Source organism: Capricornis sumatraensis, chromosome 20 (genome assembly GCF_032405125.1).
Source record: "Capricornis sumatraensis isolate serow.1 chromosome 20, serow.2, whole genome shotgun sequence".
In the NCBI taxonomy this organism is placed as follows: domain Eukaryota; kingdom Metazoa; phylum Chordata; class Mammalia; order Artiodactyla; family Bovidae; genus Capricornis; species Capricornis sumatraensis.
The window spans coordinates 68,297,660-68,433,922 of record NC_091088.1 but is presented as its reverse complement, the minus strand read 5'-3'; the positions used below and the strand labels follow the sequence as shown (position 1 = coordinate 68,433,922).

Sequence of the window (136,263 nt, the reverse complement as noted above, 5' to 3'; positions counted from 1 at the left end):
CGTGCTTGGAGCCTGATTCTGAAACACGCAGCCACAGACACGGGCAGAGAGACAGTTCCCCAAATGGAGAGGAACCACAGCAAAGCACGAGAGGTAGGCGGTGTCACCCCCGGCAGCGGGGATCGTCTCAGGGTCAGGGGCAGAGGTTTCCCTGTGTGCACACAGACAGGCACCCATCCTCACAAGAATAAAGGGAGGCTAGCGTGTGGGCTATTTTGTAGAAGAACAGGCAGTGACTGGAAAGAGTTGAAAATTTTCCACTTGAACAATCCAGTAGATTCAACACGTTAAAAAAGGCAGGCAGTGGAGCAGACAGCTGAGCGGCCACATGTGAAGTTGGAGTTTAGCACTGAGGAGATGTTCCAGAGTGCAGCAGAGAGAGCAGACAGGGAAATTCAGCAGGGGCGGGACTGTGCTGAGGGCCAGGGTGGTACCTGCCGTTAAGTGTCAGACGGGAAGACGCTCAGGACAGACAGCAACGGCTGAGGAAGCACATAACGGAGGCTCCTTTACTGGCGAGAACCGGCCTGGGAAGGGCTGGGACTCATGAATGTGCACGAGACACCCGAGGGCCGCCCTGCCGGGCCCCTGGCTGAGACTCGGCGCTCCCTACTTAGGGCTAGGGTTCAATCACCGGCCAGGGATCCAGACACGGCGCACTTCAGCTAAAGACCCCACTGCAACGGAGAGCCTGTGTGCGGCAGCTACGGCAACAAATAGGTTAGTTAACTGCACAGTAAAGAAAGTAACATCCGTATCTTGACTTTTCATAGACTGAGAAACTGAAGGTTCAATTAAAAAAGTATTTTGTACTGAAGTACACAATTTGAAACAGTTAATTGTATTTTAAGTAAATTTCAACTGAAACAAAAAAAATCAAGGCGGCCTGGACTGAGGCCCTAAAAATGTCCTGAAACTACTTCCTGCAGAAAACGCAGATTACCATCAAGACAATGACCAGCCCACTGGGAGCAGACTTGCCCCTACCAAAAGGGGGCGCTAAAGGGTGTTGGAGCAATGCCATCAGGGAATTAACCAGGAAGAGCTCCCCCTGAGTCGGAGTACTTGCAAGGGGCAGAAGTGAGAGCTTCATGCAGAACACTCACCAGCTTCCAGGAGGTTCGGCACCGCCTCCCGCTGTGGGCTGTGCCTCAGCCTCAACCCGCCTGGTTCTGAGAGAGGAGGTGGGCTCTGGGGGCTTGGATCCCTTAACCTTGCCAAGCGTTTTCCTCTCCTAGTACTTGAGTCACAGGCTGGATTCAAAATAGGAAGTGTTCTCAGGTAACTTGATAAAAAGAGAATGAGCGTGAAAGAGGCATTTCCAGAGGCGCAAGTTCTCAGATACTGTTTTCACGCGGAAAGGAATACTAATAGATGGCAGAGAGACAGTGAGATGCAACAGAGAGGAACGCATGGCCGAAAATGAGCTTTGGAAAAGTACACAGACACACACTTGCACGCACAGACACACCCACACGCGTGCATGGAGGGAGACGTGCGCATGCTCACACACGTGTATATGAGTGCCCAGAGTTCAGGTGAAGTACCTAGAACACTGCCTTTTCGAAAGGAGGAGGAGAATGCATACGTGTTCAGAAATAAAAATGTAAATATGTGTTTTAAGCATGGGAGCAAGTGCCTAAAATCAGGAATGGAATAACTCCCAGTGTGCCTGGTGTAATTAAATGAAAGAAAACCTTTTCAGCTTTACTGAGGTATAATTGACAAAAATTGTCTCTGTTTCTCATGCACAGCTTGACGTTCTGACTTCCGTGTACGCTGTGAAAAGAGTACATATTGGTTGCGGGTCTGGTGGGGACACTTCCGGGCTACCCTCTGAGGAGGTTTGAGTCTACAGTGGAGTACGGGCAGCTCTAGTCTCATCGCCGCACGTCAGGTCTCCAGAAGACTCGTCGGCGTCCCTGAAACTTTGTTCCCTGTGACCAGCACCTCCCCGTTATCCCCGCTCCCAGCCTCTGGGGACTGCGTTCTCCTCTGTTTCCCTGAGTCTGTTTTAGATTCCACAGGTCAGTGAGCTCCTGCTGCGTTTGCCTGTCTGTGTCTGGCTTGCTCTACTCGGCATAACATCCTCCAGCTTCACCCATGTTGTCTCAAAAGGAGGGGTTCCCTTTTTCAAAGGCTGGATAGACTCCATTGTGTGTGTGAGTGTGTGAGTGTGAGTGTGAGTGTGAGTGTGTGTGAGTGTGAATGTGTGTGTGAGTGTGAATGTGTGTGTGAATGTGTGTGTATGTGTGTGTATGTGTGCGTGTGAATGAGTGTGTGTGTGAATGTATGTGTATGAATGTGTGTGTAAATGTGTGTGTGTGAGAATGTGAATGTGTGTCTGTGAATGTGTGTGTATGTGTGTGTGAATGAATGTATGTGTGAATGTGTGTGTGAATGTGTGTGTGAGTGTGTGAATGTGTGTGTGAGTGTGTGTGAGTGTGAATGTGTGTGTGTGAGTGTGAATGTGTGTGTGTGAATGTGTGTGTATGTGTGAGTGTGTATGTGTGTGTGAATGAGTGTGTGTGAATGTGAGTATGTGTGTGAATGTGTGTGTGAATGTGTGTGTAAATGTGTGAGTGTGTGAGAATGTGAATGTGTCTGTGAATGTGTGTGTATGTGTGAGTGTGTGTGTGAATGAATGTATGTGTGAATGTGTGTGTGAATGTGTGTGTGAATGTGTGTGTGTGACTGTGAATGTGTGTGTGTGTGAATGTGTGTGTGTGTGAATGTGTGTGTGTATTTGAATGTGTGAGTGTATGAGTGTGTGTGAGTGTGTGTGTGTGAGTGCGTGTGTGTGTGAATGTTTGTGTGAGTGTGTGAGAGTGTGTATATGAGTGTGTGTGAGTGTGTGTGTAAATGTGTGTGTGTGAATGTGTGTGTGTGAATGTGAGTGTGTGTGAATGTGTGAGTGTGTATGTGTGTGTGAATGAATGTGTGTGTGAATGTGTGTGTGTGAGTGAATGTGTGTGTGTGTGTGAATGTTTGTGTGAGTGTGTGTGAGTGTGTGAGTGTGCGTGTGATTGTGTGTGTGTGACTGTGTGTGTGCGTGAGTGTGTCTGGCATTTCCTTTGTGCATTTATCTGTTGGCAGACATCCAGGTTGGGGCTGTATCCTGCTACTGGGAACAACGCTGCAGAACTCAGGAGTGCAGACACATCTGTGAGCTCCTGGCCTCCTCTTTGGATACATACCCCGGGTTGGAATTGCTGGGTCATGTGGTGGGTGGTTCTGTGTTTAGTTGTTTGAGGAAACTCCATGCTGTTTTCCGCAGTGGCCGCAGCAGTTGCCTTCCCAACGACCTTATACAAGGCTCTCTTCCCTCCGCATTTTGGCAGCACCTGTCTTTTTCCTAGTAGTCAAGTGTCTGTGACACGTGCAGTGACATCTCCTGGCTCTGATGTGTGTATATGTGTGTCTGTGTCGTGTATATATGTGTGCACAGATATGTGTGTATGTATATATATGTATGTGTGTATGTGTGTGTGATATGTGTGTGTATATATGTATGTGTATATGTGTGTCTCTCTGTGTGTTTATACATATGTGTGTGTATGTGTGTATATATGTGTGTATATATGTGTGTGTATAGATATGTGTGTATGTATATATGTGTGTATATGTGTGCGTGATATGTGTATGTGTGTGTTATATGTGTGTGTATATATGTGTATATGTGTGTATGTGTGTTTATATGTATGTATATATGTATGTATGTGTATATATGTATGTGTGTATGTATATATGTATATGTCTCTGTGTGTTTATATGTATGTGTGTACATGTATATGTGTGTGTATGTGTGTATATATGTTGTGTGTATGTGTATATATGTGTGTTATACGTATGTGTGTATATGTGTGTGTATGTGTGTGTGTTTATGTGTCTGTGTGTGTGCGTACATGTATATATACGGCACTAAAGAGGGTCCTTGTTTCTGTTTGCACTCAAATTCTGATCTGAGTAAGAGGGCGCTGGGCTTCGAGGTTTCATTAGAGGAACCTTCGGGGAGGACCAGAGCTTGGGGGCGTTGCCAAGCGCTGGCTTGGTTTGTGTTTACACTAAAAAAGAAAAGCCGGATCACTCATGTGTGCCCCTTCCAGCTCCTCTCAACTGCGGCTGTCTGTCTGCTCCGTTGAGAGAGGGAACAGAGGTGGACATGCTGTCGCCCTGGGAAGCCTGAGTTCCTTGCTGACCCAGCACAGCGACCCGGCGCCCGTCAGCGTTGAGACCAGCGGGTCGGGGAAGGGCCCCCACACCCCCGGGAAGCCGCGGTGGTTTGGGGGAAGGTGAGGGAGGAAGGGAGGGGCATGCCTGGCAGACCAGAGGTTTCCAGGCGCAGCACCTGATTCTCGGTTTCCCAGCAGTTTTGGAAAGCTAACACTAGCAACAGGTTGCAGATCTTTCTAGACTGGTGTTAACTTATTTTGCAAGGGAGAAGCACTAGCCAATGGTTTCCGAGGAGTTTTGTCTTAACTTTTTGTTAACTCTTAGTATGTCACTACAGTCTTCTCTTAACTCAAAAAAAGCCCCATCACATGTATATGCCAAAACATTCATGTTTGAGAGGTTGTTTTCTGAGACCTGTCTGATATGAGCGGCCCTCTGTCCTTGCTCTCCTGCGTGTGTACGGGTGGTTATGCACAATTTCCCCCTCGGTTACATAACTCTGGGTGGGGGCTGTGTGTCTCTCCCTTTTAGCTGACGGTTGTTATTTCCTTCCCAAATTACTGAGGCGATTTGCACTCCAAGCTGTAAGGTATTGGAGCCAAAGTCCTCTGTTTTCTCCCCCAATTGGTACTTGCACTGTTTTCTCTTTCCCTCTCGTCTGAATGGACTAAGATTTTGGCATCTGAATTCGAGGAAAGTGGGGCTTGAAACTGACATGGAAATGATCTAACTGTGCTGTGTAATGCAAAGGACACATCTGTGCGCGTGGGGCCATCGGTGGGGGCTGGCTGGACCAGACTCCCTCCTGTGGGAAAGCCAGCCTGCTCCTTCCTTCCCACCCGGCCTTCGGCGCGTTCACCCCGGCTCCTTGAGGTTGGCCACGGAGAGCGTTTGCACCAAAGGAGACACACAGTTCACTCTTTATAAAATGGGCTCTTTATAAAATGTTGTATTCCTTAGCCGTTTACCAGCGCGGCACCTGGCTGTCACTTCAAATGTCAGGGCGTCCCCTCGCAACGATGGTGTCTGCAGAAACGGCACCGGCTGTCATCTGACGAGGAGAGCAGGGCGTGAGGGGTCCGGGGGGCTCAGGGAAGAGCTCTGGATCCATCTGTTCCCAGTGGGGCCCACTTTCACCCATTTATTCAGTTTCTTACGTGACAGTCTGTTTTCTATAAACAAGTGTTTATTTGAGTATTTGGTTTTGGCTGCGCTGGGTCTTCACTGCTGCTGCCCCGGGCTTTTCTCTGGTTGTGAAGAGTGGCGGTTACTCTCCAGTGGCAGCCCAGGGCTTCCCCTCCTGCGGAGTCCGCGGGCACGCGGGCTCAGAGGTTGGGGGCACACAGGGTTAGCTGGGATCATCCGGAACCAGGGCTGAGACCCAGGCTCCTGCGCTGGCAGGCGGAGTTTTAACCTCTGGAACCCGGGAGGAGTCTACCTCAGTCTGTTTCTGAGCGAAGGGATGGAGGTCTTTGCGCACCAGAGGCGGCTGGCATTAACAATGGAGCTCAGTCTCCCATGAGTGGACAGAGCCTGCGGGCGTGCAGGGCGAGGACCCGCCCCTGGCACTGGGATGCGCCTTGAGCCGGGGGGTGGGGGGGTGGTGTGTGAATGGAGACAGGAGTCGGTGCATCCTCGCGGGGGGGGGGGAGGGAGGGGGCCCCCATGAGCCGAGCCTCCAGCGCGCCCCCTACTCCCCCCACCGGGGACTCCCTGGCCTCCTCCCGCCCAGCAGCACATCTCCCCCGGGGTCAAAGTCTCTTCCAGAAGCTTCCGGGCTGGAAGCTCGCGTCCTGGGCTCCACGCTGTGGGCGGTGCGGGGTACCGGTGCTCAGCTCCGGGCCTTGTCTCGGGCTCCTCCGTGGTCATGCCGAGCCTGGCAGAGCAGGATCCCGAGGAGCAGCAGGACCGAGGCCGCGAGGCCCATCCGGATGAGATTCTGCACCGTGTAGTCTGGGGTGAGGACACACAGGTCAGCCCAGCCCCGTCACCCGGAACCGGGGTGTGCGCCCAGGGCACCCGCCTCCCGGGAGAGGACTGGCCCCGAGCCCAGCCCCTGACAGGGACGCTGTCCTCGTTCCCACTCGATGCTGTCCTCGTTCCCACTTCCGGGTCTGACCTCGGTGATGGGGGAGGGTATCAGCGGGGCCTGAGGGTCCTGAAGGGAGGCTGTGGGTGGGCCGTGTCCTCCTCGGGATCCTCCCGGGGCCTCTCTTACTGTATCAGATGTTCCTGCTCGGGACCCTGAGCTGCAGGAGCTCAGACAGCACAGGGTGGGCCTGCCCCGAGCGGTGGTCTGAGGGGTCCTGGGGTGAGATCCAACCATGGCTCCTAAGGGCCCACCACTGCCGCCCACTGGCGCTCGCTCAGCCCTCTGCGTCTGCCGGCTTGACTCTGCCTGGGAGGGGGCGATCCCTGCAGCCTCTGGGGGCAGGATGGGGTGGGGCGGGCCTGCTCCTCCGCAGACTGACCCCCATCCAGCAGCCTCAGGCCCCTGCAGCCTGTGGTTCCCGCGCCACCTCTGCCCGACTCCCCGCCGGCCCTTAACGATATGGGGGGCCTTGTCCTCCCAGAGAATCTAAAGCGCCTTGGGGTGGGCTGTCTCCCCTGATCACAGAGCCCTGAGACTCCCCAGGTTTAGGTCTGGGTCTGTGGCTGAGCCAAGGAAGGGGTGCGCCGGGCTGATTCCGGGTCTCCACCACACTCCCCTCTGCCCTGCAGGGCCCTGTGGCCTCCCCGAGACCCTCCCACAGCCCGCCTGCCCCTCTGCAACCCCATTGAGGAAGGAAGGGGGGAGGCGTGGGCTCTGAGGCCACTCCTTCAGGGAGCCCCTCCCTCAGCACCCCCTCCTCCACGACCGCCCTGCGCTCCCAGGGCACAGAGCCCGGAGCTGCTGAGTCAGAAGCACAGACGGGGCCTCACCTGAGACCACGAGCGCCAGGGGCTCACTGGGCTGGGACAGCAGGTAGGGGTCTGTGCTGAGTGAGCGGTAGCACCTGTAGGTGCCCCCGTGGGCTGAGGTCACAGGGCTCAAGGAGAACTCGGCCTGGTACTGCCCGTCTTGGTCCTGGGAGCGCAGACGCAGGGGGCGATGGGCTGCCCCCTCCTTGGACAGAAGGAAAGTGTCCGTCCTGTTTCCTGACTGACACAGCAGGGTCACGGTCTCCCCCGGGGCCACCAAGGGGCCCGGCTGCACCGAGAGGGAGGGGCTGTCTCTGAGCCGTCCTGCAGAGGGGAAGGGGGTGCAGGCGCCGGGCGGGTTCTGAGTGAGACTCCGCGGGCCTCTCTGGCCCCTCAGCGCTGTCTCTGTTTCTCCGAGTCTCTCCCCTGCCCCACCCCATCCTCTGTCCCTCCCTGGGCCCCTCCCCCTGGTCCCAGCACCACCCCTGGGGCTCCCCGGTGGGGCCGGTGCAGAGTCTGGTCCCCGACTGACCCGCTGGCCCCTCACCTGCCACCAGCAGCTCCAGGGGGTCGCTGGGGGCCGACCACTCGGAGGAGAGGCCGTGTCCACCGAAGCATCTGTACCGGCCCCCGTGGACGGTGCCCACGGGGCCCAGGGGGAAGTCGGCCTGAGAGAGCCCTCCCTGGGGCCTCCGGGCAGGGCGCTGGGGGAGGTCCTGTTCCCCCTCCTTGGACAGAGCGAATCTGGCGTAGCCCACGTCAGAGCGACACTGGAGGGTCAGGTTCTGTCCAGAGGTGACGACGGGGCCCTTCGGGGTCAGGAGGGAGGGCTTCCCAGACAGCCCTGGGGAGAGACATCCCCTGGGTTGTAGGGAGTGCTTCCCCCGTGGAAGCCCCTCTCCCAGCCCGGCCCCAGGCCTCCCTGTCTCTCAGTCTATACATCTGTCCTGTGAGCCCCACGCTCCTCCCCCCACCACTCACAGAGGCTCCCCTGGGAGCAGAACCCAGTAGGCTGTCTTGTCTGCACAAATGCATGGGGTCAGGACGGGACTTCCTCACCTGGGACCAGGAGCTCCAGGGGGTTGCTGGGGGCTGACCACACCTGGGGGGTGTCCCTGTTAAAGCCGTAGCATCTGAACGTCCACCCGTGTCCGGGGGTCACGGGGCCCACAGGGAACAGGGCCTGGGTCTGCCTGTAGGGCGTTTGCTCTCCATCCAGGGTCCAAGAGGCCTTGTCTTCTCCTTCTTTGGTCAGGAGGAATCTGTTAAATCCATGATAGGAGGCACACTGGAGGGTCACGTTCCCTCCCAAGGTCACCACAGGGCTCAGCAGGGCTGAGAGGCTGGGTTTGCCGGAAGGTCCTAGAAGAGGAGGCAGCTGGTTCTGTGGGGCTCCCGCCCTGCCCCCCAGGGCTGGGCTGGGAGAGAGACAGCCCCGGAGAGCAGACCCCCTCCCGAGGGCAGAGCCCGAGGCCCCCGAGAGTCCCTCACCTGTCACCACCAGCTCCAGGGGGTCACTGCGCTCTGACCAGCCAGTGGGGGTTTTGTAGTAGCAGCGATAGCTCCCTGCGTCGAACTGTCCCATGTGTTGGATGGAGAACCTGGCCTTGTCTCCGGGCTCCAGGAGTTTCTCTCTGTCCCAGGGATCCAGGCTACCCTCTTTATTCAGACGGAATTCCAGGGCCCCTGGTGTCCCCTGACACCAGATGGTCACGGGGCTCCCCCAGGGAACCACAGAGCCCGGCTCAGCCCAGATAGTGGGTTTGGGGAGGGTCCCTGGAAGGAAACCAGAGACCGGCTCACCAGGCGACCCCGCCCCCCATGGACCTCGGCTCTCAGCCCAGACCTCCCAGACCCCCCCTCTGTGAGCCCCGAGCTGCCCTCTCTCTGCCCGTGGCCTGGGGAAGACCCTTGTCCCCAGGAGAGGAGGGAGCTGGGCCCTGGGACAGACTCACCGGCCTGCACCTGGGTCCTCAGGCCCACACTCAGCCCTGGAAGAGAGCGCCCTGTGAGAGGTATGCCCTCAGTGCTGAGCAGCGCCTCTCCTCCCCGGGAGCCTCCTGGGCCCTGAGGTCCCCTGATGGAGCAGGCTGGCTGGTGGGGGCCGTCCCTCCAGACCAGGGCTCCCCCCGCCCCTCCCATCTCACCGAGGCAGAGCAGGGCGGGGACGGTAGGGGTCATGGCGTCTCCTCCCTGCGGTCCAGGCTGTGAGGATGGAGGAGACTTGGGTGTCCTCCGGACAGACAGACCACAGGGTGTGTCCTCTCCGGGACTGGTGCTTCCTGTCACACAGCTTTCACATCAGCGTCCCCACAGGAAGGGGAACAGCCTCTTCTTGAAAGCCTGGCGTCGTCCCCATGACAGTCCCAGTGTGTCCCTGGGACGCCCCTTCCAGTAGAGGGCATCCAGGACACGGCCTTCCCTCTGCGAGCTCGCTTCAGTGTCTGCTTCCTCCTCTGCCATCCGCAGGTCCGCATGGGGTCCTCACTGTGGACGGGGTCACCAGGCCCTGGAGATGCTCTCTCTCTGATGGAGAACAGATGCTCGAGTAGACGCGTGCCCGCGGGTCATGTCCCTGGGGCGGCAGTGCCCTTTCTCTGTGCCTGAGGTTCCTCCTCTGCATGCTGTCCCGACCCCAGGCCTCCGAGGGGCTGTGGGCTCTCGCTGCCGTCATCACGGTTAGTTCCCAGACGAAGTGACGGCGGGAGAGGGTGGCCTGAAGGGCTGCGGGCGGAGACTGCACCGAAGGGGGTGAGCGTGGTGCCCACCCAGGGCCTCCTCTGCTCGTAATGCTGAGACGTGCTTGGAGCCTGTTTCTGAAACACGTAGCCACAGACGCGGGCAGAGAGACAGTTCCCCAAATGGAGAGGAACCACAGCAAAGCACGAGAGGTAGGCGGTGTCACCCCCGGCAGCGGGGATCGTCTCAGGGTCAGGGGCAGAGGTTTCCCTGTGTGCACACAGACAGGCACCCATCCTCACAAGAATAAAGGGAGGCTAGCGTGTGGGCTATTTTGTAGAAGAACAGGCAGTGACTGGAAAGAGTTGAAAATTTTCCACTTGAACAATCCAGTAGATTCAACACGTTAAAAAAGGCATGCAGTGGAGCAGACAGCTGAGCGGCCACATGTGAAGTCGGAGTTTAGCACTGAGGAGATGTTCCAGAGTGCAGCAGAGAGAGCAGACAGGGAAATTCAGCAGGGGCGGGACTGTGCTGAGGGCCAGGGTGGTACCTGCCGTTAAGTGTCAGACGGGAAGACGCTCAGGACAGACAGCAACGGCTGAGGAAGCACATAACGGAGGCTCCTTTACTGACAAGAACCGGCCTGGGAAGGGCTGGGACTCACGAATGTGCACGAGACACCCGAGGGCCGCCCTGCCGGGCCCCTGGCTGAGACTCGGCGCTCCCTACTTAGGGCTAGGGTTCAATCACCGGCCAGGGATCCAGACACGGCGCACTTCAGCTAAAGACCCCACTGCAACGGAGAGCCTGTGTGCGGCAGCTACGGCAACAAATAGGTTAGTTAACTGCACAGTAAAGAAAGTAACATCCGTATCTTGACGTTTCATAGACTGAGAAACTAAAGGTTCAATTAAAAAAGTATTTCGTACTGAAGTACACAGTTTGAAACAGTTAATTGTATTTTAAGTAAATTTCAACTGAAAAAAAAAATCAAGGCGGCCTGGACTGAGGCCCTAAAAATGTCCTGAAACTACTTCCTGCAGAAAACGCAGATTACCATCAAGACAATGACCAGCCCACTGGGAGCAGACTTGCCCCTACCAAAAGGGGGCGCTAAAGGGTATTGGAGCAATGCCGTCAGGGAATTAACCAGGAAGAGCTCCCCCTGAGTCGGAGTACTTGCAAGGGGCAGAAGTGAGAGCTTCATGCAGAACACTCACCAGCTTCCAGGAGGTTCGGCATCGCCTCCCACTGTGGGCTGTGCCTCAGCCTCAACCCACCAGGTCCTGAGAGAGGAGGTGGGGTCTGGAGGCTTGGATCCCTTAACCTTGCCAAGCGTTTTCCTCTCCTAGTACTTGAGTCACAGGCTGGATTCAAAGTAGGAAGTGTTCTCAGGTAACTTGATAAAAAGAGAATGAGCGTGAAAGAAGGCATTTCCAGAGGCGCAAGTTCTTAGATGCTGTTTTCACGTGGAAAGGAATACTAATAGATGGCAGAGAGACAGTGAGATGCAACAGAGAGGAACGCATGGCCGAAAATGAGCTTTGGAAAAGTACACAGACACACACTTGCACGCACAGACACACCCACACGCGTGCATGGAGGGAGACGTGTACATGCCCGCACACGTGTATATGAGTGCCCAGAGTTCAGGTGAAGTACCTAGAACACTGCCTTTTCGAAAGGAGGAGGAGAATGCATACGTGTTCAGAAATAAAAATGTAAATATGTGTTTTAAGCATGGGAGCAAGTGCCTAAAATCAGGAATGGAATAACTCCCAGTGTGCCTGGTGTAATTAAATGAAAGAAAACCTTTTCAGCTTTACTGAGGTATAATTGACAAAAATTGTCTCTGTTTCTCATGCACAGCTTGACGTTCTGACTTCCGTGTACGCTGTGAAAAGAGTACATATTGGTTGCGGGTCTGGTGGGGACACTTCCGGGCTACCCTCTGAGGAGGTTTGAGTCTACAGTGGAGTACGGGCAGCTCTAGTCTCATCGCCGCACGTCAGGTCTCCAGAAGACTCGTCGGCGTCCCTGAAACTTTGTTCCCCGTGACCAGCACCTCCCCGTTATCCCCGCTCCCAGCCTCTGGGGACTGCGTTCTCCTCTGTTTCCCTGAGTCTGTTTTAGATTCCACAGGTCAGTGAGCTCTTGCTGCGTTTGCCTGTCTGTGTCTGGCTTGCTTTACTCGGCATAACGTCCTCCAGCTTCACCCATGTTGTCTCAAACGGAGGGGTTCCCTTTTTTAAAGGCTGGATAGACTCCATTGTGTGTGTGAGTGTGTGTGAGTGTGAGTGTGTGTGTGAATGTGTGAGTGTGTGTATGAGTGTGTGTGAGTGAGTGTGTGTGTGAGTGTGTGATTGTGAGTGTGTGTGAGTGTGTGTGTGAGTGTGTGTGAGTGTGTGAGTGTGTCTGGCATTTCCTTTGTGCATTTATCTGTTGGCAGACATCCAGGGTGGGGCCGTATCCTGCTACTGGGAACATCGCTGCAGAACTCAGGAGTGCAGACACGTCTGTGAGCTCCTGGCCTCCTCTTTGGATACATACCAGGAGTGGAATTGCTGGGTCATGTGGTGGGTGGTTCTGTGTTTGGTTGTTTGAGGAAACTCCACACTGCTTTCTGCAGTGGCTGCACCGGTTGCCTTCCCAACGACCTTGCACGAGGCTCTCTTCCCTCCGCATTTCGGCAGCACCTGTCTTTTTCCTGGCAGCCGAGTGTCTGTAACACGTGCAGTGACATCTCCTGGCTCTGACGTGTACTCCCCTCAGGTGGATGCTGAGCTCCTTTCCATGTCTCTTTGGTCATTTGGATGTCGTCTTCTGAGAGATTCCTGTTCAGGTCCTGTGCCCATGGAAAAGCCGGGTTGGTGTTACTTTGGGTTGAGCTGTGTGAGCGCCTTGTACATTGGAGAAGTAGCCCCTTATCAGATGTGTGGTTTGCAGGCATCTCCTGTTGCGCCCACTGCCTCTCCTGTGACGGTTTCCTCTGTTGTGCAGGAGGTTTTATTTATGGGCCCCCCCTGGTCTGGTTCCGTCTCTGCTGCCTGTGCTTTTGGCGTCATATCCAAAGAAACCTTGTCCTCACGCATGTCACGACGCTCCCCCTGTGTCCTCTTGTTCCTTCATGGTTTCAGGCCGTGTGTTTAAGTCTGTGCTGCGTTTTGAGATGATTTCACATATAGTGTGAGCTGCGGGTCCCGCTGCACCCTCCTGCCTGCTGCCATCTGGCTCTTCCAGCACCGGTTATGGAAGGGATTGTCCTTTCCGATTCTGTGCTCTGGGCACCTTGTGGAAGATCAGTTCACTGAGCTGCTTCGGGGCAGTTATTTTCCATAATAAGGGAGCTCATAGATCTCCTGTGTTCCTGCAGTTTCTCTGCCGCCCTGGGCGGAGCCACGGTTCCCGGTTCTTGGTGTTTCTTGTGGCCCTGCTTTGCTGTCTGTGCGCGGGAGAAGCAGCCTCCATCTCTCGGATTTATGGTGGGTTTCTGTCTCCAGCCCAGTTGGAGATTCTGGAGCCTTGGAGACGTGCTTTATGATGTGAGGCTCCCCTGCCCTCCCGTCGGGGAGACGATGGTGTGCTCCCGCGCCGTCGTGGCCCTGCCCTGAGGGAGAAGTCTCAGGACCCCATGCTCCTCTAACCACCGAGAGATAGAGCCCCGTCCCTTCTCTTCCTGCTTTGCGGCCCCACGTGTGTCTGCGGCCTGGTGCTCTCGTGAGCTGAGCAGCGAGGCGGTCTCTGAGGCAGCGGCCCGGAGCCTGGGGACGTGGCGTGGCTGCACCCACTGTTCTCCCGGGGAGGAGAGGGCCTGGGCCCAAGGAGGGGGTCCTCTCAGCGCTGAGCTGTGCCAGCTTGCGGGAGGGGAGACAGGGAAACAGAACCTGCTCCGTTTATCCTTTCGAAGTTGGTTCTTCTCCGTTTTCTGCTCATGGAGGTGTTGCAGCTCACTAGCTGGATTCTTCAGTTTGCATGAAGGTCATTTGGCCCCAGTAATACCAGTTTATCAGGTCCGTCTAGTCAAGGCTATGGTTTTTTCAGTGGTCATGTATGGATGTGAGAGTTGGACTGTGAAGAAGGCTGAGCACCGAAGAATTGATGCTTTTGAGCCTGTGAAGTCGAGCATGTTGTTTTCTCCTGTTGATGTGGCGAGTCACACTGATCGATTTGCATATGTTGAACTATTCTTGTGACCCAGGGATGAGTGCGAGTTGATCATGGTGTGTGAATCTTTTTGTGTGTTGTTGACTTCGGCTAGTAATATTTTGTTGAGCATTTTGCACGTCAATTCCTAAAGCGCTCTGCTCTGTGCCTTTTCTCTTCTGGGTGTGTCTGTGTCTGGTTTGGGTAGCGGGTGGCGGTGCCTCATAGAGAGACTGTGGGAGTGTTTCCTCCTCTTCAGCCTCCTGGAAGGGTTTGAAGAGGGTCACATAAGTTGCTCTTTGTCAGTTTGGTAGCGGTCCTCCATGAAGCCGTCCAGTTCTGGCCTTTTGTCTGCGTGGAGATTTCACTGGTCTCGTTCCGGACTCTGTGTGGCTTCCAGCGGCCGGTCTCCTCGGGCTGTCTGAGTCTTCTGCCTCCGTCTGGTGGTTTGTGTCTAGAGACTCTGTGTGGCTTCCAGCGGCCGGTCTGTTCACACTGTCTGCGTCTCCGCCTCCGTCTGGCGGGCTGTGTCTCGAGACTCGTGCGTCTCTCCCAGGTGTGCTGTCGGATGGGTCAACACACACTGGTTCTCAGTGCTCTCTCATCAACGTTTCTATCTGAGGTATCAGGTTTTAAAATTGATTACTAATTAGCTTGGGCTGTGCTGGACTTCCCTGTGGCTCAGGTGGTAAAGAATCTGCCTGCAATGGGGGAAACCTGGGTTCGATCCTTGGGTGGGGAAGATCCCCTGGAGGAGGGCAGTGCAACCCACTCCAGTATTCTCGCTTGGAGAGCCTCAGGGACAGAGGAGTCTGGTGGGCTACAGTCCATGCGGTCGCAAAGACTCGGGCACGGCTGAGCGACAGAGGATGGTGCTGGGTCTTCCTCCTGCCCAGGGGCTCTCCTCCCGGTGAGCTGAGCTCAGCGAAGCTCTTCTCTTTGCTGCGGTGCCTGGGCTCCTCACTCTGATGGCGCGTCTCGTCGCAGGGCAGGGCTCTGGGCCCGCGGGCGCAGCATCTGCGGCCCCTGCGGGATCTTCTCGCAGCAGGGATGGAACCCGTGGCCCCTGCCCTGGCGGCTGCATGCTTACCCGCCAAGCCACCAGGGACCCTGGCAGCGGCTCTTGTTGCTCCCGTCGCTTCATTTCCTGTTCTGTGTACTTGGGTCCCAGGTTGTTGCCTTTTGAATTTGATGTGAGGGAGTGGACTCCTACACCTGTATTTCGCTGTTTCTCGCTTGTGCTTGGAAACTGATCTGTGTTACTCTAGCAGTCCACCTCTGTGCCTTTTGTATAAATTCTGTCGCATGTATAGACACCAAACCATTCATTTTGGGGAAAGTGATTTCTGTAACTTTCTCTACTGTGAACTACCCACGTGTCCATATTCTGCGTGCACACTCGTGGCCGTGCACGCATCTTCCTCTGGTTATACAACTGTGGGCCAGCGCTGTGTCTCTTCCCGTTAACTGAGAGTTGCTGTCGCCTCTCCAGGTTGACCGGGGTGATGAGTACACCTGCCCGTGATGTGCTGGGATTCGTCAGAGTCAGCCTTGTCTCCTCCATCGTTTCCTCTTTCCCTCTCTTGCAGATGAACTAGGAGGTGGGCATCTCATTTCAGGGAACCTGGGGCGTAAAGCTGACATGGAGACGACCCTACGTGAGGTGTCATGAGGACGCATCAGTGCCCGTGTGGCCACTGGTGGGGGCTGGCTGGACCAGACTCGCTCCTGTGGGAAAGTCGGCCTGCTCCTTCCTTCCCACTCGGCCTTGAGCGCGTTCATCTGGGCTCCCTGAGGCTGGCAACGGAGCGCGTTTGCCCCAGAGGAGACACACAGTTCACACTGGGCTCTGTCAGCATTTATTGCCTGCTGATGTTGTCTGTGTTGCTGTGGGGGTGTGTCTGGTTGTGTGAGCGGGGCTGCTCCCTCGCTGCGGTGTCTGGGCGTCTGCAGCGCTGGACTCTGGCGGTGCGCGGGCTCCAGCACGTGCTGGCCTCAGGCACTGCAGTTCACGGACTCAGTGGCTCCTTGGCGCGTGCAGTCCCCCAGGATCACGGACTGAACCCGTGTCTCCTGCACTGGCTGGCAGATTCTTCACCACCAGGGAAACCCCACATCGGGGCTCTTTACAAAACGATATATTCCTGAGCTCGTTTACCAGCGTAGCCCCGACTGTCACTTCAAACGCCTGGGGTCCCTCACACTGCCAGTGTTTCTGGAGAAACTGCACCGGGTGTCCTCTGACGAGGAGAGAGCGGCGTGAGGGGTCCAGAGGGGGCCAGGGAAGAGTTTAGGGTCCAACTGTTCCAAACGAGGCCCCACTTACACCCATTTATTCAGTTAGCTATACGACGTTCTCTTTCTGAGAAGGAATGGAGGTCATTGCTCACACCAGAGATGGAGGGCGTGAACAATGAGACTCACGTCCTCCATGAGAGTGGACAGAGCCTGCGGGCGTGCAGGCTGAGGACCCACCCCTGCCATGTGGGATGCGCCTCGGGCCGGGGGTGAGCGGAGATGGGAGTCAGGGCGTCCTCCTTGGGAGGGAGGGGGCCCCGGTGAGCAAAAGCCGAGGCCCCAGCCCCACTCCTCTCACCCCGGGGCCGTCTCTCCTCCGGGGTCAGAGGCTCCTCCAAAGCTTCGGGGCTAGAAGCTCGCGTCCCGGGCTGCGGTGCTCCGGGCGTTGCAGGGCCCCCATGCTCAGCTCCAGGCCACGTCTCGGGCTCCTTCACGGTCATGCCGTGCCTGGCACAGCAGGATCCCGAGGAGCAGCAGGACCAAGGCCGCGAGGCCCATGCGGGTGAGATTCTGCACCGTGTAGTCTGGGATGAGGGCACACAGGTCAGCCCGGCCCCATCACCCGGAGCTTGGGAGTGAGCGCAGGGCACCCACCTCCCGGGAGAGGACGTGTCCCCAAGCCCAGCCCCTGGCGGGGATGGTGTCCTCGTTCCCACTCATGGGTCTGACCGCGGTGATGGGGGAGGGTGTCAGCGGGGCCTGAGGGTCCTGAAGGGAGGCTGTGGGTGGGCCATGTCCTCCTCGAGAGCCTCCTGGGGCCTCTGTATCTTACTGTCTCAGACGTTCCTGCTCAAGACCCTGAGCTGCTGGAGCTCAGACAGCACAGGTCTGCGGGGTGAGCGGTATTGTGCGGGGTCCCAGGGTTAGGCCGGGGCCCGCCCCAGAGGGGTGGTCTGTGGGGTCCCGGGGTTGGGCTGGGGCCCGCCCCTGAGCAGTGTTCCACAGGGTCCCGGGGTTGGGCCAGGGCCCAGCCCTGAGTGGTGGTCTGTGGGGTCCCAGTGTGAGACCCAACCGTGGCTCTCTTGGACCCACCACTGCCCGCCACAGGCGCTCACTCAGCCCTCTGCGTCTGCAGCTTGGCAGAGCAGGGCGGGGAGCGTGGGGGCCATGGCGTCTCCTCCCTGCGGTCCAGGCTGTGAGGATGGAGGAGACCTGGGTGTCCTGCGCACAGACAGACCACAGGGCGCGTCCTCTCCGGGGCTGGAGCTTCACGTCATATCAGCAACCCACAGGAAGGGGAACCGCCTCTTCATGAGAACCTGTTCTTGTTCCGGTGACAGTCCCGTGTGTTCCTGAGATGCCCGTTTCAGGCGTGGACAAGCAGGCCATGTCCTTCCCTCTGAGGGCCTCACCTCAGGGTCGGCTTCTTCCTATGCCTGTACATCAGAAGGTCTCCAGGGGTCCTCACCGTGGATGGGTCACCTGGCCCTGGAGATGCTTCAGGGAGGATGCCAGCCCCCGCTGCCCTGCAGGGCTCAGATCCCAGAGACAGAGGTCAACAGCTTCCTGGGGCTCAGTGGAGTCCATGTGGCCGAGAGCCCAGAGGAGACGCTCAGGGAATATGGAAGGAAACTGACTCCTCCCCTGCCCTGGAGTGTGGGTTCCCCCATCACAGCCCCCTTCAGGAATGTCTTTCTCTATCGCATCACCGTCCAGCCCGCCTTCCTGGGAACAAGCCCCTGGGTGCTTTCCTGCGCAGGGCACCAGGGTCCTTGGGCATAGTCTTCCGCCGATCTTGTCATCACCTGCAAGCTTTGGGTTCAGTCCAATTCAGTCACTGAGTCATGTCCGACTCTCTCTGACCCCATGAATTACAGCACGCCAGGCCTCCCTGTCCATCACCAACACCCGGAGTTCACTCAGACTCGCATCCATCGAGTCGGTGATGCCATCCAGCCATCTCATCCTCTGTCGTCCCCTTCTCCTCCTGCCCCCAATCCCTCCCAGCATCAGAGTCTTTTCCAAAGAGTCAACTCTTCACATGAGGTGGCCAAAGTGCTGGAGTTTCAGCTTTAGCATCGTTCCTTCCGAAGAAATCCCAGGGCTGATCTCTTTCAGAATGGAGTCGTTGGATCTCCTCTAGTCCAAGGGACTCTCAAGAGTCTTCTCCAGCACCACAGTTCAAAAGCATCAATTCTTCAGCACTCAGCTTTCTTCACAGTCCAACTCTCACATCCATACATGACCACAGGAAAAACCATAGCCTTGACTAGACGGACCTTTTTTTGGCAAAGTAGTGTCTCTGCTTTTGAATATGCTATCTAGGCTGGTCATGACTTTCCTTCCAAGGAGTAAGTGTCTTTTAATTTCATGGCTGCAATCACCACCTGCAGTGATTTTGGAGTTCCCAAAAATGAAGTCTGACACTGTTTCCGCTGTTTCCCCATCTATTTGCCATGAAGTGATGGGACCGGATGCCACGATCTTAGTTTTCTGAATGTTGGGCTTTAAGCCAAATTTTTCACTCTCCTTTTTCACTTTCATCAAGAGGCTTTTTAGTTCCTCTTCACTTTCTGCCATAAGGGTGGTGTCATCTGCATATCTGAGGTTACTGATATTTCTCCCAGCAATCTTGATTCCAGCTTGTGCTTCTTCCAGCCCAGCGTTTCTCATGATGTACTCTGCAAGCTTTAAGGGGTATTGACTGGGGTCAGAGCTCTCTCTGATGGAGAACAGATGCTCCTGTAGACGCGTGCCCGCTGCTCATGCCCCTGGGGCGGCGGTGCCCTTTCTCTGCCCCTGAGGTTCCTCCTCTGCATGTTGTCCTGACCTCAGCCCTCAGAGGGGCTGCGGGCTCTCGCTGCCATCATCACGGTGAAGTTCCTGATGAGGTGACGGCGGGAGAGGGTGGCCTGAAGGGCTGCGGGCTGAGACTGCACCGAAGGGGTGAGTGTGGTGCCCACCCAGAGCCTCCTCTGCTCCTAACGCTGAGCCGTGCTTGGAGAGTATTTCTGAAACACGTAGCCACAGACACAGGCAGAAAGAAAGTTCCCCAAATGGAGGGGAACCACCGCAGAGCACGAGAGGTAGGCGGTGCGGCCCCCGGCTGCAGGGATCATCTTGGGGTCGGAGGAAGGTTTCCCCCTCTGTGCACACAGGGGCACCCATCCTCACAGGCAGAGCGGGTCAGGCCTCCGGATGGAGGCTGGTACCCGGAGACCCCCTCCTGCAGTGTCTGGCAGGCACTGGGAGCCCTCCGCTCACGGCCTCAGGCCTGCGGTCAGCACCGCGCAGCCTCCCACGTGTGCAGGAAACACACTCGGGCCCACTCTACCAGCCGTGGCGTCCACCTGCGGGAGGCTATGGGGCCCCTATGCCCCATCCTGAGGGCACAGCTCTGAACCGGGGCAGAGTCTGTGGCCGTGGGCTCCAGGGTGTGGTGTAGCTGCAGGGGGGCCCCCCGTCAGACTGCCTCCCAGGCCAGTCCCGGGAGAAATGTATGTGAGATGGTCAGTGTGAGAGGGGTAGACCTCGGCCAGACCCCCGAATGAGGACAGCCCTGTGCAGAGCAGCCTGCTGAGACGTGGGGTGTCCGAGGCAAGGAAAGAGGCAACAGGAAAAGGTGGCGCTTATTGTAAATACACTGTTGTTCAGTCGCTAAGCCATGTCTGAGACTTTGCGATCCCCAAGGACTGCAGGATGCCAGGCCCCCTGTCCATCACTGTCTCCCAGAGTTTGCTCAACTGATGTCCATTGAGATGGTCATGCCGTCCAACCTCTCATCCTCTTTCGCCCCCTAATTCTTCTGACGTTTCCCAGCATCAGGGTCTTTCCCAGTGACTCACCTGTTCACATTAGGTAACCAAAGTATTGGAGTTTCAGCTTCAGCATCAGTCCTTCCAATGAATATTCAGGGTTGATTTCCTTTAAGATTGACTGGTTTGATCTCGTTGCAGTCCAAGGGACTCTCAAGAGTCTTCTCCAGCACCACAGTTCAAAGGCATCAGTTCTTCGGCGCTCAGCTTTCTCCGTAGTCCAACTTTCACATCCATACATGACTACTGGAAAAACCAAAGCTTTGACTAGATGGACCTTTGTCAGCAAAGTAATGTCTCTGCTTTCCAATACGCTGTTTAGGTTTGTCATAGCTTTTCTCCCAAGGAGCAAGCATCTTAATTTCATGGCTGCAGTCACTGTGTGCAGTGATTTTGGAGCCCATGAAAATAAAGTCTGTCACTGCTTCCGCTGTTTCCTCATCTGTTTGCCATGAAGTGATGGGACTGGATGCCATGATGTTCGTTTTTTGAAGTTTAGTTTTAAACCAGCTTTTCTACTGTCCCCTTTCACCTTTATCAAGATGCTCTTTAGTTCCTCTTTGCTTTTTGCCATTAAGGTGATGTCATCTGGATATCTGAGGTTACTGATATTTCTCCCAGCAGTGTTGAATCCAGGTTGTGCTTCATCCAGCCCAGCATTTAGCATGATGTACTCTGCATACCAGTTAAATAAGCGAGGTGACTACATACAGCCTTGACGTACTCCTTTCCCAGTTTTGAACCAGTCAGTTGTTCCATGTCCGGCTCTAACTGTTGCTTCTTGTCCTGCATACAGGTTTCTCAGGAGGCAGGTCAGATGGTCTGGTATTCCCATCTCTTTAAGAATTTTCTCCAGTTTGTTGTGATCCACACAGTCAAAGGCTTTTGTGTAGTCAATGAAGCAGAAGTCGATGTTTTTCTGGAATTCCTTTGCTTTTTCTATGATCGAACAGATGTTGGCAATTTGATGTCTGGTTTCTCTGCCTTTTTCTAAATCCACCCTGTACACCTGGAAGTTCTCAGTTCAGGTACAGCTGAAGCCTAGACTGGAGGATTTTGAGGGTTACCTTGCTAGCATATGAAATGAGCCCACTTGTACGGTAGTTTGAACATTCTTTGCTATTGCCCTGCGTTGAGATTGGAATGAAAACTGACCTTTTTCAGTTATCAAGAGAGTGACAAGCTCATTGGGATCAGACTACTTCCTACAAAAGGTGATGCCAGGAGGTATTGGACAAACACCTTCCGGGAGTTCATTAGGAACAGCTTTATACTGAGTCAAAAAGTTATTTGTAAGGGAGAAATGCCAAAGGGTCATTAGAAGGGGAAATCTCTGAATCCTGAAATTCGGGCACCACTTCTGACCTGTGGGTGGAATCTCAGCCACTAAACCCACCAGGTCAGGCTGCTTCTTCCTTATACGGAAGGAGTGCTGTGGGAGGATGGGTCCCTTAACCTTCACCTGTATTTTCCTCTCCTCGTCGCAGAGTCACACACTTCATTAAAAATATAAAATGTTTTCAAGTAGCTTGATAGAGAATGAGGGTGAAAGATGGCATCACCAGAGGTGCCAGGGCTTAGACCTTGACTGTTTTCACCCCAAAAGGAATACTAGCTGATGTCATGGAGCAAGTGAGATGCAAGTGAGAAACGCATGGCCAAGACGTGAGCTTTGGAAGATTACACCGGCACACACAAACACGGCCACAGATGCACGAGCGTGTGGGTACACAGGTGTGCATGCACGCACACCTACACGTGAGTGCTCACGGTTCAGGTGGGGTATAACTGGGACCTTGTTTTCTTCAGTGGAGGAGGAGAATGCACCTTTGTTCAGAAATAAAAGTGTCAGTTCATATATTAAACATGGGAGTGACTGGCTTCAATTAGAAATGGACTCACTTACCGCGTGTTTGGTCTACTTAAATGAAAGAAAACTTGTCAGCTTTCTTGAGGTGTAACTGACAAGACTTGTATCTTTCAGCTGCAGAGCCTGATGTTCTGATACTCGCTTACACTGTGAGACAGCGCGATCCTGCCAATTAGCGTGTCCATCAGCTCCCGTAGTTCAGCTTGGTGTGCAGGTCTGGTGAGGACCCTCCAGGCTACCCTCTAACCAGGATTAAGTCTACAGTAGAGTATGGTCAGCTCTGGTCACATCGCTGCACATCAGGTCTCCAGAACTTACTCGTCTGCATCCCTGAAACTTTGACCCCGTGACCAGCCCCTCCCCATTTCCACCCCCACTTCCCCAGCCTCTGACAACTACCAGTCTCTGTTTCAGAGTCTGCCTATTAGATTCCACAGGTCAGTGAGCTCTTGCTCAATGTCTGCCGTCTGTCTTGCTTTACTAGGCATAATGTCCTCCAGGTTCATCGACGATGTCTCAGAAGGAAGGATTTCCTACTTTTCAAAGGCTGAAAAACACTCCATTGTGTGTGTGTGTATCTCATTTTTCTTTTACTCCTGTATCTAGTGACAGACCCTGAGATTGATTCCGCATCTTGGCCATTGTGAGCAATGCTTCAGTGAACACAAAGGGCAGACATGTCTGTGAGGTCCTGGCCTCCTCTTTGGATACATACCCCGGGTTGAAATTGCTGGGTCATGCGGTGGGTGGTTCTGTGTTTAGTTGTTTGAGGAAACTCCATACTGTTTTCCGCAGTGGCTGCACCGGTTGCCTTCCCAACGGCCTTGCACGAGGCTCTCTTCCCTCCGCATTTCGGCAGCACCTGTCTTTTTCCTAGTAGTCGAGTGTCTGTGACACGTGCAGTGACATCTCACTGGCTCTGACGTGTGCTCCCGTCAGGTGGATGCTGAGCCCCTTTCCATGTCTGTTTGGTCATTTGGACGTCGTCTTCTGAGAGATTCCTGTTCAGGTCCTGTGCCCATGGAAAAGCCGGGTTGGTGTTACTTAGGGTTGAGCTGTGTGAGCGCCTTGTACATTGGAGAAGTAGCCCCTTATCAGATGTGTGGTTTGCAGGCATCTCCTGTTGCGCCCACTGCCTCTCCTGTGATGGTTTCCTCTGTTGTGCAGAAGGTTCTATTTACGGGACCCCCCTGGTCTGGTTCCGTCTCTGCTGCCTGTGCTTTTGGCGTCATATCCAAAGAAACCTTGTCCTCACGCATGTCACAACGCTCCCCCTGTGTCCTCTTGTTCCTTCATGGTTTCAGGCCCTGTGTTTAAGTCTCTGCTGCATTTTGAGATGATTTCACATATAGTGTGAGCTGAGGGCCCCGCTGCACCCTCCTGCCTGCTGCCATCTGGCTCTTCCAGCACTGGTTATTGAAGGGATTGTCCTTTCCCATTCTGTGCTCTGGGCACCTTGTGGAAGATCAGCTCACTGAACCTCTTTAGGACAATCGTTTTCACTAATTAGGAACTCCTAGTCTGCATTTCTGGACGACTGTCTCTTGCCCTGGGTGGAGTCACAGTGCCCGGGTTCTTGAGCTCCACAACTACTTTGTGCAATCATAGCTGCTTTTTTGTTAAACAGAGGCAGGACCTGCCGGGGAAGGGAAATGCGATTTATCCACATTCAACCTACCAACCCATGGTACTCTTTCTGAAACCTCGTGGTTCAAGCTCCCAGTCCAGGGCTTTCTGCTGAATTCGTCACCTTGAAGTCTGTGCTGCTGTGATGTGACAGAGATGTGGGAATTAGCAGGTTAGGTGGGAGGTTCATTTAACCAGTGAAGTGTGAGGACTCTAACTGAGGGGTCCTTAAGAGCCTCGCTGGACAGGCTTGGGCGCGTCGTCTCTCCTGGACTCAGCTGGCTCTTTCTGAGGGCAGAGGCACTGGTTCAGCGGGAAGTCCGGGGCGCCTCCGGAACAGGGTCTTACCATGAGGACGGATCTCTCCTGGACTCAGCTGGCTCTTTCTGAGGGCGGACTCTGGTTTGGGGGAAGGATGCACCGGTTCAGCGGGAAGTCCGGGCGCCTCCTGAACAGGGCCTCACCGCGAGGACAGACTCTGCCGTGCCCCTCATGTGCCCTCTAGTGGCCAAGGCAGGATGGCTCTAAGCCGGAAGAAGAGCGCCTTTCAAGGTAGGAGAGGTGAAGCTAGTGGTAAAGAAGCCGCCTGCCAATGCAGGAAACCAGAGAGTCGCGCATTCAGTCCTGGGTGGGGAAGATGCCCTGGATGAGGGCATGACAACCCACTCCAGTATTCTTGCCTGGAGAATCTCATGGACAGAGGAGCCTGGCCGGCTACACTCCATGGATTCGGAAACAGTCAGACACGACTGAAGCACACACGTCCCAATGGTGTCGGAAGGTTCTCTTTTCTCCATACCCTCTCCAGCATTTATTACCTGTAGATTTTGTTGATATCCATTCCAACTGGTGTGTGGTAGTAACCCATTGCAGGTTTGATCTGCATTTTTGTAAATATTGACAGTGTTGACATGTGCCCGTTGGCCATCTGTATGTCTTCGGGAAAATGTCTGTTCAGTTAGTTTGTCTGCCCATTTTTGATGGGTTGTTTGTTTCTTTGATTTTGAGTCATATGAGCAGTTCATATATTTCGGTCGTATCATTTGCAAATGTTTCTACCATTCCATATGTAGTCTTTTCTAGTTGAAGGTTCCTTTGTTGTGGTAAAGTTTATAGGTTTGGTGAGGTCCCATTTGTTAATTTTTGCTTTTATTTATTTTGCCTCGCGAGACTGATCTGTGAAAACATCGATACAATGTATGTCAGAGAGTGCTTGGCCCATGTTCTCTTCCGGCAGTTTTATGATGTTATCTCTAACAGTTAGGTCTTCACACCATTTTGAGTTTATTTTTATATAGTGTGGGAGAATGTGCTAGTTTCGTTGATTTACATGTAACTGTCCAGTGAACTCTCCCACCTCTTTGACCTGGAAATGAGAGGCCACCTTCACTCTGCCCTGCATACTGCGGGGCTTATTCTCTTGGTGTCCTCACACTCCCGGAAATCAGCACCACGGACAGAGGCTAGGAGGCCGCCTTCGCTCTGCCTTGCGCACTGTGGGGCTGGTTCCCTTGGCGCCCTTGATGCTCAGGTCCCGGGGATCAGCACCACGGACAGAGGCCAGCAGGCCACCTTCACTCTGCCCTGCACACTGTGGGGCTGGTTCCCTTGGCGCCCTTGATGCTCAGGTCCCGGGGATCAGCACCACGGACAGAGGCCAGGAGGCCACCTTCACTCTGCCCTGCACACTGTGGGGCTGGTTCCCTTGGCGCCCTTGATGCTCAGGTCCCGGGGATCAGCACCACGGACAGAGGCCAGGAGGCCACCTTCACTCTGCCCTGCACACTGTGGGGCTGGTTCCCTTGGCGCCCTTGATGCTCAGGTCCCGGGGATCAGCACCACGGACAGAGGCCAGGAGGCCACCTTCACTCTGCCCTGCACACTGTGGGGCTGGTTCCCTTGGCGCCCTTGATGCTCAGGTCCCGGGAATCAGCACCACGGACAGAAGCTAGGAGGCCGCCTTCACTCTGCCCTGCGCACTGTGGGGCTGGTTCCCTTGGCGCCCTTGACTCTCAGGCTCCCGGGAATCAGAGCACGGACAGAGGCGAGGAGGCCACCCTCACTCTGCCCTGCGCACTGTGGGGCTGGTTCCCTTGGTGCCCTTGAGTATCAGGCTCCCGGGAATCAGCACCACGGACAGAGGCGGGAGAGGCCGCCTCCTCTTCTCTCGCTGGGTGGCTTCCCCTTCACGCAGTTCTTCTCACTCTGAGCAGCCAGTAAGGACCTGTGAGCTCAGTTATACTTGGGACCTGAAGCCCACTCCCTTCATCCCCACCCCACCCTAGACCCTGTGGGAAGCAACCTATAAAGGTTTAGTGGGGAAGGCAAACAGCAGGTCGCCCAGGGCCAGGGAGACTTCATCTCCTCGAGGCTAGGAGGACTCGGTTACTCAGAGGACGTGGTGCTCCCGCATGTGGGTGGGGTCTGCAGGCCCCAACTGCTCCCTGGAACAAGGACAGAAGGAAGGTGTGGGGGTGTGTCTGGGTCTTCATGCTGCTTTTAGCTCCATGTCCTCCCTCAAAGCCCAGAGCTTTCCACTCTCCAGTCCCCTCTCTGCACGCCTAGCACCGCCTGGACCCTGGGGAGGGGTACGTGGAGTAGACGGAGAGGGACCCCCTCGTATTATCCATCCCTCCATGAGGTGGGGTCACCTGTGGCTTACGTCCCCGTGCCTCCCTTCTTTACAAGCATCCCAGAGCTCCCCGGGGGCAGGGCTGAGCTGTGGGTCTGACTCCTCTGTGGGTATGGGCAGGAGTCTCCTCACCTGAGACCAGGAGCTCCAGGGGGTCGCTGGGGAGCGACAGCAGGTGGGGGGCGGTGCTCTGTGAGCTGTAGCACCTGTAGGTCCCACTGTGGGCCGAGGTCACAGCACGCAGGGTGAAGTTGGCCTGAACGGGTGGAGCCGGGTCCTGCAGACGACGGTGCTGGGGAGCAGCGAGCGAGCCCTCCTTGGACAGATGGAAGGTGTCTGACTGGACCTCAGAGCGGCACTGCAGGGTCACGTTCTCTCCCCGGGGCACTGAGGCCCCCGGGCGGGCGGAGAGGGAGGGTTTCCTGTGCATTCCTGGGGGGAGCACGGGGGTGATGAGTAGAGAGCCCCTCCCCACACCCCGGACCCTGAGCAGGGGGCCTCCCTGTGAGCCCTCCCAGCTCCTCTCGGCCCGTCTGTGTGGGTCTCCTTAATCTCCATGCCTCTCACTCCTGTTTTCACGTCCCCCCCCCCGACCCCTGCCCCACCTGGGCCTCTGCTCCAGGACCCTCTCCCTGGACCCATCACCACCAGGGCCGACCCTGGTCCAGCACCCTGAGCAGACAGTCGGGACCTGGGCCAGGACAGGGACACCTCAGCTGTGATCAGGATGTCCAGGGGGGCGCTGGGGGCCGACCACGCCTAGGAGTTGTGTCCACTGTAGCATCTGTACCGGCCCCTGTGTGTGCAGCTCATCCAGCCCAGGGGGAGGTCGGGGCTCTGCTGCCCTTCTAGATGGAGGGGAGGGCTGAGCCCCTCGTCCTTGGTCAGAGCGAAGCTGCTAAAGCCGGCCTCTGAGCGACACCGGAGGGTCAGGTTGTCTCCAGGAAGCACGAGCGAGCCGGGCTGGGTCGAGAGCGAGGGTTTCCTGTACATTCGTAGGGGCGAGGGGCTGTGTTAAAGGGGGACCACTCTGCTCCTCTGCCTGTGATGTGGAGCCCACAGTGGGAGGGACCCGGCCCTCCCTCTTACCTGTCAGCACCAGGGGCAGGGGGTCACTCTGCACTGACCAGCCGTTCCTGCTCTGATATGCACACTGATACTGCCCGGCATCACTTGAGCTTGAGGATGCAAAGTGGAACCTGGCCTTGTTCCTGGAGCCCTGTGGGGTCTTAGCCTCCCAGTATACAGAGCCCCTCTCCTTATACAGACGGTAGACATCCGCCAGCAGAGACCCCTGACACCAGGTGGTCACCGGGCTCCCCTGGGCGACCATGGTGCCTGGGTCAGCCTGGATGGAGGGTTTGGGGAGAACCTCTGGAAAGGAATCAGACCCAAAGAGTCAGGGCACCTTCTCCCCCAGGTTTCCCAGCTGTCACCCAGGCCCCTCCCTGACGGGCCACCCTCGGCCCCGACCCACTGTGCTCCCCAGGGACCAGGGGTGGTGGGTGGAAGCAGGAGGTCTGGGGGCTCACCTGGTTGTCCCTGGTCCCACGGGCCCCAGCACAGCCCTGGAAGAGAGTTCCCTGTGAGCGCCCAGCCCCACCACACGTCCTGGACACTCCAGGTCTGCTCTGCGCCCTGAGGGCTGGGGTCAGATCCAGGCTGAGGACATTCCCTTCTCCCCCAAGAAAGTCTGTCCCCACCGAGCCTCCTGTGTCCCAGGGCCTCTGTCTCTGTGCTTTGGACAAAATGCCACTTGAAAACAGTGAATGGTATCTTTGTTTACCCACTCATCAGCGACAGCCATCCGGATTGTTGGCCTATTTTGTCTCCTGTGCCTGCTTCGTGAACACACCCGCATAAATGTCTGAGTATCTGTTGGCGGCTTTTTGTTTTTTAATTGTGGTAGGAGCGCTTAACAGGGGGTCTGCTCTCTGGGCCGCCTGGCGCACAGCACGGTGTGGCCAGCCACAGGCCAGCACTCCGTGCTGCAGCCGGTCTCCAGAGCCTCCTCATCTCGCAGAACTGAAACTGCACCGCGAAGTGGGCCTTCTAGGTCAAATGCTAATTCCGGCTTGCTTTTCCCGGAACCGCCGACTTGCTTCGCAGAGCGGTGGAGCCATTCCCCACTCTCGCCCACAATGCCACGGCTTCAGGGTTCTCCACTGCCTCATCGCCAGCTGCTGATTTCTCAAATCATGGTCTATCTCATGGGGTTCGAACGGCATCTCATCGTGGTCTACCTTTCATTTCCCTAAGGACAGGTGTTCTAAACGTCCTTTCATGTGCTAGCCATCCACTTGTATATCTTCTCTGTAGAAATATCTATTTAAGCCTTGGACTGTTTTAAAGATATTGGGTCATTTCTTGTTATTGAGTTAAAGATATTCCTCATGTATCAGGATACTATACTCTGACTAGACGATGTGCTAATATTTTTTTCAAATTTTGTTAGCTGTCTTCTATACTCTGGAGAGTGTTTTTGAGGTACCACCAGGTTAAACTTTGGTGGAATTAATCTTTTTTTTCTTTTCTTTTCTTCTGGCCCTTTTCCTGTCGTAGCAAAGAATCTATTGTCAAGGCACCAGATGAAGATTTACTTTCTGTTTTCTCTTAGAGGATTCTAGCCGTCACATGGATCCGTTCTGAGCTGATCTTTTTATGTGGCGTGTATCACATCGGTCTTCGTTCTGCGGGCGGATATCCCAATTTCCCAGCTCCATTTGTCTCAGAGAACGTCCTCTCTCCCTTGAGTCGTCTTGACCCTGTCAGAAACCCCCAGGTCGTCTGTCTGTGTGTCAGCTTCCATTTTACCCCCGAGTACAGAAGCAGAGAGCAGCGGAGGGCTCCGGGCCCCTGCCTGTCCGCACCACCTCCAGAGGCCCTTCCCGGTGCCCGAACTCGCTGCCCACCTGCAGGGACTGGGGCAGCTGTCCTGTCTGGGGGTCTCAGGGCGCCTGCTGCTGCCGGAGCTCAGAGCATCCCTCCTTCCCCCGCCCCGAGCAGTGCTCGGCACACGAGGCCGCACACCCGGGATGCTGGCGCAGAGAGATCCTCTGATCAAGAGGCCCCGGGCTTCCTCCTCTCCACACGCAAGTTCTCCCAGGGAGGGGAGACTCGTGCCGGGCCAGTTATTTCAGGGCCTGTCAGCAGAGCTCTCTTTCTGCTGGGGCCTTTCCATTCGCGCGATGACAGCACAAGGCTCGAGGTCACTGGGCCTGGTTCTTCAGGCTCAGATCTCCAGAAGTTTCCATCTGGGAATGGAAGCCCGGCAAACCTGACCCCAGAGCCTGACTCCCCTGCGCGCGGCTGCCGGCCTTGGGTAGAGAGCCAGGGGTTGAGATGGACGTCCGACCATGTCGGTGGGCGTGAGGGTCCTGCCAGCTCCTTAGCGCTGGGTAGGTGCCTCCTCTCGGCACTGGCTATGTCTGAGCTGGGAGCTGCGTGGCGGAGCAGGCAGGTTCCGGAGTCAGACACGTCAGTGGTTTAGACCGTTGCCCGAATCCCCTGTGTTTTAGGTAAATTCCTGCATGAGCCTGGGAGCACCCTCACAAAAGAGACGCCCCAACCTAGTAGTTTCGGTGGTGGAGTGCGTGTGGAGTGTGTGGTGTGCGTGGTGTGCGTGCGGCACCCACGTGGGCGGGGCCCCAGGAGGCACCCCGGAAGTGCTGGCGGCACCGCGGTGTGCACCCGGCTGCCCACTGCTCCGCGCAGAGCCGCTCGTGGGCGGGGCGCTGTGCGATCAGACAGGCTTCCACCTGGCTTTAATGCTCTCCGGTTACCGTCTTGACATGTGAACGTGGGGCCCTGCATTCTCGATTTTCACTGTTTCCCTAGATTATGTAGCTGATCCCACCTCTACAGCTGCGCTTTTGTATTTGATCGGCTCATTCTAGTTCGTCGCTGCGAGGACCTGGGCACAGGAACCCCACAGGAGAGGACGCCCTTCCCTCCACGAGCGTTCTCCTCCACCCACTCCCCTCACTGGGGACCAGATAGAGTCCAGGCTTCCTGATATAGTTCCGTCTGGAACCAAACATTCTGTGACCCCACCCTACTGCCCGGAGGGTTGAACCCTTCAGGTCCACAGTGGCGGCCTCCAGCCAGATTGAGATTCTTGATTTTTATGTTCAGAAACTGACATGGACCCCATTTAAATTTTGCACCGCATGTCATCCAGTGGTAGAGTGTGTGTCTGAGGCCCCGTCTCCCCCTGATCAGCGGCTCACTGTCTGGCTGGACTCAGTGATGCCGATTGGGCAGCTGAGGTCATGGTGTGTGGAAACACGCTGAGAGTGTGTGGAGTGTTTGCCGTGACTGGTGGACGGCCACTTTGCTGTGAATCGGCCCCTACGCAGGGGTTGGCCTTCCCCAGCCTGCTTCAGCCCCGCCTCACTCAGGGGTGAGAAGCTAGGGAGGGTGATGGAGGAAAGGGATGCTCCCCAGTAAGGAGCCGCAGACAGGAGTCAGGACCCAAGGGTCAGGAGGGACAGGACCACGTTCCAGCAGCCTGAGCTTCCCTCTGACAGCGCCCCCCGCCCCCTGCCCTCCACGGTGTATGAAGACCAGGAGGTCATGTGGGAGCTTTCCTTTCTCTAGTTGTCAGTTCAGTTCAGTCGCTCAGTCGTGTCCGACTCTGTGACCCCATGGACTGCAGCACGCCAGGCCTCCCTGTCCATCACCAACTCCCAGAGTTTACTCAAACTCATGTCCATTGGGTCGGTGATGCCATCCAACCATCTCATCCTCTGTCGTCCCCTTCTCCTCCCGCCTTCAATCTTTCCCAGCATTAGGGTCTTTTCCAGTGAGTCAGCTCTTCACATCAGGTGGCCAAAGTATTGGAGTTTCAGCTTCAGCATCAGTCCTTCCAATGAATATTCAGGACTGATGTCCTTTAGGATGGAGTGGTTGGATCTCCTTGTGGTCCCAGGGACTCTCAAGAGTCTTCTCCAACAGCACCATTTAAAAGCATCATTCTTTGGCCCTCAGCTTTCTTTATAGTCCAACTCTCACATTGATACATGACTACTGGAAAAACCATAGCTTTGACTAGAAGGACGTTTGTTGGCAAAGTAATGTCTCTGCTTTCTAATATGCTGTCTAGGTTGGTCATAACTTTTCTTGCAAGGATCGTCTTTTAATTTCATGGCTGTAGTCACCATCTACAATGATTTTGGAGCCCCCCAAACAAAGTCTGTCACTGTTCCCACTGTTTCCCCATCTATTTGCCATGAAGTGATTGGACCGGATGCCACGATCTTAGTTTTCTGAATGTTGAGTTGTAAGCCAACTTTTTCACTGTCCTGTTTCACTTTCAAGAGGCTCTTTAGTCCTTCACTCTCTGCCATCAGGATGGTGCCATCTGCATGTCTGAGGTGATAGACATTTCTCCCGGCCGTCCTGATTCCAGCTCGTGCTTCATCCAGTCCATCTTCCTCTAGTCCTAAGATTCCACAAAGTTCTTCCCCCCCGAGTAACACGTGCGTCTCCTTGTGACCCGGATGCAGTGGAATACGCCACACACACACAGTGTTTCTTCCCTGTCTCGCTATCGTGCTTGGAAACTGGTCTGTATTACTGTAGTAGTTGAACTTGGTGACTGTCATTTAAAACTCCACCGCAGGGCGGGTCAGAGCTCCTTGGTGGCTGTGCGGTGAGCTGAGGGCGTTGCGGTCGGGGCGGGGCGGTGCTGGGCGCGCGGAGAGGGGCGGTGCTGGGAGGCGCGGGGCGGGGCGGGGGGCGGGGCGGGGGCGGGGCGCGGGGCTGCCGGGAGGGGCTGAGCCTCACCGAGCCGGTCTACGTCTCCGCGCCTCACGCAGCCTGAGCCATCGGCTCCGCAAGGGCCAGCGCGGGTGCCTGGTCAAGTGGCGCGACGGGCCCCCCAGACCCAACGGCTTGGGCGCCAAGGAAGACACCCCGACCCGAGCCTGCCTCGGTTTTCCAGAAGAGGAGCGCGAGGGGCAGGTGAAGGGCTGGAAGGGCGGCCGGCGCCCTGGGGCGGGCCGGGGACGCGCACGGGGATATCCTCCTGCAGGCGGCGCTCCAGGCTCAGGAACCCGGCGCCCCCTCCAGTCCAAAGCCTCTCTTTCCTCTCCGTCCTCGCCGTCCTCCCCGTCCTCAGGAGAGGATGAGCCGACGTAGACGCCCGAGGGCCCCGGGCTGGCGACTCGCCCGGTGCCTCAGAGGCCGCCCGGCTCCTGGCAGGCAAGCCGAAACTGAAGCATCCCATCCCGAAGAAGCGGGTTGCAAGCCCTTGGCCCCGGAGATGAAGTCGGCCCGGAGGCTCACGAGCCGGCCAGGGTGCCGACGACGTCCAAAGGGACCTGGGGGCGCCGGGCGGCCAGCCGCCCCATCCCTGCAGGCAAGAGAGACCATGTCCATGGCCGCACACCCCCGGCAGGAGGGCCGCCCGACCTCGGGAGAAGCTGGGGAGACAGCGGGGAGAAGAGCAGCTCCGTCTGGGGCCCTGCCTAGGGCCCTGCCCCGTGCCCGCAGGGCCTCTCCGAGTCTGTCCAGACCAGGGGGTCTGGGGGCCCGCCCGCGGCCTCACGGAGCGGTCTTGGTCACTGGCGTCACTGCCAGCCTGCTCACGGTCCCCGTGAGGGAGTCTCCCACCACCCTGGGCTTCAACCTGAGGTGTTTCTGACAGCGCCTGGGCGCCGGGCTCCCCGGCCCTTCTTGGCCTGTGGCTCTGCTCTGATACGGGGGCTGGCATCCCAAACTCTCCAGGGGCCGGTGACCTCCCTCACGGGCAGGCTTCGGCGGAACCCGCCCAGACCTGGCCCTGCCTGTGGCTTCAGCAGGGCCCACGGTGATGCCCTGCTGCCTGGCCCCGCCCTGCTGCCTGGCCCCGCCCTGCTGCCTGGCCCCGCCCTGCTGCCTGCCCCCGCCCTGCTGCCTGGCCCCGCCCTGCTGCCGGCCCCCGCCCTGCTGCCTGCCCCCGCCCTGCTGCCGGGCCCCGCCCTGCTGCCTGCCCCCGCCCTGCTGCCGGGCCCCGCCCTGCTGCCTGCCCCCGCCCTGCTGCCGGGCCCCGCCCTGCTGCCTGCCCCCGCCCTGCTGCCGGGCCCCGCCCTGCTGCCGGGCCCCGCCCTGGTTCCTGCCCCCGCCCTGCTGCCTGGCCCCGCCCTGCTGCCTGGCCCCGCCCTGCTGCCTGCCCCCGCCCTGCTGCCGGGCCCCGCCCTGGTTCCTGCCCCCGCCCTGCTGCCGGGCCCCGCCCTGCTGCCTGGCCCCGCCCTGCTGCCTGGCCCCGCCCTGCTGCCTGGCCCCGCCCTGCTGCCTGGCCCCGCCCTGGTTCCTGCCCCTGACCATTCACGCTGCTGCGCATTTGCCTCAGGCAGTCTGGGTGGCCGGGAGGGGGGGGGGGGGGGTCAGTGAAATGTTCCCCAAGAGCATCCTGTGTTTCTCAAGCCCCACCGTGTTCGCTATTTGAACTGCCTCCGGGGTCTATGATGACTGCGTGGCCAGCTTGCCTCCCAGTCTCCCTTGGGCGGGGGTGTTAGAGCAGGGGGCTTCTCCAGGTCAGCTTGACTGCCCAGTAGCCGGAAGAGAAGGGGTACTTAAGGCTGGGGGGAGGCAAGGCCTGGGGGCCGCTCCAGGGAGGGCTCTGCTCGGTGTGTGGAAGCGGGCAGGGGAGCGGGAATGGGCCATGCTGGTGAGAGCTCCCCCTCAGAGCATCGCCTGAGCCCGCAAGGGTGGCACTGTTCCCTGTCCTGGCCCGGTCCCACCTCCTGACAGTTGAGGGCTTCACGCAGAGGACGGGGTGGCAGTCGGGCTTAGGAACCCTGGCGAGTGGGCGTGGGGGCCATCTCACCCTGATTCGGGTCAGCAGCTGCAGTCCCCAGGTGATGACCCCGAATGCACCTGGTGGGGAGAGCATCCCGGAACTGTTCCACCTGAAGCTCCTGAGTCTGGGGGACAGGCGGGGAGGGTGTCCTTCCACTGCCGTCCTTTCTGCCCGCCTCTGCAAGGACTGCCTTAGTCCTAATGGTGGCCTCGCAAACTGCCCCAGACGCCCGGGGCGGTGGGCGGTTGCTGGAAGGAGGTCTCCCCTCCGGAACTCCGCCCGGGGCGCAGTGCTTCTGCAGTCCTCCTGTCCTCCCCTGCCAGTCCCCCCACCTCTGGGCCCCAGGTGCTCTCTCCCAGCCGAGAGGCTGTATCTGTGTACCACCTGGGAAGTGGGCCAGGTTGGAGTGGTCCAGCTGGCGGAGTGCCCTCAGAAAGGCCGGTGCTGCCAGCCCGACAGACGGCTGAGTCCCAGGGCTCTGCCGGCCGTTCAGACCAGCCACAGAATCCCCACTGCTGACTTGGGGCCGAGAGGAGCCTGGGTAGTGGGTCACTGGTCTTCGATGCCGAGAAGTGGGAGTATAGGATCATGGTGGGCTCCGGTTTCTGGGGGTTGGCCCGCCGGAACTCCGGTCCCCTCCGTCTCTCAGCCTCCAGGCCAAACAGGAAGAGATGGTGTGTGTAGCCAAGGCGATTTCAGCAGCATGCCTTTGGGGACAGATGCACCCCCAGGACCTGGTTGAGGGGCGTCCACCTGCAGCTTCCGGCTCTTGCAGGTGGTGGCCGTGCTGGCTGCAGCAGCAATGGGGCCCCCACCCCGGCAGACCCGAGGGCCAGAAAGTGGGCAGGGGAGGGGAGAACGTGCCCTCCAGCGTCCCAGCAGGAGAGGCAGGGAGGCCAGCGCACCGTGCCCCATCCTGTCCCCCGACGGCCCCGCTGTGACCAGGGGGCTCCCCTGCACTGCCTCGCCCCCGCAGTGGCGAGCTCCAAGTCCTGCTGCCATGGAGCCCAGCCGGCGCCGTCCCCTCCCGGCCCTCAGGGCGCCCCTGCCTCGGGCTCACGACGGCCCTGCTGCCAGGGCTCCAGACCCAGCTACGAGAGCCCTGGAGTCTGACTCTGCGCACACCTCACTCCAGCCACTCTGCCTTCTTGCGTTGTTGCGTGTTTTCCTTGGTGCTTCTGATGCCAAGTGGTTTGTGTGTAAAAGCGTGTGTGTGTGCGCGTGCATGCACGTGTGCAGGTGTGACCACCTTCGGGAAGAGCTGGACGGATGCGCAGAGCTGGCCATCTTGTTTCCCGAGAGGTGGAAGTAGCGCTTGCTTATTTGTTGCTGTGTGTGGTAGGCGCTGCTCATACATCTGGCCGGTGTCCTTGTCCGGCAGCGTTTCCTTCGTGAGCCGCATCACAGCGCATATTGAGTTGGGATTTCAACCCTGTTCTGTTTTTCGGTTTGCTTTTGTAATGGATGGGAAGAAGTGGCCAGTCTGTCTTTTTCTTCAGAAGATTATATATATATATCCCAGATGGCACAAGGGGAAAGAATCTGCCTGTCAGGACCCATAGGAGACACGGGTTCAGTCCCTGAGTCAGGAAGATCCCCTGGAGGAGGAAATGGCAACCCACCCCAGTATTCTTGCCTGGGAAATCCCACAAACAGGAGCCTGGTGGGCTGCAGTCCATGGGGTCGCAAGAGTGACACACAAGCTTACACGAACATATATACATATATGTATATATGCATATATATGTGTGTGTATAATATATATGTATGTGTATGTGTGTATGCGTGTATATATGTGTATGTGTATGTATGTGTATATATGAATGTGTGTATGTGTGTGTATGAATGTGTGTGTTTCTGTGTGTGTATATATGTGTATGTGCGTATATGCATGTGTGTATGTGTGCTCATAGATAGTGTGTATGTACATATATGTATGTGCGTATATGTGTATGTGTGGGTATGTGTATGTGTGTGTATGAATGTGTGTATTTCTGTGTGTGTATATATGTATGCATGTGTGTATATGCATGTGTGTATGTATAGATATGTATGTGTGTATTGTGTGTATATGTTTGCTACATGTATGTGTGTATGTATGTATATGTGTGCATATATGTGTGTGTGCATATAGATACATGTGTATGTATATATGTATGTGTGTGTATATATGTGTGTATGTATGAGTATGTGTATATATGAATGTGTGTATTTGTGTGTGTGTATATATGTGTGTATATGTGTGTATATATGTGTGTATGTGTGTATAGATATCTGTGTATGTATATATGTGTGTGTGATATGTGTGTACAGATACGTGTGTATGTATATATATGTATGTGTGTATGTGTGTGTATATATGTATGTGTATATGTGTGTCTCTGTGTGTGTTTATACGTATGTGTGTGTATGTGTGTATATATGTGTGTGTATAGATATGTGTGTATGTATATATGTGTGTATATGTGTGCGTGATATGTGTATGTGTGTGTTATATGTATGTGTATATGTGTGTATATGTGTGTGTGTATATATGTGTGTATAGATATGTGTGTATGTGTATGTATGTGTGTTTGTGTGTTATATGTATGTATATATGTATGTATGTGTATGTGTATGCGTGTATGTGTGTATATGTATGTGTACATGTATATATGTGTGTGTGTATGTGTGTATATATGTTGTGTGTATGTGTATATATGTGTGTTATACGTATGTGTGTATATGTGTGTGTATGTGTGTGTGTTTATATGTCTGTGTGTGTGCGTACATGTATATATACGGCACTAAAGAGGGTCCTTGTTTCTGTTTGCACTCAAATTCTGATCTGAGTAAGAGGGCGCTGGGCTTCGAGGTTTCATTAGAGGAACCTTCGGGGAGGACCAGAGCTTGGGGGCGTTGCCAAGCGCTGGCTTGGTTTGTGTTTACACAAAAAAAGAAAAGCCGGATCACTCGTGTGTGCCCCTTCCAGCTCCTCTCAACTGCGGCTGTCTGTCTGCTCCGTTGAGAGAGGGAACAGAGGTGGACATGCTGTCGCCCTGGGAAGCCTGAGTTCCTTGCTGACCCAGCGCCGCGACCCGGCGCCCGTCAGCGTTGAGACCAGCGGGTCGGGGAAGGGCCCCCACACCCCCGGGAAGCCGCGATGGTTTGGGGGAAGGTGAGGGAGGAAGGGAGGGGCATGCCTGGCAGACCAGAGGTTTCCAAGCGCAGCACCTGATTCGCGGTTTCCCAGCAGTTTTGGAAAGCTAACACTAGCAACAGGTTGCAGATCTTTCTAGACTGGTGTTAACTTATTTTGCAAGGGAGAAGCACTAGCCAATGGTTTCCGAGGAGTTTTGTCTTAACTTTTTGTTAACTCTTAGTATGTCACTACAGTCTTCTCTTAACTCAAAAAAAGCCCCATCACATGTATATGCCAAAACATTCATGTTTGAGAGGTTGTTTTCTGTGATCTGTCTGATACGAGCGGCCCTCTGTCCTTGCTCTCCTGCGTGTGTACCGGTGGTTATGCACAATTTCCCCCTCAGTTACATAACTCTGGGTGGGGGCTGTGTGTCTCTCCCTTTTAGCTGATGGTTGTTATTTCCTTCCCAAATTACTGAGGCGATTTGCACTCCAAGCTGTAAGGTATTGGAGCCAAAGTGCTCTGTTTTCTCCCCCAATTGGTACTTGCACTGTTTTCTCTTTCCCTCTCGTCTGAATGGACTAAGGTTTTGGCATCTGAATTCGTGGAAAGTGGGGCTTGAAACTGACATGGAAATGATCTAACTGTGCTGTGTAATGCAAAGGACACATCTGTGCGCGTGGGGCCATCGGTGGGGGCTGGCCGGACCAGACTCCCTCCTGTGGGAAAGCCAGCCTGCTCCTTCCTTCCCACCCGGCCTTCGGCGCGTTCACCCCGGCTCCTTGAGGTTGGCCACGGAGAGCGTTTGCACCAAAGGAGACACACAGTTCACACACCTGGGCTCTTTATAAAATGTTGTATTCCTTAGCTGTTTACCAGCACGGCACCTGGCTGTCACTCAAACGTCAGGGCGTCCCCTCGCAGCGATGGTGTCTGCAGAAACGGCACCGGGTGTCATCTGACGAGGAGAGCAGGGCGTGAGGGGTCCGGGGGGCTCAGGGAAGAGCTCTGGATCCATCTGTTCCCAGTGGGACCCACTTTCACCCATTTATTCAGTTTCTTACGTGACAGTCTGTTTTCTATAAACAAGTGTTTATTTGCGTATTTGGTTTTGGCTGCTCTGGGTCTTCACTGCTGCTGCCCCGGGCTTTTCTCTGGTTGTGAAGAGTGGCGGTTACTCTCCAGTGGCAGCCCAGGGCTTCCCCTCCTGCGGAGTCCGCGGGCACGCGGGCTCAGAGGTTGGGGGCACACAGGGTTAGCTGGGATCATCCGGAACCAGGGCTGAGACCCGAGCTCCTGCGCTGGCAGGCGGAGTTTTAACCTCTGGAACCCGGGAGGAGTCTACCTCAGTCTGTTTCTGAGCGAAGGGATGGAGGTCTTTGCGCACCAGAGGCGGCTGGCATTAACAATGGAGCTCAGTCTCCCATGAGTGGACAGAGCCTGCGGGCGTGCAGGGCGAGGACCCGCCCCTGGCACTGGGATGCGCCTTGAGCTGGGGGTGGGGTGGGGGGGGTGGTGTGTGAACGGAGACAGGAGTTGGTGCATCCTCGCGGTGGGGGGAGGGAGGGGGCCCCCATGAGCTGAGCCTCCAGCGCGCCCCCTACTCCCCCCACCGGGGACTCCCGGGCCTCCTCCCGCCCAGCAGCACATCTCCCCCGGGGTCAAAGGCTCTTCCAGAAGCTTCTGGGCCGGAAGCTCGCGTCCTGGGCTCCATGCTCTGGGTGATGCCGGGTCCCGGTGCTCAGCTCCGGGCCTTGTCTCGCGCTCCTCCGTGGTCATGCCGAGCCTGGCAGAGCAGGATCCCGAGGAGCAGAAGGACCGAGGCCGCGAGGCCCATCCGGATGAGATTCTGCACCGTGTAGTCTGGGGTGAGGGCACACAGGTCAGCCCGGCCCCGTCACCCGGAACCGGGGTGTGGGCCCAGGGCACCCGCCTCCCGGGAGATGACTGGCCCCGAGCCCAGCCCCTGACAGGGACGCTGTCCTCGTTCCCACTTGCGGGTCTGACCGCGGTGATGGGGAAGGGTGTCAGCGGGGCCTGAGGGTCCTGAAGGGAGGCTGTGGGTGGGCCGTGTCCTCCTCGGGAGCTTCCCAGGGCCTCTCTATCTTACAGTCTCAGATGTTCCTGCTCAAGACCCTGAGCTGCCAGAGCTCAGACAGCACAGGGTGGGCCCGCCCCAGCCCCACCCCCGCCCCTGCCCCCGCCCCTGAGCGGTGGCCTGCGGGGTCCCACGGACCCACCACCGCCCCCCACAGGCGCTCGCTCAGCCCTCTGCGTCTGCCGGCTTGACTCTGCCTGGGAGGGGGCGATCCCTGCAGCCTCTGGGGGCAGGATCGGGTGGGGCGGGCCTGCTCCTCCGCAGACTGACCCCCATCCAGCAGCCTCAGGCCCCTGCAGCCCGTGGTTCCCGCGCCATCTCTGCCCGACTCCCCGCCGGCCCTTGATGATCTGAGGGGCCTTGGCCTCCCAGAGAATCTCAAAGCGCCCTGGGGTGGGCTGTCTCCCCTGAGCACAGGGCCTAGAGACTCCCCAGGTTCGGATCTGGGTCTGTAGCTGGGAGAATGGGTCCTGGGAATGAGCCCAGGAAGGGGTGCTGGGCCGACCTGGGGTCCCCACCTCACTCCCCTCTGCCCTGCACGGCTCCGTGGCCTCCCCAAGACCCTCCCACTGCCCACCTGTCCCTCCAGGACCCCAGTGCAGGAGGAAGGGGCCCCTCCCTCATGCCCCCTCCTCCACAACCACTCGGTGCTCCTGGGGCACAGAGCCCGGAGCTGCTGAGTCAGAAGCACAGACGGGGCCTCACCTGAGACCACGAGCGCCAGGGGCTCACTGGGCTGGGACAGCAGGTAGGGGTCTGTGCTGAGTGAGCGGTAGCACCTGTAGGTGCCCCTGTGGGCTGAGGTCACAGGGCTCAAGGAGAACTCGGCCTGGTACTGCCCGTCTTGGTCCTGGGAGCGCAGACGCAGGGGGCGATGGGCTGCCCCCTCCTTGGACAGAAGGAAAGTGTCCGTCCTGTTTCCTGACTGACACAGCAGGGTCACATTCTCCCCTGGGGTCACCAAGGGGCCGGGCCGCACCGAGAGGGAGGGGCTGTCTCTGAGCCGTCCTGCAGAGGGGAAGGGGGTGCGGGCACCGGGCGGGTCCTGAGCGAGACTCCGCGGGCCTCTCTGGCCCCTCAGCGCTGTCTCTGTCTCTCCGAGTCTCTCCCCTCCCCAACCCCGTCTCTCTGTCCCTCCCTGGGCCCCTCCCCCTGGTCCCAGCACCACCCCTGGGGCTCCCCGGTGGGGCCTGTGCAGAGTCTGGCCCCCGACTGACCCGCTGGCCCCTCACCTGCCACCAGCAGCTCCAGGGGCTCGCTGGGCTCTGACCAGTTAACTCCGATGAAGTGGGAGCAGTGGTACCTCCCTGCCTGCTGCTCTGTGACGCGCTTGATGGAGAAGTTGGCCCTGTCCCAGGGCTCCACTGGGGGCTGCGCGTTCCAGGGGGCTGAGGTGCCCTCTTTGTTCAGACTGAAGCTGTTGGCATTCAGGGGCCCTTGACACCAGATGGTCACGGGGCTCCCCCGGGTGACCACAGAGCCCGGCTCAGCCCAGATGGTGGGTTTGCGGAGGGTCCCTGGAAGGAAATCAGAGGCAGGCTCACCAGGCGTCCTGCCCCCAGGCCCCAGCTCACAGCCCAGACCTCCCAGAGCCCCCTCCGTGAGCCCCAGCTGCCCTCCCTCCCCCGTGGCCTGTGGGTGACCCTTGTCCCCAGGAGAGGAGGGAGCTGGGCCCTGGGACAGACTCACCGGCCTGCACCTGGGTCCTCAGGCCCACACTCAGCCCTGGAAGAGAGCGCCCTGTGAGAGGTGTGCCCTCAGCCCTGAGCAGCGCCTCTCCTCCCCGGGAGCCTCGGAGCCCTGGGGTCCCCTGATGGAGCAGGCTGGCTGGGGGGTCCCTCCAGACCAGGGCTCCCCCCACCTCTCCCATCTCACCGAGGCAGAGCAGGGCGGGGAGCGTGGGGGCCATGGCGTCTCCTCCCTGCGGTCCAGGCTGTGAGGATGGAGGAGACCTGGGTGTCCTCCGGACAGACAGACCACAGGGTGTTGGCAGTCTGAGGCGTCACATCAGGGTCCCCACAGAAAGGAGAACTGTCCCTCCCAGGAAGCCTGGCATTTGTCTCCATGACAGAGCAGGAAGCCAGCCCCGTGACTTCCTGAGACGCCCCTTCCAGATGAGGAAGGCCAGGCTGCTTCCCTCTGCGAGCCTCGCCTCGCCTCGGGGTCTGCTTCCTCCTCTGCCCGCCCATCCGCAGGTCCCCGTGGGGTCCTCACCGTGGCTGGGGTCACCAGGCCCTGGAGATGCTTCGGGGAGGGCTCAGATCCCCAGAGACAGATGCTGTTTTTAAATTGGAGGATGGTTACTTTACAGTGTGGTGCTGGTTTCTGCCGCACATCAGCACGGATCGGCCGTATGTGTCACCGGCCCTCCCGCCCCATCCCTCCCCTCTAGGTTGTGCAGAGCCCTGTGTGAGCTCCCCGAGTCACAGGGCACATTCCCCCGAGGTCTGTTTTACACGAGCTGCTGTGCGCGTTTCCATGATACTCTCTCTGTTCGTCCCACCCTCTCCTTCCCCTCTGTGTCCACAAAGCTGCTCTTTATGAGGGACACACATCAGCATCTCCCTGGGCTCAGTGGAGTCCGCGTGGCCGAGAGCCCAGAGGAGACGCTCGGGGAATAAGGAGGGAAACTGACTCCTCCCCTGCCCCGGAGTGTGGGTTTCCCCCGTCACAGCCCCCTTCAGGGCCCTGTCTTCCTCTCGTATCGCTGTCCTCTGCCCTCCTGGGAAGTAGCCCCTGGGTCCTTCCTGTCTCCTCAGGGGTCCACGACCCTTGGGCAGGGCTTTCTTCTTCATTCTGGGCTTTTTGTCTAAAACTTCTATGGCAGCAAGCTGAGTTAGATCTCTGAGTTATCTGGAGAAATTGATATTTACTTGTTGAGTTGCTAAGTTGTGTCTGACTCTTTGCGACCCCACGGACCGCACCACTCCAGGCCTCCCTGTCCTTCACTATCTCCCAGAGTTTACTCAAACTCATGTTCATTGAGTCGGCGATGCCATCCAACCATCTCATCCTCTGCCGTTCCCTTCTCCCGCCTTCAATCTTTCCCAGCATCAGGGTGTTTTCCAATGAGTCCTCTTCACATCAGGTGGCCAAAATATTGGAGCTTCACCTTCAGCATCAGTGCTTCCAATGAATATTCAGGGTTGATCTCCTTTAGGATGGACTGGTTGGATCTCCTTGCAGTCCAAGAGACTCTCAAGAGTCTTCTCCAAGACCACAGTTCAAAAAAGACCAGTTCTTTGATATTCAGCTTTCTTTATGGTCCAGCTTTCACATCCATACATGACTACTGGGCAAACCATAGCCTTGACTAGACGGACCTTTGTTGGCTGAAAGATGCCTCTGCTTTTTAATATGCTGTCTAGGTTTGTCATAGCTTTTCTTTCAGAGACCAACCATCATTTAATTTCGTGGCTGCAGTCACTGTCTGCAGTGATATTTATTTAGATATGTGTTAATCACCCACTGCTTGTGTGAATTGAGCAATCAGGTTATAATCGGACTCCCCCCTCCTTATTTTTAAAAGTTCTTTTCCATCTAGGTTGATTTGGGGGCCTGAGATTCGAGTTTTCCTCTCTTGAAATAGCCTTGTCAGATGCTCATGGTATTCACGGAAGCCTATGGACGTGTGTGGCAATGTGTTTACTCTAGGATAGTGGCTGTAAGTCCAGAGTATGGCCAGTATTTTATAATAACTTTAGCTATAGTCCATAACATTTTGAGTATAATCTTAAACATTTTGGATCACCAGATTGTACACCTGAAACGACTGTAATATCGCACATCAGCAACACCTCAGTAGGAATAAAGAAGGACTTCCCTGGTGGTCCGATGGCTAAGGATCTGCTTTGCGAGGCAGGGGGCACGGGTTTGATCCCTGGCTGGGGAGCTAAGACCCCACGCGCCGCGGAGCACCCGGGCTCACGAGCTGCGACTGCTAAGGCCACAGACCGCAGCTGGAGCGGTGGCGCCTGCAGCGCAAGATCCGCGTGCTGCAGCGCGGGGCAGCGAGACACAGCCACACGTAAACACGTGCATGTGTGAGTCAGCCCACCGCCCCAGCCAATCAGTGTCTCCAGACGCTGCCATGACACGGGAAAGGAAAGGGCTGAGAGCATCGTTTGGGTGTTTGGGAGTGATGAGCCCTGAAGCGTAGCAGGCCTTTGTGAGACGTCTGCGAGTTGTCCGTGTGCTGCCGAGCTGCCTGCTGGGGGCACTGGGCAGGCAGCTCATGGGCTGCTGATTACATACGGCTGGCTCTCAGGAGGGAGGTGGGGTAGGAAATACTTGTGAATGATGAGTGTACGGAGGGCGCAGCTGTACCCTGGGGTCTGACACCCTAAAATACAGGCTGGCCTCACGTGTTGACGCAATGGCTGGGGTGCGCTTCCTGTGAGAGCAGGTGCCCAGTGCCTACAGGTACCCCCCAAGGCACACTGTTGGGTGGTTCCACTGCATCTGAGTCCACAGGGCCGGAGGGAAGAGGAAATGGAGTGAAGGGGAGACAGAGGATCCCCGGCGAGGGCCAGGCTAGTCTACAGCGGTTTCTGTGTGAACAAGAACGGGCAAGCATCTCAGAGCCCGGGACTCCCTCGTGCAGCGCACGCAGGATGCAGCCATCCCTGGCAGCAGTCCCATCTGAGACATGGGCACACCACCAATTCAAAGGAACCACGGTAGGAGGACCAGGAAGGCGGGGCCCACTTGGCATCAGGAGGGCCCCCTGAGGAGCGGCATCCCAGCAGCCCGGGGGTGTCCTATGTCAAAAGGAAGGCTGAGGTCAGGTGCTGCTGGGAGTTGAGTGACAGGAGGGGACGTTCCCCTCCCCCCCCTCGGCTTTAGTTGCTAAGACTCAGGGCTTCCGCTTCAGGGGGCAGCAGTGTTGACCCCTGGCCGGGGAGCTCAGAGCCCACATGCCGAACCAAGCAAGACCGTGTGGGGCCCCCATGGCGAGCCGGGACTCAGTGGGCTGCCCAGCTGTTTGCCCTCCTCAGACACCGAATCGTGCACGGCTGCGTCTGGGGAGTGATAAACTCCATCTCGTGCCGAGATCCCCGAAACCGTGCAGCCCTGCACACTCCTCTCGTCCTTACCTGGGGAGACCGGGTCCAGCACGGGGCAGGGCTGTGTCTGGGATCACAGAGAAGCCCAGACCCTCCCCAGCCAGTCCTCCTGCCAGGACCCAGGACCCGCATCCTCTCCAGTTACACTTGTTCACCTCCTGGGCGCGAGCTGTGGAGCTGGAGTGAGGGGAGGAAGGCAGGATTACAAAGCTGGGCAGCGCCGGAGGAGCTTCAGGGAGAGGTGGGAGGTCGGCGGAGGTGGAGGCAGGGCAGGGGAGCGGATAAGGCTTGGGGAGAAATGGCCTTTCTCTGGGGGCTCTCATCTTAGCTTCAGAGTCCGAATAGAGCACCTGCATCACGTTAGAAATTGGCTTCCACAGTATCCCAGACCCAGCGCTCAGGTTGCGCTAAGATCTCAGGGGATCTCAGCCCTGACAAGGTCATAGTCGCCCCCAGCTCTGCCCACGTGGGCTTCAAGGTAGACAGGAGCAACCTGCACCACACGTAACCTGCACAGAGGTTTAAAAAAATGCATTAGTGCCCCCCCCAGAACATTTTCAAAACCTTAATCTCGTATTAAATCTCTTCATTCGAAGTGATCTTATTGTTTTACAGGGAAACTTACAAGAATTGCCTTTTCCCCACATCATCTTGACTTACATTCCCAGTTGAGTAACATTTTACCCAATTGAGATAGAGATAGACACAAAAACAGATGTACAGAGAGAGAGCTGTCGGAAGAGAATGACGTGGGCAGGGAGGGACGCGGCGGGAGAGTGAGTCTGCTACATACGTGTAGACAGAGAAACATGTAGACACGCAGATGCTCTCTGATATAAAACACGTATGTGCTCAGTTGCTTGGCTGTGTCCAGCTCTTTTCGACCCCATGGACTGTAGCCCACCAGGCTCCTCAGTCCGTGGGAATTGTCCAGGCAAGAATACTGGAGAGGGTTGCCATTTCCTAGGGGATCTTCCCAACCCTAGGCTTCCCTCATAGCTCAGTCGGTAAGGAATCTGCCTGCAGGGCAGGAGACCCGGGTTTGATTCCTGGGTCAGGAAGATCCCCTGGAGAAGGAATTTGCAACCCACTCCAGTATTCTTGCCGGGAGAATCCCATGGACTGGCGGGCTACAATCCACGGGGTCGCAAGAGTCGGACACGACTTGGTGACTAAACCACCACCCCCGACTCAGGGATTGAACCCACATCTCCTCCATCTCCTGCACTGGCAGGCAGATTCTTTACCCCTGCACCACCTGGGAAGCCCCGAGATAAAGCACCGTTACCGTAAATGCACCAGTGTGTGCCTCCCACAGACACGATCACTCGTCTACGCGACCCATTTGGAGGTCTTTACTGATGTGGGTTTCACCAAGTCCTCAGTCCCAGTTCACGTTTACTCACCTGCCGGACAGCCTCAGGTTTCCCTTTTGGTCCAGGGTTTCACCCGGAAGCATATGTTGCCGGTGGTTGTCCTGTTTTGTCGTCCCCCAGAATCTGCACGACCCCCCAGTCTTGGTGCTTTGGGCCCCAGACCGTCTTCAGGGGTACAGGATTTGTAGATGACCCTCAACCTGTGCCAGGAGTGTGGACGGATGAGCTGACCCAGGTCATGCACTGTTGGGCGGACACCTGAAAAAGAGGCTGTGGCCGTCTCCATGGTGTCAGGAGCCCAGGTAGGCCCCCTTCCCCACCCTGGCCATGCGTGCTCTTCGCCTGGTCACGTCAAGCAGGCATCTGCCCGGCCTTTCATGGCGAAGTCCCCAGTTCTCCCTTGGAATTCGGTCGGCGTCGGGATAGATGCTGGGTTCTCGTCCAGTACTGGGAGACGTAAAACATACGTATGGCAGACACACAATTGCCGTTGTTAGTAACTGTGGGTGAGTCTCCCCTGACATGAGGGGAACTAAATAATGGTGATCTCTTCCCACCCCTCCCTCCGTATTGATAAGCTGGCATTCTACTCTAAAGTTTTCTCTTTCTCCCATGTAGTGATTTATTTATTCATTCATTTGCATATATTACTATGAACAGGCTACAGTCCACAGAGTCGCAAACAGTCAGACACAACTGAAGTGAGTTAGCAGGCACGCTTGTGGTCCGCCGGGCTCCTCTGTCCATGGGATTTCCCAGGCAAGAATGCTGGAGTGGGTGGCCCTTCCCTTCTCCAGGAGATCTTCCCGACCCAGGGATTGAACCTGGGTCTCTCCCATCGCAGACAGATTCTTGACTGTCTGAGCCACCAGGCAAGCCTAACAAACACTTATGCCTGTAACAGTTTCCATGTCAATCAAGGTACGTGTAACATATGTCTATATTATAGACACATAATGTATATTAATTAAACAGTTGATTTAATTAACATACAATATTATATACAGTGTATCTATTATACACAGTGATTCAATTTTTGCTACAGATTATACTCCAGAGTTATAAAATATTGGCTATATTCCCCGTGCTATATGAGATATCCTTGTGACTTGTTAATTTATTTTTTATCTCCCAAGGATCCTTTGTTGACAGAGCAGGACCATGGCATTTATATATATATATATATAATATATAATGTTTGAAGATTTGGCAGGCAGTAGCCCCATTGCCCACCCACCATGCCCAGATTTTTCTGCCCCCCACCGCCTGCCCTGCACATGGAAGGCAGGTCACTGCCCCACTCAGGCCACAAGGCCATACTCCCCTGCAGACAGCAGGAAATTGGGGATTTTTCCATGGCCACCCCTTGAACATCAGAAATCAGCAAGTATTCGCTCAAAGAAAACAAAAATACAGAAATCAGTTAAAGCATTTAGATATGGAAAACCAAAGGGAACTGGGTGGAAAGAGGCTAGAGACCAAAGGGAGTGGAGCTGCTCGGGAAGGGTCTCGCACGTTCCGCTGCCTGTTAACGACAGGCCTGAGGCCTGGGCCCCGAGGCGGGCCCCGGGTGAAGGGTCTCGCACGTTCTGCTGCCTGTTAACGACAGGCCTGAGGCCTGGGCCCCGAGGCGGGCCCCAGGTCTGCGGACACAGCTCCTCCTAGATGGCTGCCGAAGCTCAGGCGCGTCCTGCTGAGCGGAGCTGAGCGGCCGAGACAGGGCCAGGTGTGGGCAGTCCTGCGGCACAGAGGCGCCGCAGTTGCTGGCGTTGTTCTGCCGGCCACATTCATGTTGAAGGAGCCTTTCAGCCCTGCTGGAAGTCCAGCCGGTGTGCCTTCCCGGCCTCTGCCTGCAGATTCCTGGCCATAGGCCGAGGGCAGCGGCGGTGCAGGGCGCGCTGCGAGTCAGAACAGGTGCGCCGCCTGACGTCAGCAGAGACGAGGGCCCACGGGGCTAGCAGTAGCTCCCTGCCGAAGCTGTCCCCGTTTTCGGCCCTCCCTTTCACCCCGTCATGACCCGTGGCACGGAGTTCATCGTGGAAGAAACTGCTGGAGAAGTGCACCTTTTCAGGGACTGTGTCCATCGCCACGTCTCCACCCATGTCCGCCACCGGGTCGCTGAGCCAGTTCTGTCCAGGGACAGAGTCCCCGAGCCACCTGTGGTGGGCACATGCCTTTATGGGTGACAGGAAGCCCCTCAGCCCGGCATTGCCTGGCATCCGCAGGTATGGCTGGCTCCACCGCCGCCCCAGGCCCTTCCTGGAAGGTGCAGACAATTCTGGCAGGAAAATGTCCTCCGGTCACTCCTCACCCTCACCCGTGCTGAGGGGGACAAGGCTGCCACCTGTCTGAAGGAATTCATCTGAGATGCTCTGCACGCAGGAGACAGGGTCCTCCCGCGGGGCGCTGTCCTGCCCAGCTTCCCCCAGGCCGCTCGGCCTCTCCTGCAGCGCCCGCGTCCGGGCCTGGAAGAGCTCCTGGGCCACGCGGTCCCCGGCCCTTCAAGCGCTGCTGATGACGATGCTGGCCTCAGGGTGCGCCAGACTTCAGTCTCCTTGGGGCCCGGGTGATTCCTCCAAAGCCGCCGGGCAGAGTCCAGGAGACGAGACCTGGGTCAGGGCCCAGACGAGACGTTGGAGTCCAGCTTAATCCACCTTTCTCCCCGGGGACCCCGGAGGGCCCTGGTGGAGACCCTGTCACGCCCTCCTCAGCCATGAGAGTACCTAGCGGGCCTGGCCCGGGAGGTGGTCCCCGTGCGGAAGTCAAACGGCAGCAGGGGGAGGGCGCCTGTGGCGTCGCAGCCCCTCCCCGGGGTGAAAGGTGGCTCTTGGGGTGTGCGAGGTTCCCCGCTGGCCCGGGGGGCGCCCCAAAGCTTGCAGCGGGGTGTCAGCGAGGTGCTTCTCTGAGTACAGCAGCATCCAGAAGACGCTCACAGCTCTGCGAGGTGGGCGCTGTGAACAGGTTGCGTAGGGCGGGGAGGGCGAGGCCGCCGGGACACCCCCAGCTGAGCCCAGTGTTGGGGCGGCCTCCAAGCTGCTGCTTCCCGCCTCATCTTAACCTTTGTCGCCCCCTTCTTCATGAGCTGAGGCGTCAAAAGCAGCCCGAGGGACACGGAGGCGTCCTGGGGGCACTGTGGTCCCTGACCCAGTGTCCAGCCCAAACCCTCCACCTGCGTTGAGTCCGGGTCTGGGAGATTCTCTTGTGGCTCTGAAGGCGAAGAGTTTGCCCACAAGGCGGGAGACCTGAGTTCGACCCCTGGGTTGGGAAGAGCCCCTGGAGGAGGAAGTGGCAACCCACCCCAGTACTGTTGCCTGGAGAATCCCATGGTCGGAGGAGCCCGGCAGGCCACAGTCCACGGGGTTGCAAAGAGTCGGACACCACTGAGCGACTTCACTTTCTTTCTTTCTTTCTTTGGGGGGTTGGGGGCCGCCTGGGACCGGGGTAAGCGGGGCTGTGCCGGGTCCAGGAGGCTCAGGCTAGTCTTGCGGAGTCTCTTTCATCTCCCCGTAGCCCGGCGTGGGGAAGCCGGGCAGACAGGCCCGAGGGCGGGCGCCTCCGCCCCAGGCTTCCCGGCTGGCCTCTCCCTCGCCGCCTCTCCTGCTGTCTCAGTTCAGGGTTCCCGCGCTTCCGGGTCACACTTACTTTACGCAGAGCGGTTTACGCCTCTGAACCCCGCTCCCCTCCCCGCCGGTAACCGCGGTCTGCCGTCTACACCTGTCGCTGATTCTCTGTGTCGCAGTCATCCACAGAAGTCATCTGCTAAAAATGAGGTTGCACTGACATTTCGAAATCCGGTAGGCCCCCTCCGAGCCTTCTTTGCTAACTGCGTTAGCAAGTCTGAGGATTTCCTCACAGCCGTTGCGAAACTCGGCTCCTTGGACGCCGGCTACTCACGTTCTCGCTCAAAGCCACCGACCCCCTTATCCCGCCGCCCCTCCTCACCCCTGCGCCCGCTCCGCTGCCCCGCTCCCGCTGAGCCCTGGCACCCTCCCGGGGCGCCCCTGCCGTCGTCCCCGGGGCGGCCCCTCGGGTGCCAGCCAGCCCCCTGCCACCTCCATGCGGGAGCGCCTTCCCCACTTTCCCTCTCCCCGGGAATCCCGGATCTCTGTCCAGAGGATCAGGGCATGAGTGGGGGTGGAAGGAGCTTTCTAGGAACTTCAGACTGTTTAACGGGTAGGGCGCTCCGAACCGAACGCAGGCCCCTTTCCTTGGTGCGGGGCTCCGGAGGACTCCCTGCCGGGTCTCTGGCGCCAGGCCTCCCCATCCCCCGCTCCCCCGACTTGCTGCATTTGCTGTGGGGTTCGCGTCAGAGGAGGGGGCGGGCGGAGCAGGGGACGAAGGGCCCCGAGCCACGGGTCAGAACGTTCTGGTGCTTTCCAAGGCCCTAACCTGCCGAATGCCCCGTGAAGGGGGCGTGCAGCTGAGCACTCGCGCGCAGACTCAGGCTGCGGTCCCAGGGTCCGTCTCCACCGACTCTCCCAGCAGACAGCCTGCTGCCAGGCTCCACCCCCTGTGCAGAGCAGCACACTGAGGTTCAGAGAGGGACATCGTGGAAGTGGAGCCAGGACTGTGCCCAGGTGGACACTGGCGTGGGGTTGGGGGCTCCTTGTGGACGGGCGTGGCCTGTCCCCTTGGCGCTGTGTGCCCCAGCCTGTCCTGAGCAGAACTGAATGCACCCCGTCACCGCCACTCCCCTTTACCAACCATCAGAGGCTTTGGGGACCTCAACACGAATGACTGGGGGGCCTCTGCGTGGGGTGGAGTCTGTATCCTCCGCAGGCCAGCCGAGAGCTCTCTTCCCCCGGGAGACCAGCCTGTCCTCAGATATCTGAGGGGCCCTGGCTCCCCTGAGAGACTCTGAAGCTGCCCCGGTGGCCTGGGATCTCCCTGAGCAAAGAGGACCGGACTCCCCAGTTGCTGAATCGGAGCCTTGGGGCTGGGGGCCGGGCCCTGAGAGTGTCCTGGGGATGAGCCCGGAGGACTGCGCTGGGCTGACCCAGGGTCCCCACCTCACTCCTCCCGAGACCCTCGCATTGGCCGCCTGCCCCCTCAGGACCCCAGGCGAGAGGAAGGGCAATGGCAGGGGCGGGAGGCCTCTGAGGCGAGTGGACTGTGGTTCAGGGAGTGGCTTTCTGAGGAGGTGGAGACCTGCGGTGAGAGTGAGACCATTCCAGAGAGGAAGGAACGTTCCAGAGAGCCCTAGAGACCCAAGGGCTGTGTGGGCGGCGGTGGGGGACGGGGAGGCGGGGCGGTTATGCGCTGCTGCCCCAGGCTCAGGGGCCCTGGATGAAGGCAGAGACACGCTGGACCCTGAGGCTCCGGTTGCTCCATGAGCGTCACGCGAGCTGCTGTATTGCAGACAGGCTAGAGAAAGCCAGTGTGTGAGTTAGACACTCGGCAGCACCTGAATTCCAGCAGCGCGTAAAACACCGGTAGAGAAACGCTCATGTGGATTCACGGTGCGTCCCTGGCGTACCCCGTACCCCGTACCCCGCAGCCCGTACCCCATACCCCGTAGCCCATAGCCCATACCCCGTACCCCGTAGCCCGTACCCTGTAGCCTGTAGCCTGTAGACCATACCCCGTAGCCCGTAGACCGTACCCCGTACCCCGTACCCCGTAGCAGTCACGAAGATTCAGAAAAGATGCAGCAGTAACTGCGGTTTTACTCTCAGCATGGAGTTTCAGCTGGAGGCATGGGAATGGGTCTGCCAGGTCTAGAGACCCTAAAAAAAGCAGATATGGGAAAGCACACGTGTGTTAAACGGCTCACCATTGTGTGAAGTTGTCTGAGTGTGTGTGTGTGTGTGTGTGTGTGTGTGTTTGTGGTGTGACTGCAGCCTTCGGGTTTGGAGCAAAACAGAAGTGAGAGCTGAGGCTGGGGGGCCTCCTCTGGGGCATGACGAACAGCCTTGAGTCCACTTAGAAGAGTTTGGAGCTCGCCCTGAAACTGGTGAGCAGTTTGAGCGGGACACGGTTCTGAAGGGGCAGGTAGCAAGATGCTGTGTGGAGGGTGGCCTCGGGTCGGGAGCCCAGACCCCGGTGACCTGGTGAGCCCCGGGGCGGGGGGAGCAGGCCCCGAGTCGGGGTGGCACGATGCGCTTCCACTCACCCGGGAAGACAGCCCTTCCTCCTGGGCCTGGGAGCCAGCTCTTACTTCGCACAGTTCCTGCCCAGCGGGCTGGTCTCTCCATCTGCTTGGAGAAATCACTTGACGTATTTCTGTTTCTTTAGTGCCCCCTTCAAAGCTGGGTGTCACCCTTCATGCCAGACTGTGGAGACCTTTCAGGATTCAGGCCCAAAGGATGCTCCTGTTGGAAGGCATTAAACCACACACACACACACACACACACACACACACACGGGCATGCGCACACACACACACAGTCACACGCTGTAAGGCAAGGTGTGGGGCCACCGCTTCCGAGGTGACGAAGGCCGCTTCCTCCCTTTCCTCACTCGGTTGCTCTGAAATGACAGCCCCCACCCCCACACGTGTTGTAAGAGCTCACTTTGCCCGAATCAGGGAGGAACAAAAGCAGTCGTTTGGGAGGAGGCATCTGGGGATCTGAGGAATGAAAAGGAGGCGCTCACCGCGCCAGGGAGACAGAAGCAAGAATCCCCACACGGAGCGCAGCTGTGGCGTCACCGCAGCAAAGGAGTCTTGCACTGCCGGGGAGGGTTATGGTCTTTCCAAACCCATCTGGATAAGTCTGTGGGCAGATGCTGACTTGGACAGCTGCTTCCCACGTGTGCATCAAATGCAATCATCGATGACAGAGGGGTGGACATCAGACAGTGTGCAGCAGAGGGGCCCCCGCGTGGCGGGTGGAGATGCGCCCTTTGCCTCTCAGCTTCCGTCTATAACCGGGGAAATACCTGCAGCTCAACCGAGGGGCGCACGCGAGGGTGCTGGGTGAGAAGGGAGGCTCACAGGACGCCTCGGGAGGGTCCCAGCTGGGCGGGCGCCCGTGATCCCCTGGCCGCAGCCGCGTGTCCTGCATCCCCAGAGGACCCAGCAGCAGCAGGGAGGCGGCGCACCAAACATGGGCCTCCTGTCCTCATAGGCCCCCACGATCATGGGGAGCCAGCCACGTGCCTGGGGCCATGTCCCACCAGGCACGGAGATTCCCGGGACTTCCCCAACCGCAGCTGGGGAGCCCGCAACCCCGACGGCACTGGGCACGGTGCACGTCTCCCCGCCTCACTCCGGTGACAGACCCTGCGGCTCCGAGGCCCCAAGCTGGGGGAGGAGCCCGCCATCCTGGGGACCCAGGCGCCTACAACCCTGGGGCCACCAGCTTAGTGTCAGAGGTGGGACCTCCGACAGAGGCACTGGAGTGTGGGAGGCACCCGTTCTCAAGTACGGTCCAGCGACTCGGGCGCGAGAAACCCCAGACCTGTGCTGCGTCTCTGCCACCTACTGGAAAACAGAGGCAAGTGCTCCGGTTTCCATGGTTTCCATGGCGTCCTTGAATCAAGCAGAAGGGGGCCCCAGGACAGGAGCCACTGGAGGCGGCAGCGGGAAGAATTTGTGCCACAAACAGAATAATGACAGTCCCCAAGAAAGGAGCCGAAGGTCGCGGAGCGTTCCGATCTGGTGGGGACTTCAGAGGAGCTGCCGTGAAGGTCAGATGCGCTGTAAGGAAGCTCAGCAAGGCCGCTCAGCGAGCTCAGGGCAGTGAGGAATGCACCGAAATAACGCATCACCAAGACTGAGATTCTAAACAAAAGGAAACGGGAACGGTGGAGCTGAAGACCCCAAGGAGACTGATTCTAAAGAAAAGGAAACTTTCCGGTGGAGCTGAAGGCCTCAGTGAACAAGATGAAGAATGCTCGCAGAGCGCTGGCAGTTGGCAATCAGAGTGCCAGCAGTGATTGGATGATAGAGAAAGCAATGGAGTTCCAGGAAAACATCTGCTTTGTTGACTACGCTAGAGCCATTGACTGTGGATCAGCACAGACTGGAAAATTCTTAAAGAGGTGGGAACACCAGACTGCCTTGTTTCCTGAAAAATGTGTATTCAGGTCAAGAAGCAACAGTTAGAACGGGACGTGGAACAACAGACAGGTTCCAAGTTGGGAAAGGAGTACGTCAAGGTTGTATGTATATTGTCACCCTGCTTATTAACTTATATGCAGAGTACATGCAAAATGCTGGGCTGGATGAAGCTCAAGCTGGAATAAGAATTGCCAGGAGAAATATCAACAACCTGAGATACGCAGATGACACCACCCTAATGACAGAAAGCGAAGAGGAACTAAAGAGCCTCTTGATGAAGGTGAAAGAGGAGAGTGAAAAAGCTGGCTTAAAAATCAGCATCCCCAAAACGAAGATCATGGCATCCGGTCCCATCACTTCATGGCAAATAGATGGGGAGACAATGAAAATAGTGACAGCCTTTATTTTCTCAGCTCTAAAATCACTGTGAACAGTGACTGCAGCCATACTCCTTGGAAGTAAAGCCAGGACAAACCTAGACAGCGTATTAAAAGGTCCACCTAGCAAAGCTATGGTTTTTCCAGTAGTGACATGCAGATGCGAGAGCTGGACCATAAAGAAGGCTGAGCGCCAAAGAACTGACGCTCTTGAACTGTGGTGTTGGAGACGGCTCTCGAGAGTCCCTTGGACAGCAAGGAGAGCCAACCAGTCAACCCTAAAGGAAATCAACCTTGAATATTCATTGTAAGGACTGATGCTAGAGCTGAAACGCCAATGCTTGGGCCACCTGACGTGAAGAGCTGACTCACTGGAAAAACCCTGTAGCTGGGAAGGGTTGAAGGCAAGAAGAGAAGGGGACGGCAGATGATGAGGTGGTTAGATGGCATCACCAATTCAGTGGACATGAGTCTGAGCAAGCTCCAGGAGATAGTGAAGGACAGGGAAGCCTGGCGTGCTGCAGTCCACGCGGCTGCAAAGAGTGAGACACGACTGAGCAACTGAACAAACATCTGGGAACACAGAGGAGAGCTGACCAGAGGAGGGAACGGTGGATCCAGGAGGCGCCTCTTGCGTCTCTGTCTCCCTCCAGCAGACAGGCGGGCTGCAGATCCCCAGGAGGGGACGGACACTTTGGTGAACCCTCGAGATTGACACTAAGGTGGGGAGGTGCTCCTCTTCCTTCCTCCCTGTCGGGGGGATTGCTGGACTTAAAGGACCGACAGGGGAAGAGGGCAGACAGATGGTTGGTCACACCATCAGTAGATGGGTCCCTCCTCTCCGGGCCCCCAGGCGCTCCATCTCACACACCTTCCCTCCCCCCACAGGCTGCCACGTCCGAAGCCCCCCAGGACGTGACCTACGCCCAGCTGAACCACTCAACCCTCAGAAGGGGGACGGCTGCCCCTGCCGGCCCCCCAGTGGGGAGCCCCCAGCAGACCCCAGTGAGCACGCGGCTCTCGCCATTCGCTAGCCCAGGAAGGACCCAGACCCCGGGCTCCAGGGTCCAGATCGCAGACCCCAGGAGGCACGGGAGCTGCCAGCAGCGGACACCACCTAGCCACCAGCAGCCAGTCCTAACAGACCACCAGGAGCCCCTGGGACCCTTTGGGAATCACCTAATTCTACCCTGAAGGATACCTAATATCCTCATATTTGGGAAGTGATGCAACAGACATTTTGAAAACCAAAACCAAAACCAAAAATCCAAACAACAAAAGAGACGGTAGAAAATGTTTTTGATGAATGATAAAGTACACAACACGTACGGAACCTACGAATTGAGAAAATCGAGGACCGTGAATGAATATATCAGAGAAGCCTAAAAGAAGCCCGATGGCCCGGTTTATCACACCAAGAATTTAGGGGAAAGTGGAAAAAATTTCAAATAAAGGTGCAATTCGGGAATAACAGTGACAAAGGCAGCTAAAAACGAAGGCAACCACAGAGTAGAAAAAATCAGCGAATGCGAAAAGAAAGTCATTCTTGACAGTGTTCATAAACCCTGGCCACCAGGCGCAAGGTAGAAAGAGAGAAGCCACACATTCCCAATAGTATGGAAGAGATTGCCAGGACTGCCGCAGAGTCTATAGACCTCATAAAGATAGTGGCAGAACATTACGAAACATTTCGAAACGTGCCGACAGAGAAGATGCAGATGAGATGGTCGCCTTCACGTGTCCAGTGTCAGATGGTAAGCTGCGAGTGTAAGGCTGACCGGACCTTCTGCCCCCTCGCGTATTGCCTCTAGTCCAACGCCCACGACTGCGGTACCTAGAGTCTACAGAAGTCAGACTGAGGCGAATGGGGTAGAATGCCGGCTCCTGGGGCTGGAGTGTGGGAGAAAGAGGGGGACGTTCTGGTCAAGGTCAAGGTCTCCCAGTTACAAGGTGAGTAAGTTCTGGGCATCAGATATACAGCGGCAGGCAGTTAGAGCTGGTAACGCTGTATCGCATTTTCGAGTCTTGTGAAGAGAGTGGATTTTTAAACGTTCTCATCATGAAGTAATGGCAACCAAGTGAAGAGCCTGAGGCCTTAAGTAAAGCTACGTGGTAACCATTTTCCGATGCGTGGGTCAGTTCAGGAAGCTTCCCTGGAGAGTTCTTCCAAACACTTCAGTACTAATTAAAGAAAAACTGAAATATTTCCCTGTGTGATTTAGCTGGCTGCGCTGGGTCCTCACGGTGGAGAGCGAAGAGTCTGGGGTCTTCAGCTGCGGTTTGCGGATCCTTCGTGTGACAAGCGGCATCTCGCTCCCTGACCAGGGATGGAACCTGGCCCCCCGCACTGGGGGCGTCGAGCCTTAGTCACTGGACCGCCAGGGAAGTCCCAAACAGTTATGTGCTTATTAAGCACACACACACTCCGTAACTGCATAAACTTTTCTTTCAAACAGAAAAAGAAGGCATATACCTCAGCACGTCAACACATTTATCAGGCTGGAAGGATGTGTTCACCAGAATCTGAGAAGGGAATTGTAAACGTTAAAGGGAAAGGATGACCTCTCCATGGGCTTGGATGTGAATCCATGAACAGGGTGCACAGGTCAGGTTCAGTGACATGTTCAAGGGACGTTACTCATGCCCGTACTGTGGGTTGGTTTGTTTGTTTTTGGATGGACAGAGTAACTTAAATTTTTAAGAATCTATCACATCATGCAATATATCGATACCACAAGAGAAAGAATAATCACCTCAACACACATCGGCAAAGCCTTTGGTACAATATGCTAACGGTTTCTGCTGGAAATAAAAACACATCAGAAGTAAAAGGGGATTTCCTTCCATCGGTGAAGGCGTGTTTAACCAGCCCTAGACGCCACTTGTAAAGGTGAGGACGGGGGTCCTCTCCTCTGTGCCTGGCAAGGATCCACGTACGTGCCCATGACCACGGCCCTCACCCGGGCACTGGCGGCACGAACCAAGGAATTGAGGCCAGCCAGAGTGGGCGGCTCTGGAGGGCGAGAACCAGACTGCGTTACCAAGAGACTGCGCCCCTGTGTGCACGTAAAACAAAGTAACACAGAGATGCTCTGCTCTAGTTGGGAAGGAGCTCTCTGGGAGTCCCCTGCTAGGGCAGCGGCCGAGACTCCACACTCCCAGGGCAAGGGGGCCCGGGTCTGATCCCTGGTCGGGGGACTGGATCCCACAGGCCACACCAAAGACCTGGCGCAGTGAAAGAAAGGAAGAAAAAAGGTTTAAAAGTGGTTTTCCAACATTGCTGGACACATGATCAATATTTAGAATTCAGCTGCCTTCCAGAATTCCGGTCCTGCGCTGAGATGAACTAAATGAAACTTCTTGTTTCTTGACTTCATGCCAGTGAGCCCGATTCCATGCTCCTGACCTCTGGAGCTGTAAGGCCATGTAAGTCTTTCAATTCGCCAAGTCTGTGGCCATTTGTGGTAAATGGCAACCAATACAACCACTTAAGTTTTCTTCTGCTTAGAGTGTGCATAGTACATTTTTAATCCTTCTCCTTTTTTTAACGGTATAAAACCTACACACCGATATTTTCCACTGTTGAAACATGATTAAAGCGTGTAGTTCAGCAGCCTTAAGCACATTTACCGTGCCGGCATTCATGGCCACCGTCCATCTTCCAGAACATTTTGGTAATCCCAAACAGAAGCTCTGTACCCGTGAAGCGAGAATTCCTTAGGTCGTCTTAGAACCAGCTCCTGGTCGGCTCTGTTCCAGTTCCTGCCTGTAGGGATCTGCCTGTTCCCAGCGGTTCACATCAGGGAATCATCCAACAGGAGCTACCTTGTGTCAGGCTGACGTCGCATGGAGTGGTGTTGCCCAGGTCCCTTCATATCTTTTATATGTTGTGTTTGAAGTGAGCTTTTTCTAAACTTCCTAGTGTAGGCTCTTGGTAGCGGTGGTCCTTTCTCAAACCAGTCTGACGATCTCTGTCTTTGAATTGCTGTGTTTGGCCCATCCTCATATAATGTTATTACTGATAAGATTGTTGTTTGGGTTTACCATCTCATCTTTTCCAATGTTCTTCCTCTTCTTTCTTGTTCTTCTGTTTACCCTTTCCTGCTTTTCCTCAGATTTAGAAATATTTTTAGCATTCCGTTTTAATTTTCCCATTGGTGCCGTAACTGTACGTCTTTGCTGTTTAAGCGGCTGTCCTAGAGATTATCAGGTGCATGCCCAGCTTTACATGGAGAGAGAATTTCACCTGCTCGCGGGAAACGTAGAGGCCTTACACATCTATAGGGCACACAGTTCTCACCCCCTTTATTTTGTGGTGGTTATGTCTAGTATCCCCACACTTCCAGGGCCCTGTCGGGGCCTATGGGACCAGATCAAGGTGGGTGAGTTCTCCCCCGAGCCCCCGCTTCAGCCCCACGACAGGCCCCAGCCCTGCCATCGGCGGGGAGCACAGTGCGTGTGGACGGATGGTGACCGGTCTGGGGACAGCCTTGCAGTGACATCTGGGGGAACCGAGGGCAGAAGGGCGCCCGACCCTTCAGCTCTGCGTCCTTCCCAGGAATCCCCCGACACCCTCCCTCTGGGCTGACCCAGGGCCACGGTCACCAAGGGGAGCCCTGTGACCCTCTGTGTCAGGGGTGTCTACAGGCTGAAGCCTTCTGTCTGTAAAGAGAGGGTCTGCGGACCCTTGGAAATGGGCCCCACAGGACTCCAGTAACGGAGCCAATTTCTCCTTGAAATCCAGGACCTCACACTGCAGGGCTGTGTCAGTGTGCACACCGCAGTGGTCAGAGAAGAGGGGCCCCCTGCCCCTGGTGGGGACGGGGGAGAGGGAGGAGCCGGTCCTCAGGGAGGGGGCTCCTCCTCAGAGGCAGAGGGGCGGAGTAGGGGCTCCTGGGACCCCTCCATGCCCAACTGCATGTCCCGCCTGCTGCGAGAAGATCAAAGATCCCGCGGGCCCCACCTCAGACCCAGCACAGTTGGATAAAGACTGTCAGTTCTTTGTTAAGTGAAGAAAAGGAATACATAATCTCCAGCAAGGCAACCCGAACTGATACGCATGTGGAATTAGTTACCACCACAGCTTCACGTAACCGCCCCATATCCTCACAGCTACTATTTCCTTTTCTGTGGTTAATATCTACTCTCTTCACAAGACTCGAAATGTGATACAGTGTTACTAGCTATCATCACCCTGCTGTACGCGGAATGCCCAGACCTTACTCAGCTTATAACCACAAGTTTGTGCCCTTTGCCCAAAGTATCTCCCCTCCCCCTCACACCAAGCCTAGTGACCACCATTCTGCCTTCCTTGTCTCTCCTTTTGACTGTTTTAGAGTCTACATAGTTCAACCGTGGGCATTTGATTACCGAGTCAGTGAATAAAGTGGTCGATATTCCATTCAATCCTAAGTCCATTTAATAAATTGCGCACTTGAATACTTCCATTTCCTCTTCGTTTTCTGGATGCTGGTATCAAATGTTTCATGTTCTGTCACCAAATAAATTCTGTAGGATTTGTGCTGCAGCCTGCGAGTCTGTTCATGATGTTAAAAAATATGGTTTCTCTCTTTTTACCTGGGTTGTGGTGGTTAGGATTTATGACTATTGTCAAGAATGAGTGCGGTTTTTTCGCCTTAATTGATTTTCTCAACTTCTCAATTGTCTTCATCATGAGCGACCCTTGTCCTTATTATTCCCACCTTCTACCTTCAAGTGAAATAATTTACTATCTCTTCCTAAATTCTTGGTGTGAGTGGTGAAGTCATTGATTTTTTTAGGCTTTTGTAATATATTAATTCATGGTTCTAAATTTTCTAAATTCATCATCTTTTTCCTGCACATATTGGTGTTTTAAATTCATACATTTGATGCATATTATTTACATTATCATTTATTGAATACAGTTTCCAACGTCTGTGTTGTCTTGTTGTTTGTTACGGTTTGCTTCTGGTTTCGGTTCTCAATACACACATTTATCTTTGTATACGCACAGACATAGGAGGGACATTTTTTGCAAGCTTATTCATCATAGTCAACAACTGGATGCAATTCGAATGTTTATTAATTGGTAAATGAATGAACAAAACACAGTACATACAATCCATGGAAAATAGTCAACAGTAAAAGAGGAAACTATAGGTCAATGCTAAACACGGAAAAAAATAAAAAAGAAATTATGCTAAATTTAGGAAAACAGCCTGAATGAAAGACTAAATATTTTAAATCTTTTTATATGAAATATCCTAAAAAGCAAGTTTATAAACACAAAAAGCAAATCAGTGGCCACCTCGGGCAGAGATCAGAGCGCCCCTGCAGTCAGGCAAGCAGAGTTTGAGGGATGGTGAGATGTGCTCTGCGACTGGTTTGTGTGATGCCTGCACAACTGTATATGTTTACTAGACACCATTGAATGGTGCGCACACTTACAACGTGTGATGGGCAGAATAAAGACCCCCCAGAAAGATGCCTACTTTCCTATCCCCCAAGCCTGTGGCATTTACCTGACATGGCAAGAAGGATCACGCAGCTGCGGCTGAGAGGAGAAGGGGGCATGGTCCTAAATTAGGTGGGGGGGGGTCTGCAGAGTTACCCGAGTCCTCAGCAGCCAGAAAGCCACAGACGCGGTCAGAGAGAGGCAGCAAGTCTCGTCTTCCATTTGGGCTTCAAAGGCGAAGCGCGGACCCACAAGGCAGGGACTGGGACAGCTGCTGGAAGCTGGGCAGGACCCTCAGCTGACAGGGAGCCTGATTCCCACCAGCATGATAAGTTCCATTATTCCAAGAAACTCAGTGAGACTGCCCCCTTCCACCTCCAGGAGGGAGTAGAGCCTGGAGCCAGTTTACTTTTCATCCACACACTGATTGTAGACAAGTCTGTGGCATTATCTCATGAATGTCAGGGTATTGGTTATCTTTGAGGGTACAACCAGTTGACCTGAAAGGGTCCCAGGCGCTCCTGGTGCTCTATTAGGAGCCCAGGGACTGGCTGCTGGTGGCTAGGTCGTGTCCACTGCTGGCAGCTCCCGTGCCTCCTGGGGTCCTCGAGATCTGGTCCCTGGAGCCCGGGGTCTGGGTCCTTCCTGGGCTAGAGAATGGTGAAAGCCACGTATTCACTGGGCTCTGCTGGGGGCCCCCCCACCGGGGGGCCGGGGGGTGCGGCCGTCCCCCTTCTGAGGGTCGAGTGGTTCAGCTGGGCGTAGGTCACGTCCTGGGGGGCTTCGGACGTGGCAGCCTGTGGGGGGGATGGTGTGTGAGATGGGGTGCCTGGGGGCCCGGAGAGGAGAGACCCATCTGCTACGCGTCTGTCCATCCTTCCCGGAATCTCCCCCACCGGGAGGACAGGGGGGCACCTCCCGCCTTCGTCTCGATCTTGGGGGCTCACAGGGCACCCGTCCCCTCCTGGGGGCCTGCCTCCCACCTTCGTCTCCATCTCGGGGGCTCACAGGGCGCCTGTCCCCTCCTGGGGGGCCTGCCTCCCACCTGTTCCGCTGGATGGAGACAGTGAGGCAGGACAGGCGCCCCCTGGGTCCGCCGCCCTCCTTCAGCCAACTCCCCGCTGTGCCCAGATGAGGCTTGGAACCTCGGGTCAGGTCAGCTCTCTCTCCTGATGGAAACTCCAGGGGCCTCCTGATGCCCAGGAGCCTCCAGGTGCTTTGTGCGGCCCTGGTTTCTGTCTGAGCCCAGACCTCTTGCTCATCTGGCCCAGCACACGTCCTGCTAAAGCACGTCCCTCCCGCCTCAGGACCTTCCTACCGAGTGTGCCCGCCCCGTGCGCCCAGTCCCATCTCTTGATTTACTTTCCTTGTCAGCACCTTGCATTCTGGGACTCCGCCAGCTTGTTGGCGTGGGGCCCCTCTCACTGCCAGGTGAGCGCCTGCTGTCCCTGCAGGGCCTGGGGGGTGGTGCCCGCTCTCCCGCACACTTTGCTGGGGGGTGAAGGAGGGGTCCTGGGGCGTGTGGGTCATCCACTGATGCACACGTCCTCATGAGACCTGGGACTGCACCCCCACACCAGAAGGTCAGCCAGAGGCCACGGAGCTGGGAAAGGCGCCCCGAAGGAGGGGCCATGAGGTCACAGGGCAAGGGGAGGGAGGGGTCACAGCAGAACCCAGGTGCCGGAAAGGCGTGGGGTGGGCGTGGCTGGAGCTGCGGTGTGAGCACAGTGACGTGGGAGCTGGGCTGAGATTGGCCACAGGTCGTCTGTGGTGGCCAGACAGGAGCAGGGGTCTCACCCGATGGTCCAGCTGCAGCCCCACCTCAGAGTGGGCGTCGCTCATGGCAGCATCTGCAGCAGAGCAGGGGCACCGCTGGGCGGGGTTCCGAGAGCCTCGGGGCTGGAGCCCCCGCCCTGCACCCTGGGGGGTGCTGTGTGGTCCCCACCCTTCTGAGCAGGGGCACCGCTGGGCGGGGTTCTGACAGCCTCAGAGGGACAGAGGCTCGGCCCCGGGGATGTGGTGACCCCCGCCCTCCACGTGGGATTCAGGAGGAGAGAAGGCAGCCTGGGCTTGTGGTGCGTGTTTCGTGTTCGAGACACTGAGGAGAGAAATGGCTTAAATGAGTGCCCGTGAGCTGACAGTGGGTGTTTCCTTTCTGAGTATCAGTCTCTGGACGATGTTTTCTAAGCTGACCTTCCCATCTGTTACGGTTTCCTTTGAGTGGAGCCTGAAGACCCCGGCCTCCAGGGACCCAGTCACCCCGCTCCCTACTCACCCGAGTCCCTGCATCTGTCCTGACCCCGGTGTCGGAGGAAGAGGATGAGGAGGATGAGGAGCAGCAGGACGAAGGTCACCGAGACCCCGATGAGGACACTCAGGTACCACGTGAGGCCTGGGGCACCAGAGATGCCCAAGTGAGCCAGGGGTGCCGCTTACCTGGGCACCTGCTGTGTGAGCGCTCGTGCTGGGGTCTGTGCGTCCATCTCCAGCCCATCCCACCCGTTTACAGACGAGGAGCCTGAGGCCTGGAGGGGGAGATCATGGGCCCCCAAGTCGCCCAGCCTGGAGCGGGCAGAGCCGGGACTGGAACCAGGGCCATGGGCACCCTGAGCTCCTCCTGAGCTGGCCCCCAGGAGGACACCAGCTTCCTGCTCTGGGGGCCCCTCACCTGCAGGGGGCTGTCTGAGGGTCTCAGCTGGAGCTGAGGGCCCTCCCTTGTCCCCTCCCCTCCCCCACCTCAGCGGGGGCGGGGGAGGGGCGGGCTGCGTGGAGGGGCCTCTGGGTCCCCACCCTCCCACCCCCGCCACATGCTGTCTCCATGCTGCAGCGGACGGGACAGGCCCCACAGTCACCTCCTCGGGGGCTCCCTGTGCTCCTCACCCGATGGGGGTCACACCCAGCTCAGAACTGAGGAAACCTAAGATCTGGGCCACGGGTCTCTCCTGTTACACTGGGAGAAACTGAGGCCTGCAGCGGGTGTGGTGAGGGTGAGGGAGTCCACATCAGAGTCTCCAGAGGCACCTGAACCAGGGGCATATTCAGCCTGCCCCCGGACCCGCCACCACCTCCTCAAGAGCCTCACTCTTACTCTGCAGTTCCTGACTCCACTGAGGCGCGGGCTGATCCTCTGAACCTCCTGGGAATCAGGAAGGGGGTGAGGGTGGGGCTGCTTCTCCCCTCCTCAACCCTGCTGCTCCCCTCACCAGGCTGGGCCCCAGCGTCTCCCACCCCATGACCCCTGACCCTTCATCCATCAGCCTCAGAGCCCCTGGAGGCTGCAATTGCCCCGCTTCTCTGCCCAACTTCCAGACGGCCCCCAGGACACCAGGTCAGCCAGTACTGGAAGCAGAGTCCGATCAGATCAGCCAAGGACCCAGGGGCAGGCCTGGGGCCAGGTGTCCACTCACTTTACAGAGACCCCCTTGTTTCAGGAGCTGTTACATTTAGCCCCTGTCAGGGGGCTGGCATCCCCAGAGGATTCTGGATGACCCCTGTACCTGGGGAGGGGCTGCAGCTACCTGGAACCCACTCTGCTCAGCACGTCTCTGAAACGGCACCGCAGCTGCCCCTGGCTCTCTGCCTTCTCCCCCCACCCCCGAGAAGTCCGGTGACAGGATGTGGGAAAGGGCGTGGGGGAGTGTTTCCCTCCGTCCCTCTGAAGCCTGGGTCCCCATCTGCGTGACCCTCCTTGACTCTCTGTGGACCCCAACTCCCACCCTAGAAAGGGGGGCTCCTTCAGAGCGGACCACTGGGCCTCACCTGAGACCACGACCGCCCTGCCCTCCCAGGGCACAGAGCCCCGAGCTGCTGAGTCAGAAGCACAGACTGGGCCTCACCTGAGACCACGAGCGCCAGGGGCTCACTGGGCTGGGACAGCAGGTAGGGGTCTGTGCTGAGTGAGCGGTAGCACCTGTAGGTGCCCCCGTGGGCTGAGGTCACAGGGCTCAAGGAGAACTCGGCCTGGTACTGCCCGTCTTGGTCCTGGGAGCGCAGACGCAGGGGGCGATGGGCTGCCCCCTCCTTGGACAGAAGGAAAGTGTCCGTCCTGTTTCCTGACTGACACAGCAGGGTCACGGTCTCCCCCGGGGCCACTGAGGGGCCGGGCCACACCGAGAGGGAGGGGCTGTCTCTGAGCCGTCCTGCAGAGGGGAAGGGGGTGTGGGCGCCGGGTGGGTCCTGAGCGAGACTCCGCGGGCCTCTCTGGCCCCTCAGCGCTGTCTCTGTTTCTCCGAGTCTCTCCCCTCCCCCACCCCATCCTCTGTCCCTCCCTGGGCCCCTCCCCCTGGTCCCAGCACCACCCCTGGGGCTCCCCGGTGGGGCCTGTGCAGAGTCTGGCCCCCGACCGACCCGCTGGCCCCTCACCTGCCACCAGCAGCTCCAGGGGCTCGCTGGGGGCCGACCACTCGGAGGAGAGGCCGTGTCCACCGAAGCATCTGTACCGGCCCCCGTGGACGGTGCCCACGGGGCCCAGGGGGAAGTCGGCCTGAGAGAGCCCTGCCTGGGGCCTCCGGGCAGGGCGCTGGGGGAGGTCCTGTCCCCCCTCCTTGGACAGAGCGAATCTGGCATAGCCGATGTCAGAGCGACACTGGAGGGTCAGGTTCTGTCCAGAGGTGACGACGGGGCCCTTCGGGGTCAGAAGGGAGGGCTTCCCAGACAGCCCTGGGGAGAGACACGCGCTGGGTTGTAGGGATGCTTCCCCCGTGGATGCCCCTCTCCCGGCCCGGCCCCAGGCCTCCCTGTGTCTTAGTCTGTGTGTCTGCCCTGTGAGCCCCACGCTCCTCCCCCCACCCTCTCACAGCGGCTCCCCTGGGAGCAGAACCCAGTAGGCTGCCTTGTCTGCACAAATGCATGGGGTCAGGACGGAATTTCCTCACCTGGGACCAGGAGCTCCAGGGGGTCGCTGGGGGCCGACCACACCCGGGGGGTGTCCCTGATAAAGCCGTAGCATCTGAACGTCCACCCGTGCCTGGGGGTCACGGGGCCCACGGGGAACAGGGCCTGGGTCTGCCCATCAGGGTGTTCGCTGTCCATCCACAGTCCAAGAGGCCTCGTCATCTCCTTCCTTGGTCAGAAGGAATCTGTTAAATCCATGATAGGAGGCACACTGGAGGGTCACGTTCCCTCCTGAGGTCACCACAGGGCTCGGCAGGGCTGAGAGGCTGGATTTGCTATAGAATCCTAGGAGAGAAGGAGGCAGCTGGTTCCCTGGGGCTCCCCCCACACCCCCCCAGGGCTGGGCTGGGAGAGGGACACCCCTGAGAGCAGACCCCCTCCCGAGGGCAGAGCCCGAGGCCCCCGAGAGTCCCTCACCTGTCACCACCGGCTCCAGGCGGTCACTGGGCTCTGACCAGCCAGTGGGGGTTCTGGAGTAGCACCAATAGCTCCCTGCGTGGTCCTGCCCCATGTGTTGGATGGAGAACCTGGCCTTGTCCCCGGGCCCCGGGAGTTTCTGTCTGTCCCAGGGGACTGAGGTTCCCTCTTTATCCAGATGGAACTCCTGGGCCTCCAGGGTCCCCCGGCACCAGATGGTCACGGGGCTCCCCCAGGGGACCACAGAGTCTGGCTCATCCCAGATGGTGGGTTTGGGGAGGGTCCCTGGAAGGAAATGGGCCAGGCGTCCCCCACCAGGCCCTGGCTCTCATCTTAGTGGAGAATCATAACACAACACAATTCTCACATTTTGGAGAATCCGGAGAAGGCAATGGCACCCCACTCTGGTACTCTTGCCTGGAAAATCCCAGGGACGACGGCGCCTGGTGGGCTGCCGTCTATGGGGTCGCAGAGTCGGACACGAGTGAAGCGACTTAGCAGCCGCAGCAGCAGTGGAGAATCACCACACAGCGCCACTCTCTCGCTTCTTTTTCTTGTTGGAAACTTGCAATGTTGTACAGCCCTGGCCCCATCCAGTTTGGGACGCCCACATCACCCCCGCAGTGGACAGCCCCACCCCCTGCCCGTCCCAGGGGCAGCTGAATCCCCGCCACTGCGATTAGCCTCCCCACTGATGTAAGGACCCTGAGGCTCAGTCACAGCTTGCTCAGGATGACACAGAGGTGACAGAGAAGCTGGGGGCGGCTCCCTCCCTGCCCACAGCCACTCCAGAGAGAGGGGCAGGGGGACCCAGCGGGGGATGCCCGGGTCCTTCCTGGGACGAGGAAAGCAGGGCTCTGAGTGAGGGGAGTGACCTGTACTGGGTCTGAAGGGAAGGGCCGCTGCCTGTGCTGGGAGAGGTTGTATGTGGGGGGTAGGTGTATGTGCAGGTGTGTGTGTGTGGGTGTATATATGTGTGTGCATATGTGGGGGTGTGTGCATGTGTGTGTGTGTGCAGGTATATACGTGTGTGGGTGTGTGTGTATGTGGGCAGGTATGTGTGTGTCTGTGTGTGTGTGTCTGTGCATGAGTGTGTGTGTGTGCAGGAGTGTGTGTGTATGTGCATGTGTATATGTGGGTGGGTGTGTGCAGGGGTGTGTGTGTGTGCAGGTATATACGTGTGTGTGTGTGTGTGGGCAGGCATGTGTGTGTATGTGTGTGCGTGTCTGTGCATGAGTGTGTGTGCGCACGGGGGTGTGTGTGTGTACATGTGTATATGTGGGTGTGTGTGCGCACATGTGTGTGCACATGTATGTGCATGGGTGCATGTGTGTGCAGGGGTGTGTGTGTGCATGTGCATGTGTATATGTGTGTGTGTGCATGTGTGTGTGTGTGCGCATGTATGTGCATGAGTGTGTGTGTGTGTTTGTGGAGGAGCTGGAGCGCAGGTCTGGTCCTGCATTCCCTGGCGGGTGAGGGTCGCTGTGTCCAGGGTGAGTCTGCAGAGACCATCCCTGGGTTTCCTCCATCCCAGTGTATTTCCGTGTCCTTGTCACTGAGGCTTCTGGAAACCCCACGTGTCTCAACTAGGCAGGGGCGCGGTGGGGGTGGGGGTGGGGGGTCGGGAGGGCTTGCAGCCCTGAAGCAGGAAGTTGGCCTCAGTTAGCGAAGTCCCCACAGAGGCAGGGGCCAGCAGAGGGCGCTCCTCACTCACTCCTCACTCACCCCCTCCCCCCCCTCTTTCCTTCCACCACATCTAGGTCCCGTCCATCCGTTTACTGAGGCCTCCATGTGCCTCTGGCTCCACAAATACGGGAAACACCCCGGCGCCTGCCCCTTGGGGCTGACAGTCCAGAGGGACGACACACGTTCACAGACAGTTGTGCGAACGCCCGGGTATGGGCGGTGACGCGCGGCCTCGGGGTGAGCGTGCAAATCTCGGGGAGGGGGGCAACAGGAGGCCGAGCTGCCCCCCAGGGGTCAGAGGGAGGGGGTTCCTGAGCTGAGAGCAGACGAGGAGGACGCTCCCCAGGCTGAGGGGCAGGGCACAGGAGACACGGTGGGGAGGGCCGGGCTGGGCAGCGAGATTCAGAAAGTGAAAGAAAACCCAGGGAGCAGTGGCTTCACAGGGGCACTGTGCAGGGGAGGCTGGAGGAGCCGGGCAGCCTGACAGGGGCTCTGTGCAGGGGAGGCTGGAGGAGACGGCCGGGCTGGTCCTCAGCAAGCGCTGTTCTCTGCACGGGGCTGCGGGGGGCGGTCTGGGCTCGTGGGGGTGCGAGCTGGCGGGCTCAGCCCGGTCCTGAGGGTTGGGTCGTCCCCGCGGGGCCATCGAGGGCAGAGGGGGGACAGGGGAGACCCGGGCCAGCGTCCCGCACTGGGGCTGTTAGCAGCTTGGGGTATAGGCCCTGGCTTATAGGCCCGAGGTATAAGGCCCCCGGGTCCGCTCCGCTCTCATCGAGGTCTGTCTTGGGGAGACGGGGGTTTGGGGGAGACTCACCCTGCTGGGTGCGGGCCGTCTGGGCCAGACAGAGCGCTGGAAGAGATGCTCTAGTAAGAAGAGGCCCGCCTGGCGGTATCCTCACGGGCTGCAGTCCCGGGGCCCTCGAGGAGCCGTGGGGTGGGTGGGTGTCTTCCCATCATTTCCCAAACTCCCCCCCCGAGCCCCCCAATATTACATCTGAGTGCAAGCCCTCTCCTCACTCTGAAGTAATCTCAGACAACCCTACCCTCTCCTCCAGGCCAGCCCGGCTCAGTCTGCACACACCCCACACCCGGCCAGCGTCCAGGACCGAACCTTCCCCATCACTTGGGTCTGGGCCAAAGCTGAGGGCGCAGCCCCGGGGATGGAGAGGGAACCACGTTGCACCCCCAGGACTCTGGGGTCTCCTGGGCTGGAGTCAGGGCTGAGCAGAGCCCCTCTGCCCCTGGAATCTGTCCCGGCACCCCCAGACTCACCCAGGCTCAGGAGAGTGGAGGGTCCGGGCGCCATGGCCCAGCCCTGTCCCAGCGCACCCTGGAGTCGGTACTGAGGGACGGAGCCTGCAGCCCGCGCTGGAGAAGGGATGTGCCCTGGGCCTTTATGGGGCGGTTTCCAACCAACAGCCTCACAAAGGGGAAGAGCGCCCTCCCCGCCCGTCACACACTTCCCGCTAAGGGGCCGCAGGGCCGGCTCCCAGCTGTTCCTCCCTCTGGGCTCCCACGAGGCTCAACTGCTCTCCGGGTGCACCCCGAGGGGGGAGCTCCATTCTCCACCCGTGAGCTGAACACCGACTTGACCGTCAGTCCCGACTCTGTTCTTGGGCAAGGAGTTACATCGCTTTATGCCAACGGTTCCTCGTATTGAAAATGGAAAACCCCGAAATCCTCCTCTGAGTGTTTAATATTGCGATGTATGTTACATTCCCTGGAGGTGTCAAGTGCATTAAAAATACCTTATCCCATGGGTTCTCTGCCTGTTTCCCGGGCGGCGCTGGAACCAGGGGAGGCGGGGCTGGCCAGGGAGCACACACAAAATCCCAGAGCTGAGTGATGGGGAGACAGACCTTGGGACCTGGGCCTGGGCTTGGGACCCGGGGGGGCCCCCAGCTGGGAGCTGAAATGAGAGCAGGGCTGGGGGTGGGAGGGCGTGTGTGCACACGGAGCCTGCAGGACAGGAGCCCCGTCGTGGAATCCCTGTCCTCTGTCCCCGAGGCCAGGGAACAGCTGCTTCTCCCGGGAGGAGCTCTGCCAGACGGTGATGGCGGGCTACACAGCAGCCGGTGCTCAGTCTTCCTATTAACAGAAACCTAGTTCTATCCAAGGGGCTGTGTTCCAACCCTGGATGGGGACGGGGAGTGGAGAGGATGCGGTTTGGGGCTGAGAAAGCCTGGCCGTCTGTTGGCGATGGATAGTTTCTCACTGCCCACCAAAATGTCTTCATTTCAGTTCCAGTTTTGAAGGATGGATGTTTCCTGTGTCCTGGAGATCTAGGTTGGCAGTTAGCTTTTTCAGCACGTTAAATACTACATGATTGCTTCTGTTCAGATAAACTGAGCCTCCTCTTGCTGCTCCTCTGAAAATTACATGTCTTTCCCTGCTCTTAAGGTTCTGTCTTTGGGCTTTTCAGCAGTTTTTCGCTGATGTGTTTCTCTGTGTGTGTGTTGAATTTTATTGCACATGTTGAATGCACAGTTTGGTGAATTTTCACAAATTGAGCACTCACGTTTTCCAGTAACTTCTCTCCAAAGGTAATGACTTTGCTGACTTCAACAGCATGGGTTAAATCTGTGTGTTTTGGTTCTTTATCTCAGGGTGAATATTCTCTGCAGCCTCTTTGTGTGTGTGTGTGTGTGTGTGTGTGTGTGTGTGTGTGTGTGCGTGGCTTCCTCTGCTCAACCGAATATTTTAAGATTTGTCTAACACTCTGGGTGCTGTGGAGTATTTTACTGTGTGAATCACCACCATGCGTACATCCCCCCAGTGTAAAGAGGCATTTGCTTAGCTTCCTGTTTACGTTAGGATGGAAAGTGTTGCTTTGACTGTCTTAATTCATGTCCAGTGATGAGCGTATATGTGCATTTCTGTTGCAAGAAACCTCGGGGTGTAATTGCCGTGTGTTGTGCCGTGCATTTATTCAGCTCTAGTAGGTACTTCTGAATATGTTTCGAAGTGATGGCATCAGTTCACACTCTGAGCATTCTGGTTACCCCACATCCTCACCTGCCCCTCTGCTTTCCCACATTCTTATTTTTGCCCCCCATGTGAGGGGTGGTGGTACCTTTGTGGTTTTACTTTGCATGTCTCTGGTAACTAACGAACTTGTGAAAATTTCCATCCGTCCTTGGCCATTTGGATATTAATTTTATTTTTGTGAAATGTCTATTTGAATCATTTTCTCATTTAAAAATTGGGGCTAACTAACTTTATTATTATCAGTATTTTTACTAAGCAACGGGACGCTTTCTCTTTTTCTTATTAGGCATGTGACTTTTTTGTCAGATGTGTTTATTGTGAATATTCCTGTTCTGGTGGAGGTTCGCTCTTTTTCGACCACATGGCGTGTGGGGATCTTAGTTCCCCAACCAGAGAGCCAAAGCTCTCCCCTGGAAGTGGAAGTGCAGAGCTGTAACCACTGGACCTCCAGGAAGTCTCCTCGTTTCTCTTATCTTATTGGAATATATCTGGTGTGCAAGTCATGTTAGTTTCAGGTCCGGCTCGTAAGGATTCTACACTTGCATGTGCTCTGAAATGGTGAGTGCCGTGAGTCTGGTGACCATCCGCCCGACACAGACTTATTACATTGCGGGCCCGTTCCTCACGCTGTGGTCACAGGCTTGTGACTTATTTATGACTGGACGTTTGTCCCCCTCAGTGTTTCGCCCCTCCAGTCCCCTTCCTTCCCGCAGCCGCCCACTCGCTCTCTGTTTCTATCAGTCTCTCTCAGACTGTTTTCTTTGTTTGTGTTTTAGACTCCATATATGAGATCATACAGTAATCTGTTTTTCTCTGTCTGACTTATTTCCCTTAGCGTAATCCCCTCTAGGTCCACAAATGTTACAAATGCCAAGATTTGCACACACACACACACACGTATAAAAGATTATTACTCGGTCATAGAAACAGTGAAAGAGCCTGTCTGAGCTCCTCCTGATGGAATAACATGAAGTTGACAGGAGAGTTTGTGCTTAGTTGCTCAGTCGTGTGTGACTCTCTGTGACCCCATGGACTATACAGTCCATGGAATTCTCCAGGCCAGAACACTGAAGTGGGTAGCTGTTCCCTTCTCCAGGGGATCTTCCCAATCCTGGGATCAAACCAGGTCTCCCACATTCCAGGCTGATTCTTTACCAGCTGAGCCACCAGAGAAACGCCAGTTATAGAAAACAAGGACTATACGGGGATAAAGGGTCATTTCTCACAGAAAACGAGCGCAAGAGCCTCAGACACGCCCCACATCTCCTGCGTCCATTCGTCTGCTGAACGCTCAGTTAGCTGTCTCCATATCCTGACCGTTGAAATAACGGCGCATTGAGCTTCGCCATGCACATATCCTTGTGAATTAGTGTTTTCACTTTCTTTGGGTGAATGCCAGAACGGGCCTGGACTGGGTCGCATGGCAGCTCTATGGTGATACTGCGAGGAGCCTCTGTGCTGCTTTCCACGGTGGCTGCCCCGGGTTAAACCCCCCGACGGGGCGCATTTTCATGCACCACAGTGACTTGTGGCTGCGGTATGTTTTTGTGCCACTACCATACTGATCCAGTCACCGCAGCTTTGTGGTATAGTTTAAATCAGAGTGTACGGTCCCCCCAGTGTTAGTCTTCTTTCTCAGTTATTGTGTTTTTATTTTGATTTTATTTTATTTTTTTTCGCCATTAGGGGTCTTGTGTGTTTCCATAGAAATGTTAGAATTGTTCATCTCATTTGTGAAAAATCCCATTGGTATTTCAACAGGGATTGCATTGAATCTGCAGATTGCCTTGGATAATATAGGCATTTCAACAATATTAATTTTCCAGTCCATGAGCATAGAATATTCAGGAACGTCTCCAGGAATGCCAGCCCTCCACACTTTCCTTTGCTAAGCACCCACCTGTCTGCCTGTCTTCCTGGGGTCAGGGTCAGGCCAGGTTTTGGGGGAAATGCACCATTCTAACTGTGATTGTTAATTTATGTGTCAACCTGCCTTGGCTGAGAGCTGGTAAAACAATATTTCTGGGCGTGTCTGCGAAGGACACTCTGGAAGAGATGAGCTGGGTTTAGTGGCTGAGAGAAGGGGTCCACCCTCACAATGTGGGCATCCTCTGCCCTCAGACTCAGAGCCCCTGGTTCCCGCCTCCCCAGGCCAGGCCAGGACTGACACCACTGCCCTCCCAGTTTCGGCCTTCACACCCACACTGACGCTGTCACACACGCTGACACTGTCACACACACACACAGCTGCCGTCACACATGCACACAGCTGCTGTCACACATGCACGCTGACGCTGTAACGCACACACACTGATGCTGTCACACACCCACGCTGATGTTGTCACACACTCACGCTAACGCTGTCACACACACACACACTGACGCTGTCACACACGCACACTGACGCTGTCACACACTCACACTGATGCTGTCACACACGCACGCTGCCGCTGTCACACACGCACACTGACGCTGTAACACACCCACACTGATGCTGTCACACATGCTGACACTGTCACACACACATACACTGCTGCTGTCACACACCCACGCTGCCGCTGTCACACACGCACGCTCCTGCTGTCACACACACACACACACACACTGATGCTGTCACACACACACTGACACTGTCACACATGCACGCTGATGCTGTTAGACACGCACGCTGACGCTGTCACACGCACACTGCTGCTGTCACACGCACACTGCCGCTGTCACACACCCACGCTGATACTGTCAGCCACTCTCCTGGGTTTGCAGCAGGTCCTGGGGCGGACTCTCCACCTCCTGAACCCCGAGAGTCGGTTGTCGTGATGGCCTCCTCTCAGAAATCCCCGTACAACCGTGTGATGACCTGAACGTCCCGGAGAGTCCTGAATAATACGGTAATAGTGGGAAAATAACAGACAGAGACGGAGAGGAACAGAGAGAGGCAGAGGGAGAATAAAACAGAGAAACCGAGCGGAAGAATGGAACCGGAGGAAACGAAGATGAAGACGACCGAGTTAGGACTCAGGTCTCGGCAGGAACTAGCCGCGAGTGTAAACAAGAAAGGAAACATCAGGACTAATAATGAGTTGGGGGCTGGGCACCCTCCTCGAGCCAGGACAGTAACCTCCCGGCTGGTGAGACACAGCCCGCCCTGAGGTCAGGGCAGGACGTCAGGTGTCCTCGTGGGTCTGTGGCCCCGACACTCAGAGCTGGCCGACCTTGGGCAAGTCATCTGACGCTTCAGTCCCTGGTTCTTGCAGAAAAGGGGAGAGGAGGGTAGGACATTCTGTGGAGGGTTCCTGCCAGGGTTAAATGTGCCAATGTTTGTGCAGAACTGAAATAGCCATCGTAGGAGCTGGCTGAATCTAGGATGAATTATTAAAATATGCTTCAGAGGTATGAGGACATTTAAAAATACCAGATCTGCAACAGGCACGCTGGTTTCTTGTGTGTGTTCATTCATGTCCGACTCTGCGACCCCATGGACAGTATCCCCCAAGCTCCTCTTTCTGTGGATTTTTCCAGGCAAGAATACCGGAGTGGGTTGCTATGCCCTCCTCCAGGGGATCTTTCCCGCCCAGGGATCCAATGGGAGTCTCCTGAACCTCCTGCATTGGTAGGCTGGATTATTTATGTATCTATTAAAAATAATAAAAGACACAAAAATTGCGAACTGAACTCTGCTGTGCCCTAGCGGGCTTTGGGGGTAACGTTCCCATTTGCACTGAGTGGGAACCACAGGTCTGACTGTGCAATAAGCAGGACAGTGACCACGCGTGGGATCAGAGGTCTCCTGGCGAGGGGCTCCCAGTGACCCCGCATCCTTGGCGGCACCGCTGGTCTCGCTCCGGGGCCGTGGTCGTGCGGACCCCAAGTGTTTCTTTGTTGAGACAGCATGGAGCAGCCTCGTCTAGAAGCCCTGTTACTTCAGCAGTGACGTGAAGCAATCAAGTGGGCAATTGTGGCCGGACCTGAATCTGCGGGAAGTGACGTTAGGAAAGAGCACGGAGACCCAAGAGAGGAAGAAGGGGGTCTGTTCCTGGAACACGGACGCGAGGTCCGTCCATGTGTCTGTGATGGCGGTGTGGGTGGGGGTAGGGTTCAGGGAGAAAGGTATGAAGTTCCCAGGTGTGGGATTCAGAGAGCGCTGGGCGGGCTGACATTGTGCACGGGGAACGGAAGCTGAAACTCTGACTCGGGCAGAGACGGGGGTCTGCTTTCTGCACACCCAAGGCCAGTTCACCCCTTACCCGTTCTCATGGTCGGAATGTGTGTTTCAGCTGTGTAATTATTACAGCCAATAGTCTAAGGCCTCTTGATAGGAATTAGTTCCTCCCCCAGTAAACAGGTGAAGCTGATTCCAGCTCAGCACGGTGATGATTTAAAATGCTGTGTATTTTTTAAATGTGAGGGATAGTGAGGGAGCCATCAGGAGACGCCTGGCTGTTGAAAAGATATTTTGCAGCTCACAGTTCCCAGGAAGAGGGGGCATGGATGCCACCCACCAGGGTCACATGAGGATGCTCCAGGGACAGAAAGGAGATGGAGTGAGAGGGGAATGTGGGCAAGAGACTTTATTGTGGTTGCCACAAGAAGGAATGGACAAAAAAAGGTAAGCGGCTTGGGATTGGCTGGTTTAATGATTTCAGCGGGTTGTGGGGTGGAGGAGGTGTCCCTCGTTGGCCTGTACCTGGCCCCCGAGTGTCAACGGCGGGTGGATAGTGGCCCAGACTGTGGAGGCCCGTAAAAGAGGTGATGGGGGTGTGGGCTCTGGATCGACTGTTTTGTGTTGGATAATTGCTTGGCTCGGTGGTAAAGAATCTCTCTGACAATGCAGGAGACTCGGGTTCAATTCTTGGGCTGGCAAGGCCCCCTGGAGAAGGCAATGTCAAGTCACTCCAGTATTCCTGCCGGGGAAATCCCATGGACAGAGGAACCTGGAGGGCTACATCCCATGGAGCTGCAAAAGAGTCTAACACGACTTTGCAACTAAACGACAACAGTTTGATAAGAGCACCAGGAAGTGGATTCCTGCTAAGAAGCGGGTAGGGAGGAGGGGGCGGGGGAGGAAGAGGGAGGCAGGAGGCCAGAGCAAGTGACTCAGACATATTATTGGCTCATCCAGGAAAAGGTGTGTCCAGTTTGAACCCTAAAATTAAAGGTCCAGTTATTTGCGGGCAAAATGAGTTTATTTAGGAGCGGCCGAGGAATTGCAATTCAGGACATTCAAACTGTGGCAAACCAGCGTCAAGTCCAGAGAGCAATGGAGAGGAATGTTGCTTTATACAGAAAAAATGAGGATCCTTGAAGGGATGTGCTTTAAATGCAAATCTGTTAGAGAAAAGCAAGCTATGCAGGTGGGATGATTTCTCATTGGCTGGACTGTGGCTGTTGCTGATTGGCTAAAGTTTCAGTGTTTCTGATTGGCTTATCTGTGGCTGTTTCGCATTGGACTGTGGCTCTTTCTCATTGGCTACAATTTTGCTGCTTCTGATTGGCTCAGCTGTGGCTGTTTCTGACTGGCTGGTCTGTGGATGTTACTCACTGGCTAAAATTTTGCTGTTTCTGATTGGCTCATCTGTGGCTGTGTCTCATTGGCTGTACTGTGGCTGATTCTCATTGGCTAGAATTTTGCTGCTTCTGATTGGCTCATCTGTGACTGTTCCTGATTGGCCGGCCTGTGGCTGTTTCTCATTGGCTAAAATTTTGCTCTTTCTGATTGGCTCATCTGTAGCTATTTTTCATTGGCTGACTTTTCAGTGTTACTCATTGGCTCATCTGTGGCTGTCTCATTGGCTAAAATTTTGCTATTTCTGATTGGCTCATCTGTGGCTTTCTCACTGGCTGGTCTGTGGCTGTATCTCATTGGCTGGACTGTGGCTGTTTCTCATTGGCTAAAATTTGGCTGTTTCTGATTGGCTCATCTGTGACTGTTTCTCACTGATTGGACTGTGGCTCTTTCTCATTGACTGGACCGTGGCTGTTTCTCATTGGCTAAAATTTCACTGTTTCTAATTGGCTCATCTGTGCCTGTATCTCATTGGCTGGATTGTGCTGTTTCTCATTGGCTAAACTTTTGCTGCTTCTGATTGGCTCATCTGTGGCTATTTCTTACTAGCTGAATTTTCAGTTTCTTATTGCCTGGGCTGTGGCTGTTTCCAAATTGGGAAAGGAGTACTTCAAGTCTGTATATTGCCACCCTGCTTATTTAACTTATATGCAGAGTACATCATGCAAAATGCTGGGCTGGAAGAAGCACAAGCTGGAATCAAGATTGCCGGGAGAAATATCAATAACCTCAGATATGCAGATGACACCACCCTTATGGTAGAAAGCGAAGAAGAACTAAGCCTCCTGGTGAAAGTGGAGAGTGAAAAAAATTGGCTTAAAACTCAACATTCAAAAAACTTAGATCATGGCATCTGGTCCCATCACTTCATGGCAAATAGATGGGGAAACAATGGAAACAGTGAGAGACTTTATTTGGGGTGCTCCAAAATCACTGTAGATGGTGATTGCAGCCATGAAATTAAGACGCTTGCTCCTTGGAAGAAAAGTTATGACTAATCTAGACAGCATATTAAAAAGCAGAGACATTACTTTGCTATCAAAGGTCTGTCTAGTCAAAGTTATGGCTTTTCCAGTAGTCATGTATGGATGTGAGAGTTGGACTATAAAGAAAGCTGAGTGCTGAAGAATTGATGCTTTTGAACTGTGGTGTCTTGAGAGTCCCCTGGACTGCAAGGAGATCCAACCAGTCCATCCTAAAGGAAATCAGTCCTGAATGTTCATTGGAATGACTGATGCTGAAGCTGAAACTCCAATACTTTGGCCAACTGCTGCGAAGAACTGACTCATCTGAAAAGACCCTGTTGCTGATTGAAGATTGAAAGATTGAAGGCAGGAGAAGGTGACAACAGAGAATGAGATGGTTGGATGGCATCACTGACTGGACGGACATGAGTTTTGAGCAAGCTCTGAGAGTTGGTGATGGACAGGGAAGCCTGACGTGCTGTAGTCCATAGGGTCGCAAAGAGTCGGCTAGACTGAGCAACCGAACTGAACGGTGGATGTTTCTCATTGGTGGGACATTCACCATGTCTCATTGGCTGAAATTTCCCTCTTTTTCATTGGCTGGGCTGTGACGGCTGTTTCTTCTTAGCTCATCTGTGGCTGTTTCTCATTGGCTGGACAGTCACTGTGTTTCATAGGCTGAAATTCCCTGTTTCTCATTGGCTAGGCTGTGGCTGTGTCTCATTGGTTGAAATTCCCTTTATCTCATTGGCTGGGCTGTGGCTGTTTCCCATTGGCTGAACTGCTTCTCGTTGGCCAGGCCGGCCTATTTTTCATTGGCTGTGCTGTGACTGGTTCTCATTGGTGGCTGTTGCTGGACAAGAAGAAAAAAAATCATCGTTTTTCTGCTGGATTGTAAAGTAACCATCCTTCTACCCAGCAATGTAAGGTAAGCTGCAGCAGAGAGCAATGGTGAAAGAGCTCCACCTCGGGGCTTCCCAACTCCATTTTCAATTCATTTTTACTGTACGGGTATCACACATGTTAAAGCATCAACTTTACAGAAACCTGAAACGGGACTAATACAAGAGGCACAGGGAGCTCTACTCCTCTGTCATCCCGGCAGCCAGGCGCCACGCTGTGTGTGCCGCCAAGATCGCCCAGGGCATCCGCATCCACCGGCAGAATGACCAACAGAGGGGATCTTGTGAGGGAGGGTTTGGGCCCAGGCCTGGAAGCAGCTCCGTGCATCCTGCTCACTGTGAACGTCATCCCAGGACACACATAACTGCAAGGAGGCTGGGAGATCATCTCGCTGGGAGCCCAGGAAGGGAGGACACGGTGCTGTGGGCAGCCACAGTCCTGTCGCACAGGGGCCACCTGTCCCTATGGGCACCTGGGGGTCACACGGTGGGGGTGTTTCTAGTCTCCACCACTTCCTACCCGACCTCCTCTTACACAGAGGTTCTAGGACACAGGAAATAGACTCTGAAGAATTCGTTATTTCACCAGCTAGTGGAAACAGAAGGAAACAGCCCTGCAAGGAGATGCGTAGGATTCAGAGTGAGGCATTCAAGCCCAGAGGAGCCCACAAACGGAGGTGGTGCTGCGGATGGACACCCACTCAGGGAGACAGGAACCAGCTGCTGTGTTACCTTAGGTGCAAAAGGGGTCTTTGCAGGTGTGGCTGAGTTAAGGCTCTTGTGAAGGGGAGATGAGCTTGGATATTCTAGGTGGACCCAGTGTAATCACCAGGATTCTTATAAGAGAAGCAGGCGGGTCAGAGAGTGAGGAGATGAGATGTGACCGCAGAAGCAGGCGTCCTAGTCAGAGGGAGGATCTGAAGGTGGAGGAAGGGGCCACGAGCCAAGGAGTGCGGATGGCCCCAGACGCTGCACAAGGTAAAGGGACGGAGCCTCTCGTGGAGCCTCCAGAAGGAACACAGCCCTGCCCACCCTGGGTTTCAGCCCCGGGTAACTGATCTGACTTCTGGCTTCCTGAGCTGTAGGGAAATAAGCTGCGCTGTTTGGTGCTGCTATGTGAGTGGTAATTTGTTACAGCAGCAGGTGTATGCTTGTTGGGATGAATGGCCTCCAATCCCAAATCTGACGGGCATTAGCCCAGTGAGGGGTAAAGGTCAGGCCAAGGACAGTGTCCTACAGCTGCTGGGCCCTCTCGTGTCTGGGGAATGCATGGCATCCAGTGGGGATGAACTGGGGTGGGATGGGAGACGGGGGCCTGCTGGTTCCTCGGGGTGGACCTAAAGCCCGAGGGGCCCTCCCTGTGCAGTCATGGCCTCACCAACTCCCTCGGCCAGCCCACTGTGCCCACGCGTGTGGGTGTCTGCATGCGTGTATGCGTGTGTACAGTGTGTGCATGTGTGTAAGTCTGTCTGTGTGTGCATGCCTTCATGGACCTGTGCGTGCGGGGGATGGGAGCTGTATGCAGGTGGGGCAGCTCTGCGCCTTTACCCAGACACAAGTCCCCTCAGACACTCTTGGGTCAGAAAACACTGATTATCTTGTTTTTGTCTTGTTTCCCTCACTGAGTTTTGGGGGACGGTGGAGCAGAGACTGGGACCTAGAACCTGTGTACCCAGCGCCACATGCGGGGCTGACGCTCTTGGACCTGTGAGAACACTGACTGATGAACAAGGTGGAGTGTGATCCAGCAAACTGGGTGTCAGCTATGAGCTGCATGCGTGCAGCCCAGATTCAAGATCACCACCCGCACTCTAGGAAGGTTTGCAGAGTCAGCTCAGAAGACAATGAAAACGCATCTCTGCAGGCAGTGGCGGATTCACAGAACACGCCTGAAATCAGCTGAGCAACTGTAAGGACATAACTGGGTCTCAGGAAACAGCCAAGCACCAAAGCTGGGTCTCTGGAAACAGGTGCTACAGCTTCCCTCCGAGGAGCTAGTTGACTGTGGGAGGGACCACATGGGTCCTGAATCTCCTAGAAGTTGATGGCGGGTCTCAGGACTCCAGTTCTTGCCTGTGGCAGAATTGACTAGATGACTTTCCAGAAAGGAATGATTCCGCAGGGAAACCCTCTCAAGATCCACTTTAGGCTTTTGCAAGAGTGGCTTCCCTTCTAGGCTGCTCAGGCATAACCATCAGCGGTCCCTTCCCTCTCCTCGTGTGCCCGCTCCCCATCCTTCTCTCAGCGCGGAGCCGGGCCCGCCGTGACCCTGACCACAAGGGGGCGGTGCGGAGCTGCGGCCAAACCCCCGAGTCTGGGGTGCAGTCTGGCTGCCCTGGGCTGGTTCCTCCCTTCCAATCCCCGCCCTTTTGGACGAGAACCTGTAAGCTCCTTTCTGCATAGGAAAAGGGGCGGAGGCTCTGAGAAGGTCCGGGAAGGGCCGCCCACAGTGGGCCGTCCTGGCATTACTGCCATCGGGCGCCCGGTGCAGGGTCATCTATCCAGGTGGGTGCTGTTCCCGGGACCCTTATGAGTGTCAGAGACACCCCGCTGCCCTGAGCCTGCCAGCCCCGTGCTGCGCTCTCACACTCCCTGAGCCAAGACCGGGAGAGGGCTGCGCCCTGATCCCAGCACAGACCGCCCCCCAGACACCCCTCCAGGCGGGGGTCAGCCGAGGAGCAGCACTGAGCGGTGGGGGAGCTGACGCTCCAGGGGGGCCTGTGATGGTGGGGGGACAGGAGAAGGACTGGTGCTGTGTAGGGGCTGCCCAGGGTCTGTCCCTCTCAGCCTGGCGCCTCTCCATCCTGAGCATCCGACCGTGGACCACGCACGGCCTTCACTCAACCCCGGACAACACCGAGATTCCTGAGAAAAGGGGGCCGGGGCCAGACAAGGTGGAGCCCCCCTGCTCCATTGTGTTGGGGTCACACCCTCTGCACCTCCCAGAACTGTGCCCCACATCACTGCCCAGACTTTTCATGGTGACCTCCTCTGGGGGTGGGGGGTCAGAGTGTGCTGGATGGACCCCGACTCCATGACACCCTGGGGGCTGACCACACACAGGACTGGGATGGCCTCCTCCCAAAGGTGCCCTGAAGCACCATCCAGCCTTGGTCAGGGGTCCCCTGGACTTTGTGACTCGCCCGGTGAAGGGTGGACCTCACCACGGGGGGCACTCGGCCTGGAGGAGCTGCACATTCTGACCCTTGTCTGGGGGACAAGACACAGGTTCCCCTGAAGGGGTCTGTCTCCCCCATCTCCAGAAACCCATTCCCAGAAGCCCAGCAAGGTCGGGTCTGTGCGCCCCCCACCACCGATGCTGGGGCTCAGCGTCCAGGCCCCCGTGATGTCCAGGTGAGACCAGGCTCAGGGAGCTGAGCCAGGCGTGGAGGTGGGGGCTACTCTTCATTGCCTTGCGTGGACTTCTCACTGCAGCGGCTTCTCTTGTTGTGGGGCACAAGCTCTAGGGCGCGTGGCCTCAGTAGTTGTGGCGTACAGGCTTTATTTGCTCCGTGGCAGGTAGACTGTCAGCGGCCAGGGACCGAGCCCACGTCCCCTGCATTGGCAGGCGGATTCTCATCCACGGGACCAGCAGGAAGTCCAAGGAGTTGCCTTCTGATGGCAGTACTATGTGGTCAGTCTGCTCCTCATGTCCTGCGTTATTGAGCTTCCCTCCCTCCTGAACAGTTCTGGCACCTCCTCTGGGTGGCCCGCATACCCCCCTACCTGTATCTGGACACCCTCCCTCTTTGACCCGCCAGGACCCAGTCCCAGGGAAGGCAGGCTCTGCGGCTGCTGTCCGCGGTGCTGACCGGGATTCGACGGTTGAGTCTGGTTTCAGCACCACGGTCAGAGTCTATGAAGGCAAGGCAGCCTCCACCATTTCCTGCTGTCTTGGTCGGCCAGTTTTCATCAGCTGAGCCACATCCGTGGTCCTCTTGTGTGGTCTCCACGCAGGAGTTAAACAGAACACCCAACCAGAGCATGCGGGTAAACTGGACAGACACCAGGAGGGTAGTAGTCGACAGTGACTCAGATTCCTTTCATGATCCGTGCACCCCAAAGAGGAGTACAGTGCAGAAACTCATGGCGCTGGCGCCGCGCTCAGCGTCACCACCGCTGAGCAGCCAGGGGGTCATGTGATGTTCGTTTTCCTCTACCCCCTCATAACTGTCTTCTACCAGGCCAGGGTCGGCATACCAGATACCTAGGGGTGGCCCAAAGATAACAGACTGGGCTCACACCAAAGTAGGTTTCAAACCTAGCTCTGCCCCTCGCTAGCTCTGTGTCCTCGGGAACGTCGTTGTGCTTCCCTGAGGCTCACTTTGCTTTTCTGTGAAATGGCAGTAACAACGGTGTCTGCTTAATGGGAAGAAGATGGTTAGAGACTATTATATTCTCTCATAGGAGGCGGGCAGTTTAGCTAAGAAGCAGGATCTGGAGGAAGGCGTCCTGGGATCGTATCAGAATTCTGACTGATGCTGAAGCTCCAATACTTTGACCACCTGATGCAAAGAGCTGACTCACTGGAAGAGACCCTGATGCTGGGAAAGATTGAAGGCAGGAGGAGAAGGGGGTGACAGAGGATGAAATGGTTGGATGGCGTCACCGACTCGATGGACATAAGTTTGAGAAAACCCCGGGAGTTAGTGATGGACAGGGAGGCCTGGCGTGCTGCAGTCCATGTGGTTGCAAAGAGTCAGAAACGACTTAGCAACTGAACAACAACTGCCTTTTATTAACTTTGTGACTTAGACAAAGTCATGCCACTAGTTTGTCACCTATCAAGTGAAGATAATGCCAGGACCTGCTCTGTAGGGCTTCCGTGAGAAACTAAATGCTTTACCTGTGATGCGTGGAGTGAAATGACTGGCACGTATTTAGCATGCATTCAAGAAAGCGGGCTGTAATCACTGCTATTACCATCACCGTCATCACCAAGCACCTAGACACAGTCTGAAAAACTACTTCTGCTTGGTAATGAGTGCTGCTTTTATGAATTATTCTTAGGGTTTCTGTCAGTGTCCTTAGACCTCTGAAACTGATGAAGAAACTAAAGCTACAAGCTGAAAAGTGACTTGCCTAGGAAACTGGGGCTCCGATCAAGGCCGTCTGACACCAATGTGTGGTCCCACCTGCCCACATTTAGCAGCAAGGCAGGAAGAACCTTAGGAATCCCCCACCCCCATCCCCAGATGGAAGACCAGGGCTCATGGTAGTCTGACCAGAGGTTTGCACAAATCATCTCTCAGCCCTTCTCTGTTTTCTCACCTTTGCCAACTGTGCCCGGATGCTCCCTTCCTTCATGGACCCTGCAGTGGGTCCCAGGAGCTTTTCCTGCTGGCGTTGCAGCCAGGAGGCGGGAACTGCAGACAGTCATTTGGAAATATTGTCTTATCCAAACCACGGGGAGGAGGAGCTCTGGCATCCAGTGGGCGGAGCCCTAGGGCTGAGCTGAGCGTCCCACAGCGCACAGGACCCTACACCCCACGAAGAATGACCCAGCCCCAAATGCCAATAACTCCGGGTGTGGAAAGGCTGGTCTGTGTGTTTGTAAGAGACCAACACAAACTTGGAAGGTGTATACCCCACACCAGTTTCATGAGAATTGGATTGGATGAGGTCATCAAAACCTTATTGGTTAGGGTTATTTTTCCTTCCTACCTTTACAGGGACAGGGGATTCCCAAGCGGTCCACTAGTTAGGGCTCTGCACTGTCACTGCCGAGGGTCTAGGTTCAGTCCCTGGTGGGGGAACTAAGGTCTCACAATCTGTGTGGTGCGGATTCTCCACCACCGCCCCAGAACCCTTCCTTTCTGTGTTTATAAGGAGGGAGTATCATTTATGTAACTGAAAAGTACATTTACAAAAAGGACACAAAAATAGCAGCGGGTGTATCCAAACCAAAGAAACAAAACTGCTTCTAAACTGTAGGGAGAGGGGAGGGGTGTTGGGGGATTGCAGGCGGCCCTGAGGGCGCGCAGCTGGAAGGAGTGGGGAGCTCCGGAGGCTGGCCTCAGCCCTAGGGCTCCACCTACAGACAGTGGACGCGATCCTGTCTCCCTCTTCCGCCTCTCTCCGGATTTCTCCCTCTTTCTGTCTTTCCCTCCCTCCCTTGCTCAGTCTCACCTACCCTCCCTGGCTCCCTCCATTCCCGCTCTGCCTCTAGAAGGAAGGAGGCTCTTTCAAAGTCCTTTTGGCTCTTGGAAATACTTCCTGATGGCAAAACGCGAAACCTGGGTCACTCCCCAGATCATCAGCATCCTCTGCTCGCATCCTTGAGCACTGGGGGGAAATTCCACACTTCCGGGGTAGGTCACCGCACTGCCGGCCTTGGTAGGGGCGCTGCCCGACTGACTCAGTTTCCTCGTCCGTTCAGTGGACCTAGTGCACAGCACCTGCCTTGTAGGTTGGTTCAAGGCCTAAATGAGAGAGCATGGGAGCAGGCTTGGGACAGAGCCTGCGCACAGCAAAGTGTTCTGTCGAAGTCCTGCAGTTCGACCCCTGGGTCGGGAAGATCCCCTGGAGAAGGGAATGACTACCCCCTCCAGTGTTCCTGCCTGGAGAATCCCACGGACAGAGGAGCCTGGCGTGCTACAGTCCACGGGGGTGGAAAAGAGTTGGACACGACTGGGCGACTGACACTTTCAGATCTGAACCAGCTTCCCTTCCCTTCCCAGCACCGCTGAACCTCGGCACCCAGGCTGGGACCAGCAGGGCAGAGCCCCACGAGCACCCCCGCCTACTAGTCCAGGCTGCAGCCGCCCCTCCACCCTCCCTCCTGCTTTCCAAGCAGAGCCCCCGCTGGGGAGCTAAACCCTCCTCAGGTGCCCTAGACGGGACTACCTGACACCTGGACCACTGGCCCAGTGGCGATTTCCTTGTAGAATCAATATGAAATACCATTCAAATTTTAGTTCTGGCCCCACTAGCCACAGTTCAAGTGCCGACAGCCACATGTGGTTACTGTACCGGACATGCCCATCGTTCCAGAAGGTTCAGTTCAGTTCAGCCACTCAGTTGTGTCCGACTCTTTGTGACCCCTGAACTGCAGCATGCCAGGCCTCCTTGTCCATCACCAACTCCCAGAGTCCACCCAAACTCATGTCCATTGAGTCGGTGATGCCATCCAACCATCTCATCCTCTGTCGTCCCCTTCTCCTCCTGCCTTCAATCTTTCCAACATCAGGGTCTTTTCAAAAGCATCAATTCTTCGGTGCTCAGCTTTCTTCACAGTCCAACTCTCACATCCATACATGACCACTGGAAAAACCATAGACTTGACTAGACGGACGTTTGTTGGCAAAGTAATGTCTCTGCTTTTTAATATGCTGTTTAGGTTGGTCATAGCTTTTCTTCCAAGAAGCAAGCATCTTTTAATTTCATGACTGCAATCACCATCTGCAGTGATTTTAGAGCCCCCGAAAATAAAGTCAGCCACTGTTTCCACCATTTCCCCATCTATTTGCCATGATGTGATGGGACTGGATGCCATCTTAGTTTTCTGAATGATGAGTTTTAAGCCAAGTTTTTCACTCTCCTCTTTCACTGTCAAGAGGCTCTTTAGTTCCTCTTCACTTTCTGCCGTAAGGGTGGTGTCATCTGCACATCTGATATTTCTCCTGGCCACCTTGAGTCCAGCTTGTGCTGAAGGTTCTGTGGGACAGATCTTTGCCCACCCTACCCCCGCCCCCCGCCCTGGCTCTGAGGTCCTGTCCATCATAGAACCTTTCTCTCCTGTATTTTCCATCTCTTCTCAGGGTCAGCCTGCCTGAGTTCAAATCCCACCCACACAGCTTTACAGCTGCATGAGCTGTTTCCTAAGGCAAAACAAAGCGGAAAACCCAATGGGAATAGTAATACCACCCTCCTCTCACCCATAGAGTTATTCCGAAGATTAAGATTCCGTGAGGAGAGAGCTTAGAACTGCTCCTAAACGATTCCAACCCTTCCATGAGCATTAGCTGCTATTCTTGTTGTTGTTATGTGCTTCAAGATGCTGAAATAAGTTCCACCCCCTTATAAAATCTGCATGAATGAGTTCCAAAAGAAACTGCCAAGTGGGGAAGGGGTGGCCCAGAGCCACCGGTGAGAGTCCCTTTGCATGTGTTTACAGCTGTGTCTCTGGCTGCACGGGGTCTTGGTTGTAGCATGTGCGATCTAGTTCCCTGACCAGGAATTGAACCCGGGGCCCCCTGCATTGGGAGCACGGAGTCTTAGCCCCTGGACCACCAGGGAAGCCCCTCCTTTGTGTATTTAAAATGTGTTTACTTAGACCGCCACGTTGATTGGCTGTTCTCAAGCAGAGCCTTTACCCCCCTCCCGGGGGCCATTTGGAAACAGCGATGAATCTAAATCACAGGGAGGGAGAGCTGCTAGCCCTGGGACCCTGCCGAGCATCCCTCAGTGCACAGGCCGCCCCCACCGCAAGCAACGGCCCAGCCCCACACGCCAGTAGCTCCCGCTGGGAACCACAGGTCTATGCGCATGAGCTCAGCCCAGCTGAATGGCGCGTTGTTGTTGTTTACTCGCTCAGTCGTGGGCGACTCTTTGCCACCCCATGCACTGTGGCCCGCCAGGCTCGTCCGACCCTTCGATTTCCCAGGCAAGACTACTGGAGTGGGTTGCAATTTCCTTCTCCAGGGGAGCTTCCAGACCCAGGGATCGAACCTGCATCTCCTGAATTGGCAGGCGGGTTCTTTACCACTAAGCCAACAGGGAAGCCCCTTGAAAGGTGTATAAAGTGAAGTCACTCAGCCGTGTCCGAGTCGTTGCCACCCCATGGATTGTAGCCTGCCAGGCTCCTCCATCCACGGGATTTTCTAGGCAAGGATACTGGAATGGATTGCCATTTCCTCCTCCAGGGGGATCTTCCCGACCCAGGGACCAAACCCAGGGGTCTCTCTCACTGCAGGCAGACTCTGCCCTCTGAGCCACCAGGGAAGCCCCTGGAAGGTATATACTTCAAACTAATTTCATGGCCTTGGACTGGACAAGATCATGCAGGCAAGAATAGTGGAGTGGGTTGCCATTTCCTTCTCAAAACCTGACTAGCTAGCGTTTTTTTCTCTTTTTCAAGGAGGATGTGTTCAGGTACCCTTTATGTAACTAAAAATTACTTTTTTGAAAAAAGAAACAAAATAGCAGCAAATGGATCCAAGCAAAGAAATAAAATTCCTTCTCTGACCCCCCACCTCTTTCTCTGGATACCTTGTTTCCTTCCCTTTCCTTGGATTCCGAATCCTCCTCCCCGTCTCCCTCCCCTCCCCCACAGCAAGCTGGCTCCCACCCACTCAGCCCCCACAGGCGGTTCTCACTCAGGCCACCGGTGGCCTCTGGCTTGTTACCAAATCCAGTGGAATTTTTTTTTTTTTTTAAATCAGCCTTGGTCTGCTTCTGAGCCCGCAGCGAGGGGACATGTGTGTCCTCCTCTGTGTGGACACAGACTCCTCGTTTCATTCTCTGTTGCTGCTGGGCTCTGGTCCAAGTCCCTCCCCTTTTCTCTCAGTGTCACCCTTTGCAGCCGCTTCATCTCGGGCCTCTGTTCTTCCCACTTCAATCAGAACCAGCTACATAGTTTTCAGGGTGCATGGCAAAGGAAGATGCGGGGTCCCTTGTTCAAAAGGACTAATAGTTCAAGATAGAGCAAACTATTAAACGAGTACAGGGCCTGCTGGGCATGGCCCCCAGGGACCCTGCAGGCGCCCCGTGTGCTCTGGTGGGGCTCACTGCCCTTCCCTCTGCTCTGGGTCAGGGTCTCCGGGGTCTCTTGTCCTCCTGCCCCTCCTCCCAGGCTCTCCAGCTTGGCAGTCCCCCAGGATCCCTCAGGACTGCCCTCCGAAGGTCCTTGGGGTAGACAGAACGCACGTCTAAAGATGTCCAGGCACGAACCCCTGGAACCTATGACTAGGTTGTGTGTGTGCTAAGTCGCTCAGTCGTGTCCGACTCTTTGCAACCCCATGGACTGCAGCCCGCCAGCCTCCTCTGTCCATTCGATTTCCCAGGTAAGAATACTGGAGTGGGTTGCAATGTCCTCCTCCAGGGGATCTTCCCAACCCAGGGATGAACCAGGGTCTCCTGTGTCTCCTGCACTGCAGCTGGGTTCTTGGTTCCTTTTTAGCTACGTGAGGCCTTTGTGGCAGCATGTGGACTTTCCCTGGTTTCTGTGAGTGGGGCTACTGTCTGACTCAGGTGCGCGGGCCTCCCGCTGCGGTGGGTGCTTTTGCAGAGCCTGGGCTCTGGCTCGTGGTCTCCAGTGGTTGCCACGTGAGGGCGCAGTGCCTGTGGCTCGAACCACAGGCGCGGCTCCAGGCTTAGCCGCTCTGCAGCACACGGGATCTTCTGGGATCAGGGACTGAACCCAGGTCCCCTGCATTGGCAGGCGGGTTCCTAACCACTGAGCCACTGGGAAGGCACAGACACCTCAGCAGCATGTGACTTGTACTGATTACGGAGTAACGCATTCGATCTAGCCATTGCTATGGCTGTTACCCAGGTGGGCCTCACGTGACCAGGACCTTCTCTGGCCAGAGGCAGGACAGTGGAGCAGGCCTGCAAACCAGGGAGTGTGAAGCCTAAGGGGGACTCAGGTGGAGAGACGGAGTGAATGCCGCAGAGGGCCCCAGGCAGCCTGGCGCGGCAGACCAGGCGCAGACCCGGCCAGGTGGGGGGTTTGTCTTTTGATTGTCTGCTTGAGGTGATGAGTGTTTTGGAATCAGAGAGAGGTGGCGGTGGTAGGACATTGAGAATATACTACATCCCTTTAAAGTGGTGCACTGTGATGTGAATCCAAACATCAACAGAAAATAACTAACTACAATGCTGTTGTTATTGAAACGTTTATCTTGGGTGACCGTTCTGCCACCCCCACCTTAAACTTTGCCTTGAATGTGAAAGAAAAAAGTGTTAGCCGTTCAGTCGTGTCCGCCTCTTTGTGACTCCGTGGACCGTAGCCCGCCAAGCTCCTCTCTCCCTGCGATTCTCCAGGCAAGAATACGGGAGTGGGTTGCCGTGCCCTCCTCCAGGGGATGTTCCCCGCTCGGGGATGGAATCCGGGTCTCCTGCATCGCAGGCGGATTCTTTACCATCTGAGCCACCGTCCCAGCCTGTTCCAGCCCATCCCCCTTCTGGACTGTGAAGTGGACTCTCTGCCCCTTCAAGTTCTGACCCTGTTTTTCCCGCTTAATACCCGACTCAGGACAAATCAGAAGCTCCCCGTGGCTTTCTCTCCAGGCAAACCAGGCTCCACCCGGGGCCTCAGGGCCCTGGGCTCCACCTGGCGGCCTGGCCCGCTCCCTCCGGTCCTCGGCCCTGTAAACATGTACTCCACCCGCTTCGGAAGATTCAGGTCAAGCCACACCTCCTCCTTATCCAGGACCCTCCCTGCTCTTGGCCGCAAAGGTGGCTCAGACGGTGAAGTGTCTGCCTGCAATGTCGGTGACCTGAGTTCGAGTCCTGGGTGGGGAAGATCCCGCTCCAGTATGCTTGCCTGGAGAATCCCCAAGGACAGAGGAGCTGGGTGGGCCCCACTCCATGGGAGTCGGATACGACTGAGCGCCTTCTCTTTCTTTCCCTCCTCTCCAGCCCCTCCATCCCAGCTCACAACCGAGCCGGCCTCCTCTCCGAGGTGGGGCTCTTTCCGCCCTCACCCGCTTGGGGATCGTCCTCCCCCGACCCTGAGTCTTCTCGTACCGCTCGGCGCGGGCCCCTAGCGAGGTGACGCCCAGGCCCGGACCTTCAACTCCCCACCGCAGGCAGAGGACCGCCCTCCGCGGCCACCTCCACCCGCTCCTACCGCCGGTCTCACTGCCTGATCTTGTCGGCTTCTCTCTCTCTTCCAGGCCCCACACTCGCTCCCCCAACCGCTGCAATCTGGAAGAAATTACTCTTTCCAAACAGCCAGACTTCCCCACTTGCAGGAAATTCCAGGCTGGCAGGGGAGGGGCCGGGCTGGGGGGCCGCCCCGTCCATCCAATCCCCCACCCCCTCCGCGGTCCTTCCATCCGCACATCCAGTCCCGGCCACTTCCCGCCCCCACACTCAGCCTGGAGGGGCCTCCGCTTTTCCGCCGCGGCTTCTTAGTCCTTAAATCCTAGAGGCCAACTTTTGGGGGGGGGGCGGGGGGGAATAAGGGAGGCCTGGGAGGGGCCTACGGCCTTAACCCTCTCGGCCCCAGACGGGCCGAGCTGGACTGGGCGGGAACTCTGCGCCCCTCTGGGCTCCCATCATGGCCCCCGAGAGGGGCTGACGCTTCCGTTCCCGGTGCAGGTAAAGAGGGGACCCGGTGACAAGGTCTGGGGGCGGGGGTGGGGCTCAGACTCCCGGGGCTGGTGGAGGGGAGGCCGGGGGGTGGTCTGGGACCCCCCTCGCGTCCTGAGGCCGAGGAGGAACTGAGTCAGGGCTCTCGGGACCCAGGAGAGAAGGAGGGGGCGCTGCGGGCCGGCCACCCGGGTCGTGAGTGCCCCTCCAGGGTCCGCTTGACGGGCCCTTCGCAGGTGAGATCCCGCCCGGAGGAAGGCGGAGGGAGGCGCGGGCCTGGGACCAGGAGGCAGAGGCGGGCCCCGAACCGAGAGGAGCGGGTCCCGGGCGGAGCCGGAGCCTGAGAGCGCGCCCGCCCGGTTTGGCAAGGACCGCGAGGTAAGGGGGCACTGGCGGGCCCGGGGTCCCCAGGCAAGTCCAGAGGGGAGAGGAGCAGACAGACGGCCGAAGGGACAGCGGCCGCTGAAGCCGGGGCTGCAGCCACGTGGCCTCAGGAAGCGCGCTCTGGAGCCCCAAGGGGGTCGGGGTGGGGTCCCGGTCCCCGGTCCCCGGTCCCCCTGCGCCGTCCGCGTGCCGTCCGCCTGGTCGCCTCTCCCACGGGGCTGAGAACTAGCCAGGCTGGATGTGGGGCGGGCTGGGGCCCGGAGAGGACGGAGCAGAGCCAGCTGTGCGTCCCCCCCCCCCCCCCCCGCAGCTGGAGCCTCGGCAGGAAAGGTGGGGCGCGCGGAGGCGGGAGGGGGGCGCGCGGGTCCAGGGTCGCGGCTCCTGCTCTCTGCCCGGCCCGAGGTCGTCACACACAACAGCTCCTCTGTGCGGAGTTGGCCCCGCCGCTGGCTCTTTCCGAGCATGACCTCATTGCATCAGGCACACTAGGAGACTCGAGCCTTCTATTTCAGGGGACACCGAGGCTCTGAGAAGTGGACGGACTGCACCCCACACCCCCTCCACCCTACCCCAGCCCTCCCCCGGTCACCCCGAGTTCTCAGAACTACCCAGGAGGAGCGGTGGCTTTCAAAAACAATTTCTAACTCGTTGTTCTTACCTGGAATGGAAAAAAAAAAAAAAAAGCAAGCAAACAGGGTCAAGGGGGTAGGTCCCTGGCCTTGATATGAAAGCATTCTTTATTTTCCCACGGGTCTGCACGCCCTACCCTTTGGGGACCATGAGCGATATAACATCCTTCCAACTCCGGAGTTCGTCTGCCTGCGCTCCAGATTCAGGCAGTATTTGCTGCTGTGTGACCCAGGGCCAGTTTCCTCACTTCTCTGTGCCTCAAGCTGTCACCCACATCTCTAAAACGAACATAGTAGCAGGTTCTCCCCTCACAGGGGACTGTTAGGAGGGCCACAGGAGTTCCTTCATGTGCCTGAGGTGCTTAGACCCCTGCCTGGCCCAGGGTGAGTGCTTGGGAAACAATGTCAGCACCATGAGTACACTCTAGGACAGCCCCTTGCAAATAGGCATTTCAACTTCCCAGTTTTCAGAGGAGCAAACTGAGGTGCGAGGTTGAGAGAGTGAGTTCTGGCTGTGTTTGGTTTGTTTTCCCTCCTTCTGTCTGCATGGCTTGTGAGAGACCAAGATCTTAAGGAGCCGCTGAGTGTTGGGGAATGGCAGGACTGTCACCCTGTAGGGTGGTGGGAGGACGGGACGAGGGCAAGGTGGGGAGTGGGCAGGGGAGGAGGCAGTGGCGGAGAGCCGCCCAGCGGCGGCCAACGCATGGGGCAGCTGGCAGCTGAAGGCATAGCTCTGGGCCCTGGAAGCCCGCAGAGCTACTTTGTGACCTCGGGCAAGTCACGTGCCCTCTCTCAGCATCTGTTTCCTTCTCTGGGACAGGCGAGGATGATCCAAGGTTTGGCCACGGAGCACACAGCATTTTCTGTGTGCTGGCTACCATGCCAAGACTTTCCGTGGGGCAATATCTCACCAATTCTGTTTTTTTTTTTTTGGTTGCACTGGTTGGCTAACAGGGTCTTAGTTCCCTAAACAGGGATTGAACCAGTGCCCTTGGCAGTGAAAACTCATAGTCCTCACCACGCGGACTGCCAGGGAATTCCCCCTCACTATTTCTTGCAAAGAGACTAAGAATTATCCTATGAGTAACATTCCATTTCTGAGATGAGGAAGTGAGGTCAGAAAGGGTAAGTAATTTGCCCAAAGCAACCCAGCAATGTGCACAGTCAAATCCAAGTCTGGGCAGCTGCCTTCCTGAGTTCTGCTTTTTTCACCTATAATCCACGGCTCAGTGAGACGGGGCACTGCTAGCTCTGAGACTTTTTTTTTTAAACTGTAGATTGAGATTTGTTAATGAGAAGAGGTCAGCGTTAAAAAAGACTAACAGGGAATCCCAGGTGGTCCAGTGGTTAGGACTCTGGGCTTCCACTGCAGGGGCTGTGGGTTCGATGCCTGGTTGGGGAACTAAGGTCCGGTATAGCACGGCCAAAATAATAATATAGATTAGAATTGAAACTATCCAAGTGCCTAGCATGTGCTGAGCAGTCTCATTTCATAAATGTTGTTTCCCTTATACACTGGGTGGGGTGGGGAAGGAATGGTGATTGTGTTCCAGATTGCAGTAAAATATATTTATTCACCTGGGTGGAGGTTAGGGAATTTTGAGAAGTGCTATAGAGGTGGTCAAGCAAGACTGGTTTTTCAAGAGAAATAAATGTAAAGTGTGTATGTGTGTTTGAGTAGGGGAGTGGACAGCCCTCAGACCACAGCCATCTATACTTATTTCAAATCCTCTGGCTTTAATTTTTCTCCACATAGAAGATGGTATTTCCCAGGGTGGTGGTTACTAAAAGGACAATGCTTTGCCTGCTTCAGAGGATTTTATGAAATCTAAATTTTGTTCCACAGTTTTGTTTGGGGACACATCTCCCCCCCATCCCCAATGCTATAACTATCAATTGACTGGTGGTGTTACAAATATAGTTTTCTTTGAGTGTTTGTGTGTGTCCTACAAGGAAGGTAGTGTTATTTTACCCATTTTCAGATAGAAAACAAGCCAATCGATCACATCAATTATCTCAGTTCATACAGTTGGCAAAGGGTGGGGCTTCAATTCAAATAGAAAGAATGTTTATTATTATTATTACAACAGTGACTGTTAAAACAAAAGTACAAGGTCGTCAAAGTCCCTCCCAGAAGTTCCATAAAAACAGCCAAGTTCCAGGATATGGGCAAAGGTTGGTGGACGTATCTATTTACCATCATGTCACGAAGTCATGTGGCCATAGGGCACCTGGTTTATAGTTCATGAGCTGCCAGATTGGAATTTATGCCATTCTTGCCATGTTTTAACATAGGAAATTTTGCATTCTTACTACTGTTACCCTTAGCAAGAAGTAACATAAAACCAGATAATTTGAAATTGTAAAACAGTGTGTCAAACGCTGTTGGTGGCGGGGAGGGGGTGGTTTCAGTGGTTAAGAGTCCACCTACAAATACAGGAGATGCACGTTGGATCCCTGGGTAGGGAGGATCCCCTGGAGGAGGAGATGGCAGCCCACTCCAGTGTTCTGGCCTGGAGAATCCCATGGGCAGAGGAGCCTGGCTGACTGCAGTCCATGGGGTTGTAAAGAGTTGGACACGGCTGAGCGTGCATGCGGACTCACACGCACGCACACATACATGTGCAAGTATATAGATTCCCAGGCCCACCCTAAACCTCCCAAATTAGAATCCTCAGGCCAGCCTACATTGTGACTTTTGTGTGTCCCAGGCAAAGCTTTCATGGACATAATTACATATGTTATAATTATATTTTACGACCACGTTGGTATAAAGACAAACATAATCCAGACATTTTGAAATAAAACACAGCATCCCTCGGCTCAGAAAGGGCTTCTGTACCTTGTGTATTGACAGGGTGGGGGGCTCCCCTCGTCTGAGAGGGTCTCCTCTGCCCTCCTCTGGGCTGCGTGAGCTCTGTGGGCCTGGAAGGTGGTGCCGGAGAGGAAGACCTGTGCCTGTCCCCGCCGTGTGAGCTGGTGGCCAGCGGCCTCAGTTACGGACCGAGGCTCAGAAAGGTAATAATAATAAACTAAAACGTTTAAAACTGTGCGCAGGCCTCTAGAAGTGTGGCAGGCTCTGGGCACCGCATCTTCCCCTAAAGGACAGGGGCAGCTCTGCCTTAAGAGTGGAATGAGTGATAGTCGCTCAGTCGTGTCCAACTCTTTGTGACCCCATGGACCTTAGCCTGCCAGGCTTGTCTGTCCAGGGAATCCTCTAGGCAAGAGTACTGGAGTGGGTTGCCATTCCCTCCTCCAGGGGACTTTCCGACCCAGGGATCGAGCGCGGGTCTGATGCATTGCAGGAAGATTCTTTACCGTCTGAGCCACTAGGGGAGCCCGTCTTCAGGGTGGAGTTTCTGCCAAGTTTGGGAAGAAACTTGTCTGCAGGCTTGGTGAAGCGTGTTTTGCTGGTTCTCTGGAGTATGAAATCCTCAAACGTTAGTTGTAAGTGCAGTTAACATACAGGCAGACCTAAATTTGAGTCTGAGTTTTTAATCAAGCAGCTGTGACCTCGGGCCTCAGTTTCCCCAGCTGTAAAATGGAAGTAACCCCCGTACCCCCACCACGGTCGTGCTGTGCGTGTCCGGAGCATTCTTTGCACCGCGGGCTAGGCCAGGGCTGGGAACTCGGCAGGCAGGCCTCGGCAGCGCCTCTGGGGGAGGCCGTGCTAATCCGCCCCTACCCCGCAGATGCCGGTGCTGAAGCAATTGGGCCCCGCGCAGCCCAAGAAGCGGCCGGAGCGAGGCGCCTTGTCCATCTCCGCGCCGCTCGGCGACTTCCGGCACACGCTGCACGTGGGGCGCGGCGGCGACGCCTTCGGGGACACCTCGTTCCTGAGCCGCCACGGCGGCGGGCCGCCCCCTGAGCCCAGGGCGCCGCCCGCGGGGGCCCCGCGCACTGCTCCGCCGCCCGCCGTGCCGCAGGCCTCGCCGCCCGCCCTCCGTGCGCCCGCGCCCGCCGACCCGCTGCTGTCCTTCCACCTGGATTTGGGCCCCTCCATGCTGGACGCGGTGCTGGGCGTGATGGACGCGGAGCGCCCGGGCGCCGCTGCCGCCAAGCCGGACGTGGACCCCGGCCCCGAGGCGCAGCACCCCCGGGCCCGCTGCCTTGCCAACGCGGACCTCGAGCCGGACGACGTCATCGGCCTGTAGGCACCCACATTCCCTGCGCTCTTACCGCCCAGCGCCCCACTTCTTTCTACATAAACCGACAAGGTCTGTGTCCCGGGTTTCGTCTGTTCACTTTGCACGTGGAGAGCGGTAACGAGACGGGGTGACGGGGTCCCGGCGCCCCTAAGAGCCACGTGTGTTGCAGGGGGTTCTGGTTCCCGCCGGGTGGATGGTGGTAGAAATTTGATGGTCCTGGTGTAATGGGATGCGGCCCCTTTAAGAGGGACAGGGGCGGGGCCCCCGACATGGTCGCTCCCGCTGCAGTTCTTTCAGCAAAGTGGGCCGCGCGCCGCTGCCGGCCGGACGCCTCCCGGGGATCGGCGAAGGGCTGTGACCCAGGGAGCTCCGCGCCGCCGGTGGATCCCGCCCAGGAAGGATGCCCTTTACCCCGGGAGCGGACGCGCAGGGAAGGTGGCCGGGAGGAGGCGTGGTCCCCTAGGAGAGGAACGCCCCGAGGCCGACAGGGGTGCCCGAAATCCGGGCTGCGAAGTTCATGCTGAACCCGCAGGCGTCCGGTTCTCCCGCGGAGGGCGAGGCCCGAGGGGCCCCGGAGGGGCGTGGCAGCAGTGCAGATCCTTAGGGGGGCGGGGGCATCCAGGTTCTCCGGGGCGCACGAGTGGCGAGCCGCGCTTGCGAACCCTAGGGGAGCCGAGCGGCGCCTGCGCACCCTAAGGGAGCCGACCCGCGCCCGAGGGGAGCGGAGCGGCGCTGGCTACGCGCCCGGGAGGGGCGGGGCCACACGCGATAGGGGCGTGGGCAGGGGCGGGGCCACAACAGAACCGGATCGCCCGCACGCGCGGGGTGCTTTCCAGGCTGGGCAGGGGCCGGAGCCGCGCCCGTGATGTCACGGCGGGCCGGGCAGGGCTGACCCCGCGAGGAGCGGCCTGTGCCGGGCGAGCGCGCCCGCCGTACGCTCCGCCTATGGCGGCGGCCGGAGGGCCGGAGCCGCCCGAGGGGGTCTCGGTCGCGGAACCCGCGGCCCCGCCGGCCTGCCGCTTCTTCCTGGAGGGCCGCTGCCGCTTCGGCGCCCGCTGCCGCCAGCCCCACCCCGGGGCGCCGGCGCCGCCGCAGCCTAGAGGCGAGGCCGAAGACCAGGCCAAAGCCAAGAAGCCGCCGCTGCGTACGGCTGACGCCGTCATCCAGCGCATCCGCTGGGACCCGCACCTCGACCCGGCCGACTTCTCTGTGGGCTATGTCGACCGCTTCTTGGGCGTGCGCGAGGAGCCCTTCCTTTCCTTCTGCTGGGACGAGCCGCTAGCGGCGCTTGCGCCGGGCGTTTTGGCCGTGCCGCAGCACCGGGTGCGCTACTTCCGCTTCCGCGGCCGCCTGGTATGGGACCGCGCCTCGCGCACCGACCTCGTCTTTGGCTCCGGCTTGGCGGCCGGCCGTGGGCCCACCATCCTGGACGCGCTCGACGGCGAGGACGCGCACGGAGCCGGAGGTGAGAGCGGCGGCGTGAACGCGCACCGGCCCGGGGACGTGCACGACGGTGGAGACCGGAGCGGGGACGCGCACGGGAACGGCGATACGAGTGACGGCGAGGATGCCAACTCAGTCGGAGATGCGCTCGGCGGTGAGGATACGGACGGGACCGGAGGCGCACTGGACAGCGTAGCTGCCACCCGCCTTGGCACGGATGCGGGGGACCCCGTACAGGCAGCCCAGACCCGACTCCGGGCAGCCTTGGCCTCGGACGGGGGAAGCCCCGAAGCTGGGCGCCTGACGCTGGCAGGCGCATTAGCGAGGACCCAGGAGTGGGAGTCGGCCGACCCTGGAGGCCAAGCTTCCCCGTGGATGGCGCCAGGAAAGGCGCTGCAGCCAGCTGCCCCCGCTGCCGCCAGAGCCATGGAGACCCGTGGCAGCAAGCCCTCGGACAGCCTCTGTGAGACGGGAATGGAGTGGGGTCCCGGGATCTGGCCTGTGGACCGAGGAGCGGCCGGGGCCGTGGGCCCTCGCCAGCCCCGCCCCACGCACTTCGTGGCGCTCATGGTGACGGAGCCTGAGCTGCGGGCCAAGGTGGCCAAGGTCCAGGAAGACTTGGTACGAGACGCACCAGCTTGCGCGGCCTTCACGGTGCCGGCAGAAGCCCTCCACCTGACCCTAGCCCTGCTGAGGCTGGCGGGCCCTGGGGAGGCGGCGGCGGCTGTCACCGCGCTCAGACACGCGCTCTCGGACCCCGGGCTTGAGGTCCCTCTGAGGCTGAGGTTCGGTCGCCTGGTACGCCTGGGCTCCCACGTGCTCTGTGCTCCCCCGTCCCCACCCTTGGAGAGCCTGGCCCAGAGGCTGAGCCAGAGGCTGGAGGCCGAGGGGCTGAGAGTGCTGCAGCCTCTCTGGGGGATACGCCCCCACCTCACCCTGGCCAAGGTGCCCCAGGGCGCCCAAGTCTGCCTCCCCGAGGTCAGCCCGCGGCAGGAGCTGGGGAGCCAGCCCCTGGGGACACTCTGGCTGTGCCGCGTGGGCAGGGCCGGGGGCACCTACCAGGCGGTGGCCGAGCTCGCCCTGGGAGGTCAACCCCCAAAATAAGGGCCGGGCCCCAGACAAGGACGAAGCGCGCACGCGGCTTCTCTCTCTCTCTCTCTTTAATTTTGGTTTCTCTCAAGCTTCCAAGTGGTGCTCAGTGCTCCAAGGAAAGAATGAAGGAAGGAAAGGGGAGGGGAGAAGGGGGAGAGGGGAGGCAGAGGAGGACATCTGAAGAGAAGCAGCCTGACAGTCCAGCTGTTTGCAACTCATCGCACCCTCCGGTTACATGGCAGAAGAGGGAGGGAGACGGAAAAGGAAAGGGGAGGAAGAAAAATAACTTAAATAAACACACACAAAAAGAAGAGAGAAGGAAACATGACGTGAGCTGGTGATCCATGAGGCGGGGAGGGAGGGTGACCGCTTTACCTGTGCTGAACCGAGGGAAGAGTGCGAGGAGGGGGAGGACGGGGCAGGGAGACACGGGGGAGGGGGACACGGAGACAACTCAATACAACTGCAGACGAGGCGGCCCGGCCGGCGAGGTCCCGCGGCGGCCTCCGGAGTCCTCAGTGTGGCGGTGGCGTGGCGGGTGGCGGCGGCGGCTTCTGGGCTCGGGGGCCGAGGGCAGGGCACAGTCTCTAGGCGGCTCCCCTCGCCCCAAACACTGAGGCCCCGGAGGGCTGGCAACAAGAGTCTGTGGAGCAGCAGGCGGGAGGCGGGCGGTGGGCGTGCCCCCGCCGTGGGCGGGCGCGGGCGGAGCGGCCTGTCTTCTTGCCCTGCCCCCCGGCATGGGACGGGCCAGGGTGCTGGGTCGGTACCGGAGTACGAGCTCGAGAGAGAGAGAGAAAAAACACTGAGACAGCATTAGTGGAGGGCCAGACAGACAGACCAGCCTATAGACCGCGCCCCCGGCCCTACGCTGCCCGTCCCCCACTTCCCCAGCCCGACCCTCTCAGGCCAAAAATAAAAACGTAGAAAAATCTCTGTACAGACTCCCCGGTGGGAAAACGGGGGCAGGGACGAGGGCTCTTCCTGGAGCCCTCTCCCCACGAATTAATTTACACCCCAAGTCCATGGCTCAAAGACAAAGATCTGCAGCCCAGCCCCCCGCCCCCGCGGCGCTGGTGCTCAGAAGGCCGGCAGCTGCGCCAGGCTGAGGCGGCAGTCGATGCTGGAGTTGTCCGGGCCCGTGTAGGCCAGGCCCAGGGGCTCCAAGAAGGCCCGGCAGGCGGCCTCGCCCTCGAAGGCCAGCTCGGCCTGCAGGTAGGAGACGGGCAGCGCTGGGCGGAAGCTACGGAGACAAGAGGAGAAGGTGATGAGGCGGCGGTAGACGCGGGAAGGCCCCACGGGCAGGGAGGGGGCGCCCCCGTTCGGGCGCCCGAGAGGCTTCCTCAGCGCCATTAGCTGCCAGCCCCGCTCCCACCCGCAGCCTCCCCACCTCAGCGGCTCGGGGGGGCCCGGGGTGGGGTCGGACCCCGGCCCCGGCTGCGCCCCCCTTCGCCCTCACTTACCTGAGCAGGGGACAGGAGGAGGGGATGGGAGGGAAGGGCCAGCTGGCTCCTCTGCTGGCTGGGTGCCTGCGCAGACCCTCACAAGAGGGCCCACCGAGGCCGGGGGGGCGGGGATCGATGCGAGGGGCGGGGGGTGGAGGGGGCTGATCCTATCTGGGGACCACCCCTCCTGCTTGCCTCGCCCTGGTCAGAGGAGGCTGAGCACCCGGCTAAGAGGAGGTGGGCCGGTGCCGGCCAGCAGCTCTGTGCATGCGCCCTCCCAGCAGCGGGCCCACCCAGCTGTACGCACCCAGGAGCAGGGCTCCAGGGGCACAGCCACTGAGCTCACACTAGTGGGGGACACAGGACCCCTCCTGCCTCGAACCCTGGCCGTCTGTGGGACGGGCCCTGGGACGGGGGCAGTTTCTGCTGAAGATGCGGGCCCCTTCAGACACAGGCCCCTCGGCGCTCTGGGCAGGAAGCAGCCCGCGCCCTGCCCTGTCTGCTGAGCCCGCCTCACTGCCTGTCTTTGCACGGCCCTGCCCCCTACCTCACCCTTAAACGTTCTCGTCCCACACTGGAGCCCACAAGGAGCCTCCTAACCTTCAGGGGGTGTTCACCCCCGCCCAGACCGCGCCCCGTGGCTCCCAAGGCCCCTGGGACCTCGGAGCAGGGCTTGGCAGCCTGTCACCTCAGAAGGTGGCCCTGGTGGGGGCGACCTGGGCACTGTGGGATGCTCAGCGCATCCCCAGCCTCCAGTCTTAGAAGCCGGGACGACTCCGGCCGTGACAAAAGGGGTGTCCTTAGCCCACCTGGCGCGCCTCCCTCCTGACAGATGCGAACACACCGTTGCCCGGGGCAGAGGGCACCCTCTTTGGGGGCTGTCGGCCTCGCTTGCCTGCACCCGGCCCTAAACTCATCTGAGCCTTCACGAGGGCCCAAGGCCCGGTCGCTGAGCCCACAGCTGCTGAGGGCGGGGCCGGCTCTGCGGGCTGCCCCACGGGGGCGCTCAGCCTCTGGGCACGGTTCGGCCTCGAGGGTCGGGGAAGCGGGAGGCTTTGGATGAAGGCGGCCTGGACAAGGGGATGATGTCGGGGGGTTCCAGGCTGTCGTGAGCAGAGAGCAGCAGGAGAGAGGGGAGGGGCGGGGGGCTGTGCAGAGAGGGGCGGGTCCAGATGAGGACGAGCGCACAGGTAGGGGGAGGAGACAGGGCGGCCCGCGGCCTGGGCGGGGTGGAGCTCAGCTTTACATACGTTTTGATCATTGCCTTGAGCGCAGCCTTGCGCTCCCGGTCTGCAAACTTGTCCACGAGGTAGCCAGACATGCAGGGAGCGTGAGAGTAGAGCCGGAAGAAGCGGTGGTAGTTGCCCAGAGCCCAGGCGGCCCTGAGCGCCAGGGCGTGGGCCACGCAAGGGTCCGCCTTCAGCTCCCGAGTCAGGTACGCCAGCTCCGTGGTGATGTCTGCGGCCAGAGACGCGGGGTCAGGGGGCTCGGGGGGCTGCGTCAGGGGCCCAGGGCCGCGGTCCTGCACCTCACCTCCCGAGTTCTTGGTGAAGATGTAATAGAGGATTCGGTAGGCGGTGAACTCGCCCACGTTGCCTGGCAGGTTCTCGGCGTACAGCGACTTGAGCTGCGTCTGGCACTGGTTGAACTCTTCATGGTCCCCCTGGAGGACAGAGTGTGAGGGGGCAGAGTGAGGCCCACACGGCTGCGTGGGGGGACGGCTGAAAGCCTGGGGTGGGGTGGGGTGGGGCGGGGCCCTGCCCGCCCTCACCTTCTCCAAGGCGATGCGCGCGTGCGTCTCGTACACCTCCACCGTGAACTCGGTGCGCACACCCTGCACCTGGTGGGAGGACAGCGGCTGTCACAGCAGAGCCGGCCTCGCCCACCGGCCCTGCCCCGGCCCCTCGCCGGCGCCTGCCTCACCGTGAGGTCCTGCCGGATGGACTTCATCTGCTCGCAGGCGAAGGCGTAGTCCTGCTTCTCCTTCCAGTGGGACTTGACCATGCACAGCGACTTCTTCAGAACCTGGGGCAGGTGAAGGAAGGCTCAGTGTGGCCTGGGCAGGACCTGCCTGAAAGGCTAAAATCCGCCAGGGGCCCAGGGACTTGAGTCCCAAAGTGGGGGCTCCAACATCAGACCCTCAGCGACTGCGTGTCAGCATTAGAAACGAGCACCACAAACAGTAAGAGCGCACTCCCAGCCTCCTGCGCCCGTGCGCCCATCTCGGGCCTCGGGGATGCACCAGGTCTCGCAGGCACCGGCCTCCTCAGTAGGGATGGAGGCCCGAGGCCGGCCCCACCTCCCGGACTCGTCTCCAAGTGCAAGCTCTAGGTCAGTACCGCTGGGTGCACCAGCCCCCTGCCCATCACCGCCCCGCCCTGGCCTGGCCTCCCAGGCACGCTGGCGCTGCCCTCGCGCTGGGCACTCACCGGCACAGGGCGCACTGTGGACGGGTCAGGAGCACAGGTGAGGCGTAGGTAGTGCTTGGTGACGTCCAGGCAGGTGCCCACGATCTGCAGCTCCTGCCAGTCAGGGTCGGCCGTGCCGCCCTCCAGGCTGCCCACCTGCAGCACCAGGGGCTCCAGGCGCAGGCGGCGCGAGTGTCCATGCTGGAAGCGCGCCGCCCGCTTCTGCTTCTTCAGCTCGCGCTCCGGCTCCTCACACTCCAGGGCTGCCATCTTCTTGCGGCTGCGCTTGGTGGGTGCCAGGTCGTGCCTGGGGGAGGGGGTGGGGGTGGGGGTGAGGGGTGTGAAGGGGTGCACGGGGCGTGGCACTGCCCTCTCCGACGCTCCCGAGACACCTCCCTCTTCCTCCCAGGACCCCCAAACCAACCCCTCCTGCCGTCAGCCCCAGGCTCACCTCTTGCCCCGCTGTGCCCGGCCCCGGCCCCGGTCCATATGAGCCCCCCGGCCCCCCCGGCCCTTGGGGGGTGGGTTCCTACGGCCCACAGGGTGACACTCATTGCCTGAGCAGGAACTCTCGGAGTCCGAGTGCGAGTCACTGCCGGAGGGAGGGGCGGGAAGGTGAGGCTGGGCCTGGCCCCTATGGGGGCCCCCCGCCGCCCGCCCGGGGGGGGCCCAGCACCTGCGGCGGAAGTGGCGGGTGGGGGAGCGGGAGGAGGAGCGGGAGCGGGAGTCGGTGCTGGAGGAGGAGCTGTGGTCCTTCATGAAGACGTTGCGGTTGCCGAACTTAGCGAAGCTGCTGCCCCGGGCTCGGCCGGCGCCCCCAGCCCCCGGCGTCCCTCGCTGGGACTGGGCACCCCCGCCCCTGGTCGTGGAGGCTGCCCCCCTGGGAGGATGGAGGGTGCTGGGCGCCTCCCACCGCTTCTTCTTGGGGCTCTCGGCCACAGGCTCCCGAGTCAGCCTGAGGATACGGCAGAGCAGAGCATCAGTCTGGTGCCTCCTGATCCCCGCCCTGAGGATGCGCTCAAGAGGAAGGGCACCCCCCAGGCTTCACACGCGGCTAACACGGTGCAGGAAGGAGAGGTGCTCCGAGCCGATGAATAACACGCCCCCCAGCTCGCATGCCTCAGAATTCCAGCCCAGCCAACTCCCGCTCCAGGACCCAACCCTCCTGCCCGCCTCTCTGTGGGGCTCCCCTCAGCCCCAGGCCCCGTGTGTTCCCCCCGACTCACCCGGGCAGGGGCTCGCGACTCCAGTCGATGGTGTAGGCCGAGCCGTCCTGCAGCCGCGCCTGCAGCACCTCCTTGAGCAGCTTCTCCGTGCGGTCCTTGTCCTCCTCTGACTCGCAGGCCGTGAAGCAGCGCTCCACGTACTCCTTCATGTCCTGCGGCCAGTCGTCCGGCTTCCCAGACAGGTTCCCCCTGGCGGAGGGCGGGCGTGTACAGCCGGTTGGGGAGCAGCCCCCACACCTGGGCCAGGACCCTCGTCAGCCCCCTGGTAACACCCAGGGAGCCCACAGGAGGGAGAGAGCACTGTCTGCTTTCTCAGGGATGGCACGGGCAGTCACCTGTGGTTCTGGACTTTCTCGGGGTTGGGCTGTGGGCCGAAGCCGCTGTGCTGGCCCTCTGTGGTGGAGCTGAAGTTCTGGTTTGTGACGGGAAAGGGCCGTTTCTGGATGTTGAACTTGAGTCCCCCAGTCCCAGGGGCTGCTGTGAGGGCATGAAAAGCTGGGGTCAGCTGGCCCTGCCCCTCAGAATCGGACACCTGAGCTGGGAATCCCGTCCCTTTCCCGAGCAGCAACACCCACAGCCTGGTTGGTCCCAACACTGGAAGCGAGGTCAGAGCGCCCAAATGCCTCCCACCAGTGAGGACCCCGCCCCGCGCCCCCACTCCCCACCCCGAGGCGCTCACGCTTCATGCGATTCCACAGCTGCTGGCCCTTCTTGGGCTTGACTGGCTCAGGGTAGGTGTGCTGCCCGTAGGCCTGGCCTGACGTGGGTCCTGCCTGGCTGTGCTGGGTGGTGGGGGCTGTCCCAGGCTGGGGGCCGCTGCTCAGAGGATGGGCCCCATGCGGGGGGTTGGCGGGCTGGGGGGGCTGGGCCGCAGGCAGCTGCTGAGGGGGCGCCTGGTAGGGCATGCCTTCATCCATGCCCGGGACGGGGGGCTGTGGGGGAAATGGGTGCTGAGGGCGGATCAGGCGTTCCAGGCTGGTCCTTGCTCCAGTTTTCACTGTCACATCCCTCAGAGTGCAGCTCTCCCCACCCCGACCTCAGAGCGACCCCTGGGTGCAGACTCAGCTACCGCAGCCACCCTGCTGACCTCCAGGGGGCCCGGGCTCCTCCTCACCTCCCACCACACCCCTGCCTGGACGGGCCACAGGGCTGGGCACGGGCGTTACCTGGTTCAGAGGCCCTTGGTGCTGGGGCGCGGCTGAGCCGTAGGAGCTGGCCATGCCGTACTGGGAGGGGGAGCCGTAGCTCTGGTACACGCTCTGCTGGGGGCAAGGAAGGAAGGGGTCAGCCGCAGGCCCACTCCTTCAGGTGTGTGGGGGGGGGGTGCCTGGCCCTGCCCTTTCCCAGACCTCAGCAGCAATCTGCCACTGACCTCTCACCCCTTCCTTCTCCACCACATAAACACACCAAACTGGCTCATGCTATAGGTTACAAGATAAGATGAAGACCTCTCTCTGTCCCACGTTTCACCGTGTTCAACAGCCATCTACTGAGCACTACCCCGTCTAAACACTACAACAGAATAACTGTACACACAGAAACCCAGTGCCGATGAAGTCAGCTGTAGACACCTAACACTTCCCCCAGTGAGTGAAGAAAGAAAGCCAAGCAGAGAAGCCAAGTGGCCGGCAGGGTGGGCGGCGGGCCTGCCGCTCCAAGGAAGCCTGTTCCAGGCAGCCCTCTGCAAGGAGCGTAGGGACAAGGAGGAGGGCAGGGAGTGGGGAGCAGCAGTGGGCCTGGGGTGCGCCGCGGAAGGCCCCAAGCCGGGGAGGGCCTTCCCGCAGCCGCCCCTGCTGTGGTCCATCCATCAGCTGCCCTGGAGCCCGCCCTCGCTGGGCACTCACCACCGGGTAGTAGTAGCTGTAGGGGTAGGTGTAGTTGTACTGCTGGTACCACTGGTAGTACTGCTGCTGCTGCAGGGCCGAGGCCTCTGCCTGGGACACGTACTGTGGACAGAGGGTGGCGGGCCTGAGGGCTGCAGGCGGGAGCCCCATTTCCCAGGAGTTAACTGCTCAGGGATGGAGCCGGGTCTGCCACCTCTCCATGGAGAGCCACCCCCTCTGCCATCCCACCCAGGCACCTCTCCCTCCTCAGGCTGGACTCCCCGAGGTGAGGATCACGTGGCCTTAGACTCCTCGAGGAGACAGACCAGGCATCCCCACTCAAGGGCTCCGGGAGCATCTTCAGAGCGCCCTGCCCTGGAGATCCCAGAGGACACCACTGTGCTCACCGCCCCGCTCAGGGTTCCCAGTCCTGCGGGGACTTCTCTCACTTGTGCACTGGCCACAGGCCCGTTGCTGCTGGCCTTGGCGGAGCTGCTGGCGGCCCCTGCTTTGCTGATGCTGGCCAGGGCCTGGCGGGCCTTCTCCCACTCCGGATTCTCGTGCATGGGAGTCTCCATCCCGTTCTCTCTGCCTGCCCCGGCCACCATACTGTACTGAGAGGGCCTGCGGGAAGAGCACCTGGAGTCAGCCCCCGCTCCCACCACAGGCGGTGGGCAGGGTGCAGGCCGGCAAACGCCAGGGCTGGAGCCCCACAGCCTCTGCATCTGACCTGAGGCGTGCTGACAGCTCCTGCTCACAGCTCTCAGTGAGCCGTGAACGCCACTGCCTACCTAAGGTGCTTCACCAGATGCCTGCTACGTACAGCTGTTAAAAGTCAAACAAAAAGATGCCCAGTAACCACAGAACTTAAGACCTGGGGCCGAGCAGGCCTAAATGTTTTAAGAATCCACAAATTCTGTCTGATGCCACCTCAGTCAGACAGTTAATCACTAGACTATTTTGGAAAAAATAAGGAACTAAAAAAAAAAATTGAGTATGAAGTGTTAGAGGCTGCTCCTTTAATCACAGTTGATGAACCGAGTCATCAGAGTTTTGTGACTCAAGCACTGTACTGTGAATGATGAAAGCTCACACAAGGGCCTCACCCCCAGCCCAAGCACAGGGATGCCAGCATCATGACCCCCATGCTGCGTGAGGGCCCACCCAGAGCCCAACACTGGGCCTTGCTTCCTCTCACCGCCCCCCACCCCCATGCCATCCCTCCAGCCCCACTAACCAATCTGTGCTGCGCTGATCACCCACGTTGGCCGCCATCTGCACCCTGGGGTGTAAGGGGTGGACCTCGGGAGCCAGAATGCTTTTTCACTGTCTGTAAGGCAAAAAACGAATTAAGGAGAATCAAGGAGCAAGAAACATGTCACAAACCAGCGAAGGGAAGCAGATGACTCACAAGAAGCCAGAGGAGGAAGGAGCCAATAGGATAAACAGCCTGAAGAGAATAAATAAATGGGCTACAGTCCCAGGGAAAGACCCTGGCCGCCCCCTGCAGCGCTCTAGATGGAAAATGAAGGATTTGAAAGCAAAAAAGTTGAAAGGAATTTCCCAAAGAGAAAAAGAATGATCTGAAACCCAAATGAAGACAGGGAAACGTTCAAGGGAAACCCTGAGACCGATCGGAGGAGGGGCAGAGGGCAGGTGGGGGGACCTCAGGCAAGGGGTAGGGAGGAAGCACTAATGAACAAGGTCTGAGTGAAGCTTAAGGCTGGGAGGCTGGGAAAGACTTCTGAAGGAAAGCCTGTAAAGAGGGACGTGTTTGAAGGAGTCTTGAGAGGAGAGGAGAAAACACTGGAGAACGGAGAAACCTGGGAAGAAATGAGAATTTCCAGACGTTACTCCTGGAGCCGGAAGAAGGCAGAGAGAAGAGCCCTGAAGTAAGGAAAGGAGTTCTTAGAAAACTCTTAAACAGACTAATTTCCGGAAGGTCCCCTAAGGATAAAGAAAACTCTTACACGGGAGGTTGCTAGCAACAGCAGTAGGTCCAGGAGAAGAGGCGTCACATCCTCTTGGCTGGGGGTCTGGACAGAAAGTTTTGCGGGTGCCTGAAAAGACCCCTAATATCGTTAGGGACTTAGGAGCGGGAGGGAGAGGACTGCAAGAAAGTGAAGGAGCGCCCTGGGGGCGAAGACTGGGTGGGAGGGACCAGGACTCGAGGGGATAACTGAGAAGGATGGGCATGTCCAAAAGCCTGTCCCGCTGGGGAACCCGGAAGTCCTTCAAGTGGGGCGACAGGAACAGGAATCTGAAAGAAGAAAGGGCCTCAGGGAAGAGACGGAATGGGGGTGAGCGAGAGTAGGGGGCGCAGAGGTCTGCGGTCCCGAGAGATTGGGGACATTGAGGGGGAGCCCAGGACAGGAAGACTTAGGGTAAGGTCTGGGGCAACTCGGAAGGGAGGTTTCCGGGCAGGTCTGAGGGGGAGGAAGGAGACGCGGATGCAAGCGGAGCACCTGGCCGTCCCGCGAGCCCAAGGAAAGCAAACAAGGACGCCGGGTGGAGGAACAGCTTGCCCGGATCCCGATCCTGGCCATCCGCCCCGGAGCCACCGCCCCGGCCTCGGCGCGCCAGGCCTGCGCACCACGTCCCGGGGAGCCGGGCGAGGCGGCGAAGAAAAAGCAAGGGGGCCCGTCGCCCGGGGCAACGCGGTCCTCCGGTGGAATCGCTGGGTCAATGGGAGCTGAAGAAAGGGGTGCTCGGAGCCCCGGAATTCCGAGCGCTGGGGCGGAGAGCGGCGCCCGACAGCGCAGGCGCGACGGTGCGCGGCCGCCCGTCCCGCTCCCCGCGCGCAGGCGCACTGCTCCGCGTCCCCGCCACACCCTGTCGTCGCTCGCGCGCGGTGTCCGTTGGTGCGACGGCCGCCAAGGCCTCGGGGGCCGCGGGCGGAAGGCCAGAAGGAAACGCCGTCTCCGCCCGCCCGCCCGGCCACCCCCGCTCGCCACACCCACCTCGGCCGTACGACCCCGGGACTCGTCAGCGGCGGCTCCAAGCGACGGCAACAGGGCTCCGCGAGTGCTCTTGACCCGGCTGGCTCCTGTCTTTAAGTTTCGACGTCCGGACCGCGGCGTCTTGACGTCACGCCGATGCTTCGCCCCGCCTCCCGTCACCGCGGGCAGCCAATAGACGCCGCAAACTTGATTAGAACCCGTCCTCCTGTGACGCAACCACGGGGTGGACGTTTTAAGACAAGGCGGAAACTGGACTGCGGACGGTGGCCCTGAGGGGACACGCCCGGTAGAGCGCTCGGGCTCTGCGCCCTCCCAGGCATCCTTGTTTTGGTCCAGCTTGTGGCAGCCATTACTATTTCTAGGTATAAATCGGTGTAGGGCTGAGTAGTTCTGAGAGTCCCGACCGTGCAGTGATGTGGGACGATGGACCCAAAGAAGGTCTGAGAACAGCCTCAGGCCGGAAAGGGGAACTTCCCTAGGAAATGAAACTGGAAGTGTGCAAACACACAGGGGCGGGAAGCAGGCGTAGCTTGGGGATTGCGGGGGTGGCTCTGGTGGAACAGAAGTGAGGGGTCCTGGCGTCAAGAGATAGGCCTGTGGATGTTTGCAGGTAGCAGGTCCTGAAAAGCCATCCTTGTCCGCCTGAAGAATTGGGACCCTCCTGTTTAAAAAAGGGCTTCCCCGGTGGCGCTAGTGGTAAAGAACCTGCCTGCCAATGCAGGAGACCCAAGAGACACAGGTTTGATTCCTGGGTCAGGGAAGATCCGCTGGAGGAAGGCATGGCAACCCACTCCAGTGTTCTTGCCTGGAGAATCCCATGGACAGAGGACGCTAGACAGCTGCACAGTCCATAGTAGACTGTTTCGAAGAGTCGGACACGACACACACACGCACCATTTAAAAAGGCCTGTCTGTAGATTCCTTGCAAGTAATCGTTTCAGTAATCCTGTTCCCACCCACAATTCTGAATGATAGAATTATCCACTGCAGTTCACGGGCGGGCCACTGGAGTTGCAGTAGGTGTTTAAGAAGCAGCGATTTCTTTCCGATTCCCTATTATTAAAAACTTTTCTGTGGGTAATGCGTGTCATTTTGTTAGTATTAGCACAGTTTATCTTTTTTTTTCATCCCTTCACTTTTAAAATTAACTTTTCGTTTTAGAGCAATTTTAGGCTTGCAATAAATGTTGCAAAGATAATTCAGAGTCCTGCCTATCCTACCCCTAGTTTCCCTGCAATGCTGTAGTATGTTTGTTAAAACTAAGATTAAAGCTAAGACATCAACGTTGACACAATATTATTAACTGCAAACTTTGTTTGAATTTCACCACTTTGCCCAGAAAATGAAAATAGATTTCACTTTTGTTAAAGTTAGACCAAAATGGGTTTTTTTCCTTGATTAGGACTGTAGCCTGCCAGGCTTCTCTGTCCATGGAATTCTCCAGGCACAAATACCGGAGTGAGTAGCCATTCTCTTCTCCAGGGGGGATGGAACCTGGGTCTCCTGCATTACAGGGAGTCTCTTAGGCATCAGAGGCACCAGGCTTCCCAGTTAATGATGACTCCCGGAAAATCCGGCAGCGTGAATCCCAGAGTACTCTGTGAGGGTCCGACACAGCCAGTGGCATCGGCTTCTGAACACAGACTCAGAGGCACTAGAGGGCAGCATTTGAGAGCAAAGCGGCTAGAAGAGCCTCCAGGCCATCCCCTCAACAGGGCACCAGACAGCTCACAGTCATGAGTGACCTGCGGGTTGCCGCGGTGTCCCTCTTTGGAAACCATGGTCCATTTCTCTTTCCCAGCTTCAGGCCCACACATCAGGAGCTTTCTTGAACGTTCCTTGCAGTGCTCAAGATGGAAATGATTAGCAAGCATGGAGCAGTCCCCCCATGGCAGGCCCCACATCGGGCATCTGGTGCTCTGGGCCAACAGGCCTTGACCTGATACCCTTGGGGCTTTTTTCAAGAGAGAACATTTGGTTTATTTTCCACAGAGGACATGACCCTTAGTACTCTACTCAGCATCGGGAGTAACCCCATCAGTGTTCCCAGAGACACAGATGGACATTCACACCAGACCAGCAACTTGTTGTTTAGTTGCTCAGCTGTGTTCAACTCTCTTGTGCCCCCATGGACTGTATAGTCCACCAGGCTTCTCTGTCCATGAGAGTCTCCAGGCAAGAATACTGGAGCAGGTTGCCATTCCGTTCTCCAGGGGATCTTCCTGACACAGGGATCGAACCCAGGTCTCCTGCACTGCAGGCAGATTCTTTACCACTGAGCCACTGGAGACGCCCAAAGTTTTAAAGCGCACTTCCTAATCATCAGGGTTTGAATGCCTTTTAGTCTGTCCCCTGGTGTTGGGATTTCCATTTTGTTAAATGGTCTTCTCCCTTGCTTATATTTATGTTGGGTGGTCTTTTTCTTGATTTGAGGATATAACTTTGCAGCTTATATGTATGAAGAATTATCTATTTCATTGTTTTTTTAAAAATTTTCCCCAGACTGTCAATCTGCCTCTGGACTTTATGGTATTTTTCTCATTCCACAATTTGTCAAGTAAGTTACTTTTTTGTTTCTGTCTTCAGGATATCTCACTGAACACCCTCCCTCTACAACTAAGAGATACAAGAGTCTCCTCCTTTCTCTTGAAATACTTCTGTCCCCTTGTGCTGTGCTATGCTTAGTCACTCAGTCGTGCCTGACTCTGCAACCCCATGGACTGTAGCCCGCCAGGCTCCTCCATCCGTGGGATTCTCCCAGGCAAGAACACTGGAGCGGGCTGCCATGCCCTCCTCCAGGGGATCTTCCAGATCCAAGGATGGAACTCAGGTCTCCCACGTTGCAGGCAGATTCTTCACCATCTGAGCCACCAGGGAAGCCCCTTACTCGTCTGCATTTGGATTTTTTGGCCTGTATTGTATGCAGACTGTTTCCTTCCAGATGGAAAGCTAATCATATCAGTATTCCTTTGAAACCAGTCCCTTTTGCCCTGACTTGAAATCTGTCTTCTGTCACACACACACACACTCTGAGATCTATTTCTAGACTGTCTTCTGTTCCAGGGATCTGTGTCTCTTCCTGTGTCAGGACGTTTGTGCTGCTTTAGATCGGGGGCCAGGGGAGGGGGGATTGTTGTTGTTGTTGTTGTTGTTGTTTTTTTGGTGCAGCATCGAGACGGGAGCAAAAACACCTGGGAGCCAGGAAGCCAGGTGGGAGCAGAGGTGATGGGCTCTCTGCCCACCCCCACCCCCAACTGTGAGGCCAGATCAGGGAGAAATAAGGACCCAGCTGCTTGTAAAATAAAGTCTTCCCTTTTATTTCAAATCAGCCCATTCCCAGGTTGGGTGCTGCAAGTGGAGAGCAGGGGCCCTAAGTCCTCTGGGGTGTGGCAGGGGCCGGAGGGCACTCTCATCCCTCCAGGGATGAGGGGTGGCGGGGCTGGCTTTCTCCCCTCTCCCCACCAAGCCCCCAGACCCTGGCCTGCTCCCCAGGCTTACTTCCAGGGCTAAGGACACGGAGAAGGGCAGGGCAGGGAGGCAGTCCTGTTTAAGGTGTCCGTGGCCAGGGCGTTGTTAGTGGTGGGAGCCCAGTAAGGCTGGGTTAGTGGGGTCTTCTCCGGCAGCCGGGGAAGGAACTGCGGAGAGAGGCAAAAACGGACCAGATGGAGGTGGGAGGGAGGTGCGGTCAGGGGCTGGAGGCCGGCTTGGGAGCTGGGGTGTCAGTCTAGACACTCACCAGAGACGGAGACCAGGCTCCAGTCTGGACTGGAGAAAGGGCTCAGATTGATGACTGCCACTGCACGAAGCGCTTGGATTCCTGCCAGGGAGACGTGGGCAGGGGAGGGCGTGACTAGGGAGCTGGGCTTGGCGATGTGTGCCCTCAGACCAGGGGCTCGAGGCCCCCAGCCCCTCCTCCCGTCAGACCAGGGGCTCGAGGCCCCCAGCCCCTCCTCCCTCAGACCAGGGGGTTGAGGCCCCCAGCCCCTCCTCCCTCAGACCAGGGGGTCCAGTACCTGAGGGTTGAAAGGGTCATCATCGTCTGTGTCCTCGTAGTCGTCACTAGGGTGCAACAAGGGGAGTAGCAGAGAAGCAGGAAGGGGGACCTGTGAGGGCGCGGTCCCCAGCAGTGGCTCGATGGTGCTCCCCCGTCCCCTCCCCCAGGACTTCAGCCCCTCCCCTCCTGACCTGGGTGGGAAGAGGGCCCAAGCTCGGGGCAGGCTGCAGAGGACGGTGGCCAGGGCCCCAGCAGACAGAAGGGAGAAGAGAAGCAGAAAGAGCAGTCCTTCCAGGGTGTCTTCACACAGGCCGCGCAGGGCTGAGCCATAATCCTGGGGCGGGAAAGACGGGAGGGGTTAGCGGGCAGTGCCCAAGGCCCAGACCGTCCACCTGGCTGTGCCTCACTGAGAAAATCCCGCAGCCTCTCTGTGCCACAGCTTCCTCCCCTGTCACGGAAAGCGCTCAGTGCACAGTAGGTGCTGAAGTCACTGTCATTTATCACACCCTCAGGCAGGACCCCAAGTCACGACTTCCTGTCCATCACTGAGAACCCACCACCCCACGCACGCCAGGCACTGCTACAGCTAAGGGCTGCTGCTGCTTGGCCCTTATTGGGTGCCAGACTGCTCGTCCCGGACACTTTCCACAGTGTGTGTGTGTGTTGGGGGGTGGGAGTGCATCCCTGGCCTCTGCCCACAGCACTCTCTCCCTGGGCTGAGACCCCCAAGGATGCCTCCACACACTGCCAACTGTCCCCCGGGGCAAAAATCCCTGGCTTAGAACAACACTGAGAAGAAGGCTTTAGCAAAACAACTGGTGTAGACCTGCCCCCCCTGCACGGTAATGCCTGGTCAGGAAACACTGGTTGGCACAACTGTCATCTCTAGAAACCAGCGATTCCTGAATGCCGGACTCTCAGTCATTCAGCAGGAACTGGCCTGAATGACAGACGGCCTGCTCAGTGCCAGGCGCTGCTCCAAGCGCCCGGGGCAACTTCGGTAACCAAGCCCCAGGTGGTCACTTCAGACCCCGAGGAGATGAGAGCGGCAGTTTGAAAAGCAGTACTGGGCGCCCCTCTCCTCCCCGCTACAGCAGAGATGGTACAGGAAGGAAGGAACCCTGCGATGGGAGGTCCATGACCACTCCCTGAGGGGGAGGGGGACGGGGGAGGATGGGGGTGCAAAGGGCTGAGGCCGGAAACCAGCCAGGGGTAACCACAGGGGCCCCTGGAGGTCAGGCGAGAAGCCAGGACTTTAATCCGCAGGCTGGGGGAACTGCTGGAGGTTTCTAAGCGGAGGAAGAAGATCAGATTGCGTTTAAAAGGCTCGCTAGGCTGCGGGCTGCTGTGGGGAGCGGGAAGAGGCTCTGCCGCCGTCGGGAGCAGAGGTGCTAGCGTGAGCTGTGCTTGGAGTCCAGCAGGACTTGCTGGAGGAAGGGCTGTGGAGGGTAGGGACAGGAAGCCGCATGGAGAGGCCTAGGTTTCCAGGTTCAGGCAGAGGCTCCCCTGGGAGCATAACTTAGGGAAGTGGATAGGGGTCACCTTGTGCAGGCCACGACAATGTAGCAGTGCCACCAACTGGTGGAAGCTCCCTTCTGTTACATTCAGCGTCTCCTCCAAGGACAGCACAGGCTTCTGCGGTGGGAATGGGGCTGTTATCGCAGGAACTCTCCGGGCTCCGCCCACCGCACCAGACCACGCCCCTCTGCCCACCCCACGCCCTGGGCCCCGCCCACATCGCAGACCCGCCCCTTCCTAAGACTCCACCCATACATCCAGGCCCCGCCCCGGGCCCCACCCACAGCCCTCAGCCTTCCCCTTAGGCGGGCCCCGCCCACAACCGGTGACCCGCCTCTTTCTAAGACCCCGCCCACCGCTCCAGGCCCCCGCCCCCTTCCCCGCCTGCGAGTTGGGGTGCAGGGGGAGCACCCGGCCCGCCGACCTGCGCAGAAGGGAACTGGGGCACAGCTTCCCGCTCCAGGCCCTGCAGCTGGGAGTGGATGTTGGCCAGAGCTCGCTGGGACAGAGTCAGCCTCTGCGAGAAGGAGGGAGGGAGGAGGGCCCAGCGGTTGACCCCCACCCCCCGCCCCCTCTCCTCCCACCCCGGGGTCCCTAGATCCAGGCCCCGGGCGCACCCTCCTCCCCGGCTCCCTCGCCCGCATCCCTCACCTGCTGAAAGGGGTTGGAGACGGCCTGGTTGCAGAGGAAATAGTAGTTCAGGATGTCTGGAGCGGGAGGGAAGGCCGGGGAGGCCGTGAGCCCCGGGATCCTTCCCGCGGACAGGCGGCGGGGCAGGGCCACGCTTTCCACCCTCCCCGCTCAGGGCCCTCCTGCGGTCCCGCTGGCCTCGCCCTCCGAGCCCTCCAGCCCTCCGAGCCCTCCAGCCCTCCGAGCCCCCACTCCCTCTGCTCCAGCGGACTCCCTCTGCTCCAGCGGACTCCCTTCTGCTGCAGCCACAGCCGGAACGCGCTGCTCTGAACACCCCACAGCGCTGCTTCTGCACCTGCCCTGACCCCACTGGGCTCCCCACTTTCTCCAAGTGGCCCAGCCCGCCCCTCTCCTTGACCCCTTGTCTCAGCGTCTTTATCCCTTCCCTCTTTTCCAGTTCGCCAGGGCAGGTGCTGAGAGCTTCTGCTGGGCAGAACTGGGCAGGGCTGGCACCCCCACCCCACCCCAGGCGTAGATGCCAGAGGACGCAGGGCGTGCGCCCAGAAGTGTGATCACCTGAGCCAAGGCCGGTCTCCTCCTGGGTCAGGTTCAGGATGTAGCTGTCTGGGCTGGAGCAGAAGTCACTGAGGCCCTGAGAGCAGCACAGAGGGGGCTCGGACCGACACGCCCCCGCCTCACGTGCCTCAGGGTCCAGGCCCCGCCCCCTTCCTCAGAGCCGGGGGTCCAGGCCCCCAGCCCCTCCTCCTCAGACCCAGGGGTCCAGGCCCCCAGTCCCTCCTCCTCAGACCCGGGGGTCCAGGCCCCCAGCCCCTCCTCCTCAGACCCGGGGATCCAGGCCCCCAGCCCCTCCTCCTCAGACCCAGGGGTCCAGGCCCCCAGTCCCTCCTCCTCAGACCCGGGGGTCCAGGCCCCCAGTCCCTCCTCCTCAGACCCAGGGATCCAGGCCCCCGCCCCCTTCCTCAGACCCGGGGTTCCAGGCCCCGCCCCTCCCCCTCAGACCCTCGGGTCCAGGCCCCGCCCCTCCTCCTCAGACCCGGGGGTCCAGGCACCGCCCCCTTCCTCAGACCCGGGGGTCCAGGCCCCGCCCCCTTCCTCAGACCCGGGGGTCCAGGCCCCCAGCCCCTCAACACCTAGGACACTGGCTTCAAACCGCAGAACCTGTGAGCCTGTCTCCCAAGCCTTGTCTCTCAGGATCTGAGGCCTCTGTTCCCCTCCTCCCCAGGTCTGGAGGTCAGGGGCCTTGAGCCCCGGGAGTCTTGGAGCCCAGGTGCCTGTCCCCACCCCACCCCACCCCTGGTGCTCACCACGGCTGTGGCTGCCTCCAGGCCCATGGAGCCCCAGCTCAGGACCAGAACCAGGAGACTCATCACCGTCATCCTGTAGCGGGGGAGGAGGGGTGGGATTGGAGTTCTGGGGTTCCTAATCTCCCACCTCACCGCTTCCCATCCCAGATCATATCACAGCCCCACCCCTCCCCCACCAACCTCTGGAGCCGAAAGGATAGCAGTTAGGGGCAGAGCAGTGGGCAGGGAGAGGGTGGGCCTGTAGGTGGTGACGTCAAACTGAACATCTGGCCCCGCTGGGGGGAGGGGGGCAGGGGGTTGGCAGTGAGAGGGCCCTGTGCGGGCAGCTCCTGCCCAGGTCTGCCCCCGCCTTGCTCCGGACTGTGGGACCGTGGGAAGGTGACTGCCCGGCCTGGGGCCCCAATTCCCAGCCCTGAATTCCACAGGAGCTCGCTCTCAGCTTCACCCATTGGTCAGCCTCCAGCTCAGCCCAGGAGTGGACTCAGCTCCAGGGCTGAAATCGCCTCCTGTTTTTTCTCTTTGCGGGGGGATGGATCATCATTGGAGGGTGGTCCGCGAGCGAGAAGGGTGCCTGCAGGGGGTCACATTGAAGGCCCGGCCCCAAGTCCCAGACCACCCGCCATGTTTACCATCTCCAAACTTGAGAGGAGAGCCTGGATGGAATAGCAGGCCTGCTCACCCCAGAGGGGACCGTGGGGATGGTCGTGGGCACCAGCGTGGGCCCTCAGCAGGGCCAGAGAGGAGACAAGGGCTCCTCTGAGTGGGATAGGCTGGCCTGGGTGGAATCTCAGCGCCAGCACTTTCTGGCTGTGCAACCCAGGGCAAGTGACCTAACAACCTCTCTGATCACCAGTCTCCCTTTCTGTTAAATGGGGAGACAGGAAGGACCTCTTCGTAAGGTCAACGCGAGTGTTCCAGAAGAGTACCAGGCATACAGAGTGAACCTTTCAGTAAGAGTGTGGTCCTTAATTCCACGCACCACGTAATGGCCTTCTGCCCTCATCTGCCTGCCAGACAGACCTCTGACAGCACCTCGGTTCTCGGTGTTGTCATGGCAACCAAAGGGGGCAGTGATCACCCCCGTCCTCAGCACAAGCATTATTACTGTTATTTCTTTTCTGGGACTTTCTTGCACTCCCTGCGACAAGGACAGTCTGCTGCCCCAGCCCCTCCTGGGCCGCTCTGTGTCCCTACGTGCCTGCCCACCCCAGGAACTCTCTGGAGGTTTGTGGGACAAGGGAATGAAACCTGCGTGAGCCTTGGAAAGACGGTGGCCCTTCTCACAAGAGCGCCGTGGGATCTCGCCCTGTGATGTTCCCCACCACCAGGAAGGCCACCCGGACTTACACGATCACCAGCCACTTGCTCTGCCTTGCCAGGCCCAGGAGGGTGAAGAGACAGACCAGCAGCTCCAGGAGCAGCAGGAGGACGTAGGCCAGCCACCTGGGGAGGGGGCAACATGGGTGAGGCGGAAGCAGTCAGCCCAGCCTTTCGGGTGTCCAGGCTCCCGGACTGGGACACAGCAGAAGGTGACAGCACCCCCACAAGGGCCGCCTCTGCCTGGATCTCTGCGCTCTCCCTGATGCCCAGTCTCCAGGCCTCAGCCAAGCTCATCTCTGAAACGGGTGCACAGGGGGCCAGTCACTATCGCCGTTTAGAGCACAGGGCCTGAGGCAGATCGCCGTAACCGCACCCGCACCATGCCACGCACGAGCCCTGTGACTGGCACTCTCAGAGATTTGGCCTCTCGGAGCCCCAGCCTCTCCACCCCAGGCTGCAGCGTCTTAGCAGGACTTGTTCCCAGGCCTGCATCCAGCATCACAGGGCACAACCCAAGGGCTCAGTGTCTGCAGGCAGATGGGCTGGGTCGCAACACCAGCCCCTCCGCTTCCTGCCCGCCCACAGCTTCTGTGCCTCGGTTTCCCCACTGGTAACTTTCGGGGAGAACAGCAGCACCTACTTCCTAAGGCTGTCATAAGGCTGAGAGAACCCATAAAGCACTGAGGAGCATGCCGAGCAAGTGGGCGCACCTAAACAAATTCAGTGTTAGTTAATGATCGACACTGCGGAGGACAAAGCCCGTGAAGCTACAGCGCAGTGCTGGCCCAGGGGAGACGCTCAATAAATAGCAGCGTTCTCAGAGGTCCCCACGTGGGCAGAGTGGCAAGGGAGCCGCCACCTTCTCCGCGGCAGCCTCTGCTCGGACCTCCGTGGGGACTGACTGTTGCACTCCTTTCCCGGACCGTGGGAGGGTCAGGCTGTCTCCAGGAAGGGGAAGCTGGGCCCAGTGGCTCCAGCTGACCTCCAGGTTCCCTTTGTGGCCACTGACAGCTCACGTGCTCCAGCCTCACTCTGGTTTCTGTACAGGACAGGCGGCACTTCTGTCTTTACCCTCCATGAACAGCAAACTTTTCCCTCTGGGAGAACCAGCCAAGTCCCCTGAAGGACTCCCGAGTGCCAGACAGTCTTATATGCATGCATGACCACACGTGCACGCATGCGCAGTTGCTCAGTCGTGTCCGACTCTTTGCGACCCCATGGACTGTAGCCCCCCAGGTTCCTCTGTGCAAAGGATTCTCCAGGCACGAATACTGGAGTGGGTTGCCATGCCCTCCTCCAGGAAATCTTCCCTACGCAGGGATCAAACCCACGTTTCTTGCACCTCCGGCGTTGCAGGTAGATTCTTGGGGGGTATCCAACAGCTATTTCTTGTAGGTGGTGGGTCTGTCTCACCCTGGCAAAGTCTACACTCCTACCCCCCAGCCCCCCTGGAATGGAGCTGTGGCCCCTGGACTTGGTCACAACCCAGAACTTGAATTCACTGGGACCTAGGCTTGTCTGATGCCCACGGTGGGCATCCAAATTATGGGCTGCTTCAACCCAGGTCTGCCTCCCCTCTGGAGCACAGAATCCAGGACAAAAGTCTTCCCTGTCTCTCTGCCCCCACGTCTGGTCGGGGCCCCAGGTGTTGGATGAACCAAAGAAATCATTCCTAGTGGACGAAGCGACGAGGACTCCACCATGCTGGCCGCTGGGATGAGTGGCTGCCTGATACCCTAATAACTGGTTCTCTCTCCTCCTTCAAATGTTACCTTCTCCATGTGGCCTTCCTGGAATGACCGTCCCCCACCCCAAAAACTGCCAGCCTCTGTCCCCAGCCCCTGCCTAATTTTCTCCACCCAGGACAGGAAAGAGGCCACCCACCTGTACTCCTCTACGAAGGACACATTCTCGGCCACCTGCAGGGGGCTCAGGGGCACCCCCCGCCAGAAGGCCAGCCCCTGGAGCTGCTGGGCCACGGTTTCCGCCTGCCGCCGGGCGCTCCGGGCGGCGGCCACCAGCTCCGTGCGCTGCGTCAGCACCTCCTCCAGCGTGGTCAGCTCCGTCCTCACGGCCTCGTCCAGCCTCTCCACCATCTCTAGCACCTGGGCACAGGGGCGGAAGGGAGGCATCTGGAGTCAGGGGAGGGTGTCCTCTGGGAGGGAGGGCAGGGGCCAAGGTGGCAGGGGTGAAGCAGGAGTGAGCAGGGCTGGCTGTCCGGGATCGGGATCGGGTGCTAGGGCATCCGAGGATGCGGGAAGCGAAGGAGGAGCCTGTGGTCTGGCGTGCGTGCTTCTGTGGCTTCTTTCAGGAGGCGGAGAGGTGAGCGGGTGAGCCCCAGGGCTGCGATGAAGCTGGCATCCTAGGACTGAGCCTGGGGTCGCAAGTCTGGGTTTTGCGGCCCAGGGCTGCAACTGGACATGAAGCCTAAGGTGTGAGGTCGGGCTGGGTCTCGGGCTCGCGCCTGGAGTTGTGGGGGTCAGAGCGAGGCTTCCTGGCTGAGTCCTGGATCTCAGCGTTCAGGCCTCCTGCCTCGCACTTGGCCTGGATCTGCCCTGAGGGCAGGGTCTTGGTGTTTAGTGTCTGAATGGTCTGGGCTGTGAATCGAAGCCCAGGGCTGGGATGCAGTGAGTCTGGGGGTCTGGGTTTGAGTCTCTAGTCCCAGATCTGGGCTGAGGTTCTGAGGCTGCCATGCGTGGAGCCCTGACTGGCTGTCAGCGTTGGGGGGACAGTCTGAGATCTGCATGTTGGAACCTGACATTCTGAACCTGGGCTCTCAGCTCTGAGTTCAGACCCTGTTTCCTGGGGGCGGGGACGGGGGTTCTTTTGGCCAGGTGTGGGGCAGCAGCCTGGGTGTGGGCCTGGGGTCTGGCCCGTGTCTGGTCTCCTCACCAGGTGGTCAATGGCGGTGAGCGTGTGGTTGGCATGCAGTAGTGCAGAGCTGAGCTGGGACACCCCATCGCTGGTCTCACTGTTGCCATAGAAACCGACGCCAATGCCAGCGCTAAGAGGAGGAGGGACGGGAAATCACAAACGGTCCTGGGACCCTGGGGGCTGTTCCCCGCCTCACACACCCAATCGCATCTCCCACCCCATCCCATTGGTTCAGCCCTTCGTGGGAAAGCAACGTCTCCAGCCTGGCCCCCACCGGTTGCCAAGGTAACCGAGAAGGTCTCACTCCCCCGGCCCAGGGACGTCATTGTGATGCTAACGGTGGGCGGAGAGGTGGCGGGGAGGGGGCCCCCAGATTTAACTCGCACCTCCCCGGAGTGAACCCCTGTTGTGCCAGCCCCGGAGTGGGGAGTTCTCACCTCTGGGGTCTGCCACCTCCACCCACAGCCCCTCTATTCTTTCCCCCAAACATCCAGGGTCCTCAGCACCCGTCCCTTCAGGCTCCAGCCATCCTCTGCCCTGCCTCCTGGGGGTTCCACGGAGCCACCACCTCCTGGGGGTCCCGGAACCTGGAGCTCCCAGCCTTCCTCCTCCCCTGGGGACCCAAGTGTCTGGACAGCTGGGAGGGAAGCAAGGGAATGTGGGCCGATGGGCCAGAAGCAGGGCGCCCCCCCCTTCACCTCAGTTGCCAGCAGACAGAGCTCCATTGTGGAGCCTGAATACGGTCTCCAATCTCCCCCCACCCCCAACGCACTGTGGCCCTTTGCGGAGGGGAGCCAGGGCCGCACTGGGGCGGAGGAGGCCCGGACGCAAGGACGCCCTCACGGCTCCCAGCGCCCCGCCCCCAGCCCTGGGATCGGACACCGGCCGCTACCCATTGTCCACAGTCCCACAAAGCTGCTCTTGTTCCCAGGCCGCAGGGCCACCGTGCCGCTCCCCCGCGGGGCCTTTGTCCACCTCCCCAGTCTACCCTGACTCTGGAAGGCCCGAGGAGGAAGCCCTCGCCCCTGCCCACACCCCAAAGCCCTGCACGGGGGGCTCCCTGCAGGGTGGCAGAACCATCTTTCTGGCAGCGGCCGCCTTGCCCGCCCCCAGCCCCCACTCCAGGGGCAGATCTTGAGCGCCCTGGTCTGTCCTGGGTGGAGGGGCTGCCCTGCGGGAGGGGCCGTGCTCAGAGCTAGCCCTGGGCACAGAGTGTCTCCTCAGGTGTCCTGTCCCTCTCTGCTCTGCTGGTGCTCCAGGAGGCGGCCCTGCGCTCCTAGGGGCTTTTGGTCTGAATCTGCACTCTGCCACGCGGCCCAGGCGGCCTTGAGAAGTTGCTTCTCTCTGAGCCTCCCTCTTCAGAACTGGTCGTGACAACTCTGAGTCCAGCGAGGTCACTGTGGGAAGGAGTCAGGCCAGCGTGGGTCTGCTCCGGGATCACAGACATCCCTCTGCCGTCCCTGACGGGGCCATCCCTGGCTCCATGAGGGCAGGGCTCCTGTCTGGCTCGGTCAGGCTCCCCTGGTGCTGTTGTAGATACTCAGGAAATAACTGCTGAATGAATGCATCAATGAGTTAACGAATGGCATCACTAGTTCACGTTTACCAACCCCAGCTGGGGACCAGGCACTGAACATTTCACTCACTCTCACCACAACTGGGAGGTGGGTGTGTCAACAGTGCCCATTCTAGAGATGTGGAAACTGAGGCCTGGAGGAGTTATACCACTCCCGCAGGTCACACAGCTATTCCACTCAGAGACAGCAACCCCAGCAGTCTGACTGCCCAGCCTTCAGCCCCTACCCCATCCTGCCAGGGAAGTCATGTCTCCTGTCCCGGCCTCAGTTTCTCCATCCATCGAATGGGAGAGAAAGTCTCCCTGCTGGGATACCACCAGGAAGGCTGCTGATAGAGAGCTTGGGGAGCCCTGCCCCCCTTCCCGCCCACCCTGGGGCCCCATTACCAGCCGACGAGAAGGGCAGCGATGCAGTTCCAGGTGACACACCCTCCCCCGGGCGGGGGGCTCTTGGCCCCGGGAGGCTCGGGGGGCCGGCAGCAGCAGAAGCGGATGAGGTAGACAGCAATGAAAATGAGGCTCAGGCCCAAGCCCAGGCCTGCCAAGGCCACCACCAGCAGCAGGGCCTGGGGAAGGAGGGGGGTGACAGGGCGTCAGAGGGGCTCTGTGTGCCCTCCCCAAGTGGCCGGATGCGCTGGGTCCGAGATCTCAGTGCAGGTGGCAGGCATCCTGGCGAGATGAGTGGCAAGCCCACCCCGTGGTTTTCAGGTCTGTGCTGGGGCTGTGCAACTTAAGGTTGGAGGGCACTTCCAGTTGAGAGGCCCGGGTCTTGGGTTCCTGTGTGACCTTCGGAGGGCCCATCCACTCTCTGATCCTCGGTTTCCTCCCCAGAGAAACCAGGTAGTTGGGACGAAGCCCCATCCGAGGACATGGAGAGACCTGGACCCTGGAACCGTGGGGGATCAGGGGGCTGGTATGGGGGGGTGTGGGCTCCTGGTGGTGTGTCTGAGGCTGGGGGTGGCAGGCTTCCTCCTCCCTCCTCCTGTTGGCCCTCCCCACTCCCTGCTTGCTCACTCTCCCCTAAGGCTGAGCTCTGCACACCCACTGCAGTGAGTCTGTCACCCAGGGCCTCAGGGGGGAGAGCGTGACAGCCTCCCTGACAGTGTGCACACGACTCAGAGATGGGGACGGGGAGGCTGAGAGTGTGAGGGCCGAGCAGGTGGGGGGTAGAGAAAGGCAGGGTGGGGGAGACTCAGGATGGGGCGGGGTGGGGGAAGGAGCGACTCAGAGGAAAGAGAGAGATGGAGACAGAATCAAAGGTGGGAGGACAGAGGTGGGGAGAGGAGCCATGCTTGCAGCCCGAAGAGCCTTGCACAACAACGGGGCGCCGTTCTGGGCTCTGCCCAGAAGCCCAGAGAGGGTCTGCGCTTTCCCTTCAGCCACACAGCACATGGGGGGCCGCAGCCACAGCACACCCAGACTGCTGGACTCACAAGTGCTGAGTCCTGGCTCTGCCTTGTCCTCACGCTGGGGTGTGCGTGCTGGGCGTGTAGGTGAGTGTGCATGTGTGTCTCTGTGGGAGCGCCTGCTTCTGCAGGCGTGAGGGGGTGATCTGTGTGCACTTGTGCGGTTCTGAGCACAAGTCCTTGAATCTGTGAGTAGTCTCTGGTGGTGGTAGGGTGTGTGTGCGTGTGTGAGAGAGAGGTAGTATGTGAATGTAGGTGTCAGTGTGTCTGTGTGGACACGAGTGTCTGAGTGTGTGCATATGTGAGGGATATATATGTGTGCATGTGTGACTCTTGCAAGAATGTGTATCTGTATATGGGTGTGCTTGCTTGCTTGCTAAGTCGCTCAGTTGTGTCCAGCTCTGTGTGACCCCATGGACTGTAGCCCGCCAGGCTCCTCCATCTGTGGGATTCTCCAGCAAGAATCCTGGAGGGGATTGCCATGCCCTCCTCCAGGGGATCTTCCTGACCCAGGGACTGAGCCCCTGTCTCACGTCTCCGGCATTGCAGGCGGCTCCTTTACCACTGGCACCACCTGGGAGGCCTGAATATGGGTGTATATGTGTGCATATGTGAGTGTGTTTGTGTGTGCATGCATGTGTGCGAATGTGTGTCTGGCTGGGTGTGAGTGTGTCCCCCCAGCACAGTGGCGCCCAGCCCCTGACTATCTTCCCAGCTGTGCCCTCAGGATGCTCTCCCTAGGGGGCGATGTCCCCTCCTGCCTGTGGGTCCCAACGCTGTCACCCTGAATGTCGACAACGGGGTGCAGTGGGTCTCCCCGAGTGCCTCTGGCGGTGGCCAAGTGGGCACCGGTGTGGGCAGGTCTGCTTGATCGTAAGCAGGTGTCCATGGACCGGGCTGGGCAAGCCAGAGGCCGTGGGCGCGTGGCCGGCGGTCGCCGCGTGCTGGGGAGAGGGTGGCGGGGAGCCGGCGGGGAGGAGCTGCTTACCGCCAGCTCAGTCCAGCCATGACCCAAATAGCTCAGAACACAGCACTCATCCCCGCTCCGTTTTCCTGGGACCCCCCCCCCCCTTCCGAAGGCTGCCAAGCCCCAGCCCCCTGTCCTGGGACCTTCCCAGGACCGACCCGAGAGGTCCAGACCTCGCAGGCAGAGCCTGGGACCCACCCGAGGCTCCACCATCCTCCCCACCCCCGCCCCGCCCCCAGCTCAGCCAAGCCTTGCTCATTAATCTCAAAGTCAAGGACTTAAACTGGGTCAGGGGACCCCGTTCTTTCGCCCCGAGTGGAGCGTGACCCAGGCTGGGCCCCCTTCCCCAGTGACCCCGGTTTCCTGAAGGCTCCAAACCGGCCCCACCCTCTGGCCCCCAAACCGAACCTCGTCCCCAGCCCCCCTTTCCCGCCCCTCCCGTCCCGGGACTGGCTGGAGGTCTCCTCTCCCAGCACCTCCAAGTGGTGTTTCCAGCTCTGGCCCTAAGACCCCTCACGCTCTCTGCCCCATTTCAGGCTTCGATTCGACCCCAGAAGCGCGGCAACCCCCAGCCTCTTCCCCTCCACCATGCCAGCGCCTGTCTCCTGGGTCCCGCCTGAACTGGGACGTGTTTAACTGGACTGCCCCGATGCCAGGAGGGAAGGGTCATCCTTTAGGACGCGGTGGACCCCTCTGATGACGACCCAGGAGGCCAGCTTCCCGGGCATCCTCTCTGAGACCCGCGAATCCACGGGCCCCCCGTCCCCTCCCTCCTCTGGGACCCTGGGGCCCAGGCCCCAGCCCCCACCTTATTTAAGGAGCTAGGGGGTCTGGTTCCCTGCGCCCATCCCAGGGGTACCTCCAGCTACTGGTAACCACGCTCCTGCTCCCTCGGGTACCCCAAAGTCCGGGCCCGGTCCCCACCCCCAGAGAACACAGGAATCGGTCCCCAGCCCCTTCTCCCGCGGGACCCAGCAGCTTTGGAGCCCCCGCCCCTCAGACCCCCTGGCCGCTCCCACCTGCTGGTATTCTCGCTCTTGGGGCGCGAAGGCGCTGGGCACCGGTCGGAGCTGGAAGTCGGCGCGGGGCAGCTGATGGAGCAAATGGACCCAAGCCGAGGGTCGGTAGCCCGGGGGCGCCCCCATGGCCCCCGGGGGAAGGCTCCGCGGGGCCGACGCCGGGGCTGCGGGCGCCGGGGCTGCGGAGCCGGGCGCGGGCTGAGCGGGGTCTGGCGGGGCTCGGGGCTCGGGGGAGCGCGCGGGGGGAGGGAGGGGGTGGGGGGCGGAGATTGGGGGAGGAGGGGGGCGGCGCGGCCGGGCGGGGCCGGTGCTGCCCCTGGCGGCCGCGGGGCGCACTGCGGCAGCTCGAGCCCGGCGCCCCGCGCCCCCCGCCCTCGGGGGCCACCGCCACCTGCGGCCCGCGCTCTGCACCGCTTCGCTCCCGGAGGCGCCCGGCAGGGCTGGGCTGAACAGCGACATCAGCAGAGGGCCGCGCGTACTGTCGTCTCACCCTACAGCTCCACGATCCCTTTATCTTCAGGAAGAACCTTCGTATCTAGGTCGCCAGTATTTGCACAGCGTTTTACAAATAAAGATCAGTTACCAAGAGTGGTCTGTTGCATCGGTAAAATTCATCACTGCTATGAGCGAATTCTCACCTGTAACCCATTTGGGTGCAAAACCTCCCACTCAAGTCTGTATAAGGACACAGCTTCTCTACACAAACCTCCCTATGTGTACAGACCACAGTGGAGTGTGTACCCACACGTCTGTGTACAGACCATTCCGGGGTGCGTACCCACAGGTCTGTGTACAGACCACAGTGGAGTGTGTACCCACATGTCTTTGTAAGTGTAGAAGGATTCTTCCCACTTGAACAACAACCCTGCTCATGTATTTGGGGACCCCTCCCATCTTTACAGGCTTTCCTGGTGGCTCAGAAGTTAAAGCATCTGCCTCCAATGCAGGAGACCTGGGTTCGATCAGGAAATGGCAACCCACTCCAGTATTCTTGCCTGGAGAATCCCATGGACAGAGGAGCCTGGTAGGCCACAGTCCACAGGGTCGCAAAGAGTCGGACACGAGTGAGCCACTTCACTTTCACTTTCCCATCTTTATAAGGATGCCTCCCATGTGTTAAAGAACCTCTCTGAACTGATTAATCATTACTTCCGTGTGTGTGAGGATCACCTTCACCCTTGTCATTCATTTTACAGCTTATAAAGTATTTTTCCAGCCACTATGTCTGCTGAGTCTTAATAGGAAACCACCGATGTCACACTGATACAGGCGGCAGCAGGGCTGACCCGGCCACTTCGACACCACTACCCAGCTGGCCACTGCTGAAGTCATGCTCCCCGGAAACTGTCCTAGGGGCTCCCCTACACCTTTGGAGCTGGGCGAGATGAGGTGGGCTGGGGGGGGGGCAGAGAAAGGGGTGGTGGTGCTCCACCCACGTGGCCCCAATATTTTGCTGCAGATTGGTGAGAAGGGCCTGGGGCGCAGCTGCCCATCTCCTGACCAGGGAGGGAAAATGACAGCGGTGGTGCTGGCGGTGGCTGGGGGGGGGGCGGTCAGGGAGGTGCTGACGACGGTGGTAATTATGGGTCTGCCCCCGGTGATGATGTGACGAGGACGGTGAGGGTGAGGCGGGCGGGATAATAGTGACTGTTGGTGACGGTGAGGGTGAAGATGGTGAGGATGAGGATGGTGAGGATGAAGGTGGTGATGAAGGTGGTGATGATGGTGAGGATGAAGACGGTGAGGATGAGGGTGGTGATGATGGTGAGGATGAGGATGGTGAGGATGAAGGTGGTGATGATGGTGAGGATGAAGGTGGTGATGAAGGTGGTGATGATGGTGAGGATAAAGGTGGTGAGGATGAAGGTGGTGATGATGGTGAGGATGAAGGTGGTGATGAAGGTGGTGATGAGGGTGAGGATGAAGGTGGTGATGATGGTGAGGATGAAGGTGGTGATGAAGGTGGCGATGAGGGTGGTGATGACGGTGAGGATGAAGACGGTGAGGATGAGGATGGTGAGGATGAAGGTGGTGATGAAGGTGGTGGTGAAGGTGGTGATGACGGTGAGGATGAAGGTGGTGATGAAGGTGGTGATGATGGTGAGGATGAGGGTGGTGATGATGGTGAGGATGAAGATGGTGAGGGTGAGGATGGTGAGGATGAAGGTGGTGATGAAGGTGGTGATGATGGTGAGGGTGAAGACGGTGAGGATGAAGGTGGTGATGATGGTGAGGATGAAGACGGTGAGGATGAGGATGGTGAGGATGAAGGTGGTGATGATGGTGAGGATGAAGGTGGTGAGGATGAAGGTGGTGATGATGGTGAGGATGAAGGTGGTGATGATGGTGAGGATGAAGGTGGTGATGATGGTGAGGATGAAGGTGGTGAAGATGGTGATGAAGACGGTGAGGATGAGGATGGTGAGGATGAAGGTGGTGATGATGGTGAGGATGAAGGTGGTGATGATGGTGAGGATGAAGGTGGTGATGAAGGTGGTGATGATGGTGAGGATGAAGACGGTGAGGATGAAGGTGGTGATGATGGTGAGGATGAAGGTGGTGAAGAAGGTGGTGATGATGGTGAGGATGAAGACGGTGAGGATGAAGGTGGTGATGAAGGTGGTGATGAAGGTGGTGATGAAGGTGGTGATGAAGGTGGCGATGAGGGTGGTGATGACGGTGAGGATGAAGACGGTGAGGATGAGGATGGTGAGGATGAAGGTGGTGATGAAGGTGGTGATGAAGGTGGTGATGATGGTGAGGATGAGGGTGGTGATGATGGTGAGGATGAAGATGGTGAGGGTGAGGATGGTGAGGATGAAGGTGGTGATGAAGGTGGTGATGATGGTGAGGATGAAGGTGGTGATGAGGGTGGTGATGATGGTGAGGATGAAGGTGGTGAGGGTGAGGATGGTGAGGATGAAGGTGGTGATGAAGGTGGTGATGATGGTGAGGATGAAGGTGGTGATGAAGGTGGTGATGATGGTGAGGATGAAGGTGGTGATGAAGGTGGTGATGATGGTGAGGATGAGGGTGGTGATGAGGGTGGTGATGATGGTGAGGATGAAGATGGTGAGGATGAGGATGGTGAGGATGAAGGTGGTGATGAGGGTGGTGATGATGGTGAGGATGAAGACGGTGAGGATGAGGATGGTGAGGATGAGGGTGGTGATGAAGGTGGTGATGATGGTGAGGATGAAGGTGATAATGAAGGTGTTGATGAAGGTGGTGATGAAGGTGGTGATGAGGGTGGTGATGATGGTGAGGATGAAGACGGTGAGGATGAGGATGGTGGCGAGGAAAATGACGGGGCTGGTGATGAAGACGGTGGTGGTGAAGGTGAGGGCGGTGAACACGTGGATGAATGGGCAATCTGAGATGCCCTCTGATAGAGCCTTGTTCCCCTTGACCTTCTCCTGCCATTGCTCTCCGGGTCTGCTTCTCCTGGGAAAGACTATGGTTATTCCAGGGTGGTCCCTGAGCATTCCTGGGCTGAAAAAGCATCCCAGTACCATCTCAGACTCTGCAGGCATCTGATTCAGGGCTTGGGTGCGTAAGGACTGCCTCCACCCCCGACCCGCCATGGGGGGAGTGTTCAGAGCATAGGTCGTTGCTACTTTGTTCCAGCCAATTCTTGCCGTGTAGGGAGCGGGACACCGCACCGCCAGATGTTCCAAATTTTCAAGAGACGACAGAAACGCGGATATTTTTAAAAGCAAAATCCCTCAGCTTTTAAATGTTAAAGCTAATTCAAATACAAAAAAATACTGTGTGGGCCAAATAAAACCTGTCCGTGGGTTGGAGCTGGCTGGTTTTTGTAAGCTCTGGTCTAGCCAGACGCTGAGCATCATCTCTGTGGAAGGGGCAAGCGGAGAGAAATGGGCCTGCAAAGAGGCTGAGAAGGAGCAGTTCAGAGAGGCAGGCAGGAAGCCTGGGGAGACAGCAATGCCGCCTCCTCCAGGAAGGCCTCCTGATCAGCCTGTCTTGAAGAAAGGCAAGGACAGGTCCTGGCTAAAGAGTTTAGCCTGTGCTCTCTGTGACTTAAACTCTGGGAGACTTTTCTGTTTCATGGACTGATTGTGAGTACATATGGTTACGAGTCCATTTAGATGATGCTCAAGAACAGGCAGACTTAAACTTTGGGGGCAACAGCCATCAGAACGGCAGTTGCCTGTAGAGGTGGGGACAGGGCTGACGGGTAGGAGGGTGGAGGGGGGTTTCTGAGAATGCTGTCATTTCTCTATACCTTGATAAGGTTTCAAGTTGCACAGGGTGGCTTCTCTTCTGCAGCACACTTGAAATTTGTGCAAATTTTGCATTTCGCTGCAAATTTTACCCCAAGAAAAAAAAAGAACCATTTAATGATATGCATGTTTAAGTATGGGGGCAAGTTTAGCGGTGTCTACAGTTTCCTTTGAAATGGATCAGAGTGCATGTTAGTCACTCAGTCATGTCTGACTCTCCGCGACCACCTGGCTGCCAGGCTCCTCTGTCTGTGGGATTCTCCAGGCAAGAGTACTAGAGTGGGTTTCCATTTCCTTCTCCAGAAGATCTTCCCAATCCAGGGATCGAACCCAGGTCTCCTGCACTGCAGGCAGATTCTTTACCTTCTGAGCCACCAGGGAAGCGTGAAATGGGTCAGAAATGGATCAAAAAATAAATAAGGTGGATCGACAGGGGGATAGATAGGGAATAAAGCAAAATATTCATGGTAGCATCTCGGTAGTGGGTGTCTATCTATTCAGTGTAACGTTTTTTAGTGTTTCATCTTTATTGAGATATTGTTGATATGTAACACTGTGTAGGGTTCTTTGGAAACTTGTCTGTTCAGGTCCTTTGCTCAATTTATAACTTCCCTTGTGGTTCAGATGGTAAAGCGTCTGCCTACAATGCAGGAGACCCAGGTTCAATCCCTGGGTCGGGGAGATCTCCTGGAGAAGGGAATGGTAACCCACTCCAGTATTCTTTCCACCATCCCTCCCCACCACCGCAAAAAAAAGTGGCTCAAAGAAATATTTGGGCTTTCCTGGTGGCTCAGAGGTTAAAGTGTCTGTCTACAATGCGGGAGACCTGGGTTCCATCCCTGGGTTGGGAAGATCCCCTGGAGAAGGAAATGGCAACCCACTCCAGTACTCTTGCCTGGAGAATCCCATGGAAGGTAGATTATTCGTGTGTGTGTGTGTGTTTTTCCCAATGTAACATTCTTTCAACCTTTTTGTCTATTTGAAACTTTTCATAATAAAATGTTGTGGGGAAAAAAAGGGCAAGGCCATAATTACGCGTAGTCGCTCAGTCCTGTTTGACTCTTTGCGACCCCATCGACTTTAGTCCACCAGTCTCCTCTGCCCATGGGATTCTCCAGGCCAGAATACTGGAGTGGATTGCCATGCCTTCCTCCAGGGGATCTTCCCAACCCAGGGAGCGAACCCATGTCTCCTGCATTGGCAAGTGGATTCTTTAATGCTTCGCCACCTGAGAAGCCCAGGGCTGTAATTACAGCAACACAAAAAAGTTGTATTGGATTATAACCCAAATAAGAAATAAATGGCTGTGATTCCAGAATGATATAAATAATTGATCAAATAAAGTAATATATAGATGAGAGAGAAGGGGCAAATTCCCTGTGCAGAATAATTCCAGATAATTGATGTGGAATCTCTACCCTCAAGGGTGGAGCATAACTCCCTACTCCTTAAGTGTGGGTTCAGCGAGATGACATCCTTCTAAAAGGAACAGCATGAAAGTGAGAGAAAAAGAGTAAGTTTGTAGTCAAGAAACCTGACAAGCCCTGCCTCAGCCAGGAGTTCAAGGTCAGCACCCACAGCCCTGTTGATAGCATGTAGCCTTGATGGGGGGTAAGGAGACTGGCACTTCACACTTCCGTGGTTTTCCTCCCCCAGACCTGGACCCCAGGCTAATCATGAGAAAAGCATCAGTCACACGCCAAGGGAGGGACTTCCCTGGTGGCTTCGTGGTAAAGGGTCTGCCTGCCCATGCAGGAGACCATTTGAAACTTTCCATGGACCCCTGATCCAGGAAGATCCCACGTGCTGAGGGGCAACTCAGCCCGAGCACCACAGCCACTGAGCCTGCGCTCTGGAGCCCGGGAGCTGCAACCGAAGGCACGTGGCCTAGAGCCGGGCTCTGCAATAAGAGACGCCGCCGCGGTGAGACGCCCACGCACTGCAAGTAAGAAGTGGCCCTTCGCCACTGGAGAACAGCTCACGCAGCAACAAAGACCCACCAACAGCCACAAAGGAATCAATAAAGTTACTTTAAAAAAACCCCAAGGGGGAGGAGCATCCCACAAAACACTGGACAGGTCCCCTTCAACATGTATCCAAAGACAAGGAAGAGGGGAGAAAGCGCTGGAGCCCAGGGGAGCCTCGGGAGACTCTGTGACTTGCATGCCACGTGGTCTCCTGGATGGGGGCCTGGAACAGAAGAAGGACATGAGCTGGAAACCGCAGCACTCCAGGTGAAGCGTGGGCCTTGGGCAACAACCGTGCCTGAACCAAGGCTCACTCGCTGTGACGGGGGTGCCATAGCCACGCCACGTCAGATATTAGCGGTGGGGGCAACGGGGGCCAAGGGTGGATAGGAGCTCTCTGTACCATCCTTGCAAACTTTTCTGGAAGTGCAAAACTGTTCTAAAATAAAAGATGGACTTAAATAAAGCAATCCCTTTTTTTTTTTTTTAATGATAGAGTAAAAAAAAAAAAAGTCTAGGCTTTGGTGCGAACAGGAAGCAGCTCCGTTCCTTCTCTGTCTGCCTTCACACTCCATCTGCCTGAGTCCCCTTTTCCTCCCCCGTCGCTATATGAGGAGCAGATACTCTACATTTTTCTTGCCATCTGGGGGTTTTCCACCTGTCCCGATTTCAAGGGGTCAACCGTCCAGCCTGACTTAATATTAGAATGTCCCCCTGGCATCCAGCTCGGTTACTCCCTGTTTTCCAAGGGGAGGCTTGAGCTAAGATGGGGGTAAGGGGGCTGGCCCATGGCTGGTTTGCCTGCTCACCTCGCCCTCTTTGTCCAGGTCTGAGACAGACGCTCCTTCCCGTGTTGTGCCAGGCGTTCAGCTGATGTCTCTCTGTCTCACGGGAATCCCCCTCCCTCCTTCCCTCAAGCCCACCAAGAATTCCTGCTGCCCTTCCTCAGCACCAGATTTCTGCTGTTAATGATGCTCTCCAGCCAAAGACCGCCAGGAACACGCTTGCTCGCAGTTGAATGAGCTGGGTTTGCCACTCATCACAGTGGGAGAGAACCATGGGTTGAGAGGCGACTCTTTACCAGGGAAGTCCGCGGGCTGCCCAGGGTCCCCGCCAAATTCACAGACCAAGGGACAGGGCACTGCGAACTGCACTGTGAGTGCTCAGTCATGTCCGACTCTCTGCAACCCCATGGACTGCAACCCGCCAGGCTCCTCTGTCCACGGGATTTCCCAGGCAAGAACACTGGGGTGGGCTGCCATTTCGTCTTCCAGGAGAGTCTTCCCAATCCAATGATCGAACAGGTGGTGGATTCTTTACCAGGGAAGTCCACGGGCTGCCCAGGGTCCCCGCCAAATTCACACATTGAAGTCGTCATCCTCAGCACCTCGGATGTGACTACAGTCGGAGAATGGGCCTCTGACCAGGTAATGAAGTTAATGTGAGGTCATTAGAGGGGGGCCCTAATGGGATATGACTGCTGCCCTCACTAGAAGAGGAGATTAGGACACACACACGACAGAGGGCCAGCCATCTGGGGACACAGTGAGGAGGAGGGCGCTTAGGGGCCAAGGAGAGGAGTCTCAGAAGACATTAAACAGGCCAGGACCTTGGTCGCAGACTTTCAGTCTCCAGGACCGTCAGGAAATAAACTTCTGTTGTTGAAGCGCCTGAGTCTGTGGTTCTTTGCCACGGTGGCCAGGAAATGAGGCAGAGGGTGTGAGAAAGAGGCTACAACTGGCTTTGGACTTACTGGCTCACTTTGACCAGGATCAGAGGAAGAGAGCTTGCCCTGGATTTGGGTGTTGTCAGGAAGCTGAGGAAACCCTGTGATTGGGTGTCTCAAGAAATCTTACCCACAAACAGCTCATACAATTCAATATTTAAAAAACCCCAATCCAAAAAAATGGGCAAAAGCCCTAAACTGACATTTCTGTAAGGGAGACATACAGATGGCCAACAGGCACAGGAAAAGATGCTCAGCATCACTGATTATCAGAGAAACGGAAACCAAAGCCACAGTGAGGTTCACAGCTTCATGGCAAACCACACACCAGCCAGAATGGCCATCGTCAAAAAGTCTGTAAACAATAAATGCTGGAGAGGGTGTGGAGAGAAGGGAGCCCTCCTACACTGTTGGTGGGAATGTAAACTGGTGCAGCCACTATGGAGAACAGTGTGGAGGTTCCTCAAAAACTGAAAATAGAGCTGCCATGCTGCTGCTGCTGCTGCTGCTAAGTCGCTTCAGTCGTGTCCGACTCTGTGCGACCCCATAGATGGCAGCCCACCAGGCTCCCCCGTCCCTGGGATTCTCCAGGCAAGAACACTGGAGTGGGTTGCCATTGCCTTCCCCAATGCATGAAAGCGAAGTCACTCAGTCGTGTCTGACCCTTCGTGACCCCATGGACTCCGGCTCCTGGGCAGATACACACCAAACATGGCAACTCTAATTCAAAAAGATTCATGCACCCCAGTGTCCACAGGCGGCGCTAGTGGAAAAGCATCTGCCTGCAAATGCAGGAGACACAAGAGATGAGGGTTCCGTTCCTGGGTCAGGAAGACTCCCTGGAGAAGGAAAAGGCAACTTGCGGCAGTGTTGCTGCCCAGAGAATCCCAGGGACAGAGGAGCCTGGCGGGCCACAGTCCACGGGGTCGACCTGACTGAGCACACACACAGCGTCCATAGCAGCACCATATGCGATAGCCCAAATGTGGAAGCAACCCAAGCGTCCGTCAGCAGAGGGCTGGTTTAAGAAGATGCGGCGGACGCATACAATGGAGCGTCACTCAGCCATAAAGAAGAGGGGAAAAATGCCAACGCGGGCAGACCTAGAAATATCGCACTAAGTGAACTCATACAGGGGAAGAGAAGTCATATATGCCATCACAGTGTGGACTCTGAGAATTACTGATAATGCAGATGAGTCCATATACAAAACAGCGGCGGACTCGCAGACATCGAAAACAGGCTGTGGTTACTAAAGGGGAAAGGGAGGGGCAGGGAGGGGTAAATTAGGCGTGTGGGATTGACAGATACCAGCTGCTGCACATAAGAGAGCTCTATGTATCTACTGTATAGCAGAGAGAACTGCATTCATCTTATAATAACCTATAATGGAAAAGAACTTTTTCTTTTTCTATACAAAATGTTGTTTATTTATATATATATATATAAAGACACTCCTTGGAAGAAAAGTTATGACCAACCTAGATAGCATATTGAAAAGCAGAGACATTACTTTGCCAACAAAGGTCTGTCTAGTCAAGGCTATGGTTTTTCCAGTGGTCAAGTATGGATGTGAGAGTTGGCCTGTGAAGAAGGCTGAGCGCTGAAGAATGGATGCTTTTGAACTGTGGTGTTGGAGAAGACTCTTGAGAGTCCCTTGGACTGCAAGGAGATCCAACCAGTCCATTCTGAAGGAGATCAGCCCTGGGATTTCTTTGGAAGGAATGATGCTAAAGCTGAAGCTCCAGGACTTTGGCCACCTCATGCGAAGAGTTGACTCATTAGAAAAGACTCTGATGCTGGGAGGGATTGGGGGCAGGAGGAGAAGGGGATGACAGAGGGTGAGATGGCTGGATGGCATCACGGACTTGATGGACGTGAGTCTGAGTGAACTCGTGGGGTTGGTGATGGACAGGGAGGCCTGGCGTGCTGCGATTCATGGGGTTGCAGAGTCAGACACAACTGAGTGACTGAACTGAACTGAACTGAATGTTGTTATTTAGCCTCTAAGTTGTGCCCTACTCTTTTGCGACCTCATGGACTGTAGCCTGCTAGGCTCCTCTGTCCATGGAAGTTTCCAGGCAAGGATATTGCAGCGGCTTGTCATTTCCTTCTCCAGGGGATCTTTCCGATCCAGGGATCAAACCCAGGTCTCCTGCATTGCAAGTGGGTTTCTTTTTTTTTTTTCCCCGCTAAGCCACCAGGGACGCCCATATTTTCTGTACACTGGAAACCAACACAATACTGTAAATCAATGAAAACCCTCCAAGTTTTAAAATTGACATATAAAAAGAGAGAGAGAGAGAAAGAAAGAAAAAAAGAAAGGAAGAAAGAAAGAAAGGCATTTTGTCTGCAGGAGGGCAGAGGAGAGCAAAGTTAACCGGCTACCCGGCGAGAAAGCAGGCTCCCGTCACCGGGAAAGCGTGTGTGCTGCGGCTGCGGTTGACGCTGGCCGAGGCGGGATGTGCAGCTTGTCCGCCTTCCGTGGGCCGGTCCTGGCCCGCCCGGGAGCCTCACATCCCTCCCGCGCATCCTTTCCCACCAGGCGCCGGCGTTTTTCACCCCGATGGGCATGATCGCTTCTGACCAGTGCGGTATCTGCAGAGACGACCAGCCTGACTAACCTTCCTCCAGGCCTGGCCCGTGTCCCCGGGTCCTGCGTGGGATGCCCCCACGGGTCTGGGGAGGCCCGCAGCAGACCCGGACACGAGGGAGAAGTAACTTAGACTGTGACAGACTCCGTGGTGGGAGTCTGCCTGTCGCGGTTCCGCCGCAAGCCACCCGCGCCGCACCTGTCCCTCACACTCGCTGGCTCCTGTCCTGCCCTGGCCCCTGTTCTTCTCCACCAGGGCACCTCCGGGGCCCTCGCCCCCTTGGGCAGGCCCCTGGGGTGTTCTGACTGCCTGGCGGTGCCCGCAGCTTCACACCTACTTCTGGTGTGTGTGTGTGCACGTGTGTGCCAGCCGCTCAGCCTTACCTCACCCTAACCTGGTGGCTCAGTCGGTAAAGAATCCACCTGCAATGCAGACCGGGGTTCCATCCTTGGATCCAGGAAGATCCCCTGGAGGAGGGCATGGCAGCCCATTCCTGTATTCTCGCCTGGACCATCCCACGGACAAACGAGCCTGCCAGGCTACAGTCCATGGGGTTGCAAAGAGTTGGACATGACTGAGTGACCAACACCTCAACCTCACACCCCCAAAATTCAGAGGATCAGCCTTCTTCCACCGCGCTGCATCTCCGACCGGGGGAGGCTCTGGGATGTCTTAGAATACAGGCTGCCGCTGCGTGTCTGATGCTTCTGTGTGTTTATTAGACGCACCGCCGGCTTGTGCGCTGGTTGCTCAGTTGTGTCCAACTCTTTGCAACCCCCTGGGCTGCTCTGTCCATAGGATTCTCAAGGCACGAGTACTGGAGTGGGTTGCCATTTCCTTCTCCAACCACCAGCTTGCAGGATCTTAATCCCCAGACCAGGGATGGAACCTGAGCCCCCTGCTGTGGAAGCAGAGTCTTAACCCCTGGATCCCCAGGGAAGTCTCATGAAGCTACTCTTTAGGACACGTGTGCGTTTATCGTCCATGGGCTTTCCCCCCTGGGGCCTCAAACTGTGGAAATAGAGGAAATCCCCCCTGCTGTGTTTTGACCAGCTTTACTGAGATATAAGTGATATACAGAAAGCACACATATTTAATCTGTGCCATTTGCTGACTTCGGAAAAAAGCAAGCCCTGTAAAAGCATTACCCTCATCAAGGTAATGTACATTTCTGACACCTCCCAGGCTCTTCTGGTTCCCTCTTGTAACACCCTTTCATGCTCTCCTTTGAGATTGCTTTCTCTTTTATTTTTTTGGCCTCATGCAGGACCTTAGCTCCCTGACCAGGGTTTCACCCTTGGCAGTGAAAGTTCGCAGTCCCAACCACCAGACCACCAGAGAATTCCCTACACTGTCATTTTGAAGTGACTTTAGATTTACAGAAGAGCTGTAAAGGTGGTACATAGACCTTTTGCTTAAGCTTCCTGATGTTAACATCTTACATAACCAGAGTTTTCTTGCTTAATCGCTAAGTTGTGTCCGACTCTTTTGTGACCCCATGGACTGCAGCCCTCCAGGCTCCCCTGTCCATGGAATT

At 57.5% G+C, this 136,263-nt stretch overlaps 6 protein-coding genes, 1 long non-coding RNA gene and 1 pseudogene across 14 annotated transcripts; 3 read left to right on the top strand and 5 right to left on the bottom strand.

Annotated features, from left to right (window-relative positions):
- Window positions 1–5,314: 5,314 nt before the first annotated feature.
- On the bottom strand, window positions 5,315–9,330 carry LOC138097232 (leukocyte immunoglobulin-like receptor subfamily A member 6). Of its 4 annotated transcripts, none has more exons than XM_068993505.1 (8): window positions 9,222–9,308; window positions 9,030–9,065; window positions 8,566–8,850; window positions 8,134–8,436; window positions 7,622–7,918; window positions 7,096–7,398; window positions 6,761–6,775; window positions 5,315–6,126 (listed from the first exon to the last, which is right to left on the bottom strand). In XM_068993505.1, the coding sequence occupies exons 1-8, from the start codon at window positions 9,253–9,255 to the stop codon at window positions 6,005–6,007; spliced, it is 1,395 nt and encodes a 464-aa protein (XP_068849606.1). In that variant the 5' UTR covers window positions 9,256–9,308; the 3' UTR covers window positions 5,315–6,004. The 4 variants fall into 4 exon arrangements, with proteins under 4 accessions (XP_068849606.1, XP_068849604.1, XP_068849605.1 ...); XM_068993503.1 differs by lacking the exon at window positions 6,761–6,775 and adding an exon at window positions 6,480–6,501 and having other exon boundaries at window positions 5,315–6,128; XM_068993504.1 differs by lacking the exon at window positions 6,761–6,775 and adding an exon at window positions 6,417–6,431.
- Window positions 9,331–16,599: 7,269 nt separating this feature from the next.
- Window positions 16,600–27,073, bottom strand: LOC138096969 (leukocyte immunoglobulin-like receptor subfamily A member 2; annotated as a pseudogene).
- Window positions 27,074–37,957: 10,884 nt separating this feature from the next.
- On the bottom strand, window positions 37,958–84,738 carry LOC138096968 (uncharacterized). Its single transcript, XM_068993189.1, is given in 30 exon segments — window positions 37,958–38,850; window positions 39,791–40,093; window positions 40,318–40,602; window positions 40,775–40,810; window positions 40,961–41,089; window positions 43,014–43,170; window positions 45,601–45,727; window positions 45,878–45,974; window positions 47,139–47,301; window positions 47,393–47,684; window positions 47,832–48,026; window positions 48,251–48,429; window positions 48,586–48,734; window positions 49,917–50,037; window positions 51,004–51,095; window positions 51,137–51,253; window positions 52,462–52,582; window positions 61,047–61,139; window positions 62,140–62,192; window positions 62,618–62,740; window positions 63,488–63,519; window positions 64,169–64,481; window positions 64,705–65,001; window positions 65,217–65,358; window positions 65,360–65,520; window positions 65,653–65,937; window positions 68,009–68,117; window positions 81,566–81,748; window positions 81,827–81,960; window positions 84,726–84,738. Coding segments are annotated over 30 exon segments (4,623 nt in total). The 3' UTR covers window positions 37,958–38,728.
- Window positions 84,739–89,926: 5,188 nt separating this feature from the next.
- Window positions 89,927–94,033, top strand: LOC138095838 (uncharacterized). Its single transcript, XR_011146420.1, has 3 exons — window positions 89,927–90,020; window positions 90,248–90,389; window positions 93,882–94,033. It is a non-coding gene; the product is annotated as an uncharacterized lncRNA (long non-coding RNA).
- A 683-nt stretch (window positions 94,034–94,716) lies between these two features.
- On the top strand, window positions 94,717–95,178 carry CDC42EP5 (CDC42 effector protein 5). Its single transcript, XM_068991639.1, has one exon. It carries the CDS (start codon window positions 94,717–94,719, stop codon window positions 95,176–95,178), a length of 462 nt encoding a protein of 153 aa, XP_068847740.1.
- Window positions 95,179–96,117: 939 nt separating this feature from the next.
- On the top strand, window positions 96,118–97,820 carry LENG9 (leukocyte receptor cluster member 9). The gene has a single exon (XM_068993452.1). The coding sequence runs from the start codon at window positions 96,118–96,120 to the stop codon at window positions 97,717–97,719; it is 1,602 nt and encodes a 533-aa protein (XP_068849553.1). The 3' UTR covers window positions 97,720–97,820.
- Window positions 97,783–107,669, bottom strand: LENG8 (leukocyte receptor cluster member 8). 4 transcript variants are annotated; one of them, XM_068993450.1, is made up of 16 exons: window positions 107,567–107,669; window positions 105,844–105,936; window positions 105,056–105,230; window positions 104,628–104,729; window positions 103,950–104,045; window positions 103,463–103,715; window positions 103,119–103,260; window positions 102,784–102,972; window positions 102,234–102,512; window positions 102,009–102,149; window positions 101,579–101,864; window positions 101,073–101,174; window positions 100,921–100,989; window positions 100,683–100,812; window positions 100,400–100,607; window positions 97,783–98,947 (listed from the first exon to the last, which is right to left on the bottom strand). In XM_068993450.1, the coding sequence occupies exons 2-16, from the start codon at window positions 105,879–105,881 to the stop codon at window positions 98,785–98,787; spliced, it is 2,373 nt and encodes a 790-aa protein (XP_068849551.1). In that variant the 5' UTR covers window positions 105,882–105,936; window positions 107,567–107,669; the 3' UTR covers window positions 97,783–98,784. The 4 variants fall into 4 exon arrangements, with proteins under 4 accessions (XP_068849551.1, XP_068849552.1, XP_068849549.1 ...); XM_068993451.1 differs by having other exon boundaries at window positions 102,784–102,988; window positions 103,120–103,260; window positions 103,950–104,042; XM_068993448.1 differs by lacking the exon at window positions 97,783–98,947 and having other exon boundaries at window positions 100,032–100,607.
- Window positions 107,670–111,087: 3,418 nt separating this feature from the next.
- TTYH1 (tweety family member 1) lies at window positions 111,088–124,321 on the bottom strand. 2 transcript variants are annotated; one of them, XM_068992581.1, is made up of 14 exons: window positions 124,196–124,321; window positions 121,191–121,369; window positions 119,246–119,357; window positions 118,238–118,458; window positions 116,381–116,476; window positions 115,034–115,106; window positions 114,285–114,360; window positions 113,730–113,785; window positions 113,503–113,595; window positions 113,103–113,195; window positions 111,752–111,894; window positions 111,580–111,625; window positions 111,303–111,383; window positions 111,088–111,201 (listed from the first exon to the last, which is right to left on the bottom strand). In XM_068992581.1, exons 1-13 carry the CDS (start codon window positions 124,319–124,321, stop codon window positions 111,345–111,347), a joined length of 1,353 nt encoding a protein of 450 aa, XP_068848682.1. In that variant the 3' UTR covers window positions 111,088–111,201; window positions 111,303–111,344. The 2 variants fall into 2 exon arrangements, with proteins under 2 accessions (XP_068848682.1, XP_068848681.1); XM_068992580.1 differs by lacking the exon at window positions 111,580–111,625.
- Between the last annotated feature and the right edge of the window lie 11,942 nt (window positions 124,322–136,263).

Coding starts and splice junctions, on each gene's coding strand:
- TTYH1 (XM_068992580.1), bottom strand. CDS start 124,321: ATGGGGGCGCCCCCGGGCTACCGACCCTCGGCTTGGGTCCATTTGCTC. Junction 113,786..114,284: donor GGAGACCGGCCTTGGCTCAG/GTGATCACACTT, acceptor CTCCCGCTCCAG/ACATCCTGAACTACTATTTC. Junction 113,596..113,729: donor TCTCCAACCCCTTTCAGCAG/GTGAGGGATGCG, acceptor TCCTTCTCGCAG/AGGCTGACTCTGTCCCAGCG.
- CDC42EP5 (XM_068991639.1), top strand. CDS start 94,717: ATGCCGGTGCTGAAGCAATTGGGCCCCGCGCAGCCCAAGAAGCGGCCG.
- LENG9 (XM_068993452.1), top strand. CDS start 96,118: ATGGCGGCGGCCGGAGGGCCGGAGCCGCCCGAGGGGGTCTCGGTCGCG.
- LOC138097232 (XM_068993503.1), bottom strand. CDS start 9,255: ATGACCCCTACCGTCCCCGCCCTGCTCTGCCTCG. Junction 8,437..8,565: donor CCTGGAGCTGGTGGTGACAG/GTGAGGGACTCT, acceptor CTCCTCTTCTAG/GACCTTCCGGCAAACCCAGC. Junction 6,129..6,479: donor ATGGTTGGATCTCACCCCAG/GACCCCTCAGAC, acceptor TGTCCTCACCCC/AGACTACACGGTGCAGAATC.
- LENG8 (XM_068993448.1), bottom strand. CDS start 105,881: ATGGCGGCCAACGTGGGTGATCAGCGCAGCACAGATTG. Junction 104,730..105,055: donor GGCCTGTGGCCAGTGCACAA/GTGAGAGAAGTC, acceptor CTCTGTCCACAG/TACGTGTCCCAGGCAGAGGC. Junction 103,716..103,949: donor ACCAAGGGCCTCTGAACCAG/GTAACGCCCGTG, acceptor TTTCCCCCACAG/CCCCCCGTCCCGGGCATGGA.